At 43.4% G+C, this 106845-nt stretch overlaps 2 protein-coding genes across 3 annotated transcripts; one reads left to right on the top strand and one right to left on the bottom strand.

The window, feature by feature from the left end:
* Positions 1-21247: 21247 nt before the first annotated feature.
* Positions 21248-71103, bottom strand: NCBP1 (nuclear cap binding protein subunit 1). Its single transcript, XM_073664440.1, has 23 exons — positions 70942-71103; positions 64876-64964; positions 62949-63049; positions 61381-61537; positions 50366-50473; positions 49858-49979; positions 49628-49697; positions 49323-49538; positions 45818-45915; positions 44522-44585; positions 43690-43800; positions 43175-43239; positions 40544-40606; positions 39027-39101; positions 38370-38473; positions 34695-34817; positions 34479-34581; positions 34019-34112; positions 33821-33924; positions 23967-24081; positions 22172-22294; positions 21946-22059; positions 21248-21846 (listed from the first exon to the last, which is right to left on the bottom strand). The coding sequence occupies exons 1-23, from the start codon at positions 70973-70975 to the stop codon at positions 21733-21735; spliced, it is 2367 nt and encodes a 788-aa protein (XP_073520541.1). The 5' UTR covers positions 70976-71103; the 3' UTR covers positions 21248-21732.
* A 100-nt stretch (positions 71104-71203) lies between these two features.
* Positions 71204-102656, top strand: TSTD2 (thiosulfate sulfurtransferase like domain containing 2). Of its 2 annotated transcripts, XM_073664500.1 has the most exons (10): positions 71204-71349; positions 80346-80563; positions 81982-82310; positions 83515-83623; positions 89489-89611; positions 92929-93034; positions 93453-93568; positions 96621-96779; positions 98307-98445; positions 101045-102656. In XM_073664500.1, exons 2-10 carry the CDS (start codon positions 80390-80392, stop codon positions 101272-101274), a joined length of 1485 nt encoding a protein of 494 aa, XP_073520601.1. In that variant the 5' UTR covers positions 71204-71349; positions 80346-80389; the 3' UTR covers positions 101275-102656. The 2 variants fall into 2 exon arrangements, with proteins under 2 accessions (XP_073520601.1, XP_073520621.1); XM_073664520.1 differs by lacking the exon at positions 71204-71349 and having other exon boundaries at positions 80030-80563.
* Positions 102657-106845: the final 4189 nt, after the last annotated feature.

A 106845-nucleotide genomic window follows, 5' to 3' on the forward strand; every position in this document is an offset into this window, starting at 1 on the left:
GTAGCGTTCCGTGGATCAAATGATGCATTGTTTGCATCTAATAATGGGAACTTTTTGAAATTTGTGGAGTATTTGGCTATGTTCGATCCCGTCATGTGTGAGCACATTCGGAAAATCCGGGACAAAGAGATTCATGCACATTATTTGGGAAAAACAATACAGAATGAGATGATTCAACTGCTAAGTAATGGTATTCAGGAAAAGATTCTTGACGATGTCAAAACTGCAAAATACTTTTCTGTAGTGCTGGATTGTACTTCTGACGTGTCTCATGTTGAACAAATGACTATCATTGTTCGGTTTGTTTCCACATCAGAAGACAAAAAGTTTGAAATTAAAGAGCACTTCTTGGGATTCATTCCTGTTTCTGATACAACTGGAGGTGGTTTGACAGCCGCTGTCTTGAACAAATTTGAAGAACTGTCGCTCTCTGTGGACAACTTACGAGGGCAAGGCTACGACAATGGGAGCAACATGAAGGGAAAAAACATTAGACTACAAAGACGAATTTTAGACATAAACCCACGTGCATTCTTTGTGCCTTGCAGCTCCCATTCTCTAAACTTAGTCGTCAACGATGCCGCTAAATGTTGTTTTGGAGCGACAACTTTTTTTCTGTTAGTTCAAAATCTCTACGTATTTTTCTCTTCGTCAACTCAGCGTTGGGAAGTACTCGTGCGTCATTTGCCATCTCTGACTCTAAAACCCCTAAGCGAAACAAGGTGGGAAAGTAGAATTGATGCTCTGGCCCCCCTCCGTTACCAATTGAGCGAAGTCCAATGTGCCCTAATGGACATAGCAGAAAATATTAGTCTCACAGGAAGCTCTGGAAATGTCTCCCGGCTAGAAGCTCAAGGTCTTACTAAACAAGTTGGAACATTTTCTTTTGTTACATCTGTTCTAGTATGGTTCAACATTTTGTACGAAATCAATTTGACAAGTAAGTTATTTCAGTCACAAGAATTCGATTTAGCTGCTGCTTCTCAACACCTTGACAAAACAAAGAAATATCTGCAATCATTAAGAAGCGATGAAGAGTTTAAGAAGCTGTTAGTTGATGCGAGGGAAATCACAGAAGAGCTTGGCATACCAGCTAATTTTGAGTCAAGTTCTGCGCCAAAACGTTTAAAGAAAAAAAGCAGACATTTTTCTTATGAAGGGAAAGATGAGCCCATAAGAGATGAGAAACAGAGTTTCAAAATTAACTTTTACTTTGCGATCTTAGATACTGCTATAAATTCAGTTGATGAGCGGTTCACTCAGCTGAAAGAAATGGAATTGAAATTTGGATTTTTGTACCACATCCGTTCACTTGAGGGAAAACCAAGCAAATTTGTTCTGGATAAGTGTAAAGCTCTGGAAAAGTCTCTTACACACAACGAAGTAAAAGACATCGATGCCATAGAGCTATGTGGTGAACTGCAGGCAATGTCAAGACGTGTTCCAGAAGATTCATCACCAAAAGACGTTCTTGAACTTTTGCTTAAATCTGACTTGAAAGAAAGTGGTGGTGGTGGCTCTAAGAATTCTTTTGACTCTGCCTGTGTCCGTAGCCTCAGGAGAGAGAAGCTTCTCAAAACTAAAGCTAATTAAAACATATTTAAGGGCAAATATGACGCAAGAGAGGTTGGTTGGGTTGGCAACAATTTCGATAGAATCTGAAGTTGCTAAACAAATTAATCTCGGTGACTTAGTGTCATCCTTTTCAAAAAAAAGGCAAGGAAACAAAAATTTTAATTACCTATGGTCGTTTTTGTTTTGTGTTATTGATTACTTTGTATATATTTGTCCTATACAACTTCTCAGAAAATTAAAGAGTTAGGAGAGAGTTAATTAATCATTGTTGTTGTGGTTTATTTTGCTCCTAAATTTATATCCCAAGTTTTCATCTACTGCCAAGAATAGTAGGGGCGCAACAAAATAGTTTCGCCTAGGGCGCCGTAATCTCTCGGGCCGGCCCTGAGAATAGTTCAACAACAAGAGGTTTAATATCTAGTATTTACAATATTCTACAGACTCCAGATACAGATTCCTTAACTAGACACTTATATGCTCAAGTGGGAGGAATATCTGTGTGACATGCAGAAGTAGTGCTGTTGCTTCAAAAGCATCCAGCAACTATAAGAGTTAACACAGTCACAGGAGACAGGGAGTGGTTAGCAGAGCCCCAGGGAGATTGTGGGGGAGTTGTTTACTGTTCTGGTTGGAGCCCTAGAGAAAGGTGGTGTGTGATCTGTATCTCACAAAAGACAAGGGGACAGAATTCAGGTCAGGAAGGAAGCTAAACACAGGTCAGATAGACTCCCTGAGCTAACAGTGTGGAGTATTATTGGGCAGAAAGATAAGGACTGGAAGGAATCTTGTCATAGGGATCATCTCCCTCATCAAACCCTCCCCCCCCTCCATCTCCATGCAGGATAAAGAATGCTGTGTACTCGTGAGTCCTTGTGAAGGAAAAGCCTACTGTTTATGCATAGAAGTGTGCTGCCAAGAGATCTAATCTGTGCTAAATTATGCTACTGAAGAGACTGACGTTATTGTGCCTGCTTTATGATACTGTACTGTAATAAAGATTGTTGCTGCAATATCCCTGAACTGCACTGGCCGTGCTTCAGTTTAAATTCCACTGTTAAACTGTTGAAAAAGACTCTTGTCAGATGTGTCTGGTCAGCAACTTAATCTATCGTGTGCCTGAGAGAAGCTGCAGCCTATGGTTGCCCTGAGTAACGGTTCCCCCAGGATTGCAACGAATATATGAAACCCGTCTTGCCCTATCTGAACCTAGCGGCGTGCGTGTAACATGTGGGTAAAACACTAAGCGTGGTAGATTGGAGAAATGTTTGGACCAGAGCTGCCAAGACTGCATCTTGCATTTTATACAAAGCAAATCAGTACAAAATTCTTCATCTCTGGTACCACATGGCTGAATTTTTACATAAAATGGACCCATGTATTCCTTCCCTTTGCTGGATGCGTCCTGTCCAGAGGTTCTATTTTTCATATTTTTTGGGACTTCCCTCTGATTCAACTGATTAAAAATGTGTTTGTTTGTTCGTTAGCTTTTACTCTTTATATACTTGAAAATGTTTAACGGAATGTTAAAGTATTATTATAGAATAAGATTGGTTGACAACCTATAAATGATAGTGAAAAAATTAAAATGGCTAATTTTCTTTTTTTCCTGTAAAAAATTTAAAAATTTGTGTCAATAAAGAGTACAATTTAAAAAAAATATTGATGGCCGGTGGGGTGTGACACCCAGCATCCTCACCAAACAGCTGTTACCAATGCCGGCCAGACGTGATCAGTTACATAGTGGAATGGCACAGCTCTATCAAATACATAGTGGACACAACGGAGTACTGCAGATCCACCCCTATTCATTCTAATAGAATCGGATATGGAACACCAGGCTACAGACACTACAGAGTTGATGAGGCTGTGCTGCTTAATTACGCAACTGATCACATACGGCCTGAAGTGAGAACAGCGGATTTGTGGGTGTGCCAGATGTTGCACCCCAACTGACCTGGTATTGATGATTTATCCTAAGGATAACAGATAACACATTTAACGGGCAGACAGCCAACCACAGCAGTGGTCCACTGGGAATCTGCCAGATCATGAATCCAAGTCTGACCATTGTGACAAAGCCACTGGCAGAATACTGGAGGGGAGATACGGGTCTCTGAGACTTTTTGCTTCAGTGATGTAAAACATGGAGGTTTCTCCTGCACATTAGGTGCAGAGAGGATTAATAACCAGACTTACAAGGGCATGCTTTACAGGTGGATCGCTAAGTGCTGGGAGGGAAGCCATCCACCCTATCTCCACTCCGGGGCGTGGTTTAGGGGCTTTAAAAACCTAGCCTTTTGACTAGAGGAGCATATGTTTATTCTTGCTGAACCTGAACAATGTGGTTTTTGCTAACCCGGAGTGGCCGGACCCTGGCCGGTGCAAGGACTTTGCTGGACTCTTTCCCTATTTTTGTTTGCCACTAGGCCGGATGGCCTATGTTTATTTTCTATGAACTTTTTATTGGTTTATGTTGCACAATAAACCAACTGAAAATTTATAGTGACAGTATTCTGTTTATACCTCAATGCGTAGGAGAGTGAGCCGATCTACAACAGTTGGTGTTAGAAGTGCAGGCTGCATTCCCAGCGAACACGTGTGACTGTTATAAGAGGCGCTGCATGTCCTAGGTGAAGGCGGCCCTAAGCCAGCAAGTGACGCCGGAAAAAATGGAGGACCTGCTTAAGCATTTGTTGCAGACAGAGCAGGGGCAGCAAACACAGCACAAGCAGAGCATGCAACAGCACCTGCAGAGCCAGCAGAACATACAGCAGCAGCTACGGGAGCAGCAGCAGGAGACAAATAAACTACTGATGCAACAGATCCAACAACAGCAACAAGACCAGTTCCGTCAACAGCAGCAGCATCAACAAGACAAGTACTGACAGCAGCAGCAGATTGAGCTACTTGCAGAGGCGGTTCGTGGGAGGCCGGCAGCCCCTCCCCCAACTCCAGGTGATGGTGCATGCGTCCGGAAACATGCAAAAGATGACCCCGGGGGATGATGTGGAGGCATTTCTGACTGTTTCTGAACGGGTAGCAGAACGAAAGAGTCTTCCACCAGAACAGTGGGCAGAGGTTCTGGCTCCATATTTGTCGGGTGAACCCCAAAAGGCATATTATGACTTAGCACTGCAGGATGCCAAAGAATATGCCAAACTAAAGACAGAAATCTTGGCATGTCTGGGTGTGAATATGGCAATGTGAGCCCAACGAGTCCACCACTGGGCGTATACTGGCGACAAACCCCCTCGGTCGCAGATGTTTGACCCAGCTGCATCTTGTTCAAAAGTTGTTGCAGCCAGAGTCTTCCACTCCTGCCCAGATGGTCGAGCGGGTGGTAATTGATAGGTTCATACACTCTCTTCCTAAGTCTGTACAGACTTGGGTCGCCCAAGGCGATCCCCAGAACGCAGACAAACTCATTGGCCTAGTAGAGAGGTACCAGGTCATTGAGAAATCACTCGGGAAACCGGGTATAGCCAGACTGCTGTGAGGGATATCGTTTGTTGGCGGTGTCACAACCCTGGGCTCGTAGTCGCCTGGTGCCATATGTCCCCTGAGCCCATGGACTGCAGCCTAGGCAGACGGTGTTCATATTCTTATCCAGCCTGCAGTGTGGACGGTCAACCCGGCGAGGGGCCGCAGGCGTGTGCCGTGTCCATTAATGGAGTAAGGGTGCTTGGACTATTGGACTCTGGTGACCCTAATCAGTGCCACCCTTCCCCACCAGCTGATCCCTACCAAAACTGTGGGTGTCCGCTGCATACATGGGGATGCCAAGAATTACCCAGTGGCCAGTGTGACAATCGGAACAGACTGTGGCGCCCAATTCCACGAGGGCGGGGGTCAAGGACCTCATACATCCCGTCATATTGGGGCGCGATTTTCACTTGTTATGGGACATGTGCGGGAAGGATCCAGACTGAGTCACGTGGACAAAACCCACGACCCAAGAGAAATGCCCTGGTCGACATCGGAAGTAAAGGAGTTCCCACTGTGTGTCCTTGCCGGCAATGAGGACGAGACTGTGACTGAGAAGGCCGACCTCCCTGAATTGGAGGTGCCCGGAGAGAACTTTGGGTCAGCTCAGGTTCAGGACTTGACCTTGAAAGGGCCGTGGGACAGTGTTACTGTTTGTAATTGTGTTGCTCAAGAGCCGGGGGTGGACACCAGATACCCACACTTTGCAGTTCAGGGGAAGCTATTATACCGGGTAACTAAACTAAAAGGTGAAGAGGTAGTGGAACAGCTGTTGTTTCCAGCGCCATACCGTCGGAGGGTGTTGGACACGGCCCACTCACATATTCTGGGGACCACCTAGGGGGTTGAGAAAACCCAGGAAAGAATGAGGAGGGTCTATTGGCCAGGATGTTACCGGGAAATCATAGACTATTGTAGGTCCTGCCCCACCTGCCAGATAACCGCACCCACTTCCCATTTCCGTAGTCCCTTAGTTCCACTACCAGTGATAGAGGTCTCCTTTTTAAACGTAATTTGTTTTATTAAACAATTTTATAAACAATTACACATTGCATTTGGTAGTAGAAAACATCCAGAGACATCACATCAACATAGATTTACATCGATGAGGACATATTAAAATAAACTGGTCGGATGGGTTATCGCATGCATATAAATATTTCTTTGCCCTGTGAATGTCGCATCTTCTGGAATTATATAAAAAGAAGAAAGGAAAAAAAAAAAGGGTATTTACCTAATTAGGATACAATCCAAACTTTGAACTCTCAACCACAACTTATCAAACTTGTGCTGTCTTTATCCTTTCCATGCTCAGATTGACTCTCATCGTAATGTATATGGATCTAGATGCTTGCCCCTATAAGCAACATTTGTCACTTATAACTCGTGGTTTTCTATTTATTCTCACATCCCTTACATATTTACTTTCCAGCTCAAACCCTTTGCCTAAGTAGAGACTGTAAGACACGAAGAATTCCAATAGTCCCATATTTTGGAAAATTTTAATGGACAACCTCTGTTTTGGTATACTATTTTTTCAAATGGAATGATTGAGTTAACCAGTGCGATCCAGGATAATGTTGGCTGTGTATTGCCCATCCAACTTAGTGGCAACAATTTTCTGGCCAAAAATAAGGTTTCTCTCAAAAAAATCTTAATATAGTGATCCCAGACATCATCCTCTATTACCCCAAAAAGGCAAATCAGTGGATCACATGGAATCGGGATGGATACTAAAGAGGATAGTAAAGAGGTAACTTCCTGCCAGAAGGACCTAATAATAGAGCAGTCCCAGATTAAATGAACAAAGTCGGCATCTATGGTATGACATCGTAAACATTCTGAATTAGAGGAGCGCCCCATTTTATATAGTCTGAGGGGTGTGAGATATGACTGATGAATAATATATAGCTGAATCAGCTTATTATTAAATGGAGGAAGAGACAAAGGACGGGGACTCCAAAATTTCATCCCACTCCTCCTCCCCCATATTCGGAATTAGAAGTCTCCACTTATTTTTTGCTGGTAAAGGGTTACAATCTAAGCCTGTTGATAGCAAGTATGTATGCAAGCTAGATAAAAGACCTTGTGGACCTTGAGATTTAAGTATTCCTATTAAGGGAAATGAGGAAATAGTTTGATTTATTTCAAAGTTTTGTAAGTGAGATCTGAGCCCATTGGAGGTACCTGAAGAATTGAGATCTTGGAACCTTGAATTTATTTTGCACCTGTTCAAATGACATCAGTATAGATCTTTCATAAATATCTCTTAACAAATAGACTCCACTAGCTATCCAAAAGGGGGCAGATGGATGTTCCATTAATGTCGCAAAATACGGATTCCCCCATATAGGCATTTCAGCTATAACATGTTTAAAGTCAATTCTTTTCTTTGCCTGTTTCCATACCGTTCTCGCCAATCTATGTAGGGGTAACAACTTAATGGGAGTCGATTTATTCAATTCTAGAAAACCCAATAAACAACTTGTGCCTAAAACGTGTGCCAAGTGGTTTTCAGAATTCGGTAACTGGGAGTCAGGCATCCAAATACGGATCACTTTTAGCTGACCTGCTAAATAGTATAGATGGAAGTCAGGCAGAGCTGCTCCTCCCATATCTTTAGGCCTTGGAAGGGTAGATAACCTGAGTTTAGGTCTAGAGCTCCCCCAAATAAATGTGGATATCAAAGAGTTAAGAGATGTGAAGAATTTTTTAGGGACCGCTACTGCACTATGTTGTAATATATAATTAAATTTAGGGAGTAAGATCATCTTAATTAAGTTAATCCTTCCTGACACTGATAGCGGCAATCTCCCCCACAAGGAAAATTTACATTTAGCGTATTCTAGTAAAGGAAGAGTATTACTCGAGAGGTCCTCTCTATCATTCCTTACAATTCCCAAGTATTTGAAACATGACACTACAGGTAAAGGAGATAACGTTTCCAAATCAGTATTCGGAGTGGGCGACAAAGACATAAGAGCAGATTTATCCCAATTTATAAAGAGGCCCGAATATTCACTAAATTTATCAATAGTAGATATAACAGATGGGAGAGTATATTTAACCTTGTCCATAAAGATTATCATGTCATCTGTATGTAAACCGATTTTATCAGTTCTGTCTGCAATTGTAATTCCACTGATATCCTCAGATGATCGTATTCTTATAGCCAATGCTTCAATTGCCAGAGCGAATAGAGCCGGAGACAAAGGGCATCCCTGGCGGGTTCCCCTTTCCAATTAAAAAGATGTGGAGGATAAATTATTTATCACTATTTTAGCTTTGGGGGCTGTGTACAATATTTGAATCCAGGCCCGAAAGTTAGGGCCAAAACCAAATTTCTCTAGACAAGCAAATAAAAATGGCCACTCTAGTGAATCAAAAGCCTTGACCGCATCCAATGAAGCCAAAGCCCAATCATTTCCCGGTATCAGAGAGCTATATTGAGTTACTGATTGTACCCTTCTAATGTTAATAGAAGTATTTTTTCCTGGCATAAAACCGGTTTGGTCCGGATGGACAACTGATAGTATCACCTTATTAAGTCTCAAAGCTAGAATTTTTGTAAGAATTTTGTAATCCACATTTAATAGTGAAATATGGCGATATGATCCACACTCCAGAGGATCCTTCCCTTCCTTTTTAAGAACAATAATATTGTCATCATAAAAGGATTCAGGCAAGGAACCACTTTGCATCGCCTCTGAGAAAGCCCTCTTGGTATCTAAGGTAGAGTTCTAGTGGTAGGCCATCAGGGCCCGAAGCTTTACCCAAAGCCATATCTGCCAGGGCTACATTTATTTCCTCTAAAGGGATATCTGCATCCAAAAGGGATTGTTGTGTGACACTCAATTTGGGAAAATCAAGATGTGCCAAATAAGAGAGACATTCTAATTTATTATGGGCACTTTGGGATTTATATAACGATTTATAAAAATTATGAAAGCCACATAGAATATCTTCTGCCGCAGTGACTATCTGGCCCCCTAATGTTCAAATCCTGAGAATAGCACTAGAGTCATTATGTTTGCAGACCATAAAGGCCAACAACTTACTTGATTGGTTCCCCAATTCAAAATAGGATTGTCTATTGAAAAATAGTTTACGTTTAGATTTAATGTCAACGTTTTGTGTATACAATCTATATGAGTGTAGCCAGTTTACTCTATTCTCATCAGACGGGTCTGAAACATAAGACTGTTCAGCTTCTTTTAACCTATGTTCAAACTCGGTATCGACCTGTGCAGTCGTTCTTTTGATGTGAGAAATAGTGGAGGAGAGGCATCCTCTAAAGTATGCCTTCAATGTATCCCAAAAAATCTTAGTGTTCCTTGGCAACGGATGTACTTCCACGAATCAGTCTATTTGATCCGGTATTCTATCATCAGGGCCAATTAATTTTAACCAAAAGTGATTAAGTTTCCATGTGGGTCTGTCTCGTACCTGGTCAAATTTAAGCTTTAGTATCACCGGACTATGGTCTGAAATCCCTCTTACCCCATGTTCAATACTATGTACCCACATTGCAGTATTACTAGAACTGAAAATATAATCTAACCATGATAATGTAGATTTAGTTGAGGAGTGACATGTGTATTCTTTAGTTCCGGGGTGATGTAATCTCCACAAATCTATCCAACCAATACTCTCCATATAAGTTGAAAACAAATTAGAAGATGGTATTATTGTCGTACTGGTGTAGTCACCAATTCTCAATCTACCTAGATTTTCGTCCATAATCAAGTTGAAATCCCCCATACATAAGATCTGAGCATCCGAGTGGTTTAGTGCAAAGCTTACTGCCTTTTGGACAATAATTAGATTAGCAGGAGGTGGGTTATATAGACATAGTATTATGTACTCTCTGGAATCAATTGTAGCATTTATAAAAACAAATCTTCCCTCTGAATCTCTGCGGGCCTCCCTAACCTCCCAGCTAATGGCCTTATGGATTAAAAGCGAAACTCCTCTTGAATAGCTTGTATGGTAAGAGTATATCGACCATTGCACCCAGGGTTTATTTAGCCACCTAGCTGAATCTCTAGTGAGGTGTGTTTCGACTAAAGCCAGGATATGTGGCTGGTAATTTTTGATTTGCGAGAATACTTTAACCTTCTTCTTAGGGGATTTAAGACCTCTTACATTTCATGTCATACATTTCAGTTGTGACGCCATTTATCTAATATAGGAAAGATGAAAATAGATATGAAGGGTAGAAGCAAAAGACCATTGCACTATTACTGCTCATAATCATTATTTCCCTTTTGACGTATCTAATCATTTCCACCCAGTTTATATATTTATGGGGCTCACCAGGTTGATCTTTACCTCTATAAGACCCAACAGATCATATTGCATGGAGACAAAGCAAAAAGAACTGAGAACAAGAAGTAAACTTAAACATTTCTTATGACGCTTCCTTTGGGGAATACCATCACTGATCCCAGTGTGAGGTATTATGTTGTCTTTGACGATGCAAAGTCTGAACTCCCGCATATGAAAAAGGTGTATCAAATTACATCAAACCCAATATTCAATATAGGAACGGCGGCACAAAGGGTGTTGGTCACCCTTTTCCAGGCTCTGGGTGCAACTGGAGGCACTCTAACGCTTCCTCCGCGGTAGCAAAGAAAGTAGTAGTTTCCAGAAACAATTCGGAGACGAGCAGGATAAGCCATTGCATAGATAATCCCTTTGTCTTTAAGTTTCTTCTTCTAAGTTTCTTCATAAACTGTGCTCTCTGTTTTTGTAGTTCCACGGAAAAATCAGGGAAGATAGAAATTGTAGAATTGTTGTATTTAATAGAGCCATTTTGTCTTGCCAATCTCAGGGTGGTATCTCTGTCCTTAGAATTCAACAGTCTAGCAAGAAGGGGTCTAGGAGGGGCCCCAGGAGGGGGAGGGGGGGTTAGCTGGAACTCTGTCGGCCCTTTCCACAGCAAAGACCGGGGAGTATTCATCTCCTAGGGTAGATTTAAGACAATTTTCCAAATAGATTTCAGGATGCTGACCCGCTGTTCGTTCTGGTAGGCCAATAATTCGTATATTATTTCTTCGCATTCGATTTTCTAGGTCATCAGCTTTTTGGCGCCAGGCGCTTATGGAGCCAGCCACTTTGGTCAACTTGTTAACAATAGGCGGCAGTTTATCTTCCAGTTCTGATACCCTTCTCTCAGCCTCAGTGACACGTTTATTCATGGTTTGCAGGTCTTGGCGGAGTAGGCCCACTTCTGAATGAACCTCCTCTATCTTCCCGGTCAGAGAGCTCTTGCAAGTGGATATAGCTTCTAAGAGTTGATCAGCAACTTGCTTCAAGGTCATTTCTTCATGTCCCTCCCCCTCCTCCTCCTCATCAGATACATGACTCTTATGATGATCCGATATTTTATTTGACAAGGATGTTGGCCCCTTCCTCAATCGAGAATTTTCCTGGAGGTCCCCTCTGGCAAAGTCTTTCAATTTATCTGCTATACTCGAGTTTTTCCCTCGGCTCATTTTGTAATGTTATAAGCAGAGTATATTGTATTATGTTTACTCCAGTAGTATATTATGCAGACTTATTATGTAGAAGTCAGAGTCTGGACAATGCTGCCACCTGGTGTCTTAGCTGCAGCGGTGTCTCAGTAATATCTTTTATAAGTTATATGTTGGTTTCAGTATAAAAGATGTATTATTTTCAATAATAAAGGTTGGAGAAGATAGTGGCTTTTGGTTGCTTTGTATATTGTTTCGGTCACTCTGTGTCCCGTATACAAATGCCAGGGACTAAATATAGGCTGAGTGTCTCATGCCCCAGGGCTTATGCTTCCCCTTGCAGAGTTAGGATGTGGTTGCTGTGTTTCCGTCCTTTGGAATATTCCAGTGGCCCCTAGATAGGTCGCAGGACCGGGTTGTCCGGTACACTCACCGCTGCACCTTTCCAGAAGCCGTCGCTCCTCAGGCCTTTCAGACGGAGACCGACTGCCAGCGTATATTTTCAACGGCGCCTGTAAGCTGCGCCACGTGCAGAGCCCTCAAGATGGCTGCCGCTCCACAGAGTTTAATCTGCCGAGGTCCGCAGAGCGCGCCGGACCGGAGCCCTCACCGTAGCAGCTCCTCAGATGCCCAGCCGCTCCCCACTTCTCCAGAGCTGTGCTGCAGGGCACAGAATTGAAGAACAGGGTCCGGTAAGTGCAGGATTATAAGCTGGATAGCGGGAGCTCAGATCTCCTGCATCCTCTCAGCTCCACAGCATCGCCATGCCCCATAGAGGTCTCCTTTGAGAGAATTGCTATGGACCTAGTGGGAACAACCAATACAATCTGGTGGTCATGAACTATGCGACCTGGTATCCTGGTATCCAGAGCCGGTACCGCTAAGGAATTGATCAAGTAAGTGCATAGCCAGGGAACTTGTCCACATATTTGCCAGGAGTGGTCTGCCGAAGGAGATACTAACTGATCAAGGGACCCCGTTCATGAGCAAGGTAATGAAGGAGCTGTGTAGGGTCCTCCAGATTACCCAGCTGCGAACCTCCGTTTACCATCCGCAGACAGACGGCCTAGTAGAGCGCGTTAATAAAACCCTAAAAGCGATGCTCAAAAAGGTCGTAGAGAAGGATGGACGTGACTGGGAGTACCTGCTGCCGTTCCTGCTCTTCTCGATAAATGGGAAAAAGCCAGTGGAGGATTGCGGAACCTGTATGCACGACATCCACGAGGACTCCTGGATATCGCTAAGGAAACCTAGGAAGCCGAGGTTACGCATTATTGAACATGTCGCTCAGATGCAGGAAAGAAAGTGAAAGTGATGCCCATCGTGAAGGCGCATCTCCTCCAGGTGCAGGAGGCCCAGGCAAGGGTCTATAACCAATCGGTGAGCTGATGCAGTTCCAGCCTGGGGACCGTGTTTTGGTCCTAATCCCTACCGTTGAGAGCAAGTTCCTGGCCAAATGGCAAGGGCCTGACGAGGTGGTGGATAAAATCAGTGAAATTAATTATAAAAGTCCACCAACCTGGCCGTAGAAAGACGCATCAAGTGTACCATGTGAACCTGCTCACGCTGTGGCGAGACAAGGAACCTGTGGAGGCTCCTTGCCTGGGAGCCGTTCCCGGAAGCAAGTTGGAAGAGGTAACGATAGCAGAGACTCTATCGCCGGCCCAGAAGCAACAATGTCGAGAACTGCTACAGCGGAATCGTGACCTGTTCTCAGAGTTCCCGGGGTGTACTCTGGTGGTAGATCATGATGTGCTAACAGAGCCGCATATACGAGTGAACTTGAAGTCCTACAGGATTCCTGAAGCACGCCAAGAGGTGATCTCAACCGAGGTGAAAAGGATGCTAGACCTCGGGGTGATAGAGGAGTCGAAGCGTGGATGGTCGAGTCCCATTGTCCTCGTGCCAAAACCCAACAAGGAGTGGAGGTTTTGTAACGACTACCGCAGGCTGAATGAGGTGTCCAAGTGTGATGCATACCCGATGCCCTGCGTCGACAAACTCATCGAGAGGTTTGGACCAGCGAGGTATATCACCACCCTCGACCTGACAAAGGGCTACTAGCAGATCCCCATGTCTCAGACGGCCAAGGAAAAGACTGCTTTCTCGACACCTGATGGGTGTTTCCAATACACTCGGATGCCGTTCGGACTGCAGGGGGCCCCAGCCACCTTCCAGAGGGCTATGGATCGGATCCTTGCCCCACATAAGAAGTATGCCGCAGCCTACCTTGATGACATTGTGATCTTTAGCCCAGACTGGGCTAGTCATCTACCTAAGGTACAAGCGATTCTGGATGCTCTAAGGAAGGCGGGATTTACAATAAATCCGAAAAAATGCGCCGTTGGAAAGGAAGAAGCCAAGTACTTGGGCTATTCATCAGGAGAGGCGAGATAAAGACACAAGTCAATAAAGTGGAGGCAATCCAGAACTTTCCGCAACCGCTCTCCAAAAAGCAAGTGAGAGCGTTTCTGGGAATGGTGGGATGTTACCGGCGGTTTATCCCAAATTTTGCCAGGATGGCCACGCCACTCACTGATCTCCTCAAAGGCACCAGATCAACAATGGTGAAATGGAAGGAGGAAACAGATGGCATTCCAACGGTTGAAGCTAGCACTGTGTAAGCAGCCGGTCCTGATCGCACCAGACTTTGAGAAAGAGTTTGCGGTCCAGACAGACGCTTCAGAAGTTGGTCTAGGAGCCGTACTCTTTCAAGAGATAAATGGGGAAGAACATCCCATTCTATATCTGAGCCAGAAGCTCTAGTCCTGCGAGAAAAACTATGCGATAGTAGGAAAAAAAAAAAAAAAAAAAAAAGAGTGTCTAGCCATAAAATGGGCCGTAGATACAATGAGATAGTACCTACTAGGCCGGAAGTTTAGACTGGTATCAGACCATGCCCTGTTGAGATGGTTGAGAAAAGAGAGGTAAAAATGCCCAGATAGCTGGGTGGTTCCTAGCACTACAAAACTTTAACCCTCAACTGGTGAGGTGGGGTTTGCCACACCCCAGGGAATTTTTGTTCGGCTGCCATTTATTGAAAAATGCTGGTATGAGGATACGTGTCTCACTAGTTTCCATCCATTTCCTTGTCAACAGGATGTCGTCAAGGCCTCTCTCTTCTGGCCATGCATAACAGAGCTAGCGGTCGCTAAGCGCTGTCTTGGCCTTTCTGAACCCCACATCACCACTCATGTAATTCTTTTTTACACATTTTCAAATTTTGAAAGCTTCTTTATTTTTGCACAAATTTATAACTGAGTTTCTGTTTGTTCGTGCACTTGCTCTCAGGCAAAAAATGGCGAATTCCAGGACGTCCATGAGGTCAGAAGATCCCCGTTTTGCGGATTGGGCAGCTTCAATCCTTGACAATGAAGAGAGTGATTTTAGTGGCGATGAAGGAGATGTTGTACCAGACGATTTCGATGACTCCCCACAATCACGTCCAGGTACAACGAATTCTTCTCAAAATTTCTACAGAAAGAACAAATTAAAAAGTGGTCAGGAGAACAGCCAAAGCCAAACATCTGTACAAGAAGGCACATCATCATATCGCATTTGCCTGGTGTGATTGGGCCTGCCAGGCAGCTTGGTCGTTATTGCACACATCAGTCATCGTGGGAGTTACTGTTTACTGAAGACATCATTGATGAAGTAATACTTTATACAAATGAAAAGCTGTCTGAATTGCGACTCAAACTGACTGATACTGATCGAAGTGACTACAAAGATTTAGACGTGATCGAGTTCAATGTATTCCTGGCCATCTTGATGTATTCTGCAATTTTCAAATCTAATCATGAAGATCTCGCAGCTCTTTTTGCCACTCATGGAATGGGGCAGGATATTTTTCGTTGCATTATGTCTTTGAAGCGAGTTTATGTCATACTTGTGGCCCTTCACTTCGATAATCGCACTGACCGAAAAGAAAGGCAGCAGACTGTGCGGCAGCTATATCGTGTGTTTGACAAGTTCATTAGGAACTGCAAGGCGTGTTACTCAATTGGGGAATATGCGTGCATAGACGAAAAGCTGGTTGGTTTCAGAGGAAGGTGTTCATTCAAAATGAATATTCTAAGTAAGCCTTGTAAGTATGGCATAAAAATCATGGCACTCACTGACGCGAAAACTCATTACTTACTAAATGCGTATATTTACACTGGTAAAGACAGCGATGGAACCTCTCTCTCCAATGAGAAAAAAAAAATGTATAAACCTACTCAGACTGTCTTGCGTCTATCAACCCCAATACTTAGAACGAACAGAAATATTACTGCTGCTAACTGGTTCTCTTCCATTGAACTTGTGGCAGAGTTGAAGAAAAGAGGACTCACATACGTGGGAACAATTAGAAAGAACAAGAAAGAAATTTCACCATAATTCTGCCCATCGAAAACCAAAGAACGTTCCGCAATCTTTGGATTTGCAAATGACATGACCTTAGTTTCCTACGTCCCAAAGAAATACAAAGCGGTAATTTTGATTTCATCCATGCATCATGGAAAAGCATCGACCCAGAATCTGGCAAGCCAGAAATCATTGAATTTTACAATACAACAAAAGGAGGTGTTGATGCTCTGGATGAAAAGTGCACGCTTTACTCAACTAGTCGACGTAGTAGACGATGGCCGCTTGCAATCTTCTACTCCATCTTGAACATCAACCTTGTGAATGCATACGTACTCCTTTCATCTTATCCAGAGAATCCAAAGAACAGTCGCCTTGACTTTGTAAAGTCTCTTGCCAGAGCTCTGTCAGAACCCTACCTCAATGTTAGGATGCTGAACAATCGATTTCCACGCGAGTTGCGGCAGAACTTTGCTCGAATTCTTCAGAAACAGTTGCCTACACCAAGAAAACGACAACTAGATAGACAAGTGAGGTGTGGCAAGTGTCCTAGGAAGAAGGACATGAAGACAAAATTTATGTGCGAAGAGTGCGAGACCCCAATTTGTGGTAATTGTACCGTAAGGTATTGCGTTGACTGTAAAAAATGACTAATTTCATGCAAACCAAAAAAGACAATATTCCTTTTATTTTTCTCTTGAACGGCTTGTGTTGTTTTCAATTTTCATGTTAATACTTATATTCACTTGTTTTTGAAAAAATTTTGTAATTTTTATTTACATTATGCTAAAAGTCATGTTTCATAATGCCCTCAGATTGAATCATCAAAGTATTACATTTTCCGATACTTGTGGGTGTCAAAAATTTGTTATACTCATGCGTAATCAATCACCAATAAGAAAACAATTAAAACAAACGTGATCTTTGCATTTTCTGTAAAAATAAGAGATTTCTAAACACTGGGGTATAGGAAACCCCACATCACCAGTTGCGTGACAAAAACCCCACCTCACCAGTTGAGGGTTAATTTTCATGTAGTGCACAGGCCCAGGAAAATACATGGAAATGCTGATGCCCTCTCTAGAATTCCCTGTCTGGTGTCTGAAGGTGCCCAAACCCCCAGCTTTGGGCAGAGGGTGGGGGGGGGGGGGAATATGTGACAAAGCCACTGGCAGAATACTGGAGGGCAGATACACGTCTCTGAGACTTTTTGCTTCAGTTATGTAAAACATGGAGGTTTCTCCTGCACATTAGGTGCAGAGAGGGTTAATAGCCAGACTTACAAGGGCATGCTTTACAGGTGGACAGCTAAGTGCTGGGAAGGAAGCTATCCACCCTCTCTCCATTCCAGGGCGTGGTTTAGGGGCTATAAAAAGCGAGCCTTTTGACTCAGGAGGTGGTCGGTATCTGGAGGCCACCTCCAGCGAGAGGAGAGTGTGTTTATTCTTGCTGAACCTGAACCGTGTGGTTTTTGGGCCCTGTAATGTGCAGGGGAGGGGAGGATATGATAATTAAGCAGAGAGGCAAGCCTGTGGAAAAAAGAATTGATTAAAGTGGTTTTCTCTGCAATCAGACCTCTATTATGGGCCATACAGGTATGTATAGATTTATTTTTCTATACCCTGTATGGCCATAGTAGAGGTCAGATATCGCCCAGGGGGGGTGACAGATTCCCGTTAACGGTAAGCAATTAGCTTTCTGACGTAAAGGAATAAGCAGCACCATTGATCATGAATGGTGAGCTGGCCAAAACAGTTACACAAACACCACAAAATCTTTGCAACTTTTCATGCAAGTCTTCTGGCGTAAAAGTTTTCATGTTTCAGGACCTAGGAGTCTAAAAAAAGCCTGAGTGGCTTCTGTGAAATCTTCAAGGTAACTTTTTTTTTTTTTTAAATAAGAATCCTAATAAGAAGAAAAAAAATTGCTAGAAAGGATTAAAAAAAAACAAAAACCCTATTTACACAATAGGTCTTTTTCTGATAGCTTCCCTTTAGGGCTCATGCAGACTGCTGTATTTTCAGTCCAAGCGCGATCTGAGAAAACATTGGATCGCGTTCAGACCAATGTTAATCTACAAAGCCAGGCACATGTCCAATTCTTACTTGGACAGTCTGATCGAGGTGAGGGGGGTGGGAATGTGATCACCCCCAATTCTCATATGAGAAAAAAAACCAGTGGTGTTACCCTAGCATAAAAGGTCACAACCTATACACAAGTAACACTCCTTTTTTTAGAACATCTTAAGGAAATGGAGGGCCTAATTGTATGAGCGAAGTGGCCATAGAGCCCCATCCTACAGGTCTCACTATGTAGCAATGTAATCTTGAAAAGTTACATGCAATAAGTTAACACAGTATCTGAAGAAATTTTAAAACTATATACACACATAAAATACAGGTGTACTGGCAATCTAGAGCTCCCACGGAACCCTAGGATCCGGTTTGTCATGTGGTTGTGTAGTCAGGCATCAAAATGACAGGTTAAAAATTTTTTGACAACTGAGCAAAACATTGTGACAAATTTTAGATGTTGACTTTCCCCCATCTGATGATAGCTATATCTTGAGAGTGAAAATACTGTACAAAGCTAAACTATACGATGCTGTGGGAACAAATAGATATATACATTATATATATCCATTTAGCAAAATGTTAAGTCTATTTTCATTGCTAGGAAAAAAACATAAAATGGGGCATATTTACTAATCTAGGTGCTCCAGAATTCTGGTATAATGTGCACCAAACACTTTCTTTTAGGATTTCCACTATACTTACGATGCGTTTTAGATACAAATCGGAAAAGGTATGGCTGGGGGGGGGGGGGGGGGGGGGGGGTATGACCTTGCTGACAAAGTGTTTCTTACAAGCAAGTAGTGTGGCTTAACGACGCCAAAATTATGGCATACTTTGCTGTATCAAAGTAAGCTAACAAATTTGTCTAGTGTAAGTTTATACCTCCTAGTGATGAACCACTTTTATAAACTAGATCATCTTCAATTGCCCCAATTTATCAAAGTTTTTGATCAATATGCACAAGTCTTTCTTTAAAGGGATATAGTTAGATTGTAAGCAATTTTGCAATTTACTGCTCATTAAAATTCAGCTGATCTTCAGATATTAAACCGTTGTTTACAGCTAGTGGCCTAGTAGACCAACCATCGCTGCTGTCTAGCTTGTAAGCACTGTGCCGAAACAGGCCAGGATTAGGCGGTAACCATGCTCTCAAGCAATCCTAGAGAGCTTCAAAACAGTACTTAGAAGCAGAATAGAAAACAACAAATCATGCACAGTTCTTGCCCTCTTGTTAAGCAGCAGGGGTGGGGGGGGGGGGGGGGGGGGAGTGACTGAATATCTCAAACAGCTGAAAATTTCAATAACCATTAATTGCAAAGTCGCATGGATTAGAAACACCATGCACAATACCATTTATGAAGATGGTGTGAAGAATATTCAAGATATAATCCCATGTCAATCATTGTGCCCTGTTTGGCGGGGGATTATAGAGGTCTACAATGTACAGATGTAATCAGACACACTTCTGCAGCTAAAGAAGAAGTGAGGGGGCTGATGGACAGCGAGTGACAAAACCCCCACCTTCGGCTGTGGAGCTGCCCTAGGAGGATCCCCTGTGGACCCCAGCCATGCGGCATGTCCTATGTGTCCGACAAGTATAATTCAATACAGAGTTATGGGAATACGATGCATCCCAGCGATACACCAAATAGATTTTTGGAATCACACGAACAGGAGGAATGTCACCTTAGCTTCCAGCACAGTCTAGTGTGTACGGATGAGGAGATACACAGCCCAGCCTTTCGGAAACCCCTAGGGCCACTGTGTTTGGTCTCCCCGCGTAGCAGGGGCCCTGCTGGATCCGTTGACACCAAAACCGGCTCCCTAGGACCATCCATTAAGGAAGTATAGCCCATTTTAGTTTTTAGCCAAGACAGACCAGGGGTGGAGATTTAGGTCCAGCCAGCAGGCAGGAGGGAGGGGTGACCTAGATGGGTTAAGAGCTCCAGCAGTCCTAGCTCAGTGTCTTTTTTCTGGGAGGTCACGATGACACACCGTGTGGAAGTCCAGCAACAAAGGGGACCACAAGCCTCCCATGTGGCAGCCTCTCCCCACACGCCAGGCCTTCCATCTGACTCTTAATATCAGCTTATATCACTATTGTGACCATTATGTATGTATAAACCCTTATGTATAGGTTGTGTTGTCTAGTGTGCCCTTAAGGCGATTAAATATATATTTTAACCTTGGGCTGCTCTTTTATCTCAATCCACGAACCCTCAAGTCCGTTGTTCGGTCCAACGTACACGCTACCGGGGCTGGTTCCTGACCCGATATAATCCCCCAGTCCGAGCAGGAATTATATTTAATAGGAACTGGTGGCAGCTATCAGGCTGACAAGGTTCTGTTTCCATGGGGTCAGTGAGAGGGGCCTCTCAGGGCTGTGAGCGAGTGTGGTGCCACGTCAGTGACTGAGTGGGCCACCTCTTCTCACTCCCGATGCCTTCCTGTAACTGTCTGCAAAGGGGGTGTCTGTGTAGAACTGTACCAATCTGACCTTACGCGTCCCCGAGGGGGTGCGGAACGTCACGTTGGTGCAAAGGGCAGATACGCATCACGTGCTCAGTCTGACGTAATTTCAACGTCAGGTGGATGGCGAGGTGTGGCTCTGTCACAAGTGGTGGCGGCGGGATTCTGCTGGTGCCATTCTTCACAGATGGGAATAACCCTTCAAAAGGGAATCTGCCCCTATATCATGCTGCTCTCAGATTACATAGCAAAAACCTGCTGACAGACTCAGATTCCAGTGATGTGTCACTTAATAGGCTGTGTGTTAGTGTGTCCAGAAAATCTGAGTATTATCAGCAGGAGATTATCACTAGAGGCCTAGGTGTCATGCCTCCTAGTTAGCTTCTCTGTGTAACCAAGCCCCCACCACTGATTGGCAGATTTCTGTGCACACTCTATACTGATAGAAAGCTGCTAATCAGTGTTGTGGATGATACAGAACTTAGAATGCTGAGCACTGCTAGATCTGCAGCAGAGAAAACAGTGATTGTATCAAAATTATAGCATGTAGTCCAGCAAGTGACAAACTGCTGAAATTGGGGTTTCAGCCACCACATCATGCTGCCCTCATATAACATAGAAAAAAAAAAAACTAGCAAACCTCAGTGAGTCTTGTGAGATCCAGGACCACTCCTGCTAGCCATCAGCAGACTGAGCACTTTATTTAAAATGATAGTCTGTAGACCACATTGGTTGCTCCATGTGATTTTCAGATTTGATTTGCTCTTTACTTTCAGGATCATGCTATCACTAAGCAAGTTAAAAATACAGAGCATCAGCAAATAAAAACAAAAAGTATCTTTTGTATTTAAATTGAGACACTTTCAACAAAAATACATTTGATGGGAAGGTAATGAAAAAATGCAAGCAAAAATTGCACATCTGTAGATAGAAAAAATAAAAATAAGGACATTGTTTAGTAATATCCCCTCTGACTCCGTACTTCACATTACAACACGGAGACCTAGCAAAACATTAAAATAGTCTAAGGTAATGACTACAAATATGTTGAGGATGGAGGAGCGTAAGGACTAAAGCATCATGGCTAATAAAAATAAAAAAAAACAAAAAAAAAAAAAAATAACTGTTTTACAACTATTTCATACGTTGTTTTCAATCTGAAGACTGATATTTTAAATACTACAAAATCCTGCACTCAGTTGATTTTTAGCACATCAATGTTTGAGGTCCTTGATAAAAGCATTGCCAGGCATGTTCTCACAAGTCTCCCACTGCAGAGCAGAGACATTAGACAGTAGCTTGGTTGTCTAAGCCTGCAATGCACAGAACTGCTGGAAGACTGTCAGGATGTGATGGTCCAGTTCTCCTGTGAACAAGAGGTTCTCCAAAGTCACCATGTATTGCTGGATTATCTGATGATGCTAAGCAAAAGGAAAAAAAACAAAAAAACAATGAGAAATCTTCCCCGCTCTACATTTGTGTAACTCAAAATCAACCTTTTAATTTAGCCATATACCAACCAGTAGAAAGATTTGCTGCAGTCTCTCTATGCAGTTCTTATACCAGGGAGTAATCACATCAATGCCTCCGGTTTCACATCGAACCAAGTGCTCTGTGAGGATCATAATAAAACGCTAAAAAAAAAAAAAATAAATAAATATAAAAAAATATATATAATTGGATTCAGGCTGGAGGAGACTATAGGGATGAAAAGGGCAATGAAAAATACATTATTTTTTGTATTACCTGGAAAATTACAAGAAAAAGATTTTTTTGTTCACTCTGCGCAGACTCCACTTTTTCTTGCAAGCGCTCAATTTGTTCCTCCAGGGGCCCATCCTCCCTTCCACTGTCGTCATCGTTATCTCTCTAAAAATACACATGAATACTTACATCATATAAAGTGAAGGGATTTTCTAGCTTTAGAAAACCTTTGGCTGCAGTTTATTTTAACCCCTTCCCAAACGAGGGCGATTTCTTAATTTTCATTTTTCTCTCCACTTGTTGCAAGAGCTATAAAAATTAATTTTTCCTTCCAAATGGCCATATAAAAGCTTGCATTTTTTTTCAGAACAAGTTTTAGTTTTCAAAGTTTTCATAATACCATTCAATGTACTGAAAAAAATATATATATATACAAGTGTGGTGAAATTGTGCAAGAAAAGCAATGCAGTATAAATTGACGTGTCAGGAGGATTCTCCAGAAAAGTAGAATTACAGCGATACCAAACTATTTTTTTTTTATTATTATCCAAGTGGCAAAAAAATAAATAAATGTAAATTCACAAAAAACTTTAGCTTGTATCGCTACGTTCCAAGACTTGTGGCGTTTTCAATTAATGGAAGTTGTCGAGTACTTGCTTTTTCTGCCTGATAAGCTGCGATTTTTTTAATCGATACCAGTTTGTTACATGCAAAATTTTGATTGCTGCTTGCATTTTTTTTTTTTTTGAAGTGTTTCAATTTAAAAACCACAATTTTGCTGTTTCGATTTCTCTTTATGGTGTTTACTAGCATGGTTAATTTTAATAAACCAGACTTATGTAAACGGCAATGCAAAACATGTTCGTTTTTGAAAATGTACCGTAATTCTTTATTTAAAAATGGAAGAAAAGAGCAACGATTCAAATTATTAACTTTTTAACCCTTTTTCATTCAATCACTGGTACTATACATACACTGCAATATAAAAACATTGCAGTATATAGTGTAAATCTTCACGGCCGCAATCAGGCAATCGGCTACATGGAAGCCGATAAGCTATTTTATAGCACGATTAAACCATCCGACCACACTTCTATGCGCACAGAACAAACATTAGTACAATTGTGCTGGGCACATAGATCAAACACATTATCTGAAGTACATCTCCTGTGTACACAGCACGTGCTGCAGAGAATGAGGATTTTTAAAGGAAGCTTGAAAATTATCTCGCCTGACGAATGATAGTTTTCCTTGCATCTCAGGTGACTGCCAGCCAGTATTTAGACATGCCAATTATCATGAAGGAGCATTTGAAGTAATGCTTGTCCCCAATTATCAGCCAGTGTAAGAGGCACTAAATCGAATACTGTAAGAACACACCTATTAGAAAGCTCATATAGATCCCAAAATAGTATTAATAAAACCTTCAGCTCTGAGTGCAAAAACAAAACAAAGCTCATCAATGTAGAGGTAGGTATTTGAAACAAAATACAACCTTATACACTTGGTATTGCCGTAATCATACCGACCTTAAAGATCATATTTCCAGGTCAATTTTACTGCACAATGAATGCCATAAAAACAATGGCTCTTTTTCACTGTATTTCAGTACATTAAATGATTATCTTAATGGGTCATTGAAAACTATTGTTACAATGGAAACACACCAAAGTGCAGGAAGAAAGGAGCTTAAAAATATATCTATCTATCTAATGGTCATGAGGTTAAAAAACTAAGAATATGTATTATAACCAATACATCATTACTTAATAATATAACCGATGAATTTAGCAGTCAACAGCTGTGACTGGGGTTGATGGCAGGGTTGGCTGCTTACCCGCTTGTGCTGCTTGGCTAGGCGTTGCTTTGCATCCTCCAGCTCCTTCTGGATTTTTTGGACATGCTTACTCATTTTCCTAACTGTGGAGTGCAAAGTTTCCCATATGTATAACCTAATAAAAATATATTTAAAAGTTATTTCTAAAAGGCAGAGTAACAACACTTGTTTTATGAGAAAATCATTTTTATAGTCCATGCATTGGCCATCTATGTGCTGCTGTTATGCAGGGCTAGGACAGAAGACAATATATACACAACGAGGCTAAAAGTATGTCGACACCTGATGGCCACACACATCTGCGTTTGTTAAAGACTCATCTGGAAAGTATGGACAATTATGTGGAAGTGTTCTCTACTTGGCCGCTTTAACAGTCCTCACTGGTCAGACTCACTTAGAATATAGACATATATAAATGAGGTCAAGTGTTCAGCAGATCAAAACACATTTATTTAAAGTAGCCTACTAGCAGTAGTCTCTAGATAATTGTATGATATTACATGATTGCCATTCACTTTTACATGCACAGCTGGCAGGTATCATGCATTTGCCCTGTTAGGCACCAGTCAGGGGACTTCACAAAACCTCAGGAGAGGATGACATTTAAAACCTTTTCATTGGAAGTACAAAAGAACTAAAATTTTTTTTGTCACAAAACTCCTCCTTTAAAAAGAGAATGTGTCACAATTTGTATTTTTTAATTATATAACCATTTATTTTTAAAGGGAATCTGTCAGTAGGATCAACCCTCCTAAGCAGTCTATATGGAGATGTAGGTCATAGGAAGCTGAATAAAGCGATACCTTGATGTCTGTGATCCAATGGCTTATTCCAGAGAAATTCACCTTTTTTACTTATATGTAAATAAGTTGTTCAGGACTATGGGCCGGACAAAGGATTTTAATGAAAATCAGCCTCCGGAGCTTATAGTGCCAGTGTGATATGTAATGGCTGCTCTCCTGATCTCACTGCAGAGCTGTGTGTGATTACAACTGACCGCCTATGAGATGCAACCTTCAGGTGAGTGTTGCAAATTTGTTGCAATACAGCAAAGTTGCGAGAGCTGCAGCTGCTAACGTGTTTGCGATTATACAAAATTCAGTTGTACTGCACTGTGTTTGTTACAGGACGCACACTGATAACACATCTTTTTATTAAAAATAAGCTCTGGAGACAGATTCTCATGCAGATCGGTGTCCAGCCCATAGATCTTAACAGCTCATTTACATATAAGAAAAACCATGGATCTCTCTGGAATAAGACATTGGATCGTAGATATCAAGGTATCACGTTACTCCACTTCCTATAAACTGCATGCCCATATAGAGGATTTAAGAGGGTTGATCCTACTGACATACACTACCGTTCAAAAGTTTGGGGTCATTTAGAAATTTCATTATTTTTGAAAGAAAAGCACTTTTTTTTTTTCAATGAAGGCAACATTAAATGAATCAGAAATACACTCTATACATTGTTAATGTGGTAAATGACTATTCTAGCTGCAAACGTCTTGTTTTTATTGCAATATCTACATAGGTGTATAGAGGCCCATTTCCAACAACCACCACTCCAGTGTTTTAATGGTGCATTGTGTTTGCTAACTGTGTAAGAAGGCTAATGGATGTTTAGAAAACCCTTGCACAAGTAGGTTAGCCCAGCTGAAAACTGTTTGGCTGATTTGAGAAGCTATAAAATTATAAAATTGACCTTCCTTTGAGCTAGTTGAGAATCTAGAGCATTACATTTGTTTGTTCTATGAAACTCTCAAAATGGCCAGAAAAAGACAACTTTCATGTGAAACTCAACAGTCTATTCTTGTTCTTAGAAATGAAGGCTATTCCATGAGAGAAACTGCCAAGAAACTGAAGATTTCCTACAACGGTGGGTACTACTCCCTTCAGAGGAGAGCACAAACAGGCTCTAACCAGAGTAGGAAGAGAAGTGGGAGGCCCCGCTGCACAACTGAGCAACAAGACAAGTACATTAGAGTCTCTAGTTTGAGAAATCGACACCTCACAGCTCCTCAACTGGCAGCTTCATTAAATAGTACACGCAAAACGCCAGTTACATTCAAAAAGTCAAATGGCGCTCCTTCCCTTCCAAACTCTGCCGTGCGCCCAAACAGTGTTTTTTCCTCACATATGGGGTATCTGCGTGCTCAGGGGAAATTGCACAACAAATTTTGGGGTACATTTTTTCCGGTTATCCGTGCGAAAATAAAAAAATTTGGGTCTAAAGTAACATTTTTGTGAAAAAAGTTAAATGTTCATTTTTTTCTTCCACATTCCAAAAATTCCTGTGAAGCACCTGAAGGGTTAATAAACTTCTTGAATGTGGTTTTGAGCACCTTGAGGGGTGCAGTTTTTAGAATGGTGTCACTTTTGGGCATTTCTGTCAAAGGCCCCTCAAAGTCAAGTCAAACGTGATGTGGTCTCTAAAAAAAATGGTCGCTAAGACCAAGGCTCGGCTAGCCCACTTGTTTTATTGGCCTAAGATGGGGACAGCAGTAGCTGCCTACTGCCATTCGTGTGTCACCTGTCAGAGGATGGGGAAGGCGGGGCCAGGCCCTAAAGCCCCATTGATACCTCTGCCCATAATAGGTGAGCCTTTCCAGCGGATTGCTGTGGACCTCATTGGGCCGCTGCCCATTCCCAGCAGCTCCGGGAAACGCTACATACTAACGGTAGTAGACTACGCTACTAGGTACCCAGATGCTGTCGCGCTGTCCTCCATCCGGGCAGACGTAGTGGCCAAAGCCCTGCTGGAAATCTTCACAAGTGTTGGTTTCCCCCAGGAGATGCTCACGGACCGAGGGACCCAGGTCATGTCTGACTTGATGCAGAGCCTGTGTAAGCAAACAGGGGTGCAACATCTGGTGTCCAGCCCGTATCACCCACAGACTAATGGCCTGTGTGAACGGTTCAATGGCACGTTGAAACAGGTGATGTCTTTCTTGGGTACGGCCGGGTACTATAGGAAGTTCGTACAGAACTATAGTGCCCTGGCCAAGCCCCTGACAGACCTCACCAAGAAGAAGCTGCCGCAAGCTGTCAACTGAACAGCGGACTGCGAGCGCTCCTTCCAGGCCTTGAAAGCTGCCCTGGCGGCAGCCCCTGTACTCCAGGCGTACGACGACTCCCGGCCGCTTGTAGTACAGACTGACGCCAGCACCTACGGACTCGGTGCAGTGCTGACTCAGCAGGTCAAGAGCACCCTGTTCAATACCTCAGTCGGAAACTTCTGCCGAGGGAAGTGGCCTACTCTACGGTGGAGAAGGAATGCCTTTACATCAGCAAAATTGTGCTGATGTAAAGTAGACATGTGGGAAATGTTATTTATTAACTATTTTGTGTGACATATCTCTCTGATTTAAGGGCATAAAAATGTAAATTTTGAAAATTGCAAAATTTTCGCCAAATTTTAGATTTTTTCACAAATAAACGCAAGTGATATCGAAGAAATTTTACCACTATCATGAAGTACAATATGTCAAGAAAAAACAATCTCAGAATCAGGGGGATACGTTGAAGCGTTCCAGAGTACTTACCTCAAAGTGACAGTGGTCAGAATTGTAAAAATTGGCCTGGTCATTAACGTGCAAACCACCCTCGGGGGTAAAGGGGTTAAAACAAAAATCAAAGAAAATAATAAATACACACATGAGCTAGTCCAAATCGGAAAAATAGATTATTGAGGAGAAAAAAAAAAAAAGGGTAGAATTAAATTTCTCTGGCCATCGCAACATGGTATCTACCCCAAAATAGTAGCATTAAATTGGTCAGCTCAGGACACAAAAAATAAGCCCTCATACAGTCCCATAGTCCGAAAATTGAAAACATTACAAGTCTCGAAAAATGACAAAAGCAAAAAAAAAAAAAAAAAAAAAGTATGGCTCCTGGAAGAAGGGGAGTAAAGACGTAGTTACTTACCGGTAACGGGATTTCTCAGAGCCCATGATGGCACCACGGAGAGAGGGGATCCGCCCTTCAAGGACAGGAAACCTACAGATAAAAAGGGCGGCACCTCCCGCATCAGTTGTTTACAGAGCACAGAGAGGACCCCCAGGTTAGTAACACAAAATGTAACATTTTTTAAGGAGTTTACCAGACACACCTCGTTGCTACATATAAGTAACAAATAAGTGTGTACACCCATGCGTGAAAGGAGGGAATGTACGGGTGCCGTCATGGGCTCTGAGAAATCCCGTTACCGGTAAGTAACTACGTCTTTCTCCTTCCCCCATGACGGCACAACGGAGAGAATTGCAGAGAAGTGTCATTAAGGCTATGTGCCCACGTTGCATTTATGAAGCAGAAAATTTCTGCTGCATAAATGCAAGTCCTCTCCCGGAAAAACGCATGCGGAATTCCGCACGCGTTTATCGCGCTTTTTTCGCGCGTTTATCACGCGTTTTCCACATGCGGAATTGCCTTGCGTTTTTTATGCATTGAACAAAGGCAATTCTGCTTGCGGAAACGCAAAATTAAATGACATGCTGCGGATTTTTGAACGCAGCATAAACGCTGCGGAAAAATCCGCAGCATGTGCATAGAACTTGCGGAATCCCATTGGGGACCATGGGGTGCGTGTTACCAAGCGTTTTTCAAGCGTTTACGCTGCGGAAATTCCGCATCAAAAACGCTTGAAAAATGCTACGTGGGCACACAGCCTTAGGGAGGGACCACGGCTTCCAGAACCCTTCTACCAAAGGTAAGGTCTGAAGAAAAAGGTTAGATCTAGCCGGTAGTGCTTAAAGAATGTAGGGGGGGGGGGGGGGAGACCAGGTTGCGCTCTACATATCTGTTTGATTGAAGATCCGGCTTTCTCCGCCCAGGAGGCAGCTACTGCCCTAGTCGAGTGAGCCTTTAGATTCTCCGGGGCGGTTTCCCCGCTTGACGAGTATGCCAGGGAGATGGCGTCTCTTATCCATCTTGCCAGAGTGCCCTTGGAAGCTTTTCGTCCCTTCCGAGGTCCCTGGAAGCACAGAAAGAGAGACCTATCCTTCCTATACTCCCATGTGACCTCCAAGTATTGGATAATGCATCTTCTGACATCTAAGGTGTGTAGGTCTTTTTCCCCCCGTTTTTAGGATTTGGGCAAAAGGAAGGGAGGGTGACCTCCTGCGATCTATGGAAGTGTGTTCTCACCTTAGGAAGGTATGCTGGGTCAGTCCTAAGTGTCACCCTGTCCTCTAGGATTTGCGTGAAGGGGGGGCCCCTGCTGATAGGGCCTGTATGTCGCTAACTCTTCGTGCCGATGTGAGAGCTACCAAGAGTGACGTCTTAAGAGATAGGGCTTTTAGAGCTGCATCCGTTAAAGGTTCAAAGGGATGTTTGGTTAGGGCTGAAAGAACTAAGTTTAAGTCCCAAGGAGGAGTATCCAGGAGGGGGATGGGCCTAGACCTGTGTGATGCCTTGATGAACCTAGAAATCCACCTATTTCTGGCCAGGTCGCAGTTGTATAGGGCTCCTAATGCTGCAACTTGAACCTTTAGAGTGCTTGTGGCCAGACCCCGCTCTAACCCCTTTTGTAGGAACTCTAAGATGGAAGTAATGGGGGCCTCCCCTTGTACCTTCGAACCCAAATACGAGAGGAATTTTTTCCAGGTTTTACCGTAAAGTCTGGTGGTTAAGGGCTTCCTACTCTGTAGTAGTGTGGAGATCAAATTCTGGGAAAAACCTCTATCCCTTAAGAGCGCCCTCTCAAAATCCAGGCTGTCAAGTGTAGATTTGCTACCTGAGGATGGAGGACCGGTCCCTGGAAAAGGAGATCTGGAATTTCCAGAAGAATCCAGGGGTCGGAGGTGGACATTATCCTCAGTCAGGAAAACCAGGGCCTCTTTAGCTAGAAGGGGGCTATCAAGATTATGTTGCCTTGTCTTCCCCGACTTTCCTCAGAACTGCCGGAATCAGAGCGATCGGAGGAAAGGCATAGGCTAGCTGGTGGTTCCATGGGATTGAGAAAGCATCTAATGCTGCTGGGTTCCCCTTGGGGTTTATTGAGCAGAATATGTCCACTTTTTTGTTCTGCCAGTTGGCGAATAGGTCTATGGAAGGGTTTCCCCACATTTCCATGAGTCGGTTGAACACTAACTGATTCGCCCTGTCTCAGCTGGGTTCGGCTCAGGAAGTCTGCTGTGAGATTTTCTGTTCCTTTTATGTGGAGTGCAGACAGACTCCAAATTGTTCTCGGCTAACTGGAGGATGGATTTTGATACTTGTAGTAGAGAATGGAACCGGGTCCCCCCCTGTTGATTTAAGTATGCCACTACTACTCTGTTGTCCGAGAACACTCTTACATGGTGTCCCTGTAGAGTGTTTAGAAATTTTGAGGGGGCGAATTTTACTGCCAGAAGTTCCTTCATGTTGGAAGATACCCTTTTCAAATCCTCTGTCCAGACCCCCTGAGCTATTTGGTCATTTAGGTGAGCCCCCCACCCCCTGGGGCTTGCATCTGTAGTTAGGACCTGCGACACTGAGATCGTCCATGGAACGCCTCTGGTTAAACTGTCCACCTCTGTCCACCAGGTTAGGGAAAGAAAGGTTTTTGATGACAAAATTAGCCGACCTAAGTATCCTTTTAGTGATTTTTCTGCCCCCAAGATTTCCCATTGTAAGTCCCTGGTGTGTACCTGAGCCCAACGGACCCCCCGGGATACAAGCAGTCATGGAACCTAGAAGGGACATTGCTTTCCGCAGAGTCAGAGTGGTGGTCTTTTACACGAGATATCCGGGCTATCATATTCTGGATTTAACCTGCCAGGAGTCGGCATTCCTGATTCCTCAAATTTAATGAGATGCCTAGATACTGTTGTACTTGGTCCAGCTCCAACTTGGACTTTTTTAGGTTTAGAAGCCAGCCTAAATTAGTCAAGGAATCCTTGACCCTTGCTAGTTGGTCCTTGCAATGATTGAAAGAGTTGCCCATTATTAGCAGATCGTCCAGGTACGGGGTAATCAGAATGTTTTGCTCCCTCAGATGGGCCATTACCTCTGCCACTATTTTTGTGAAAACCCTTGGGGGCTATAGCTAGACCGAAGGGGAGGGCCATATACTGGTAGTGTTTGACTATTCCTTTTAGCGATATTGCAACTCTCAGGATTTTCTCGTAGTCTCTGTGTATGGGGACGTGATAATAGGCGTCCTTCAGATCCAGGACAGCCATAAAACAGTCTGGGAACAACAATTTCACTGATGATTTTATTGACTCCATCTTGAAGGTTTGAACCCTCAGAAATTTGTTCAGTTTTTTCAGGTTTACAATTGTCCTGAAAGTCCCGATCGTTTTTTTTCCTTAGGAACAGAGGGGAGCAGAATCCTTCGCCCTTCTCCTGGGCAGGGACTTCTTGAAAGGCTGCTCTATCAGGCCTAGAATTTCTTGTTCTAGTGCTAATTGTTCTACCTCTGATGACCTCTTGGGGGATATAACAAAGTTCGGACGGGGAATGGAGTGAAACTGAAATTTTAGCCCTGCTTTTAATCATCAGGTCTAAAATCCAAGAGCTGTTTGATATTTTTTCCCAGGCTGCGACAAAATGAAGTCCCCCCCCCCCCCACAACTGGGGCCGACTCTCAATGGGCAGGTTTCCTGTTGTCACTGGGGGGCCTGTTAAACATAAATCCTTTGGCTTTTTTCTTCCTACCCTCCCACCTATCCTGGTCTTTGGTGGTGTGGGGGGGGTACTCCTGCGCATAAATTTTCTGCTCCGAAAGGACTTCCTGAATGAAGTAATAGAGGAACGGGAAACGTTTGTTATCCCCAGCCTTGTCGAGGATATCGTCCAGAGTAGGTCCAAATAGGAACTCACCCTCGCAAGGAATCGAATACAGCTTGGATTTTGTTTTGTCGTCACCCGGTCAGCACTTAAGCCAGAGGGCCCGCCTGGCTGGTTAGAGAAGCCCGCAGCTCTGGCTGCCAGCCTAACAGAATCGGCTGATGAGTCAGCCAAAAATGCTGCTGCGCCCTCCATTACTGGGATGGAGCCTAGTATGTTATCCCTGGGTGTTTTGTTCTTAAGTTATGTCTTTAGTTTATCTAGCCAGACCATCAAAGATCGGGCTGTACATGTGGCTGCAACTGCAGGTTTTAACCCTCCCCCTGCGGCCTCCCAAGCCCCTTTTAGGAAGGTGTCAGCTTTTTTTGTCCATTGGGTCCTTTAGTACCCCCATGTCTTCAAATGGCAGGGAAAATTTCTTAGAGGCTTTAGCTATTGCCACCTCTAATTTTGGCACCTTTCCCCAGAATGAGCATACCAGGTCCTCAAAGGGGTATTTCCTCTAAGGGGACAACAGGCCCTTTCTTTCTGGCTTTTTCCATTCCCTTTTAATCAGGGAGTGGACTTTGTCATAGAGAGGGAAAGATCTTTTCTTTTGTTCCAGGCCACTGAACATCATGTCCTGGACTGATTTCTTGAGGCGAGATCTACCAACCCCATAGTGGACCTACCTGCCTTAATTAAATTGTCCGTACCCTCTATAGGGAAACAGCTACGTCACCCTCTCCCAGAAGATGACGAGGACGAAGATAAGAAGGACGAATCTGAGTCTACCCCCTCGTCTGAACTGCTAGATCCTGATACAGGGGATAGGTTCCTGGTTTTCCCCCCTGTTTCTTCCCCTCCTTCTGCAGGGACTTGAAGGTATCCTCAACCTGGGATTTAATCAGGGATCTGAGCTCTAAGGTGAACTTAGGGGTCTCCTTGCAAATTGTTTGTTCAATACATGAGTTGCAGAGTCTTTTTTCCCATGTGGTGGGCAGATCCTCTGCGCAAAGCACGTAGGTCCTGTGTTTGGACTTGCCCGTACTCTTCCTTCCCTGATGAGAGAAGAAAAAGGGGGGGGGTCCAAGTTACAAGGGAGCTTTCGCGAAGAATCACTTACCATCCTGCTGTAAGAGGGAATACCGGATTTGGAGAGGAACCCGTTCCAGTAGATGGGCCTATCCTCATGGTTGACGTCACGCTGGAGTCCTTGCCACGTTGCGAAGACCTGCCAGATCGCCAGCTTCCACCGTCACCTTGGCCGTGCTGTTGTGAAGGGTCACTGGGGGGGTCCTTTCGCATGCTTCCCATGTTGCGGTGGGGGTGGTGAGTGGGGGTGCAGGGACTGCAGCTCCTGTAGCTCCTGCTCGCTCATAGCCGGTGCCAGAGTATGCTAGGAAGCACTTCCCTGGTGCATAATCCGGCATTTAACCCCTATAGGCCTCCGCCCCCCACACCTGGCTTGCGATCCACATTCCCCATTGGGGAATATGGGTGTGCACCTTTCCAGCAAGGGGGACGCCCCCCCCCGACGCCCCCCCCCTCCCCCCACCACCTAACATCATCGCACCAGAGAAAAGCAGTTCCAGCCATCACATTAGGGTTGAGTTAATTAAATGTTTGACCAAATGTAGCAGAATGAATTTAAAAGCCGATAATTTTGTATGACCTCCCGAGTGATGTTCTAAATATCAAAATGGCCCCTGGCAGAAAAATTGTTAACTCACCCGTGATATACCAACACCAAGTAGCAAGTATTTGTGAAGTGTAAAAGGAAATGATGGTTTTCTAATTATATCAAAAATAAAAATCAGAAAATTGTGCCTTGCATTTGTATTTTGGCCCCTGTAGTCCAATACCTCTAAATATACTCACAAGTGACCAATTGCCTCCAGAAGTCACATAATTGGTAAATGGAGTCCACTCGTGTAATTTATTCTCAGTATAACTACAGCTTTTCTGCTGGCAAAAAGATGTGGGCTCAGGAACTGAGTCTGCATCAAAGACCATGAGCAGACATATGACATACCAGTAGATCATATGTCAGTAAGGGGTTAAGCATTTAGCAAGCAGCAAAAAGATGTTTTATTTCACCTAGTAAAGTCAGGAGATAACTCTGGGGAGAAGATCCAGTTAGCTACAGCAGCACAATCTACAACCTGTGTTCGGATCATTTTATCCACGAGTACTGCAATCATCTGCAGAGAAAAGAAAAAGGAATTAAAATAAAAGCCTTTTTTTATGTATCTAAAAATTGTTCTAATGTTAAAACGGTCATGTTTAAAAGCTCACCTGAGGATGATTTTTCCAAACATCATACACCACCCTCAAAATATGGAGCTTTCCTTCCTCGGTGTCAGACAGGACTTTAAATACATCATGAAACCTTTAAAAAAAAAAAAAAAAAAGAAATGAAGGAAAAAATTCAAAAAAATAAAACCTTTAAAAAGAGAATCTGTCACCACATTTGACCTATCTAAAACAATTACTATGGACATACAGGCTATATATAGACTGCTGAACAAAGTCATCCCTGTATGTCTCATATTAGATGTGTTGTGAGAAATCCTCTTTTTTTTCCCCCACTTTATATAAATTACCTCTTCCAGGCTATGGGGAGGACACTGCATTAATAGTTTAGATGGGTCAAATATGGTGACAGATACGCTTTAAAAAAATTTAATTATGCAGCAGATAGTTATCAAGTAAAAGTTGTAAATCTATGCAACAATGTGGTGCTCAATTTACTTACTTTGCAAGTGCACTAAATGAATGGCTAAAAGATTTTGAAGCCAAATTGAGCAAGGACTGAACAAACACCTCTATTTTCAGTGGGTTAAAGCTCATCCCTTCATCTAAAAAGGAAGCAAAACATGTAAATTGTGATTACCCAGCGAGAAGCTAAAATGGTGCTAGAAAATGATATGATCATATTTTATTTAAAAACTCAAAAAAGAAGATATGTTACCATCATCATCATCTTGGTTAGTGTTTTGCACATCTTTTAACATACTAAAAATATCTTCACTAATGGCCTTATTTTTTATGGCATTGGTCAAGTTAATAGCAACAGCATATCCAGGAAGAGCACCTAAAGTGGAAACAAAATGCACACATTAAAAAGGGAGTCAATGAAAATGTATTAATTTATGACAATTTACTTAAAATGTTGGCTCAATTCTTCTAGGGTATATTTTTCTAGACTTTCAACATACTGAAATCGCAATAAGATATCAGATTTTTATTTTTTATTTTTTTTTTTTTAAAAAAAAACACATAAGGATTTTGTTAACTATGGGCATTTACACATTCTTGTTCATTACAGGGTGTGACAACATGGCTTTTAATCTTAAAGAAGTTGTCCACTACTATAGAACATGCCCCCCATCGATGTAAAACAGTGGAAATAAGACTTTTGGCAAATACCTTGCACTGTCAATATTGCCCGTGAGCGGCGCTCCTCGCTGACTGATGGGCTGCGTCACAGCCCAGTATCCACAGTGTGCTTTCCCAATGAATGCAGGAGAGGAAAAGCGCACTGTGGATGCTGGGTGTGATGCGCGGGGAAACCTCGTCTACAGCCCACCAATCAGCGGGGAACGCATCGCTGTGACGCCCGACGATGTGACATCGGATTCCAGAGGAGACTGCAGTCGGGGGTCACGTGATGCCTGTGAGTGGTCAGTGATAGCGCCACTCAGGCAGTATTGACAGTGCAACGTATTTGCTAAAAGTCTTATTTCCACCGTTTACATCGATGGGGGGGGCCTGTTCTATAGTAGTGGTTGGGACACACCTTCTCATTACTGTATTTTCATGACTATAAAAATTGTACATTCACACTGAAGGCATCAAAACTATGAATTAACACATGTGGAATTATATACTTAACAAAAAAGTGTGAAACAACTGAAAATATGTCTGATATTCTTGGTTCTTCAAAGTAGCCACCTTTTGCTTTGATGACTGCTTTGCACACTCTTGGCATTCTCTTGATGAGCTTCAAGAGGTAGTCACCGGAAATGGTTTTCACTTCACAGGTGTGCCCTGTCAGGTTTAATAAGTGGGATTTCTTGCCTTATAAGTGGGGTTGGGACCATCAGTTGTGTTGTGCAGAAGTCTGGTGGATACACAGCTGATAGTCCTACTGAATAGACTGCTAGAATTTGCATTATGGCAAGAAAAAAGCAGCTAAGTAAAGAAAAACGAGTGTCCATCATTACTTTAAGAAATGAAGGTCAGTCAGTGTGAAAAATTGTGAAAACTTTGAAAGTGTCCCCAAGTGCAGTTGCAAAAACTATCAAGCGCTACAAAGAAACTGGCTCACATGAGGACCGCCCCAGGAAAGGAAGACCAAGAGTCACCTCTGCTTCTGAGGATAAGTTTAGCCGAGTCACCAGCCTCAGAAATCGCAGGTTAACAGCAGCTCAGATTAGAGACCAGGTCAATGCCACACAGAGTTCTAGCAGCAGACACATCTCCTCAACAACTGTTAAGAGGAGACTTTGTGCAGCAGGCCTTCATGGTAAAATAGCTGCTAGGAAACCACTGCCAAGGACAGGCAACAAGCAGAAGAGACTTGTTTGGGATAAAGAACACAAGGAATGGACATTAGACCAGTGGAAATCTGTGCTTTGGTCTGATGAGTCCAAATTTGAGATCTTTGGTTCCAACCACCGTGTCTTTGTGCGACGCAGAAAGGGTGAACGGATGGACTCTACATGCCTGGTTCCCACCCTGAAGCATGGAGGAGGAGGTGTGATGGTGTGGGGGTGCTTTGCTGGTGACACTGTTGGGGATTTATTCAAAATTGAAGGCATACTGAACCAGCATGGCTACCACAGCATCTTGCAGCGGCATGCTATTCCATCCGGTTTGCGTTTAGTTGGACCATCATTTATTTTTCAACAGGACAATGACCCCAAACACACCTCCAGGCTGTATAAGGGCTATTTGACCAAGAACTCCTTCAAGATTGTTGGAAGACCATTTCCGGTGACTACCTCTTGAAGCTCATCAAGAGAATGCCAAGAGTGTGCAAAGCAGTCATCAAAGCAAAAGGTGGCTACTTTGAAGAACCTAGAATATAAGACATATTTTCAGTTGTTTCACACTTTTTTGTTAAGTATATAATTTCACATGTGTTAATTCATAGTTTTGATGCCTTCAGTGTGAATGTACAATTGTCATAGTCATGAAAATACAGAAAAATCTTTAAATGAGAAGGTGTGGCCAAACTTTTGGTCTGTACTGTATATATATTTTTCACACAGCGTGCCAGAGCCCAGAAGAGCAAATACTGGCGTCCTCTGCTGTGTTTTAAGGCACTGGGAGTCCCTCCCATAGTGCCTGTAGTGACCCGGCCACCCCCCCCCCCCCCCTTCCTCCCCCGTCCTGTGGGGGGACGCCCGCGCCGACTGGCTACCCAGTCATGCATTGCGGCGCCGCGTCATCCGTCACCTCCGCAACCAGGGGGGTCCAGCACAGTCCTGGCGGCCTCCTCTTCGTCCAGACCCCCCTCCGCACACCCTAAAGGCCCACTGACCTCAGCGGTGGCGCATCAGGACACCGCACTAGCCGAGGCAGGGGGACCCCCGCTGCCTGGATCGGACTGGCATCCCTCGACGTCCATCTTCTGGCACCCCGCAGGTATGCCTCCTCCAGACTGTAGGGTCCCGTCAAGGACAGGAAACCAACTGATGCGGGAGAGAGGCACCGCCCTTTTATCTGTAGGTTTCCTGTCCTTGAAGGGCGGATCCCCTCTCTCCGTGGTGCAGTCATGGGGGAAGGAGAAAAATCTTTAAATGAGAAGGTGTGTCTGGTCTGTACTAATTATATATATATATATTTTACTGCAATGTTGCGTCGACAAAATAAACGTAATTCTGGCATTTAGAATTTTTTTCTCGTTACGCCGTTTACCAATCGGATTAATTCTTTTTTTCATATTGATAGATCGGGCGATTCTGAACACGGCGATACCAAATGTGTATGTGGGGTTTATTTTTATTTTTTATTATTTTCCTTTTGAATGGGGCAAAAGGGGGGGGGGGGGGGGTGATTTAAATATAATATATATATAATTTTTTTTTTTTTTTTTTTTTAACACTTTGCTTGCTTCTATAGTCTCCATAGGAGACTAGAAACAGCAACTGTCCGATCGCCTCTGCTACATAGAGGCGATGAGCAGATCACCTCTGTGTAGCAGAAATGCTCCTGTGCTATGAGCGCCGACCACTAGGTGGCACTCATAGCAATCTTTACATCACAACCACTTGGGTCTGCTGCAGACCCAGGGTTGTCATGCCCACCCATCAGTGACCCGCAATCACGTGACGGGGTCACTGATGGGAGGGGTAAGTGACAAGCTTCCGGCGCGGCGCTGTTAAATGCCGCTGTCAGAGATTGACAGCGGCATTTAACTAGTTAGCAGCCGCGGGTGGATCGCTATGTAATAATCAGCTGACATGTGCCCGGTTCAGTGCGGGCTCAGCGCCGGCCTTTCCGACGTGGTGCGTACTATTACTGACCACATCGGAAAGGGGTTAAATGAAAAAACCCTGTCTCCAGGCAAAAAGTGGACAATTTTGATCTTATTTTATTTATGGCAGATACAAAGCATCATCCAAAAACGCCAACTTACTGCTGCTTTCATCACCATATTTGAATACGCATTTTGGCTCAGCTGGGTATAATGCAGAAAATGATGAGGGAACAATATCCAATATTCGTTGGTGGTAAGAAAGTCTGAAATAAAAACAGACTGGTAAACATATATTAAAAGGCAAAGTTCACACATTTTATGCAGTAGAAAAGTGTGGCATACATACATGTGTGTTTTATTTCTAAGTATGTAAGAGGCAGAACATTATTTCTTGAGCTTGATGCAGCTTTCTTTCATTAGTCAACACTTACATGCAGTAATATTCACACTGCTCATGATCATTAGACCATTCAGTAACAGTATCATTGCCCAGGGTGATAACTAGACCAAGGTAAACTCATATTTACAGCAGTGGGTAGAGGGGAGGCTAAACATGCACTTTACAATATAAGAAGGTTGTTTCAACTAAACAACCTCTCCTTAATAAAAGGCCAAAATAGGTTATATGGACTTCATAAAAAGGGTAGGCCGTTCCTTGGCAAAGAGCAAATGGGAATTAACATTGCACCATTGTCAGCAACCAGGACGGATTGCCTTAGGAGTAGGGGTTGTTCAGTTGACTGAAATATGAAACACGCAAATGTAATATTCCAAAAAGTAAAAGATTTTATCAACAGGCGATAGAACATTCACTACCTCATGCATTTTTCCAAGACTTCCCGAACAAACTGGGGTTTAGGTCTATTCAAGTCCTGTGAAAGGCAATCAGACCTGAAATATAAAGAGATAGTAGTAATTATCTTGTTTTGGAAAGTAGACGATACAAGTTTCTGCTAAAAAAACAAAAAAAACAAACAACCTCTGTAAAGTCTGCATGACAGATTGTGTAAAACATTGATCAAACCATCTAAACTTCCTGCTGTGCTCACTATATAATCAGCTCTTCTTCAAATTATTTGTATTAATTTTTAAAGGGAAGGGTTACAATACACACACACACGGAAATATAGATATATAATTTCTATGTAACAAGAAAAATGGGAGGAAAAGGGAAGGGATAAACAGAATGTAGAGAAAAGGGACAAAGGAACATAAATAAAAACATATACATAAAAGGTCAACTGAACCAATTGCACCTTGCAATACAATATTTGCAGAGAAAAGAACATTAGTCTATTCAATCATAAATGAATGGTATAGATTTCCGTTATACAAATTTTAATCATATCTTTTGCTTTTAAGGACTCCTATTTATGAGGATATATCGAGTTCCATATGAACATTTCAAGTCATATGTTGAGAGTGTGTTATTTCTGATTGCATACGTATATTCAAACATTATTGTTCATAATTCTGTCTATAACTTCTGTAATTGAGGGAATACACGTTTGTTTTCATTTAGACAATAACAGCTTTGTTACCAAGAAAATTTGTATTATAGATCTTACTTTAAGTGGAAAATCATATATTCCCAGGGATAGAATGGCTAATTGAGGAGTAGGTGGAATATCTATGTTGCATATTTTATCAACCCAAAAACCTCTGTTCAAAGAGAAAAGATTAATGAAGTCCCATAGTATATGTAAAAGAGGACCTTTTTGGCTACATTCTCTCCAACATAATTCAGATTGGGAAATATTCTATCAATGAAGTTTTGCTGGGGTATAATACCATTTTGTCATGGTTTTACAATATGATTCGTGACTATATAATCAGCTCTTGAAGGGATAGATCACCAGCCATGATTTGGTTAAAGTGCAACTGTGCTTTCAAGAAACTTTTCAGACTAAACGGTACCACGTGACAGTAAAACTATATCTAGCCATTATATGACGGGTGTCCTGAATTTTCCCTCTGATCGCTCTATTTATAATTTGCAATCCACTCTGAGCTGGTGGGAGGAGACTAGCTGCTAGGATTGCAGACATACACAGGTAACAAAGGAGACATGCAACAGAGACACAAAGGAAAAGCAGAACGGATGTCTATACGGGGCTGAGGCAACAAGATTTCAAGGGAGCTTTTTAACAAATCTATTTCTCTTGTATTGGGGGAGGGGAGGTCTCATATGGCGGGGGAGGTCTGGTAAGTGGGGAAAGAAACAGATTACTCTGATAAGATACTTTACAGAAGTTTCTTAAAAATCAGACCGGACTAGGACTATTGATTTATGCAACGTTTGTTGAAAATACAGTTCCCATTTAAGCACTTACCAATCTTCCCAATTCCATCTGAATTGAAAGTTACTCAGGTGGTGAGAAAACCAATTTATGAACCTGGAGGCAAAGTAAAAAAAAAAAAAAAAGATTAACAAAATATCAAAATAGTAAGAATGCACACTTAAAATGAGTTGTCAAAGGTCATCAAATAGCAGATAAGTGGTGGTGTGACACCCGGCACTCCCATCGACCAGTTGTTCCCGATGCTAGCAGCAGCCGGATGTTATGAGCTGCACAGAACAGCTCTATCAACTGTATAGTAGGAGCAGCTACTGCACATCTGCCCCTATTCTAATTAATGATCTGCAGTACCCCACTGAGACCACTATACAGTTGTGCTGTTCCACAGCTGATAACATCCAGCCGCACCAGAAACAGCTGACTGGCACAGGTGGGGGGTATGGCACACCCCCGCCTATGGATATTGAGGACTTATCCTAGGGCAGGGTTACACTAGCATATAAATTGGATAAGTACTATCAGATAGCACTCGGACCAATGTTATTCAATGGAGCAGTGCTGATGACAGATTTTTTTTTTTTCCTTTTCAGACAGAATCTGTCTGTGAGAAAAAACCAAAAACCACAGTATGCTGCAATTTCACTCTGAAATCTTAAGAGACTCACTCATTGAAGTCTATGGGTGTGTAGAAAACATCAAACTGCTCTCAGATGACATCGGAGTCAGATTTCTGCAAACTCACACAATGGAGAAGATGAAGAAATGTTGTGCTCCATCTGCTCCTCACACTGTGGTACATTTCTCTCATCTAAGAGAATCCGATCACGCTATGCTGATATTCTGAGCAAACTCAAATCAAAGTTTGATCGGAGTGTGCTTTGAGACCAGATTCTCTCGGAGAGAATCTACGGTCATGTAACCCTGGTCTATGGAGTGGACAACCCTTTGTAGGAAAGCAGAAGGTAAAGTCTTGGGTAGGAGATCGTGGCTTGTGAAAGCATTCACCCCTCTGGCATTTTTTGTGTTTTGCTACCTCACAACCTGGAATTTCACTGTTTTAGGGTTTGCATCAGTTCAAGTAAAGAACATGCCTATAACTGAACATTTGGTTTTCTTTTTATTGTGAAGCAAACAAAATAACTGAAAACTTCAGTGTGCATAAGTATTCACCCCCCTAAAGTCAGTACTTTCTAGAGCCTTCTTTTGTGGCAATTACAGCTGCAAGTCGCTTTGGATAAGTCTCTATGAGCTTGCCATATCTTCCACTGGGGGATTTTTGCCCATTCATCAAGGCAAAACTGCTCCAGCTCCTTAAAGTTAGATGGTTTCCTCTGGTGAACAACAATGTTCAAGTCGGACCACAGATTCTCAATTGGATTAAGGTATGGGCTTTGACTAGGCCACGCCAAAACATTTACACGTTTCCCCTTAAAACCACTCGAGTGTTGCTTTAGTCGTTTGCTTTGGGTCATTGTCTCATTGGAAGGTGAACCTCCATCCCAGTCTCAAATCACTGACAGACTGAAGCAGGTTTTGCTCAAGAATATCCCTGTATTTCGCACCATCCATCTACCCCTTGACACGGACCATTTTCTCTGTCCCCGCTGCTGAAAAACATCCTCACAGCATGATGCTGCCACCACCATTTTTCACTGTGGGGATGTTGTTCTTAGGGTGAAGAGTGGGGTAAGTTTGGTGCCATAGCGTTTACCTTGGTGCCCAAAAAGTTCAATTTTGGTCTCATCTGCCCACATCACTTCCTCCATATATTTGGGGATTCTCCCACATCTTTTGACAAACTGAAAACTAGCCTTATAATTTGTGTAAGTAAAGGCTTTGTTCTGCCCACTCTTCCATAAAGGCCACCTCTATGGAGTGTATGGCTTATTGTGGTCGTATGGACAGATACTCCAGTCTCTGCTTGGGAAATCTGCAGTTCCTTCAGGGTTACCTTTGGCCTCTGTGCTGCCTCTCTGATTAATGCCCTCCTTGCCTGGGCTGAGAGTTTTAGTGGGCGACCCTCTCTTGGCAGGTTTGTTTTGTTGTGGCACCATGCTCTTTCTATTTGAAGATAATGGATTTGATGACGCACCGGGGGATCAACAGACATTGGGATATATATAATTTTTTTTTTTTTTTTTTAAAGAACCCATCCCTGACTTGTTTGGAGATCTCCTTGGTCTTCATGGTGTTGTTTGGTCAGTGGTGCCTCTTGCTTAATGGTGTTGCAGCCTCTGTGGCCTTTCAGTAAAGGTGTGTATATACTGACAGACCATGTGACACCTAGATTGCACACAGGTGGACTTCCTTTCACTATGCATGTTACATATGAAGGGAACTGCTTGCACTAGTTTTGTTTTTGGTGCAACCAGTGGAAATCAACATTCTGTTTTGAGATAAAAGCCCTGTGCCTTATTGTTCCAAGCAGCTGCCAGAGAGCGTGAATCTATGACAACCTTATTATCGATGGTGATGACATTTGGGTTATCTGAACACAGTTCACTTACTTTTAATGATATTACTATCAATTTACAATAAAGATTTTTTTTCCCCAATAAAAAGATGGATGTCTCAGACGGCATTATTGTTACCAATTAAACCATGTTCAGCCACAGATATTATGCAGAAAAAGCCAACACTGCAATGGACTACAGAGTGAATTACCTGTCAATACAATTTACATTCATTGTATCCAATCGAGTGTACAGCATTTCAGTAGCTTGGGCAAGCTGGTTTAGTCATTAAGGATTTAAAAGTAGATAAAGCCAGAGGGGAAGGGCAATACCATATACACAATAGTGTGCATGTCTATGACGAAAACTACATGGAACACATTCATGGCACATTATATGAAAAAAAAATAAATAACCCACAGCAGAAACCAGAAGAAAAAGATGGTGGTCGACACACAGCTGCCAAATAAATACCGAGAATGTGATAGTGGGTAAGATATGAACCAGAAGTAGATACAATAAAAACAGGAACATAAAAAACCCTAAACAAATATAGGGTTCTTTTAGACAGTGGCTGATGTGAAAACCTCCCATCTCAGTTCCACTGTGGTTTTGTAACACTTTTGGCATCTTGAGATTAGGGGAAATGTGGGAAAAATGTTGTACTAGTTCCCCGTCAATTAGGCACTTCCTAGCTAATAAACTAATTACTCTTCAAAAGGATACCACTTGTGGCAATGATCCTGGTTGAAGCTTGCAGAGTTCAATTAACAATGTTGTGTACATGACCTCGATGTGTGGTGGAACTGGAATCTGAAATAATTCCCCAAAGATGACCTAGAGCGTAAAATAAAAAAGTAATGTGTAAATAACAATGGAAAATAATTAGATCATTAGCAAATGTACAAAATACTGATTGCTTTAAAAGGGATCCTGTCAAAACTGCAGGCAGCAAGAATTAGGCACTGGCTGTGTTATCGCAGTCTTGTATGTTCCGACTCGGAAATGATGCTGCATTTCAGAAAAGCAGTGCTTTGAAGAGCCAAACGGAGTACATGCTACCTTGGTCTAGACATTTGAGAAGCCTCTCCCTGCCCAGCACCCCATGACTGACCGTTCTCTCCACGCGTGTCTGTGAAACGCCCAGAGGAACGCCTCATTCACACATCGGTATTTAAACACTTATGTAAAAAAATGTCAGCGTTGTGAATCAGTATGTTATCAGTGTGTCAGCGGTTTTTCACAGATAAAAGAAATTTCAAAGCTTCTCCTATACACAAATGGCACATGCATGCCATCCGGGTGTTGTACATGTTTTTCAAAGACCCATAGGCTTATATTGGCTCTTGTCATCAGTGCTGCCAGAAAAGCACGGACATGTGAAGAAAAAGATAGATTATAATGGGTACGTGTTGTATCCGTGATAAAAAAAATGATACAACATGTACGTGTGACACAGACATCGGAGTGACGCCTAAGACATGCAAGGAAGCAATAATGCGACAAATGTCTGATTCATGCTGCCTCTGGTACTTTGAAATACTTTCAAAAGACATACCTCAACAATATGATAGTTCAAGGGAATCTTGTTTTTCCCTGGGTAGCTAAGAAGCTGGGCAGCACTAAAGTGAAAAAAAGGAAACAATCTTGTTAGAAAGGCAGCAACAAAGAACAGAAGGTCACTACACCCGTCATCCTGTGTTCATGTCTACTGAGCCTACTGTAAAAGCAATGTGACCACAACTTTTTCTAGCCTCTATTTAGGTTGGTAGGAAGAGGAAATAGTCTTTGCAGACTACATGTCCAGGTGCTAGTTAGAGCCCACCTCATCTTCCTTTATTATTTTCTTTCCTGGCACATCATGTCGCTATAGGATACAGCCCACACAAACTGCCTTTTTGCCCTTCAATATACCCTGTTCCCTTATCCCTAAGGTCTGTGAAAAAAAACATTTGGCAGTCAGTAAAAAGGTTCAGAACTGACTAAGTGGGCAAGAAATGGCAGCACACGTTGCGTGATAGCTTTGGGGCATCTTGATTTTCTTGTTGGACATTGGCTTACTTTAAACAAAAATTGCAGCAAAATATTTGTCTAACCATTTACATGAGGCATAAGTCTGGTCTACCACATGAGCACTAGTTTGATCTTTCTGTAAAGAAGTGTGGCACATATTGCTTAGTAACTCTGCCCCACCGTCTTCAACTTAGCATCAGGCTGCACGTAAGAGTAAGGAGAGCTACTCCAAATAATCAGACAACTGGGCATACTATTGCTACAATAAATCCTACTGACACTGTCCAGTATTAAAACACACACTTTCGCACTGTCTCTAGGGAAGATTTTGCTTTAACCCTTTCTCTACTTTATCTGAACATTTTGCACGAATATAAAGTAAACCATGCCAAGACAAAACTATTGGACATCTGATTGCAAATCCTATGGCTAAAAGTGCATTTAGACAGAAAAGAATTATCACAAGCAAGTGTCTGTAATCATTCATGCCGCATTCACACATCTGTGTCATGGTCTGAGGATGGACCATGATTCACGGACTGGCTGCGAGTCTCCTGACCCCATCTTGACAGTCTCATAGGCATATAGGAGCCTGTCAAGGTCAGGTCTAAAGACTCGCGACAGGTCTGGGAATCATAGTCCGTACCGTTACACGTGTGAATGTGGTCTTAATGCAAACAGGCTACCAATCATCTGATTAACAAGCACTTGTTCATCGGGTGAAATGAACTTTTGAAAATCCATGACATATTTAAAACTGAGAAAAATAATGGCTTGTGTAATTTTTCTGTATACAAACATCAAAAATGGTATTTAAAAAAATACTTCATGCATCCGTTACCAGGTTTTCCTCTCTCTCCAGTGTGATTTAATGATGCAGTGCAGATTTTCTTCAATAACAAATCGCTCTACAGAATGAGTTCCAGGCATTACTGGACCCTAAAACAGCAAAAACAATATAAATTTACATGCATTGATAGGATTTTAGAGAAAACCACTGCCCTAGACATTTATTACCTAGTGCACTTGTAAAATCCTAATTGGGTGACGGCTGCCAACATTGGGGGCTGATACTAAGCCAGTAGTGCTAGTTCCTACACATGCCAAACTTATCAGATTGCACACACCACTAGGGGAAGCCAATGGAAACTAAAGACATTAAGGCTGTGAACCCACTATGAGCTTTTAGTGAGTTTTGACAGCGTATTTTCACAGTCAAAAACAGTGCTGTACAGTTCCAGCAGAGTGGATGGGATTTATAGAAAGCTCATGCCCACTGTGCTTTTTTACTCAGTGTAAACTGACCTGCGGTGTGTGTGTTTCATATCCACAACATGACAATTTCTCTTGCGGGTACACAGTTTTTTGTGGAATTTCCCCATAGAGTTGCATTAGATGTGGGAAATCCGCGTTAAAAAACACGTAAACGTTTAGCGAGTTTCCGCAACGGAAACTAATCAAATGCATGTTGTTATCTGCACATCACTGTCAATGTTTTGTCAAAGCCAAATGCTAAGAAGTATCAAAAACAAGGCACAATTAAATTACAACATGACATACTAAAAAGACAAAAAAATGTGACATCGAAAATGCATGGAAACCAACCTACTCAAAAACACAAGGAAAAAAATGCAAGTAACCTATTTTACTTAGGCGCAGAAAGACTGCAACATCAAAAACTCATTGTGGAAACATTGCCTAAAGGGTCATTGACACTGCAAGTTAATCGTGGAAAAACATTAAACCGCTAATTTCACAATGCTTGTTCATCGGATGACATGATCTTTTGTGCAGCACTAAAGATCATGGTTCTCGGCGGTTCATCATCCGGCTTAAACAGAACTCCCACTGCCAAGAACCATGGCAGCCTATACGCACGGGTGATTATACAGCGCTCAAAATGCATTGTTTATAAACGACCACCCCAAGTGGCATCCAGAGGACTGGTGGAATTAGAAAGATAATCTTTGCCTTTTCTTGCATTAAAAGTTATCACATTTACACTGGCTAAGTGATCCTTTCTGATTAATGGGGATAAGTCCACTGGGAACCTGAAAGATCCTGAGAACACAATTCATCGTCTCAGGAAAGGTCAGCTAAAAAGCAGTAATTACAGCAGAGCCACTCACTGCATCAACTGTCATCTAACCTAGATTATAGAGATCAGAAGAGACACTATGGTGCCACACAGGGGGTCCTGCTTATGTGCAAGAAAAGGAAACTGAGTGCAGACCCTGAGCTAAATCAGTCTGTTGTGCCCCCCCATGGCAAGAGATGATCTAAACCCTGGCTAAATAATTATGTACAATGAGGCAAATTTCACTTATTATAATGTAATGGACTTGCTGTGCTGCAGTATTTGTTGTCAGTCAATGCAATACAGAGCTCTGAAAAAGAAGTATTCATACTGGTGAATATTTCCACATTGTGTTGGTATAGATCACATAAAATCCCAATAAAATAGTTTAAGTTTGTGAGTGTAACATTAAAAACAAAGCAGCAAGTATTTGTGAAGGATAAAAGAATGGATACATGGTTTTCTAATTCTATTAAAAATATAAATCTGAAAATTGTGACATGAATTTGTATTCAGCCCCTTGTAGTCTGATACTCCCAAATAAAATCCTGAGTGACCAATTGCCTCTAGGAGTCACATAATTAGTAAATGGTCTACCGACGTGCAATATATTCTCAGTATAACTACAGCTGTTCTGTGAAGGCCTCAGAGACTTGAAAACATTAGGGATCAGACAGCACCATGAAAACCAAGGAACACACAAGACAGGTCAGGGATAAAGTTGTGGAGAAGAGTAAAGAAAGATAATCACAGAATATCTCAAGGAGTACTGTTCAATCCAGCATCCAAATATGGAAGAAGTATGGCAAACCTACCAAGACATTGCCATCCACCTAAACAAGGAGAGCACTAATTAGAGAAGCAGCCAAGAGGCCCATGGTCACTCTGGAGGAGCTGCAGAGGTCCACAGTTCAGGTGGGAGAATCTGTCCACAGGAGAACTATTAGTTGTATACTCTAATAATCTGGTCTTTATGGAAGAGTGGCAAGAAGAAAGCCATTTTTGAAAGCAAGCCATAAGAATTCCCGTTTGCAGCTACATGACTTTTTGCTAAGGGACATCGCTAGCATGTTGAAGATGGTGCTCTGGTCAGATGAGACCAAAAGTAGAACTTTCTCGCCTAAATACAAAACGCTCTGTGTGGCGGAAAACTTAACACTGCAAGTCACGCTGAAAACACCATCCCCACCGTCAAACATGGTGGTGGCAGCATCATACTGTGGGGATGCTTTTTTTCAGCAGGGACAGGGACGTTGGTCAGAGTTGATGGTAAAATGGATGGAGCTAAATACAGGGCAATCCTGGAAGAAAACCTGTTAGAGGCGGCAAAAGACGTGAGACTGGGGCGTAGGTTCACCTTCCAGCAGGACAACGACCCTAAGCATACTGCCAGAATTACAGTGGGATGGTCTATATCAAAGTATTTTCATGTGCGTGAATGATTCAGTCACAGTCCAGACCTAAATCCCATCGAGAATCTGACTTGAAAATTGCTGTTCACAGACGCTTTCCATCTAATCTCACTGAGCTAGAGCTAGTTTGCAAAGAAAAGGAAAACATTTTCAGCCTCTAGATGTGCAAAGCTGATAGAGAACATAACCCAAAAGACTTGCAGTGAAAGGTGGTCCGACAAAGTATTGACTAAGGGGTGCTGAATACAAATGTACGTCACAATTTTCAAATATTTAGAAAACCATGCATAAATTTCCATTACACTTCCCAAGTACTTGCTACTTTGTGCTGTTATAGCACATACATCCAAATAAAAAATATTTAAATTTGTTGGTGTAATGTGAAAAAAAAAGTTGAAAAGTTCACGAGGTTTGAATACTTTAAGGCACTATGATTATGTGTCCACCTTTTTACTTATAAATGAACGTACATCTCATTGTATTTCATTATATCATTGAATTTTTATCACTAGTGGAGAGAGTATGAATTGTTATCCTTTCGGCGAGCACGCTCGGGAGCTTGCTGAGTTTTTGCGGCGTGCTCGGCATCGATGAAAATGTCGCCGCGGCTGCATGTGTCACATCTGTTATACACCTGTGACACATGTAGGGATTGCCCAACAAACAGGCAGACAGTCCCTGCATGTGTCACAGGTGTATAACAGATGTGATACATGCGACACATGCAGCCACGGCTAACACTTTCATCGATGCCGAGCACGCCGCAAATACTCCGAGTAATGATTCACTCTCGCTCATCACTAATTGTATTTTTATTTAATACAATGTTGTTCAAGATTAAGAAAATAAATAAATACCTCTGGGGCATCTGTGTAGTCAAACATCCTAAAAATGACCCTTGGCATGGGATAGACAGAATCCTTTGTGTGAGGTGGTGGTGTAAATGGTGGCAAATTATGTTGCAAGGCTTCACACAGTATACTATCAAAAGCAAGGTAGGGGCGCAGTATGTGTCTCTCCTGCCAGCGATCCTTCTTCAACTTTTGAATCTGAGCCCATAGACAATCCAGGTACTAAAAGAAGAAAAATTTAAAATGTATAGTCTTGGACAACTGATGCCATATTCAAAAGAAAAAAAAGAAAAAAAAGGGAGGTACTTTACCTCCTCTTGTGGGTGAGGCTTATCTGCTGACCATACTTGTAACATAGGCAAATGGATTTTCTGACGTTGCCTAAAGGGAAAGAAGTTATCAGATTTACACTTAATAAAATAGAATGCATTTCCAGCATAAACAGTGTTATGGAATTACAGGCTCAGTGCTCTATATTTGCATGTTGATTTAGAAGAAGTTGTCTACAAAACTATAAAATAAACAGACGGTTAATACTTACTTAAGGTAGTTTTCAATTTGTGAGAAGATACGGTCCATCTCCACATCCTTCTTCTCATATAATTCTTTGCCAACCCAAGGCAAGGAAGCAAGAACCGCAAACACATACCAATCAGAGCGAACCTGGTGGGAAATATTGTGCCTTTTTATATATACGAGTTACTCACACAACTGAAGTTGCTACGAATCGTTTCGCAAGACCTGGCACGTCAGTGATCTGTGAAGGCTGGACAGGAGCCCTGAGAACTGCCGCTTGACAGCATCCACGGTTCTTCGTTTTATTAACTAGCCTGGCGCAATGTCCTCATTGTGGCGGGACGCATGTGTGACATTGCTCCAGGTCAGCTAACCAAAAGAAAAACCACGGATGACATCAGGTATGGGTCAGTTCTCAGGGCTCCATCCCAGCCACCACAGACAACTGACCGCATCCTGCAAATCGAATGGCACTATACCACCACATTAGGACTGGCCTACTTTAGTCATTTCATACACTGCCTCACACTTACCTGAGGTACATCTTCTTCCTGGGTAACCCCAACAAAAGCTTCAAACATTGCTACCATAGAGGGGGCTGCGATGACATGGCAGTTCACAAGGTCAGACAAAAAGCGGACCTTTATGTTGGATCGAGGAGAGAAAGAAAGAGGTCAGTACAGTGTCTTCCACGGCTGTAAACTCACTAGCTTATCAATGGAAAACTACACTAACATACATTCTGGTTTCCAATAGACCTCAGCTGGGACATAGGAGAAAGGCAAAATATTTCCTCTTGTTACTTGCTTACAGTGCAATTTTACATTCTACTTGTGTGCTGCACTAAAGATTTTAGAAAAATAATCTCTTACTCCACTTTTTTGGATCTAACTGCAATTTTGGTTACAAGAAATAAGAAGAAAGTCCCCATAGATGTACTGTGTGAATAAGCAGTTAGCAAAGTGGTCTTGAAAAATCCCACATGCCACCATACCTGACACACCAGATGGTCATTGTTTGACCTCCCCGTGATTTTGTTGCAGGGGTGCGAGAGGGAGACCCATCACGCTCTCAATCATCCAAATGATGTGATCGCTATCGATTGCGGCATGTGGAGGGTTAATCAGCCAGGGACGGTGCAGGTTACAGCAGGAGCTCGGCTGTCAGCTGAGCAGAGCGCACGGCAGTAATCGTGCAGGGAAGTGCTGATATTTTAGCACTTCCCAGCGATCACATGCTGTGATCGGTCAGTCACATTGACTGACTGATCGCAACAGAAATGGGTCCCCTTATCTCTAGCCATGCCAGTCAGTGACCGCTATCAGCACACAGCGGGTATAGTACATAATGATGTATAAACTGACACCTTCTCATGACGTACTATACACGTCATGTGGCGCTAAGGGGACAAAAATACTTTGTTGAAGTACTCTGAATTTATGACAGCAGTATTTTTTGGGTAGTAGTGTATCAGCATGGCATATCAGGAATTGCCTACTCAAACTTAGATGATACAGAGGGAAGGTGGGGGTGCAGAAGTGAGAGTGTGAATATAGGAGAGATAATAGATAATAAAGTTATACTTTTAATTAAGTTTAACCCTTTCACCCCAAAGCCCATTTTCACCTCCCTGACCAAGGCAAATTTTAAAGTTATGGTAATGGTAAATTTAGGTCGATATTTTGTGTGTGTCCATTTGTGAAAATATCAGAAATTTAGCAAAAATTCAAACTTTTCATTTTTATGCCCTTAAAACAGTCAAGAGACACCAGCCATCTTGTCTGTCACCACGCGATTTAGCAGGGTGACCGGTACGCGTGGTGCTGTACATGTACAACGGTTTGTGTGAATGCACTTCCAAAAAGCGCAGTACACGTACAGCAGATGTTGTGAAGGGGTAACAATTCATGGCCCCTAGAAGTCAGATTAGCCGACGAGGCACGCGTTGGGACATAGTTATTGTCTCATATCGCCATGTGCAGATCGTGCAGGGACAGTCAGCCATTCATCCGCAATCCTTCAGTAGTAGCACGCTACAACAAACAATAGCGTCGCTTAGGAGCCAGCACTATGCACGCTGGTTATACTGCGGGCAGCGAAGGGACAGTTGGGCAATCATCCCAAATCTCACAGACCGCATGCCTTAACCCCTTCACGACCTTTGATGTACTGGTGAAAGGCCATGTCCCTTTGCATGCTGAGCCCACATCTTTACCCGCACATTATGGCTGATAAAATCACCAATCTTGCCTTTAAACAGTCGCGGATGGAGCAATGCCACACACACACACACACACACACACACACACACACACACACACACACACACACACACAGTCATGGTTGAAAGTGTTTGCACCCTTGGAATTGGGAGAAATACTTCATTTTCTGGAACAATTTCAAAAAGGTGCCAATACTTTCAGTCATGACTGTATATGTTGAGCACAAAGCAAAAAAAATTCTTTGTGTGTCCAAGAACAGGTATACCAAAAATGGAACAAAAGAATGGTCTATTCTCATCAGATCTATATCCACAGGTGTACACCACCAAAATAGTCATGTAAGATAGGGAAAGGGGAAAGTAGGAAAAGTGTGGATATAAAGAAATATAAAATGCATAAACTTTATTGATTAATTAAGATCCTATAGATGTAAAATTGCTCATGCATCTAATGATTTTGAACAGTGCGGGCTCATTAATAAGCAGTGTAAATACATATACTGTGCAATTGTGTGATTGAGCAGAGAGTGAGTGCTGATGTCTGATACCTCCCACTGTTACAATACTTAAAACAACTGGATTTTTGCAAGATAGATATAGATATAGATATAGATATACACACAACCTCGGTCCTACATTAGAGGGACTTGACTGAGGTGTCCCATAATTTGCCCTACACTACGTCCAGCCAGATCTATTAGTGGGTACCACTTTTTCTATCAGTAGGTGGTTACCTTATATGCATCTATAGATGCATGAGCAATTTTACATCTATAGGATCTTAATCAATAAAGTTTATGCATTTTATATTTCTTTATATCCACACTTTTCCTACTTTCCCCTTTCCCTATCTTACATACCAAAAATGGATGACACATTACAACAATGTAATGAAACAGGATATATCAAGTTTATGAATGAAAATCGTGTACATAGAGACAAAAAAGGGGTATACATGACTGTACATGTATATATAGATTACAATATAAAATCTTACACATTACATACAAATTTGGCATCGTCGAGTTCGCAAAGGTTTGATCAAAATATATAATAAATTAATCCGATTGGTAAGCGGCATAACAAGAGAGAAAAATAAAAAAAAAACTGCCAAAAAAAAAAAAAAAAAAAAAAAAAAAAAAAAAAGCAGTCAAACCATTGTATCTACCCCAAAATGTTATCAATAAAAATGGCATCTCAGGGCACAAAAAATATAAGCCCTCACAAAGCCCCATATCCCGAAAAATGAAAATGGGTTTGGGAAAAATGGCAACATAAGTAAAACAATTTTTGTAAAAAAAATAAATAATTCAGATTTTTTTTTCCTTCACTTAAAAAGAAAACCCCACTATACATGTTTGGTATCTGCGTACTCGTACTGACCTGGAGAATCATATTGTCAAGTCAGTTTTACCATATAGTTAACAAGGTAAATAAAAAAAATACATACATTTTTTTTGCAATTTCACACTTGGAATTTTTTCCCCGCTTTCCAGTGCATCACATTATAACATTCATGGTGTAATTATAAAGTGAAACTTGTTCAGCAAAGCTCTGAAGTCGGTAAGCCAAACCTCCGACTCCTCAATACGTCCTCACTCCTGATCATGTACACAAAGTGCAGCACAAATTCATCTCAACTAAAAGCCGAGATACTTCGATCAGGAACAGAACAGACATTTATAGGATACTTCATAACTTTCCTAAATCCGCATGAAAACATTTACAGCACATACTGCATTGAACTACTGTACCAATTTATTATTTATTTTAGGAGTTGAAGTCAGTCCATTGGACTCCACCAAAAGCATAAGACTGCCTCCACCAGGCTTTACTATGGGTATGTTCTTTTGGTGATGCGTAGTGTTGGCATTGTGCCACACATACCTTTTGGAATTAATGACCAAAAAGAAATTTTGGTCTCATCATACCAGAACAAGTTTTCCCATATGCTTTTGTCAGACGATGTAGGTTTTGGTACAAGTCAGGTTTGGATGTTTTTCTTTGTAAGAAATGGATTTTATCTTGCTACCCTACCCCATAGGCCAGACATATGATGAATAGGGGAGATTGTACACAACCAGTACTTTACATAAATTCCTGCAGCTCTGTTTTGTAATGTTCTAGATGTCACTGCTGTGCCAAGTTTAAGCCACTTCTTGATGACCATCTTCACAGGGTTCCATGTTATATCTAATGCCTTTGAGGGTTTTTTTGTCGCCTTCTCTTGACTAATAAACACAGCAAAGGGATCTCATTGCGGTGTTTAAGCCGCACTTTTGTTGTTAAAAAAAATAAATAAATCCTACAAGAACAACCAAACTTTATATGGGTAGAGGAAAAGCATTATAACTGATGGCTGCTTTGTAACAACTACTATTTAACATGAGTTTAAGGGGCCAGGGTCATGAGAGCATCGGATGCAATATGCTAATGACACTTGGCTCAAACACAGCTGCAAGTGAGAGCTGAGTATCATGCCATTGTGCTCCGATCCTCTCGCATGAGAGAATTGCTGCACAGGTGAGGAGACTGAGAAAATTAGAATTAGACTTACTGGTAATTCGGTTTCTAATAACCCACCACGACAGCACACACAGGAGACTGTAACCCCACCCTAATAGGGACAGGAAATACAAAGAGGTTTAAATAGCCCCTCCCACATCCTCCCTCCAGTGTTATTACAAAGGACCACAAGAGTATATAGATGCTTCAAATTAATTTTTATTTCTACTGATCAAGCTGTCGTAGAAACAATAAGCGAGGGGGAGGGAATTACCCGTGCTGTCATGGTGGGTTATTAGAAACCGAATTACCGGTAAGTCTAATTCTATTTTCTCCAATAACCCCCCACGACAGCATAGAGGAGGTATACCAAAGATATACTAGGGAGGGACAATAGCCTGAAGGACCTTCCTTCCGAAGGCTAAATCTCCAACAGACATTAGGTCTAGTCTGTAGTGTTTGGAGAAAGTATGAATTGAGGACCATGTGGCAGCTCTGCAAATCTGTTCGATGGATGCGCTGGCTTTTTCAGCCCAGGAGACAGATATGTAGAATGGGCCTTGAGCTTTGCTGGAGGAGGTAGATCCTGGATCTGGTAAGCCTCCGTAATTGCCCTCTTAATCCAGTTGGCCATTGTGGATTTTGCAGCTTTCTTTCCTCTGTTTGGACCTTGCGTATGGACAAATAGGTTCTTGTCTTTCCTTCCTTCTTCTGTTTCCTGAAGATAGTGCACTACTATTCTCGTAATTCCACACTCTGGACATTCGATCTCTTTTTTTGTCTTTTGGGTTGTCACAAAAAGATGGAAGGATTATCTCCTGAGATCTGTGGAAATTTGAGACCACCTTAGGTAGAAATGAAGGGTCAAGTTGGAGAATTAGATGATCTTCCAGGATTCTCAGGTAGGGTTCGTTGACCGAAAGGGCCTGTAGTTCACACACTCTTCTGGCTGTGGTTATTGCCACCAGGAAAGCAGCTTTCCAGGTCAGCCTGTCCAGTCTTATGGTTTATAAGGGCTCAATTGGTGAAGGGTTTCAGAACAATGTTAAGGTCCCAGGGGGAACCAGGTCTGTTAATCTAGGGTGGATGCGGGTGGCTGCTGTCATAAATCTTCTCACCCACGGATGTTCCGCTAGTCTTTGATCGAAGTATGAACTTAACACCGCTACCTGGACCTTAAGAGTACTAGGTCTGAGACCTTTCTCCAGACCTTCTTGTAAAAAGTCTAGAATCTGAGCCACATCAGCCCTATGAGGATCTGGGCGAGTGGGTGCACACCACCTTAAGAAGGTTTTCAAGATCTTATGCTAAATGGTCTTCGTTACAGGTTTCCTGCTCTCCTGGAGAGTTTTGATGACTTTCTCTGAGAGGCCTCTTGTTTTTAATATCAGGAATTCAGAAGCCAGGCAGTTAGGTGTAGTCTCTCGGGATCCGGATGGTGAATCGGTCCCTGGAGAAGGAGATCCTTGATGGGAGGAAGGATTAGAGGGCTCTCCACATTCAGACTGGTTAACATTCCGAACCAACTTCTTTTTGGTCAGTGAGGGGCCACTAGGATTACTCTGGTCCCTTCGGTCCTTATCTTCTGTAAGGTTTTTGAAAGGATAGGTAGTGGGGGAAAGGCATACGCTACTTTGAATTCCCATTTGTAAGCGAATGCATCCACGTCCAGGCAAGGGCCGTTTGGATCCAGGGAAAATAGAGGTACTTTCGCGTTCTGGTGTCCGGCGAAGAGATCTACCACTGGATAGCCCCATCTCTCGACTAACATCTGGAAGACGTCTGGGTTTAGGCTCCACTCTCCTGGATAAATCTTTGTTCTGCTTAAGAAGTCAGCCTGGATATTGAATGAACCTTTGATATGAAGAGCCGACAAGGATAGAAGATATTCTTCGGCCCAGGAGAATATTCTTGCTGAGATACTGTCTGAAAATATCTAAATGTGAGATTTCTGGACCAGAGGCTCTGCTGCTCTGAGGACTTCCTCTACGGCTTTTTAGTTCTCTGAAATTTGATGAGCGTTGGCTCACCTCTTTGGTCCATATACCCTGGAATAGCTCTTGGGAGACCATGGCTCCCTATCCCTTTTCGCTGGCATCCACCTTTATGGTTACCAGCGGATTCTGGATCCATGGTACTCCTCTGTTCAGATTTTTTCCGTTCAGCCACCAGAATAGAGAGGTCCTTACTCGTGGTGGTATAGGGATTCTCCTGTTCAGAGACCGTGGGGATCCGTCCCAATTCGTAAGGATGTGGGTCTGTAATGTTCGGGTATGCGCCTGAGCCCAGGCCACCATCTGAATACAGGATGTCATAGACCCGAGGACCGACATGGAGTCTCTTAATGATACTAATCTTCTGCTCCTTTAGGACATTGATTTTTGCTTTTATCATGACCTGTTTTTGTTTGGGCAGGAATGACATCTGGCTGTGGGAATCCAATAGTTCTCCTAGAAATGTTTTTGTCATGGAGGGAACCATATCTGATTTTTTCTGGTTCACTAACCAGCCCAGAGACTATAGGATCTGAGTGGTCAACTGTAGATGTTCTCGGAGTACTGGTACTGAGGGCCCGATTAATAACAGGTTGTCGAGGTATGGTACTATTGAAATGTTCTGACCCCTGATATAAGCCATGACTTTTGTAAATATTTGCAGGGCTGATGAAATTCCAAATGGGAGAACATTGAATTGATAGTGGACTATTTGATCCCCCCTGAGCCACTGCGAATCTTAGGAACCTCCTGTGAAGTGGATGTATGGGGATGTGGTAATATGCATCCTGGAGGTAGATTGTGGGCATGACATGTTCCTGTCCTAATCAGGGGGACCGTCGACCTGATGGATTCCATCTTGAATCGTTGGTAGTGGATATACTGATTCAGTGGCCTTAGATTGATTATAACTCGGTGTGAGCCATTTGTTTTTTTTATTAGGAAGAGTCTGGAATAATGTCCTGTGCCTATCTCTCTTGTAGGAACCAGGGATATCACCCGGAGGACAATAGGTCTGTAAGACCGGATATCAGGGTCGGGATATCAGGGTGGCCTGACGACTGAGAGGAGAGCGGTGTTAACCTTTTCCTCTCTGGAGGATAGGAGGAGAAATTTATTTTTACTCCGAACTCGACAACCCTCAGGACCCATGGTTCTGAGCAGATTTCTTTCCACTGAGGGAGAAAATTCGAGATGCGGCCCCCGACTGTTCTGACGTTGGTTTTGGGAGAGAAAAAGATTTTTGCCTCCTCTACCTTTTGGGTAGCTCCATTGTCCTGTTTTTCCTTTACTCCTATATTGAGGGGTCTGCTCTTGGGAAGGACGAAAAGGCCTCTTCCTCACATTCCTAGGTTCCGGGAGGGCCTTCTTCTTGTCTGAGGCCTTCTCTAGAAGATCATCTAGGGCTGGCCCGAACATGCATTTCCCCTTAAAGGTGATGAAACACAACTTCATTTTTGATGCCACGTCGCTGGGCCCTATGGTTGAAATCCTGGATCTTCTTACAGAGTTTGATAGCCCAGATGCTCTTGCCGCCACTCTCACGGATTCTGCAGAGGCGTCTGCTAAAAACCCCGTAGCTTTCTGTAGAAGCGGTAGGGATGCCAAGATGTCTTCTCTGAGGGTGCCTGAAACTAGGTGTTCCTCCAGTTGATCTAGCCAACGAGCCATTGATCGAGCTACGCCCGTAGAGACTGCGTTGGTGCTTAATAGTGTTGCCGAGGTCTCCCAGGATTTTCTGAGTAGTCCCTCCATTTTGCGTTCCAAGGGGTCTTTTAATTGAGGGGAATCTTCAAAGGGCAGTGTGTTTTTTTTTGCTACTCGTGCAATTTGGATATCCACTCTTGGGACTTCAGACCAGCATTCTGCCATCTCATTGTCTATCCCTTACCCCTACAGAGTTATTTAATCTCTTTTCTGGAGATTCCCACTCCTCTAAGACTAAAGTCCCTAATACTCTGGTGTATAGGGAACACCAATTTTTACCTGGAACATAACCCCCCAAATATCTGATCCTCTACTGTTTGGGGCACTTTTTCTTCCTCGACCTCCATAGTTCTCCTTACTGCCATGAGGAGTTCCTCCAAGCTATCTGATGGAAAGTAATATCTCTCTCGTTGGGAGTTATCAGGGGTTGGACTTAGGTTCACCTTCCTCTGGAAGATCTTCCGAGGTACACATCTCCTCTTGAGAGTCTTCCTCCCCTCCCTCTGGCGGGCTAATTTTCCTCTTTTTGGCAGCTGAGGGAGTAGATGTAGAACCCTGACTAGGTGAGGGCGTAGGGAGAGTGACAGAGGCTAAGGAGGATTTGATCTCCTGATGTACAATCCCCTTTATCTCCTCCATTAAGGAAGGTTGTTCCTGCCTGATAATCTTCTCCGTACAGTCCTTGCATAGGGGCTTTCTATGGGAGGACGATAGCTTTTTTGTACAGATGGGACATTTGCGTGACGGTTTAACTTTTTCTCCAGATGCAGGTTCCTTGTCCCCCTACAAGAGAAGGGAGAAGGGGAGGGAAGCTATAAATCACTATTTCCTGCATCTGGGAGATGGACTACCAGTGCCATACTTACTGGGACCGGACCGGCGCTGGGCTCTACAGATGCAGAGTGAGAAGCTTCAACAGACATGGTTTTGTCTTACCTGTAGATGCATTCCTGTCCAGGGCTCCTTTTATGGGCGACCGGACCAGCACCTCAATCTGTTTAGAGGGCTTCTCCCCCGGTGTCCAGGTGAAGATTTCTGATCACCGCCAGCATTCCGCTCTTTTTCCCCCATAGCTTTTTGATGCGGTCCACAGTGGAACGCAAACTGCCGGAAGGGACGTCATCATCCACCGCCCAGCGTCAGACGTCACTTCCGGCGCCGCACCGTGCGCTCCACATCCTGGAGCCGGAATCGCCCGCGCATCCAGAGGGAGAGAGGAGGAGGAGATAAACCGGAGAGCTTAGAGAGGCCTCCGATCAGAAGATCCTGCAGACCTTGCCCAAGAGCGCGGACTGCAGGAGGGGGTCCCGAATCCGGAGGAGACGGGAGCAGCGTGTTGAGGAGGAGAGGTAAAGACCGCTCGATCCTCCACTACCCAGCTAGTAGCTTTCCCCCAGTGCCTGGTCGCCGGCCCAGCACACCGGGATGACCTCTTCATCCCTGATAGGGACAGGAAATAACACTGGAGGGAGGATGTGGGAGGGGCTATTTAAACCTCTTCGTATTTCCTGTCCCTATTAGGGTGGGGTTACATCCTCCCGTGTGTGCTGTCGTGGAGGGTTATTGGAGAAAGTAATTTCTCCATCTCCTCCATGGCCAGCCTCCGCGGTAATCACACTGCACTCGGATATCATCCGAGTGCAGTCTGATGTTTTGCAAACACCCATAGACTTGTATGGGTGCGTGTCGTCCTATATACGCTACCAATCACAGCATGCAGCTATTTTTTTCTCATGCCAACTTGACATGAGAAAATTAACGCTAGTCGGCACTGCTCTATAGTATAACATTGGAGCGAGTGCTATCTGATGAAACATTGGATAGCACTTGTCAGAGTCATACGCTGACTATGCGCCAGTCTGAGAAATCCTTAAAAGATTAGCCAATTCTGAACACAATCACAGCCCTGTTCACACTTCTGCTACCACATTATTTTAGTTTTACAAATCGTATTTTTCCCCTCAAAACGTTGTTTGTTGCTCAATGGATTTGTACAGGTCGTGTGTGAAATCAAAATGTGGAAAAAAGTTCTGGAATGAATCTTAGTAGGATTTTTTTTTTACATGACAAAATCCTGGCATTTTAAACAGAGGTGTGTAGACTTTATATCCACAGTATATTATCCAGAAAATGTTAAAACACAATTCAGGATAATTAACATGTAATCTTTATACAGCAACACAATTGTGAGGTTACCAAAGTAGGTTTGTGTTTTTAATTTTTTTGTTTAAAAAAGTAAGTAATTTTTTTTTTAGACCCATAGGTTTTTGTATTTTTCTGTAGGTGGAGCCGATTTAGAACTTAAATAATGAAAGTTTTATAGTATGGGTCATTACAAAACATAGTAATAGCCCATCCATTGTAGACTGAGCCCTCAAAAGCAGGGTTTTTGCCATGTATACCCCTTTTTCACATGTAAAGAGCCATGGAAGAAATGGCGCTATAATAGCAAACAGTTTTTTGTTGCAGGGTTTAAAAAGGGACAAGGTACATTTTACAATCAACAAATCTTATAAAATAAGTTCAATTTTATGTATGAATAGAAAGTAAAAAAAAATGAATAAAAAAATTCCTGTACTGAGAATCTTATAATTGTCCTCCTGCAAAGTACTGTTATTTGCAGTGTCCGACCCATGCAGAGCTGCTCCAGCTCATGGTTGGCATATACCACAGCTCCTGACCAAGGGAGGAAGAAAAAGTCAATTAGGAGTATAAGGCCACGGCCCCACTATCAGTATTCAGTCGGTATTTTTTGTCAGGAGTGGGAGCCAAAACCAGGAGTGGGTGATAAATACAGAATTGGTGCACTGGTTTCTATTATACCTTTTCTCTGATTGTTCCTCACCTGGTTTTGGTTCCCACTCCTGAAAAAAATACTGACCAAATACTGATAGTGAGGTTGTGGCCTAAGGACAAAACAGCAGGGGCTCACAACTGCTGCTTTCTGAGGCAACACGTTTCCCTGTATCTCCAGCCCTCTAAATCAAGTCCGTGAAGCAGGAGCTCCAGTGGCCACTGGGCTAATGTCACTGGCGGCATGGTGCAGTAAATAACGTTTCACATGACATACAGTGACGGCAGGGTGCTTGAAATGGTTACAAAACAAGGCAAGGAAACTTACTAGATAAATGGCCTCCACATAGGCATTGGACTTTATGGTTTCTTTCAGATGACGGATCATGGCTTCTACGAATTCCCCACCAAAATTGTAGTTTCTTGCATTAAGCAGGCCCACTAGAGTAGTGTAAACAGTCATCTTCAAAGGCAGATGGCGCGCACTGCAGTTTATAAATATAGTTAAAAAAAAAAAACACCACATTGTCTTATTAGGACAAGCCATTACTTGTACATAAAAGTGCAGCCATACAAGTTAGCAGTTTAACCATATAGACTTATGACGCACCAGTATGTCATATGTTGGTTCTCTGGAGCCGAGCCTCCATCTTTGCTGGCAGATGATGCCTGGCTCATTCATCCATTATCTCAAGGTAATAGCTGCGAGGGTAGCATAGCTCTGCCCTTGGCTGTTAACCTGTTACAGCACGTGGCCAGAAGGGCCACCGACCATCGGTGCCCTCACAACACAATCACAGGATGCCGATGGATTGCCATAATGACCAGGCATCTGCTGAAGACCCCGATGCCAATCATGACTGTACTCCTACGTAGCTGGCACTCATAGGAGACCATGATTTGTGCTATCAACAGCAAGATTTAACACTCACCGTAAAAATCTCTCGCATAGCCTTTATTGGGGGACACAGGAAACCATAGTTTAAGTCATGTCCACCAATGAGGTGTCAGAGAAAGTACGGTATTGCTGTATATAGTACAAGCAATCAGAGAGGGGAAAAAAAAAAAAAAAAAAAAAAAACACAAAACAACATGTGGCATCTCCATGCCTGTTAAAGTCTTATCTATCAAAATTTAAAATAAACACGAAAGTGCGAGAACTAAAAATTGCCCAGTCGGCAAAGGGTTAATAAACTTTCGCTTGAAGCATCCAGTACAGAAATCGTGAGAATAACATTAAAACATAACTTATAATACTTCTTCTATATGTAAAACACCAACAATGTCACCTAAAAAAAGAGAGAATAGACACTTCATCTTTATAGATCACCTTTTCTGTAGTCTGGAGGTCTATCTTTCTTATTAAAATAAAGTTCAGTAGAGGGTGATCTGATCTACCCTGCAGTATGGAGATCAGAATCAAAGAACTTGTGTCAAGGGGTAGATTGGACAGTACCTGTCGGTCAGTGCCCTATGGTCCACAAAACTCCAAGAGACAAAATATTAAATTATTCGATTATTTGTAGTTAGTTAGTGGGTAATCACTCCCACTGTTTGCTTTAGTTGATGCACACAGACTGAGGAAGTACATTCCCTTTAAAACAGTCAATATATTCTATCCTCTTTGCTGGACAAAAAAGAGCTCCAGGTAAGCTTTGCAAAAATTAAAACACACACACACACACACACACACACACACACACCAACAACCTGGCATACAAGAAACTATTCCCTCCCCCCCCCCGTATCTACATTAAAATAGCTTTGATTGGCACAAAAAAATAAAAAGAACAGGCATTATAGGAACGGTCTTAGGATTAATATAAGGGGTGTACTTTTACAAGATGGATGTACACTTTATGAATGTATAAGAAGAGATTTAGGGCACACACTTACACTGCACAAAGAATTCTTAAGATTTTGCTTTTGTAGTTTGGCAAGTCAGCCTCCAGGACACCAGCCAGCCCTTCCAGGTTGCTTTCCAACGATGAGGTACTCTGAAAATAAAATAATAGTAATAATGATGATAATAATGCACATGACATTTCAGGTCAAATCCATTCATATGGTTGCTAATAAGACAATTATAAACGAGAATATATGTTAGCTATAACTATGATGGTTAGTATTTAGTCACACAGATCATGGTACAGTAGGATGAGGGCAATTTATCTTCAGTTAGATGACTTTTAAAACAGACCAGTTATTTGCTTGGTTTGATGGATACCTAAATAAGTAGTGAAATTGGAACACTTGTGAAAAAGGCACCTTTCCCATTAAAAACTATTTCAACCGTAAAAAAAGGTAGTAATGGCGTTTACTGCTAAACATGGAGAATATTTACAGTGTGAAAAATATAGAAATTAAAGGGGAAGATTTGCATCGATCAGAAGTGTCCCCCCCACCTCAAAACTCTGCTGTTCCTGTTAGGCTTCGTTCCCACGATCCATAATAGCAGCACTTTGGACGCAGCTCACCTGTGCTGCGTTCTACATTAGAAGCACAGTGGATGAGATTTATAGAAATCCCATTCCCACTGAGCTTCTATTTGACACGGCGTAAACTCTCACTCGGCATATCTTTACAAGCCACAGTATGGGTATGTGCACACGATGCAGAAATGCTCAGGATTTTTTCCTGAGCGTTTCTGCATCTCTCTGGCAGGAAAAAACGCATGCGGATTGTACATGCGGTTTCCTGCCAGGGACATGCGGAAATGAAGCGGTCTTCACTTTCATTTCCGCATGCGGGTTGACAAGCGCTTCCCAAGCGATTTTAGCATCACTTGGAAAGTGCTTGTCAACTTCACACTATATAAATCCATGCAGCCGGCAACCAGCAACCAGCATGGATTTATATAGTGTGTATGTCAAAAAATAAAAAATAAATCTATACTTTACCCTCCGATGGCCCCCGGTGTCCTGCTTTATCGGTCCCGGCTGCCGGCAGTGAAGACTTTAGGACCTTCCGACGTCAGCGTCACGTGACCCGTCACATGACTCTGACGTCAGCGAAGGTCCTTCATTCAACCGTGAAGAGCCCGGGAAGCCGGCAGGACGCAGCGCGGGCCGTCAGAAGGTGAGAATAAATATATTTTTTATTTTATTCTTTTTTTTTTTTAATGGTACCTGGGTCTGGATGAGAGGACTCTCATCCACACCCGGGTACCATCCGCACATTAGACCGCATGAAAAGCGCATCAACATATACAGTGATGCGTAATCCATGCGGTCTAATGCAAGTCAATGGCGGCAAAAGACCAGCGTTTCCGCAAAATTAATTGTCATGCTGCGGATTTTTGACCGCAGCGTTTACGCTGCGGAAAAATCCGCATCATGGGCACAGCACATGCGGATTTCCATTGGGGAACATTGTTGCCCTTCTACTATGCGTTTTTCATGCGTTTCCGCGGCGTTTACGCAACTGCAAAAACGCCGCGGAAACGCATGAAAAACGCATCGTGTGAACTCAGCCTATGTCAATTTCTGTCTCCCCGCAACAGAAGTTTCCCCAATAGAATGAATACGGTGCAGTAACTCCACAATGTTGGATGAACACATGCGGATTTACCTGCGTGATCAGAAAGCAGCAAAAATATGCTGCATCCAAAACACTGCTATAACCTAATCGTGGGCACATGGCCTTACCCCTCCTAGAAATGTATGAACGGCTCTGACACGGTCTAATCATTGCTGCCAGTGTCAGACACTGTGGACAGACCCCAAGAAGAATGGTAACACCCATACTCAATTTATTCAGGAAGTGTCACAGAGGAACAGCACAACAAGGACATGATAAAAAGGTGCAAGAAGAAAATATTTACCTTCTCCCCAACTCTAAATATCAGCGATTCCAGACGATCTTCTATATCGAGTGGTTCAGAAGTTTTCCGCCTCTTATGAGGTTGCCCTCCTATAAAACAGGCAACATTTTAGGCTTTTCTTCTTGTTTTCAATTATACACTTAAAAAAATAAAAATGCAGCAATTCACCAAATATCAACAGCCTGTGACAGTCCAAGGAGCAGCCCTGGTCTTTGCTTTTCCTGCATGCCGAGTATTCTTCTTACAATACGCACTGACAGTGCACTCTCTTGGCAGCTCGTTATTTATGATCAGAACCGATGAGAGATCGCACTGTCACTGTGCATATTGCAGAGTGACAGGAATCTACAACTGACATGCTCACTCGAGCAGGGACTAGTCCAGCCCCTGAAACGGATGTCACAGATGACGCTTTGTTTCAGGGAGGTGGCAGAGGTTACAGCAGTAAAAGAAGCCTCTGCCCCCTGATGAAGACTCATTTGACTATCAAAGCATGCACTGGGATTCTCTAAGTGTCAAAGAGGACATAAAAAAAAAAATTCATAAAGCAAATGATGTAGTGAGGGAATAGTAGGGACTTTTTAATGAAAGTATATTACAAAAACAATAAGAATATGACATTGTTCTGTTAGCAGGCACTGTTGTGTGTGACTCTAGAAAGAGTGCCATGAACTTCTCATCAAACTAGATACAGCGGCTCCGAGGAGCGCAGCTACAGCAGCGCTGAGGGGCACACGCAGAGGAGAGGAGCGCAGAGACAGCAGCGCTGAGGGGCACACGCAGAGGAGAGGAGCGCAGAGACAGCAGCGCTGAGGGGCACACGCAGAGGAGAGGAGCGCAGAGACAGCAGCGCTGAGGGGCACACGCAGAGGTGAGGAGCGCAGAGACAGCAGCGCTGAGGGGCACACGCAGAGGTGAGGAGCGCAGAGACAGCAGCGCTGAGGGGCACACGCAGAGGTGAGGAGCGCAGAGACAGCAGCGCTGAGGGGCACACGCAGAGGTGAGGAGCGCAGAGACAGCAGCGCTGAGGGGCACACGCAGAGGTGAGGAGCGCAGAGACAGCAGCGCTGAGGGGCACACGCAGAGGAGAGGAGCGCAGAGACAGCAGCGCTGAGGGGCACACGCAGAGGAGAGGAGCGCAGAGACAGCAGCGCTGAGGGGCACACGCAGAGGAGAGGAGCGCAGAGACAGCAGCGCTGAGGGGCACACGCAGAGGTGAGGAGCGCAGAGACAGCAGCGCTGAGGGGCACACGCAGAGGAGAGGAGCGCAGAGACAGCAGCGCTGAGGGGCACACGCAGAGGAGAGGAGCGCAGAGACAGCAGCGCTGAGGGGCACACGCAGAGGTGAGGAGCGCAGAGACAGCAGCGCTGAGGGGCACACGCAGAGGTGAGGAGCGCAGAGACAGCAGCGCTGAGGGGCACACGCAGAGGTGAGGAGCGCAGAGACAGCAGCGCTGAGGGGCACACGCAGAGGTGAGGAGCGCAGAGACAGCAGCGCTGAGGGGCACACGCAGAGGTGAGGAGCGCAGAGACAGCAGCGCTGAGGGGCACACGCAGAGGTGAGGAGCGCAGAGACAGCAGCGCTGAGGGGCACACGCAGAGGTGAGGAGCGCAGAGACAGCAGCGCTGAGGGGCACACGCAGAGGTGAGGAGCGCAGAGACAGCAGCGCTGAGGGGCACACGCAGAGGTGAGGAGCGCAGAGACAGCAGCGCTGAGGAGCACACACAGGTGAGGAGCGCAGAGACAGCAGCGCTGAGGAGCACACACAGGTGAGGAGCGCAGAGACAGCAGCGCTGAGGAGCACACACAGGTGAGGAGCGCAGAGACAGCAGCGCTGAGGAGCACACACAGGTGAGGAGCGCAGAGACAGCAGCGCTGAGGAGCACACACAGGTGAGGAGCGCAGAGACAGCAGCGCTGAGGAGCACACACAGGTGAGGAGCGCAGAGACAGCAGCGCTGAGGAGCACACACAGGTGAGGAGCGCAGAGACAGCAGCGCTGAGGAGCACACACAGGTGAGGAGCGCAGAGACAGCAGCGCTGAGGAGCACACACAGGTGAGGAGCGCAGAGACAGCAGCGCTGAGGAGCACACACAGGTGAGGAGCGCAGAGACAGCAGCGCTGAGGAGCACACAGGTGAGGAGCGCAGAGACAGCAGCGCTGAGGAGCACACACAGGTGAGGAGCGCAGAGACAGCAGCGCTGAGGAGCACACACAGGTGAGGAGCGCAGAGACAGCAGCGCTGAGGAGCACACACAGGTGAGGAGCGCAGAGACAGCAGCGCTGAGGAGCACACACAGGTGAGGAGCGCAGAGACAGCAGCGCTGAGGAGCACACACAGGTGAGGAGCGCAGAGACAGCAGCGCTGAGGAGCACACACAGGTGAGGAGCGCAGAGACAGCAGCGCTGAGGAGCACACACAGGTGAGGAGCGCAGAGACAGCAGCGCTGAGGAGCACACACAGGTGAGGAGCGCAGAGACAGCAGCGCTGAGGAGCACACAGGCGAGGAGCGCAGAGACAGCAGAGCTGAGGAGCACACACAGGCGAGGAGCGCAGAGACAGCAGCGCTGAGGAGCACACACAGGCGAGGAGCGCAGAGACAGCAGCGCTGAGGAGCACACACAGGCGAGGAGCGCAGAGACAGCAGCGCTGAGGAGCACACAGGTGAGGAGCGCAGAGACAGCAGCGCTGAGGAGCACACACAGGTGAGGAGCGCAGAGACAGCAGCGCTGAGGAGCACACACAGGTGAGGAGCGCAGAGACAGCAGCGCTGAGGAGCACACACAGGTGAGGAGCGCAGAGACAGCAGCGCTGAGGAGCACACACAGGTGAGGAGCGCAGAGACAGCAGCGCTGAGGAGCACACACAGGTGAGGAGCGCAGAGACAGCAGCGCTGAGGAGCACACACAGGTGAGGAGCGCAGAGACAGCAGCGCTGAGGAGCACACACAGGTGAGGAGCGCAGAGACAGCAGCGCTGAGGAGCACACACAGGTGAGGAGCGCAGAGACAGCAGCGCTGAGGAGCACACACAGGTGAGGAGCGCAGAGACAGCAGCGCTGAGGAGCACACACAGGTGAGGAGCGCAGAGACAGCAGCGCTGAGGAGCACACACAGGTGAGGAGCGCAGAGACAGCAGCGCTGAGGAGCACACACAGGTGAGGAGCGCAGAGACAGCAGCGCTGAGGAGCACACACAGGTGAGGAGCGCAGAGACAGCAGCGCTGAGGAGCACACACAGGTGAGGAGCGCAGAGACAGCAGCGCTGAGGAGCACACACAGGTGAGGAGCGCAGAGACAGCAGCGCTGAGGAGCACACACAGGTGAGGAGCGCAGAGACAGCAGCGCTGAGGAGCACACACAGGTGAGGAGCGCAGAGACAGCAGCGCTGAGGAGCACACACAGGTGAGGAGCGCAGAGACAGCAGCGCTGAGGAGCACACACAGGTGAGGAGCGCAGAGACAGCAGCGCTGAGGAGCACACACAGGTGAGGAGCGCAGAGACAGCAGCGCTGAGGAGCACACACAGGTGAGGAGCGCAGAGACAGCAGCGCTGAGGAGCACACACAGGTGAGGAGCGCAGAGACAGCAGCGCTGAGGAGCACACACAGGTGAGGAGCGCAGAGACAGCAGCGCTGAGGAGCACACACAGGTGAGGAGCGCAGAGACAGCAGCGCTGAGGAGCACACACAGGTGAGGAGCGCAGAGACAGCAGCGCTGAGGAGCACACACAGGTGAGGAGCGCAGAGACAGCAGCGCTGAGGAGCACACACAGGTGAGGAGCGCAGAGACAGCAGCGCTGAGGAGCACACACAGGTGAGGAGCGCAGAGACAGCAGCGCTGAGGAGCACACACAGGTGAGGAGCGCAGAGACAGCAGCGCTGAGGAGCACACACAGGTGAGGAGCGCAGAGACAGCAGCGCTGAGGAGCACACACAGGTGAGGAGCGCAGAGACAGCAGCGCTGAGGAGCACACACAGGTGAGGAGCGCAGAGACAGCAGCGCTGAGGAGCACACAGGTGAGGAGCGCAGAGACAGCAGCGCTGAGGAGCACACAGGTGAGGAGCGCAGAGACAGCAGCGCTGAGGAGCACACAGGTGAGGAGCGCAGAGACAGCAGAGCTGAGGAGCACACAGGTGAGGAGCGCAGAGACAGCAGCGCTGAGGAGCACACACAGGTGAGGAGCGCAGAGACAGCAGCGCTGAGGAGCACACACAGGTGAGGAGCGCAGAGACAGCAGCGCTGAGGAGCACACACAGGTGAGGAGCGCAGAGACAGCAGCGCTGAGGAGCACACACAGGTGAGGAGCGCAGAGACAGCAGCGCTGAGGAGCACACACAGGTGGGGAGCGCAGAGACAGCAGCGCTGAGGAGCACACACAGGTGAGGAGCGCAGAGACAGCAGCGCTGAGGAGCACACACAGGTGAGGAGCGCAGAGACAGCAGCGCTGAGGAGCACACACAGGTGAGGAGCGCAGAGACAGCAGCGCTGAGGAGCACACACAGGTGAGGAGCGCAGAGACAGCAGCGCTGAGGAGCACACACAGGTGAGGAGCGCAGAGACAGCAGCGCTGAGGAGCACACACAGGTGAGGAGCGCAGAGACAGCAGCGCTGAGGAGCACACACAGGTGAGGAGCGCAGAGACAGCAGCGCTGAGGAGCACACACAGGTGAGGAGCGCAGAGACAGCAGCGCTGAGGAGCACACACAGGTGAGGAGCGCAGAGACAGCAGCGCTGAGGAGCACACACAGGTGAGGAGCGCAGAGACAGCAGCGCTGAGGAGCACACACAGGTGAGGAGCGCAGAGACAGCAGCGCTGAGGAGCACACACAGGTGAGGAGCGCAGAGACAGCAGCGCTGAGGAGCACACACGTGAGGAGCGCAGAGACAGCAGCGCTGAGGAGCACACACGTGAGGAGCGCAGAGACAGCAGCGCTGAGGAGCACACACGTGAGGAGCGCAGAGACAGCAGCGCTGAGGAGCACACAGGTGAGGAGCGCAGAGACAGCAGAGCTGAGGAGCACACACAGGTGAGGAGCGCAGAGACAGCAGCGCTGAGGAGCACACACAGGTGAGGAGCGCAGAGACAGCAGCGCTGAGGAGCACACACAGGTGAGGAGCGCAGAGACAGCAGCGCTGAGGAGCACACAGGTGAGGAGCGCAGAGACAGCAGAGCTGAGGAGCACACAGGTGAGGAGCGCAGAGACAGCAGCGCTGAGGAGCACACACAGGTGAGGAGCGCAGAGACAGCAGCGCTGAGGAGCACACACAGGTGAGGAGCGCAGAGACAGCAGCACTGAGGAGCACACACAGGTGAGGAGCGCAGAGACAGCAGCGCTGAGGAGCACACACAGGTGAGGAGCGCAGAGACAGCAGCGCTGAGGAGCACACACAGGTGAGGAGCGCAGAGACAGCAGCGCTGAGGAGCACACACAGGTGAGGAGCGCAGAGACAGCAGCGCTGAGGAGCACACACAGGTGAGGAGCGCAGAGACAGCAGCGCTGAGGAGCACACACAGGTGAGGAGCGCAGAGACAGCAGCGCTGAGGAGCACACACAGGTGAGGAGCGCAGAGACAGCAGCGCTGAGGAGCACACACAGGTGAGGAGCGCAGAGACAGCAGCGCTGAGGAGCACACACAGGTGAGGAGCGCAGAGACAGCAGCGCTGAGGAGCACACACAGGTGAGGAGCGCAGAGACAGCAGCGCTGAGGAGCACACACAGGTGAGGAGCGCAGAGACAGCAGCGCTGAGGAGCACACACAGGTGAGGAGCGCAGAGACAGCAGCGCTGAGGAGCACACACAGGTGAGGAGCGCAGAGACAGCAGCGCTGAGGAGCACACAGGCGAGGAGCGCAGAGACAGCAGCGCTGAGGAGCACACACAGGTGAGGAGCGCAGAGACAGCAGAGCTGAGGAGCACACACAGGTGAGGATCGTACACAACACTAACACCAGGCAGAAACCAGGCCGTGCTGACACTTGTAGTACCACGGTTACCCATGGAGAAAGGTGGGCAGTGTTCCCGGACACAGAGCCGTGCAGCTCCAGCCCGGGTCATCAGCTCTCACCGTCATTCTCGTCGCTGTGCCTTCTCCGGGACATGGCCGCTGCTGTATGTTTCTCTTACACACCACTGACCGTTCAGGAGAGCTGCCGTTTACTCGCCAGTGAAGCGCACATCTCGCGAGGCTTGTACAGACACTCGCTCTGTGATTGGCTGGACGGCTTTGAAACGTGCTCTTCTGACACCAGAGAGATACGCAGAAATGTTGCAGGCCGGGCTAGAGCAGCTTCCGGTACTCCACGAGAGTAGCCGCACTGAGAGACGCTCCTGCCTCCACATCTGGCGTCTATGGTGTGTGAGTGCTTGAGCTTCCGGGAGGGCTGGTGACTGAGGGAGTGTACACAAAGTGCCGACCTGATGCAGCAACGTAAACTCTGTGGGAGGCTGCGCTGTGTCAGCTGGAGACGATCAGGTCTGGTTCCTACAGTCTGTTGTCAGCAGTGCCAGATAATGGCAGAATGCTTCATAAGCAGCTCACATGGGAAGATGTGTGGAAAAGCTGAGTAATGTACTGATACATCAGTAGGCTGTAGCTAGACGTGCTGTGCATTCTACAAGCCCCTTTCTATCTTCCCTAGCATACTCCTGGTATAGAGCCCTTATGGTAGGATGCCTGGAATACTTATATAATGCCTGGAACACTTCGTAATAGTCATAGAATACTTATAAAACCAATAGAAACAATTGGTCAAGGTACAAAATGAGCTTATATTAGATAAATAGTACACGTGAAACAATTGTACCCTTTACACTACAAAACACATACAAATAACCCTACTTATAGCATATAGTCCAAGGCAATTAGACAAATGTACATAAATGTAAAAAAGTGCAAGAAATGCAAAGAGAAACCTAAGGTCACGACCCCACTATCAGTATTTGATCAGTATTTGGTCAGTATTTTTTCTCAGGAGTTGGAGCCAAAACCAAGTGAGGAACAATCAGAGAAAAGGTAGAATAGAAACAAGTCACCAATTCTGCATTTATCACCCACTCCTGGTTTTGTCTCCCACTCCAGAGAAAAAATACTGACCGAATACTGATAATGGGGCCCTGACCTTTAAACTATTATGGGATATGTGTTCTATCTGTGAAAAATACTGACAGAACATGTGCGTGAACATGATTGAGTCCTTCTGTCAGTAACTGGAAAATTCTGTTTCATTTCCTAGGTTTTTCTTTCTATGTAACTTTTTGAACTTTCTTTTTTTCCAGGAGCCAGAACTTTTTAGCTCTATCAGGGCTTGTTTTTTTTTTTGTTTTTTTTTTACAGTACAAGTTTTATTTTTAAATGACAACATTTACGTTACAAGATTATGTTCAAAAAAAGTTCATAATTCTCTGTAGGGTGAAATGATGAAAAAAACAGCACAATTCTGCCATTTTTACGGCATTCACTGTGTAGTAGAAATGGCATGATTATGGCAATACCCAATTTGTATAATTTTATTCATCTTCTACTGCTTTTAATTTAGTTTATGGGGAACATACAACTTTTGGATTGCTTTTTATTCCACATTTGAAGGTGTAGGGTATTGTTTTTTGTTTTTTTTATAACTATTGTTTTACGGGATTATTAACTTTGTTTTGAGAGATCAGTCTTTGATGGATATAGTGATACCAAATCTGCCTTTTTATTTTTTTTATTTTAGTCTATTGTAAAATTATTATTCTCCCAAAAAAGCCTCTAGTAGGCTACCGGCAGCCATGATAACACTGTCAGCCCCAGGACCAATGGATGGCACACGCTTTTCACCCCTTCTTCAACCTCCTGCCAACTTCTACTCCCTCCATCACTAAATATTTAAGGGGACCTGTCAATTGCTGAGAAAAAAAATTCCTGAGCTCCCCCAACTCTGCTGCTTTTTTCCGTTTTGCGTTGCATCGTTCCTTTGCAGAGATATTCACTTTTGTTTCTTGTGGAGTGCAGTATGTGAAATCTTTGCTTGTAATATAACTGGGTGTTTTTTCACAGTTTTCTTTGAGAGTGTGCACTTTCACCTCTCCTTCACAGACACTACCAGTAACTGTGACGCTGAGTCACTTCTCACAGACATGCTGTGAGTCGGGATACTCAAAGAGTCCAAGGTTAACAGCTAGGAGGGTACGGACAAAGGTGTAGTTGGGTAACAGTTCGAGGTCAAAATACCAGGAAGATAGCGGATCAGAACAAAGGGGTTAAATAGACGGATGGTCAGAACGAGGTCCTAGGTCAGGCAATGAAAGATCATCAAGCAAAACACTAGGCACAGAGCAAACCAACCACACTTAGATGAATTTATGTCAGGCAGAGGTCTAGGTCTAACAGCCCACTTAAGTAGTCAGGCAATCACCTGGGACAATGAACACCTGGAGACAGCCAGCACCTCCCAGTCTCAGATTGGACGGCCGAGCTGTCAATCAAAACACTGACCGCTCAGCATGCCCCAGCACCAGACTGGATGGCTAAGCAGTCAGTAACTGCATCCCAGACACGCCGAGGGATGGAATCGTGACAATAACAGCTTGCAGCCCCTTAGATTGATAGACTGAATTTGGACTGCTTGGTCTAGTTTTGATAGAATCCCTGTTCCTCTGTTGTAGCAGTGGTCAGGATGCTGAGCTGTGTAACCCCACCCAAACCCCTGGTTGGCAGCTTTCTGTGTACAGTATCAGTGTGGGTGGGGGTTTGGGTTACACAGAATAGCCTGACTGACCTGTAGGTGAAACCTAGTCCTGCAGTGATAATCTTCTGTTGATAAAACACTGTGACACATCCCTGGAATCAAGCTCTTAGATTAAAGAGGGACTGACCTCAAAGTTTCTATCCTAATAATATATTGCAATCATATTATATAGCACTATGTACTTACAATTTCTCATTTTGCCCTTCTACCAAGTAAATTATTTTCTCTCTATGTAGAAACATGAAGTCTCTTCCCCACATAAATCATTTCCCTCTTCAACTCCTTACCCAGCTGCTCTGCCCTTCTCCCCAGGGACTTTTGCAGTGACTAATGACTCATACCGATAAAATTGACCTCCTGTTTCTACATAGAGCTTAGAAGGATTCAGCTGGTTTGTTGTTAATCACATGATGCCATAGACCTAATGGAAAAAAAAAAGTTAGCTCAGTAGAAAGGCAAAATGAGCAATTGTAAGTACTCAGTGCTATATAATATGATGCTTGCAATATATTAAGAGGATACAAACTTTGATAGGGGGAGTGCTTCTTTAAATAACAAAAACTTGTTGATAGATTCCCTTTAATGAGTTTGCGTCTTTGAGCTGCAGTGCGCCAATCCGAGAAATGTTCTATATTCAGAAACTGGAATACATTTCTTTTGCAACTGATGCCACTTTTGTGTTATAAAATATGATGAATTTTCCTGCCACCCTTGGCTACACTCCTTCCCTGCTAAGTTTTGCCCGCTTTCAAAAAATTGAGACTTGAGTAAAAAGATTCACAAAATGTTTGTACAACTGCAAGATTTAAGTTTAATATATAATATGAAACCAGATCAGGGGTCCTCAAACTTTTTAAACACGAGGCCAGTTCACTGTCCCTCAGACCATTGGAGGGCCGGAATATAGTTGTGTTTTTTTTTTTTAAAACTATGAACAAATTCCTATGCACACTACACATATCTTATTTTGACGTAAAAAAAACAATACAGGAACAAATACAATATTTAAAATGAAGAACAAGTAAAGTTAGATAAACCGGTATTTCAATAGGCAGGTAAATGTCCCCAATAGGCAGGTAAATGTCCTCAATGGGGAGGTAAATGTCCTCAATGGGCAGGTAAATGTCCCCAATAGGCAGCATAGGTCCTCAATAGGCAGGCTATTTCCCCCTTATAATGCCCCATGCAGGATGTCACCCCCCCCATATAATGCCCCATGCAGGATGTCACTCCCCTGTCGTTATAATGCCCCTTTCAGGATGTCACCCCCCCATATAATGCGCCACGCAGGATATCACTCCCCTGTCGTTATAATGCCCCTTTCAGGATGTCACCCCCCCCCATATAATGCCCCATGCAGGATGTCACCCCCCCCCCCCCATATAATGCCCCATGCAGGATGTCACCCCTCAATATAATGCTCCATGCAGGATATCACTCCCCTGTCGTTATAATGCCTCTTTCAGGATGTCACCCCCCCATATAATGCGCCACGCAGGATATCACTCCCCTGTCGTTATAATACCCCTTTCAGGATGTCACCCCCCCCCCATATAATACCCCTTTCAGGATGTCACCCCCCCATATAATGCCCCATGCAGCATGTCACTCCCCCATATAATGCCCCATGCAGGATATCACTCCCCAGTCGTTATAATGCCCCATTCAGAATGTTACCCCCCCCCCATATAATGCCCCATGCAGCATGTCACCCCCCCCCCCCATATAATGCCCCATGCAGGATGTCACCCCTCAATATAATGCCCCATGCAGGATATCACTCCCCTGTCGTTATAATGCCTCTTTCAGGATGTCACCCCCCCCATATAATGCGCCACGCAGGATATCACTCCCCTGTCGTTATAATACCCCTTTCAGGATGTCACCCCCCCCATATAATACCCCTTTCAGGATGTCACCCCCCCATATAATGCCCCATGCAGCATGTCACTCCCCCATATAATGCCCCATGCAGGATATCACTCCCCAGTCGTTATAATGCCCCATTCAGAATGTTACCCCCCCCCATATAATGCCCCATGCAGCATGTCACCCATAATATTATGTCCCATGCCTCCATACATTAAAAAAAAAATGCAATACTCGCCTCCCTCCTCCTCACCTGCTGCCGCTGCTCAGGTCTGTACTCCAGCGTCGCCCCGATCTGCGCTGCCTGTGATGGCTCAGGGGAGGGCGCGGTGTAAAGACGTCACCGCACCCTCTGACCTGACACGTCACAGGGAGCGCAGAGCACGGAAGACAGCTCATCTGCGGAGGCACGGGGAGAGGTAAGTATCCGGCTGCCGGGGCCCTGACACCGCTCTCCTCTGCCCACAGCCCGGCGGGCTGGATAAAAATCCTCCGCGGGCCGCATGTGGCCCGCGGGCCGTAGTTTGAGGACCCCTGAACCAGATGATCAGCTCATCCCTCCTATATACATAATTCACACCTTCCTTTAAGTCCTTCATGACCTATGCTGTACATGTACTTCATTTGTCTTGTCCCTGCCTTTACTGTGGGCTCCCATGCTGAGCCCGCATCTTTCCCTACACATGATAGCTGATTTAATCATCCATCATGGGCCTTTGACAGTGGCATTTAACAGGTTAACAGCTCCACCTGCGGTTGTGAACCTGTTAAATGCAGCTGTCAGTCTCTGACAGCGGTATTTAACATGTGCCCTGGCAGGGGACGATGGGTTGTTATGACAGCCGGGGGTCTGCTGATGACCCCTGTGCCTGTCATTACAATCCTCCTGTGAAAGCCAGCCTGTCACTGGAGTTAATGAGATTGTGCTTTTCTCTTTTTTAGCAATACTGATGCCCTGCTATGTATAGCACAGGCAATCAGACGATTGCAGCTTTAAGTCCCCTAAGGAAATTACTGTATTAAAATACAGTAAAAAGTTTTAAAAAAAAGTTTAAAAATATGAAAAAAAACACAAGTTAAAATCACCCCTATTGCCCTATTAAAAATAAAACTATTAAATAAAATTATACATATTTGGTATCACTGCGTTTGTAGAAGTCCAGTCTATCGAAATATAAAGTAAAGTAATCAGATCGGTAAACAGTGTAACAAGAAAAAAATTTACATGTTTTTGGCTGCCGCAACATTGCAATAAAAGGCAATAGAAACATCTTATCTACCCCAAAATGGTATCCGTAAAAACGTCAGCTCAGGGCGCAAACAATAAGCCCTCACCCAGCCACATATCCTGAAAATTGAAAACGTTACGGGTCTTTTTTTTGCAGTTTCACTCCACTTGGAATTTTTTCCTGTTTTTGAGTACACTATGTGGTAAAATCAATGGTGTCATTCAAAAGTACAACTTGTCCTACAAAAAACAAGCCCTCATACGGCCATAATAACGGAAAAAAAAAAGTTATGGCTCTTGGAAGAAGGGGAGAAACGGAAAATTGCCATGTTATGAAGTGGTTAAAGGGAATCTGTCAGTAGGATCAACCCTCCTAAGCCACCTATATGGGCATGTAGGTCATAGAATGTTGAATTAAATGATATTTTGGATTGCAGATATCAATGTCTTATTCCAGATAAATCCACATTTTTGTTAACATGTAAATGAGCTGTTAAGATCTGTGGGCTGGACACAGATGTGGGGTCATCATACTGTGCATGTCTGTGTGGGGATACTGTTGGGGCAAATTGTGTGGGTAACTCACTGTGGGAATATACGCTGTGTGGGGATGAGGGGTAGGCACCCACTTAGGGAGCTACCACTTGCCTCCCCGAGGGGCACGCACTTTGAAAAAAAGAAGCCTGACTGCATGCCTGCGGCCGTGGGAATTCAGCACACTGAGGGAGCGATGGCCGGTGTACAGGCTATGAGCGGTGTTAGTGACTCACTAACAATGCTCTACTATGTGCCTACGTCCCGGCCATTGCTCCCTCCCTGCGCTCAATTCTTCCATAATAGGGCGACAGCTTCTAAGTAATAAAATGGAGGTGCCACCACCACAGATCCTGCCTTGCTCCAGCAGGGAACCTGCGCCATTTGTCGTGGTAGCAGATGAGGCCTTTGGACTTTCCACCAATGTTCTGCACCCTTCTCCATGAAGCGAGCCTGTTCACCGGTGCTGTTTTTTAATTACTGCCTATCCAGGGCCTGTAGATTGGTGGAATGCACCTTTGGAATCCTCTGTGCCAAATGGAGGGTCCTCATGAGTTCCATACATTTGAGTGAAGCAAATGTCAATGCCGTGATCAAAGCTTGTGTTATCCTCCACAATTACACACGTATACATGATTCACCTGCAGAAGATGATGCACATGAGGGCCCCAATCCTGCCTATGTATATAATGTGCCGCAAAATCGCCCCTCCTTCAAGACTCCAAGTGCGTGATTTGTTTGTGATTATTTTATGATGCTGCTGTTACTGCATATTTGTGATTTGTGTTTTTTTGACTGTGATATAAAACAATATTTTCATCCAAATATGTGACTTGTGTAAATCATTACATTCAAGCCAGGACTATCCTGTCGAATACTTTGACACACACATTTGGTAACAATTAGCACATAGGTTTTACTTTTTGCTGTTGAAACCATTACAGCTATTCATACCGTATACCCAACAAATGTATTTTTACAACAAAAAAATTGGGTAACATTCCCAACAACACATAAAAAAAAATCTGAAAAGGATTATAAAAAAAAAAGTGTTACCCTACCAATACACACTACAAATTATGTGAAAGATCTAGGAGGAGGTACATGGCTGGGAGATCCGGACATGTGAAGTTGGATATGGTGGCCGCATCTTGCCTGAAGAAGAGGGAATAGTGTTGTAGGAAGGGTTATATGATGCAGCTGGTTGATCAGTATATGTCTGGCCCGAATAAGGAGGAGGAGGATAGGTTTGTAATGGCTGGCACCCATGCAAATATGGAGGTGCTTTTTTTTTTTTGATTACTGGATTAGTAATGGGACTGGCTGACATCACAGCTCATGTTTTGACATCACAGCTCACATCAACTCCAAACCCCTTCACCCCGATTGCCAACACACCAGGGAAGAGCGAAGGCGATGTGCCACTTCTGGGGCGGCTGCAGGCTTGTATTTTTAGGCTGGGAAGGGCCCAATAACCAAGGACCTTCCCAGTCTGATAATATCAGCTCACTGCTGTCTGCTTTACCTTTGCTGGTTATCAAAAAACATTTTTGATTTATTAACTTAATACATGTACAGTAAACTACACATGCATCGCACTAATTATATATCTCATGGATATCTACCCCATATCTATCTATCTCATATCTATTGATCTATCTACCCCATATCTATCTACTTACCCCATATCTATCTATCTCTGCACATCTTTAACACCTAAACATCTGTAATTTCTATTCTGTATTCTATTCTGGTATGTGTCACACGGATGGGGCATACGGGTGTCACACGGATGGGGCATACGGGTGTCACACGGATGGGGCATACGGGTGTCACACGGATGGGGCATACGGGTGTCACACGGATGGGGCATACGGGTGTCACACGGATGGGGCATACGGGTGTCACACTTTGTCATCTGTGTGCGGTAAGTATTGACATCCGTGCTACTGGAAAAAAGGGACATGTCTACGTGTGGGTCACACGAATCTTGTGCGTAGCCCCATATATTATGATGCGTATGCGTGTGTAAGTGTCTCCAGTATGTGTGCAAACTGTGATTACATATACCAGAGAGACTGGCGTGTGAAGGAGACTTTAACCACTTGTGTAGTGCAATCAAAGCACTCAGCTTACATGATGAAGACAAATAAAGGGAAGTGATCCCTCTCCACTCTCATCAAAGAGGTGCTCATATATGTGTTGATGGCCTGGAGTCCATTGAAGGAGCATAGTACTATAGACTGCATATCTGGATACTTTGTATGACCTAAGAACAGTATGTGTACTGATTCATCTGTGAAATAATATAATAAATTACTAACATATACAGTACCAACAAATGGTACAAAAAAAATAATTGTGCCCAGCAGATAGCAGGGCCTGATAAGTATGTCATCCTACAATTAAAGGGTTGTCCAAGCTCAAGATTAAAGTCTGCAGCCTCTCTTTGTGAGTGCCAAATTGTGACATTGTGCGGTGTACATGCTGTCACGATTCCCCGATGTTCCCAGTGAGAGCAGACTTGCGTCACGATTCAGCAGTTTGCAGGCACATAGAGTGACTGAAGACTTTTGTTATGGGAACAGACAAACCCCTTTAAAATGTTATGATTGCCTGAATGGTGTGAACTAAACAAAAAAAAGGCCTGGTCTCCAAGGGGTTAAAGAGTCAGATCCTTCTCTCATCCTGGCTGCTGGGATCTGGTGTTGGGCAAGGAAGCACAATCCTCAATGTGATGTGTGTGAATAAGCCCTAGATCAGTGCAGACAGGCTGGAAGTGCAGAAGACCTGCACATTGCAGCCGATCCCTAAGCAGAGGACTTCCTGGGGGGAGGGCAGTGGCATGCTTTCCTCAGCAGCTACTTCATTCACAGATTTGTGCAGGCATGGTAGGCATGAGGCTGGCACAGGCACTAATGCTGTGATAGCACCCAGGGCCAGCCTTGTGTCTGTAGTGCCCAGGCCATTGCTGCCAACTTTACCACTACAGGGGAAACTGTTTGAAACTTGTAGCCTGGGATAGAGAATTCCTATCCACATCCTAAAAGATCTTTTATATTTGTAGATTCTGTTTTTTAATGTATCAAGCCAACCACTCTCTGTTCTCAGGGGTGTCTGTGCCTTAAGAAGAGCCTTTTGTACTCACCAAGAACATGTCCCTGTCTTCCTGCTGCAATGGAGCAGAGGTCTCCTGTCAGCTGCACTGCTGGGCCCTGGGCTTCCCTGATGTAGACTTGAATGGGTCTATTGCACCCACACCTGAGCGCACCTTAAAAGCAGGTCTACATGTGGCGGCAAGAAAGAAGTACACGTATGCAAAAAAGAAGGTACGTGACTGCATTCGTGCACACATGGCATAAGACTGGTAACACTGACTTTGGTGTTTTTTCGATACTTTCATGGGGCTGCTCCTGATAGTCACAATACTTCTACAATTAATTTGTTGCTCACAGGTGATAAATGTTAGATCAGTTGTGGTTTTGACTGTGTCCTCTGTACCTCTCCACCAGTGTGGCCTACCTCTGTACCTGGCCACTGCTCCATACTGTCCCATCTTACCGCTTTCCTTTTGCTGAGGTCGCATTGTGGTTCCCCTTGTCATAGGTGGGAAAATGTCTTTAAATAGGAAATTTATCTTGGAGCAACAGCCTAGTGTAAATGTTATCTTTATGGTTGACTAGACACTGGAGCTGATTTACTACAGCTGTCAAATTGAGAGTAGACTAGAATTGAAAAAAATGTGACAGATTTTTTAAAAGTATGAGCTGGATTTATATACCATCTTATCTTTATCCCTGTGGCGACATCTGATGCACATGTACATGGTGCGAACTTACTGTATGGGGTGGGTGCAGGAGCGGACCCTGCTCCATACAATGCAGGTGCCAAGAGTAACTGCTGCAATCTGAGCTATTTCCAATCACAGCAATTTAACTACTTAGATGCTTCTGTCAATTGTAAGGGGCTAGGAACAAGGTGGGTGCTTCTGATGCCCCTCGCTGCACCCCCTCCACTTGCTATGTGGTGTAGATGGGTTGTTATGGCAGTTGGCCTACTGAAGGCCATGTTAGTAGATTGATGAAGCCCAGGCTGGACTTCAAAGAACGGTAGACAGCAATACGACAGTATTTGCAAGTTCAAAAATCAGAGATTACTGTTGATCAAGATCTGATATTGCTGGGATATGCCATCAATTATTGATCAGTGGGGGTTTGACATTTGGAACCCCAACTAAGGGCAGGTGCGGACTACTGTAGGTTCGCCATCCGCGAAAAACAATCCGATCTTGCTAACCGCTCTATGATCAGACTCTAATCACAGTGGGATCCAATTTTCTCAGCTGTGGAGAATTTAATAAAAAAGATTTTCCACTTTCTCCATTCGGTCTGCGGTAAAAATCAGACATGTGCGCAGTCTCATTGAATAGCATTGGATCGCATTCGGACCAATGTTTTGATGGATCGCACTGAAACTATGGTCGTCTGCTCCAGCTGGAATCCGTTGCTCTACATCCCTTTCATAGTTTTTCCTCTGCACATGGAGTTTCCTGACATTCTGCTGCAGCCGAGCTCCATTGACATGAATGGGGCCAGGAGGTTCGCCATGCATGATCATTTGGATCCAACACTTTGGACCACTAGCGATCATTAAGTGATGGCATATCCAATTTTATGTCATCTCATATTGGAAATACATAAGTAAAAAAAACAATGACTGACTTGAGTAAGCTACGTGTCATCTACAGGCATTTGCTCTTTTTGTTAAAGACCTACAATCAACAAATGCATCACCTCAGACTGGCCATGATGGTTTTATGACTTGGAAGTGCTGTGGCCAGGAGTTTGGGGACCTGAGGACTGTTCATAAACATGTAGCGGCACAACACGCAACTGAAGTTTTCCAAGAAGCTGGAAACCTTCTAGAAGAGATTCCAATAGCCCCTACTACCAGCTTACCATGCACTGACTACTCCGATAAGAACACAGATGCCTCAACTGAATTGTCCTGGATCAATCATAACCTTTCTGACTGGCTACCAGATCCAAAATGTCACAGGATGGAAGAGCTAACAAGGTAAAACAAGACTAAACAAATGCTTTTTTTTTTAAAAAAAAATGTTTACATGGGTGTCGTCATTGGGTTTACCAGTGTATATTACTTGATTTGTATTGGTTGTCCATAGACTAGCAGAAGCATAAAATAACAAACTGGGCCGGTGCTCACCTTCCCCCTGCTCCAGTGCCATTCCCCTGGTGATTGTTTACAGGGTACAGCGGTGCCATCATGACTCCAGCTCACATCACCTCTGCAAGCAATCAGTGGTTTCAATATCTGTCGATGTAGCTGGCAGGAGCTGCTGGGCCAGGTGATTGGCTGCAGCGCTGTTGATGCGACATCAGCGCTGAACCTGTAAACACAAACCAATGCAGTAGTGAAGATGCTGGACTCCGAGAGAGTACTGGCTGTTTCTATAACTTCTCTTGTGCTGCGCTAGTTTTCTGGAATGCACTACCCCAGACCATACAATACCAGTCCTAGCCCCCACTTTTTAAAGCATGCTTTAAAAAAATATCTCTTTAGATAGGCCTATCGCTTCACTTAACTAATCCACCTCATCCCTGATCCCCCTTTCTAATTTTTCTTCAGAATCTGGTCCCTCCTATCATCTGTTTTTACACCTCCATGCACCCAAAATCACTTGGTAACTGTTCTTAGACAGATACTGGCTTATGATTTATTATAATGATGGCTGGACCGTACAGGATTTTACCTATTGTGGCCCCATATTTCCTTATAGGGTCCTCATTCCTCCTGTTACTCAGTAATGTCTTTATTGTCTGTACATGTGCCCGCTTAATTGTAAAGTGCTGTGGAATATGTTAGCGCTATATAAATATTTATTATTTTAACACAGGCATGCCGATGGTTGAATATAGAAAACCCCTTTAAACAGTAGGAGAACAGACAGATCTGTCTGATTCTCTGTATCCCTGGGAAATGAAGGGGTTTCAGAAGTGCATCTTATTCCTCCTATTCAAAGAGTACATGTGTTTGGGGTAGTTGGCTGTGAAAGAAATCTCATAAAGTGACAGAAAATAAGAAGTCATTACCCCAAAATAAAAACAATTTCTAACTGACAATCCAAACACCTATAATTCTCACAACATATTCACTTCTTGGGTTTGCTGGATGTTCATCTGAAGTTTGAGGCTTATTTTATTAGTTACAGCTCACGACGGTGTCCCACAATACTACTTATTCTGTTATTCTTTTGCAGTGAGCCAGGAGAAGTTCTTCTTTACTACCACTACTGTGATATAAGTGCTCCGCAGTGGATCTGTGACTGGCAAAGGACTTTGTGCAATATGCTGCATCTCACAGGAAAAGTAAGCGGTTTGTACCTTTTTAAAAGGGGTTTTTAAATAAAGCTTAAAAGGATAGATTTGCCCCACTAAACCACAATCGCCATGCTCCTCCTCTTTTAGAGCTTTATCCATATACTTTTACAGTAAGGTCACGGTCACACGTTCAGTATTTGGTCAGTATTCTACATCAGTATTTATAAGCCAAAACCAGACTGGGTGATAAATCCAGAAGTGGTGACGGGTTTCTATTATACTTTTCCTCTGATATTTCCACTCCTGGTTTTGACTTACAGACACTGATCAAATACTGAACGTGTGAACGTCACCTATTATTCAGAAAAGCACATTAGAAAAAACTAACGTTGCATATTACATGTGTCAGATTATAATTAACATGACTTATAATTTGGGCGGCTGTTCCATAAAACTGTCATGCTGTCGGGCTGTAATAATCATGGCAATTTTGGCATGCCAAGGAGGTTAAGGGTATGTGTGCATGATCAGTATTTGCTTTCAGAAATTTGTACAGCGTTTCTGCAAGGTTCTGCACCTCTTGGCAGCGGAAATTCCGTGCTTTTTTGATGCGTTTTTTTTTTGCGTTTTCATGCGTTTTTTGCCTGCGTGTTTGCCATGTGGTTTTTCCAATGCATTGTATAGAAAAAACGCTGGCAAATCCGCACAAAGAATTGACATTCTGCATATAAAACCCCTTCCCGACATGCACCGTACATGTATACTGCTCTGTGGGAGCTGCTTTCCCGCAAAGAGCAGTATATGTACGGCGCAGTGAACACGCTGAGCGCCGCCGCGATCACATGCGGGTGTCAGCTCTGTGACAGCTGACACCCCGCAGCAAGGCCCACGATCGGTGCTAGCACCGATCGCGGGCGTTTAACCCCTCTGATGCCGCTGTCAATAGTGACAGCGACATCGCGGAGGGAGTGGGCTCCCTCTCTGCTTCCATCGGCACAACGCGATGCAACCACGTTATGCTGATGGTCTCCATAGTTACCTCCGGTCCCAAGATCGCCACGGGGTCCTTCAGGGTCCTGCAGGAAGGTGACCACTCAGCGTCTGCTCAGAGAGCAGGAGCTGAGACGCCTCCTCCCTGCCTGTCAGATGCTGATCTGATGTATTAGAGTATTAGATCAGCAATCAGGGCAGAGAAAGATGATGTCCCATAGTGGGACAATGTGAAACAGTAAAAAAAAAGTTAATAAAAATTGTCAAAATATTTAAAAAAAAATCACAAAATAAAGAACAAAAAAAGGAAAAAATCTTAATCCAATAAATACATTTATCTGTGTAGTGGGGGAAAAAAAAAAGCCTGTAAATATGGTACCGCTGAAACCGTCATCTTGTCCTGCAAAAAACAAGCCGCCATACAACTCCGTCAGCAGAAAAATAAAAAAGTTACAGCTCTCAGAATAAAGCGATGCCGAAATAATTATTTTTTCTATAAAATAGTTTTTATTGTGTAATGCGGCAAAACATAAAAAAACTATATAAATGTGGTATCGCTGTAATCGTACTGACCTGAAGAATAAAGCTGCCTCATCCATTTTACCACACGCAGAACGGCATAAAAAAATCCCCAAAATACAATTCCTGAATTGTTGGTTTTTGTTCATTCTGCCTCCCAAAAAACGTAATAGAAAGCGATCAAAAATGTAATTTGCCCGAAAATGGTACCAAGAAAAACGTCAACTCGTCTCGCAAAAAACAAGCTTTCACATGACTGTCGGCAGAAATATGGAGAAATTATAGCTCTCAAAATATGGCGCTGCAAAAACTTGTTTTTACAATAAAAAGCGTCTTTTAGTGTGTGACAGCTGTCAATCATAAAAACCCGATATGAATCTGGTATCGCTGTAATCGCACCGAACTGAAGAATAAAGTCGTCTAATCACTGCACAAGGAATGCCGTAAAAAATAAATAAAACCAATTCTTCACCTGCTGCTGATTGGTTCTTTCTGCCTCCCAAAAATCGCAGTATGGGAAGGCTCACATTTATCCTGCGCTGAGCGCTTACATCGGGGTTCCCGTGTAAATCCATGAAATACGTGATTCAGACGGAACCCCCGGTGGAAGATTCCCTACAGTGAGACAGATAGAGACACTGTGGACGCCGTCTGGTCTATGATCCGGCAGTGTCCATCTTTTTATTAGACGCGCATAAAAGTGCCGTCGGAAACAGTTTTGTGCACTTCTGAAAAGAACACCGCTGAACAGAGGCCAGACGGAGTCCAGAGTAACTCTGCGGCCTCATTGTAATGAATGGATCCCTTGAGGATTTAATCTGAATCACGTCACTCAGAGATTTAGATGTAAACCCCAATATAAGTGCTCAGCGTAGAGCGCAGGATAAACGTGATCCTAAATGTTATGTAAAATGTTCCCAATAAAAGCTTCAACTCCATTCACAAAAAAAGCAAGTCCCCACTCAGGTCTGTGATCTGTTAATGAAAATATAGGGGGCTTCCATGTTACTGGTAGCACAAAGGCTCTGGAAAAACAAAATGGATCCTCGCCCTCCAAAAGAAATCCAGCGAATTCTGCGCTCCCAAATCCAAATTCCCCCCTCCCTTCTGAACTCCAGTGTGCCTAAACCGCAGTTAGCATCCACATGTTTGGCATTCCTGTAGGGATGAGAGCCTGCTTAATTACTGGTGCATGTCTCCAGAAGAACAAGCTGGATATAACGTACTGGGCACTACAATGTACTGGTCACTACAACGGCAGTTTGCAATCTTCACTTAGCAACATCCACTGCTGCTTGTTTCTGGAAAACACCCATGGAGTCAAAATCATCACTACACATGTAGATAAATTCACAAAGGGGTATAATTTCCAAAATGTGGTCACTTGAAAGGGGGATTCTGTTCTTCTAGCACGTAGTGGCTCTGTATATGAAGTCCGCAAACTATTCTAGGATAATCTGCACTCTGTCCTTCCCAAGTCTCGCCGTGTGGTTAAGCAGTACTGTACAGTCACATATGGGGTATTTGTACATTCAGCAGAAATTGTGGGAAAAATGTGGTGCCATTTTTACCCATTTCCCAGTGTGCAAATGTAAAAACTGGGGCTAAAACTAAATTTTCGTGGTAAAAATGTCATTATTTTTTCTTCACTGTCCAATGGTATAAAATTCTGTGACACACCTGTGGTATCAATATGATCACTGCACCCCTAAATGAATTCATTGAGAGGTGTAGTTTGTAAAATGGGGTCACTTATGTGGGGTTCGGCTGATCTGGCACCTCAGGGGCTCTGCCAATATGACATGGCACCCGCAAACCAGTCCCGCAAAATCTGAACTCCAATATGGCGCTTCTTCCCTTCTGAGTTATGCACTGTGCCTCAAAAGTAGTTTTCGACCACATATGGGGTATCGGCTTATTCAGGAAAAATTGCACAACAAATTCTGGGGTCCATTTTCTCCAGTTACCCTTGTGAAAATGCAAAACTTTGTGCAAAAAACATTCTTGCGGGAAAAATGTTTTTTTTTTTAAACTTCTGTGAAGCACCTGGGGGTTCATGATGCTCACCACACATCTAGATAAGTTCCCTGAGGGGTCTAGTTTCCAAAATGGTGTCACTAGTGGAGATTTCCACTGTTTAGTCACATCAGGGGCCCTCCAAATGTGATACGCCTTCGTAAATTATGCCAGCCAATTTTACATTCAAAAAGTCAAATGGCTCTCATTCCCTTCCGAGCCCTGCCATGCGCCCAAAAAGTGTTTTTTCCCCACATATTGGGTATCTGCGTGTTCAGGAGAAGTTGCACAACAAATTTTTTTCCTGTTAACTTACGAAAGTAAAAAAAATTGGGTCTAAAGTAAAACATTTTTTGAAAAAAAGTTAAATGTTTAGGTTTTTCTTCCACATTCCATTAATTCCTGTGAAGCACCTGAAGGGTTAATAAACTTCTTGCATGTGGTTTTGAGCTCTTTGAGGGGTGCAGTTTTTAAAATGGTGTCACTTTCGAGTATTTTCTGTCATAAAGACCCCTCAAAGTTACTTCAAATATGATGTGGTCCTTTAAAAAAAAAATTTTGTAATCGCCAGTCAACTTTTAACCCTTAACTTACTAACGAAACAAAAAAAATTTGGTTCCAAAATTGTGCTGATGTAAAGTAGACATGTGGGAAATGTTGTTTATGAACTATTTTGTGTGGCATATCTCTCTGATTTAAGGGCATAAAAATTAAAAGTTTGAAAATTGCAAACTTTTCACAAATTTTTCCCAAATTTCCATTTTTTTTTTTTTTCACAAATAAACGTAAGTGATATCAAAATTTTTTTACAACTATCATGAAGTACAATATGTCACGAAAAAACAGTCTCAGAATCAGGGGGATCCGTTGAAGCGTTCCAGAGTAATTACCTCATAAAGTGACAGTGGTCAGAATTGTAAAAATTGGCCTGGTCATGAAGATGAAAACAGACTTCGGGGTGAAGGGGTTAAACGCACATGAAATCCTGCCAGATTCCTGATCATGTGCACAGATCTTCCAAATTCTCATAGGAAATGCTGGGATAAGGATTACGATTTCGTTTTTGGCCCATATCTGAGCAGAAAAAACACACCAAAAACGCACCGTGTGCACATAGCCTAAAAGTCCAACAGAAAACCCCTGAGCATTGTGCAAGTGCAGAAAGCGAGGAGTCAGAGTACCATAGCACCACTCTTGTCTCCAGGCACTTTTAGAGTATGCAGATAAGCTTAGGCAAGTGAACCTGGCTGTACTGTTCATGCCTTGGAATCAGGATTTCAGGAAATATTCTGACTATCTTAGGCCGTTCTTGGCATGTCAGTAAAGCAACAATGGGCATTACTACAGCCTGGGCTGCATTACTATATAAAAAGAACCTGTCAAACTTTTACTTCCTCAAACCATTATTATGACTGTGTAGTCCATTAAAAGATAAGCCACCAAGTGCAGTTTCAGCAGGGAGAAATCTTGTTTTGAAGTTCAGTCTGGAAGTGCATTGGTGCGTGACAATGCACTTCCAGCTCCTCAGCCTCTACTATATTCTCGAACTAGTAGAACCCTCCATGGCTGATTTAACAGGTCGTTTTGTCTGGTACATATAGGTGAAAAATTCCCAGCACTCACACATAACTTGAATCTTGATTCCTTTAATCAGAACCTGTATGAACGTTTCAGCTCCTCACGAGCTTTCAATAGATGAAATGTTCATGCAGGTTCTAAATAAAAGAATCAAGATTCAAGTTACGTGTGAGTGCTGGGAATTCTTCACCTGTATGTAACTCATTTCCACGTGCACCACAATGAGTGGAGTGCCGATCGCTATTTGGATTTTCTGTTTGGTCTGGTAGACTGACCTCCAAGCTGTATTTCCTCTGCTAAACTAGCAGCACCCTCCCTTGGCTGATTGACAGGTCATTTGCTCTGGTCCATTGCCCATGGACTTCCACTCTGTATTTACCCTCCAGTTACCATTAGAAGCATCATGCTGTAGTTCCACTACTCCTGGTAGAGCTAGCTTCCTACCAGCATAGCTCTGCTCTGCCTCCACCACTGACATAATGTGTATTCTACCTTTAGAATACAAGTTATGCTTCTGTGCCCTCTCTGCTCCTGTGCCTTACCCTGCCTGACTGATTTTATCTTCTGTCATTTTTATTACTGTAACTGCCGGTGTAATTTTACATCATTAACTAGTTTCTAGCAGAGCTCAACTCTCCTGCACTCCTCCATCATGGAGCTTGTAATAACTAGGCAGTGCAGAGCTGAGTTGTTTATTGCCTGCTGCTCAGAAAGCTGTGATATGAAAATGTAAATGATGCTCTGTTGAATCACATGGCAGAAGATGATTCACATTTTTTTACTATGTTCAATTTTTGTTCTTTTTTTTAGATTCGCATAGCTTCAGAAGGAATCAATGGAACCGTGGGAGGAAGCAAAGTTTCTGCCAAGCTTTATATCAACACAATGCTCTCGCATCCCTTATTTAAACAAATGTGCCTGGAGGATTTTAAGGTAAAATTTAAGTTTTGCGTTGCCTATATGAAGCAGAAATCTGTATATACATTTTACTGTATAACGAAGCATAAAATCTGTAGTAGAGGACGGCTTTGAACACCATTCCATTTTTATGTTAAACCCCCAATGCCCCATGAGCAGGATCAGGAGCTGAGCCTGCTGCACATCCATCTGCCTCTAAGGCCACATTCAGTATGTGGTCAATATTTTACCTCCGTATTTGTGAAATGCAGAAGTGGTAACGTGTTTCTATTATACTTTTTTCCTCTGATTGTTCCACTCCTGATTTTGACTTACAAATACCGATGTAACTTACTGACCAAATACTGAATGTGTGAATGTGGCCTAACAGTAATGTGAGGAGCTAAGAACCAATCGCTGCTGATAACCAATTAGATGCCGCTGTCAATCTCTGAGCATTTATTAAAGTGGAGGAGTTGCCAGGGCATGTGTACACCGGACCACTCCCAGCAACGTGATCGCAGGGAACCAATGGCAGCCAGGAACCTGCTGAAGCCCCCATGACTGCCGATTTTGGTAATTCATGTGAAGCTCAAAAAAATAAAGGGAACACTTAAACAACAGAATATAACTCCAAATAAATCAAACTTCTGTGAAATCAAACTGTCCACTTAGGAAGCAACACTGATTGACAATCAATTTCACATGCTGTTGTGCAAATGGAATAGACAATAGATGGAAATTATTGGCAATTATCAAGACACACTCAATAAAGGAGTGGTTCTGCAGGTGGGGACCACAGACCACATCTCAGTACCAATGCTTTCTGGCTGATGTTTTGGTCACTTTTGAATGTTGGTTGCGCTTTCACACTCGTGGTAGCATGAGACGGACTCTACAACCCACAGAAGTTGCTCAGGTAGTGCAGCTAATCCAGGATGGCACATCAATGCGAGCTGTGGCAAGAAGGTTTGCTGTGTCTGACAGCGTAGTGTCCAGAGGCTGGAGGCGCTACCAGGAGACAGGCCAGTACACCAAGAGACGTGGAGGGGGCCGTAGGAGGGCAACAACCCAGCAGCAGGACCGCTACCTCCGCCTTTGTGCAAGGAGGAACAGGAGGAGCACTGCCAGAGTCCTGCAAAATGACCTCCAGCAGGCCACAAATGTGCATGTGTCTGCACAAACGGTTAGAAACCGACTCCATGAGGGTGGTATGAGGGCCCGACATCCACAGATGGGGGTTGTGCTCACAGCCCAACACCGTGCAGGACGCTTTGCATTTGCCACAGAACACCAGTATTGGCAAAGTCGCCACTGGCACCCTGTGCTCTTCACAGATGAAAGCAGGTTCACACTGAGCACATGTGACAGACGTGACAGAGTCTGGAGACGCCGTGGAGAGCGATCTTCTGCCTGCAACATCCTTCAGCATGACCGGTTTGGCAGTGGGTCAGTAATGGTGTGGGGTGGCATTTCTTTGGAGGGCCGCACACCCTCCATGTGCTCGCCAGAGGTAGCCTGACTGCCATTAGGTACCGAAATGAGATCCTCAGACCCCTTGTGAGACCATATGCTGGTGCGGCTGGCCCTGGGTTCCTCCTAATGCAGGGCAATGCCAGACCTCATGTGGCTGGAGTGTGTCAGCAGTTCCTGCAAGATGAAGGCATTGAAGCTATGGACTGGCCTGCCTGTTCCCCAGACCTGAATCTGATTGAGCACATCTGGGACATCATGTCTCGCTCCATCCACCAACGTCACGTTGCACCACAGACTGTCCAGGAGTTGGCGGATGCTTTAGTCCAGGTCTGGGAGGAGATCCCACAGGAGACCTTCCGCAACCTCATCAGGAGCATGCCCAGGCGTTGTAGAGAGGTCATACAGGCACGTGGAGACCACACACAATGCTAAGCCTTATTTTGACTTGTTTTAAGGACATTACATCACAGTTGGATCAGCCTGTAGTGTGTTTTTCCACTTTAATTTAGGGGGTAACTCCAAATCCAGGCCTCCATTGGTTAATAAATTTGATTTTCATTGCTGATTTTTGTGTGATTTTGTTGTCAGCACATTCAACTATGTACAGAACAAAGTATTCAATGAGAATATTTCATTCACTCTGATAGATAGAGAGAGATATATATATATATATATATATATATATATATATATATATATATATATCTATCGTCTTTTCACTGGTTAAAAATAAACATATTTGGTACTCTTTGTCTGTAAAGGTTAGGTCTATCAAAATATAAAATCAATAAGCCTGTACGGAAAACGCCACAAAGAGAAAAAAAAATCCAAACTCCATAATTGCGGTTTTTCGGTCACCATGCCTCCCTAAAAAAAATGAAAAAATCCACAGAAAGTGGTCAAAAGGTTGTATCTACTCAAAAATGGTTTTATACGCCAAAATGTTTTTAAGACCGGCAGCTTTATATGCAAAAAAACAAGCCCTTACACAACTCTAACAGCAGAAAAATAGAAAGTTAGGAATCTATGAAAATGGTGACAGGAACATATATATATAATTATTATTATTTTTTTTTTTTTTTACAAACTTTAGAAAAAAAATGTCACCACTTAAATAAAAAATCTATACAAGTTTGGTATAGCCACAATTGTACTCCTAAGGAGAATTTGTGAGTTTAGATCATTCCTAACCTACAATGAACGCCGTTAAAAACAAAACCCAAAAACTACAGCAGAATTGTACTTTTTTCACCAATTCATTGCACCTGTATATTTTTTCAATACATTGTATGGAGAAATGAATGGTTCCATTCAAAACTACAAGTTGTTTCCTCATATGTTTGTCCACAGAAAAGTAAAAAAGTTATGGCTCTTGGAATAAAGGTAGGCATAAAGAAAAATCGCACAGTTGTTAAAGAGGTTGTCCACGACTTTTACATTGATGACCTATCCTTAGGAAAAAGCAGGTACAACCATTTATAAAATTTAAAAAAAAAATCTTTATTCGGTATCCATTAAGAAGTTTCATAACTTCTTAATGGATACCGAATAAAGAAATTTTTATAAGTGGTTGTAGTTGTTCATTTCAACTATATATATCCTTAGGATAGGTCATCAATGTCTGAACAAATGTGTAGTACCCTGCAGCAGCTGCTACAAGTAGACGGAGCAGCTCGGCAAGTGAGTACTTCCGGCCGGCGGCCACCGACACTGATAACAGTTGATCGGCGGGGGTGCTGGGTGTTGGACCCCGGCCAATCAGACATTGATGACCTATCCTAAGGATACGCTATCAATGTAGAAGTAGTGGACAACCTCTTTAAGGATTTAAATGTTTGTCCGAGTTGAAATGTATCAAGACTATGTGGATTTTTCAGAGAAGTGATGGAGGAGCTCACTGTTTTCCCGATCTTCGTGTTGGTGTTTTCCATGAAATTGTGCCAATGGGTGTTGATCCACAGAAAGTTAGTTATAAAGAAACAGGTATGTGAAGAAGTCTATTATGTGATATGTTGGTGTGACCTTGGAGGATAAAATCTTTTGAGTTTATTTACAAAACCACTTAATCCCTGGCATGTGGTATGATTTATTCTAGATTTGACAAGATTATGATGCTATCCTTTAATATTTGGTCTTCACTTCTCTTCTTTTATTTTTTTCTTTCCAAATTTCTAATATATAGAAAATGAAGATAAATGAATGTGAACACATAAGATACAACATATCCGATTATAACAGTTACAATGGGTTATGTGATATAAACCTATATAATAAAGATTTAAATAATCATAACATTTAGTTTTTTCTACCATATCCCTAAATGTAAAACCTTAAAACCGCTGCAGAATACGGCAAGCCTTCAATCTTACTCACTTTACAATTGTTTTTTTCATTACTTTAGCCACACATCTTAACCCAGAGGAATTTCACAAAAGAGTGGAACAGTATTTATCCGTCTCACAAGAAGAAAAGGACACAATTTTATTGGACTGCCGCAATTTTTATGAAAGCAAAATAGTATGTATTTGTAACAATCACAGTGATTTTCCCTGTATATGTCGACGTTGCTGTAAAATGTGAGCAATTCTAAACCATTCATGATTTAAGCTACTGGTGTACACACTGGGCACAAGTATTACAAGTGTAATGCATGGTACACAAATGATTCGGCCAAAAATCAGACGTGGCTCCATTTCTCTGCTTAGACAGTATACTCAGTATCCAGGGCATGTAGGGAGGGGCAGTTTGACAAATATGGCTGTTCGCACATTCCGTATTGTCACCATACATTGGTAGACAAGTGTGAAAGGGATTTTCACCACTTCTGATGTTGATGACACCCCCCAAGGATAAGTCATCAATTTCAATTGGTGCGATTCCGACACCTGTGAACCCCGCTGATGAGCTGTCTGCCGAGACCGGATGTAAACTGTGACTGAGCAGAACATTACTACTCAGGACTAATAGGAGCTGATCTGTTGTACCCAGCAGTGGCCACTAACCAGTGTAACAGAATAGTGGTGTTACACTCTGAGCCCACTTTACATCTGGCCTCTGTCAGTACTGAAGACAACTGATCAGTGGGACTGCCATGTGTTAGGCCCCCACCAATCTGATATTAATGATCTACTTTATCCTGAGGATAGATCATTAATACAATGTGGTGGAAAATCCCTTTATTTAAAAAAAAAAAAAGAAACCGAAGAAAGAGTACATTTCAGAAGACAGTCACAAGTCAGCGATAGCGCTCCAAACAAGATAAAGTGAACATGAAACTTGATTCATGTGACCTGAATCACATGAGCACTGTGGGATGTGTGACCTGTGCTTGTACAATGTGTCGTGCTTACAGAATGTGTGCTTGTGTGATGTGTTCTTATGGAGCATATGCCCTATGCTTGTGCGATGTGTGCATTGTGCTTTTGCAACATGCATAATGTGGTTGTGTGATGTGTGCGCAGTGATTTTCTGATGCATGTACTCTTTGAGAGGAGGGGGCACATACACTATTCTTGCACCGGGGCCCTTTGATCTCATTGTCAGCCCATGATCATTTGCTCAGCATATTAAATGCACATTCACAATCCCTAATGTTAAAGGGGTTTTCTGGGCTTGAGTTAAATTCCTACAGCCACTCTGTGACTGCAGACTGGCGAATCCTGACTGTGTGCATTACGCACACTATCAGGATTCCCCCCAATTGCCAGATCTGGCGAACAGTCACATCCCTGTGATCTGCAGTCACTGCAGCCACTGTTTAGCTTCAGCTCATCAATTTTTCAGCAGAATGGACGTCCTCTCTGACAAAATAGTGAAATCTGTAGCTAAACACTAGACTCTTCCGCTATGGAAGTGAGTATCCATTGTTTTTTATTTTAATTGGAACCCTGAATTGATTAAACAAGAGTTGTCCAGTAGTGAACAATTCCCTTTAAAGAGAGAGTCTCAAGTTATTACATTGCTTTAGTTAATTAAACAGCATAAAAATAGAAAAAGCATGTCAATTGCAAACTTCTTATCTGTTTTCATTCTCTTGCTATGAGAGCTTTTATCTTACATAGTTTGCAGCGTTTTTTCCATGGAGCTTGATCAAGTATGGGCAGTAGTTACATTCCAGGAGAGGTATTAACTTCTAACATCCCAGTTAGCTCTCTCCAGCCCATTTATTTCTATACAGCGGTTAGCTCACTCATCTCCTTGTCCTCCTTCTCAGCCCCTGACAAGGCTCTTATCAGTTGTATATAATCCACAATCCTCTGGCACCTGCATTGGCAGCCAGCATCTGCAGTTTCCAGAGCAATTCTCCTAATCCCAGCTCTCATTTTTGTGAGCCCAGTGCTTGTTGAAATGCAGTGTTATCTCTATATGTAAGTACAATGGTAACAGTGTAGACTCCAGAACAAACACTGACCATTAATGTGTAGTGGGCCAATGAAGCTACTCAGCAGAACTGTCACTCAAGGAGGATTGCCCACCACCCAATCCACCAGGAAATAAGGAGACTGCAGAGCTATGAGCTGGTCAAGAGACAACTTGAGAATACCCCATTAATCTAAAACCCACTGGACAGGACCTGCATGTGGGCTGTTATGTGGATGGTTTCTAGCTCAGTGTAGTAGTTCTGTGTGGAATAGTGGGATGAATGTAAAATGCTGTATATTGCAATTATTCGCTCATAGTAAATGCTGTATATAAATGGCACTGTATGGTTCATACTGCAGGGATGTCTATAATATTGATCTGGAGCTACACGGCCAAAGATGACGTTATTCTGACGTTAGATCCTTCCATAATGTTAGTGAATTTGGTTGCAAGAACATGACACACAAGTTGAAAAAAGCAAACCAAAATAACACCTGGGTTATAACACTTACATTATAGTGCAATGAAGCAGCAGCAGAACTTGATATTTGGATGTAAGATTTGTGACCTAGCGGATCACTCCAGTGTTTGCTGGAGCGAGCCAGAGGTCACTACCGAATGCTAGTCTAGGAGTGCCTCGTTCTGGCTATAATAGACTTGCGTTGGGAGCTTGTGACCGTTACCACTGACTTCTGGTCAGTCACAAGATGGCGACCTGGGATAGTGTTTTGTTTTAGGCTACAGTGGTGACGTCATGACATCTACAGTGTGACCTATCACTGGGATCAGCAGTCTCCTACACATTACAGTAAAGTAGGCCAAACCTGCCAATATTGTCAGTATTGTCCGACAGTTTAATGTGTATGATGCCTCCCAGTTCTCTGGCAACAGATGAAGATTGGTGGCGAGAAGGCTTTTCATCTCTGGGAGATAAGACGCTGTTAAAAAGTCTGAAGGAGGAAAGAGGAGTCTAGAGAGCTCTCTCATAAAGAACGCAGGGGCGCTTGGCCTACCGCTGGCAGACAGCTGTTTGTCAAAGCAGAGTATAACAAAATAAAGCAAAATCCGCAGAGCCTTGCATTGCGCACTGCTATGGTGGGATTCATGTGCAAGGGCTGCGTTTTTGTCTCCGTCCGGCCCCGCTGGTATGTATGAATACCCAATAATACTTTTATCACTGACTCTTATGCCTCGTTTTCCTTTTCAGGGACAGTTCCAGAACTGCCTAGCTCCAGACATCAGAAAATTCAGCTACTTCCCAAACTATGTTGATCAAAATCTGGACTTTTTTAAAGATAAAACTGTGTTAATGTACTGTACCGGAGGAATTCGCTGTGAACGTGGTTCTGCTTATCTCAGGTCAAAGGTGACTTTTTTTATTTATTTTATTTATTTATTTTTTATTATTCTTTCAACTTTTAAGTTTTTATCCAGCTTTTATAATCACTTCTGACTTTGCTGATTCAAAGAAGCACTTCCAATAATGTTTTAATAGCGAAGCCTGTGTTCATGCACATGTAATGTAGTGTAAGGTGTGTTAATATACTTACTGATCGCTGTCTTCCCTGATTTCTAGCGCTGCTCTGGTCCTCTTCTCACTAATGTGACTGCAATTCTGACTCTTCGGATCACACTGGCATTTAAGTGCGAGTTGGAAGTCGCTTTTACAATGTAAGTCTATGGAGTGTCAGAACAAGAATCCCTAGGCTTGCATTATAAAACCCCAGTGTGATCCAGACTCAAAGCTGCAGTCAAGTGAGTGAGAAGAGGACCAGAGCGTTGATCAGGGAAGACTGGGATCAGTAAGTATATTAACACACACTACATTAGACATAATTTACACAAATTTAGCTATAAAAAATGCTTCAATACGATATTATACTATAAAGACAAGGCTGTAAAGGTGCTGTAATACTCATTACATTGATACCTTTGGGGAAGAAATCCACTTTGTTGTTCTTCTGTAATCAACATTTGAAGTTTTCTGCTAATTAGATTTCAGTGCACAGGGGCTCCTCCCTGTCTGTGATTCCCAGACCCTCTGCTGCCTCCGGTCTATGAATGACCTGTCTCCTCTGTTTGAAATCTCAGAGAGGAGAAGATCCAAGGGAATCAGAAACAGTGAGGAGAAGACCCAGGGGGATCACAGACAGGGAGTAGAAGACCCCGTGTACAGTCCAGCCCCTATGCACCGAAATCTAATTACCAGAAAACTTCACATGGTGACTACAGAAAAACAACAAAGTGGATTTCTACACCTAAGGTATCAATGTAATCTCTATTACATCGCCAGTACAGCCATGGCTTTACTTTACAATACAAAATCGTGCTGACAGGTTCTCTTTAATTTAGGACTCAAAAGTAGGACATTCCTCTATGCCAGCTGTTTGGTGTAAAAAATGTCATGCAATGGGTGCAGACATTTTGCATTCTGCACTATCCCATTATTTTCTAAAAGAGCAGATAGGGCTTAGTACAAGGAAAGTGTGTCATCTTGAAGTGTACAGAGAAGTGATAGAAATCTCCCATTGCTAACCTGCTGGGAGACCTTGTAATTCACTATGTTGCTGGAGATCTTAATAGCACCTGGCTGTGCCCCATTTAGAGAATTCACATTACACCTGTATTGTTGATGCCTGAACGGAGGTAGCTGGGGAGTTGGCTTCCCTGAAGACAGTGATTCTAGCACACATTTTACATTAGAAAATTCATTATAATGCCATTCTGGAATTTTAAAGAGGCCCCAAACTGACAGCGACTGGATTTTGCAGCTCATTTATGTTTTTAATTTTATTATTATTATATTATATTGTTCTTTTTTTTTTTTTTTTTAATGCTGCTATTTATTTACAACAGGCTACTTTAAGAAGTATATATCTTTTTTCTATGATAGGCTTTGTGCAAAGAAATATACCAACTTAAGGGAGGCATTCATAAATACCTAGAACAATTCCCAGATGGGTTTTTCCGGGGAAAACTGTTTGTGTTTGATGGACGCTTCACAATATCAAGTAATGATGACATCATATCTAGTAAGTATTAAGCTCTAGTAGACTTTAATCAAAGAGCAGTATATATAGGGTTTATGGCAATTACGGCAATGAGACAGAACAAGTTTCCTGATCATTTACATCATATGGGTAAAATTCATTATCTTATCATATTTCATCAAATTGCAGCATTTTTTCAATATTTTTATCCAGCTGGCTTCTTTCCAGATTTGGCTTTGTAATGGGAAAAACAAGACGTCTCATTCACATGTATATAGACTATCTTTCTTATTTTAGGAAACATTGGAGAATAGGTAGCTACAGACTTATCAAGCGCCATTTTATTTCCAAGGATTGGATAACACAAAATACAGCCTATCTGATCTATTTTTGATGAATTTCTGAAATTAGAGAACATTTGAGCAATCACTCCAGGCATGAGTATGGGGGTGAATCCTACCAAAATTGTGATGCTATGACAGAACTACATAAAAATGTAATCAGGGCTAGCTTTAAGTACAAACTACATGTAAGTTTTAAGAATAGATTAATTCTTTCTAAGAAAGTTGCTAAAGATTCCATTCTTTTAGAATTCTCTGATAAGCCATCATTGTTAAGTTTTCAAAATTAATATTTTTTTAGATTTGATATATTTTGATTTTAGTAACAGATATTTATGGCATAGCACAGGATATACCATCATTGTCAGATAGCTGTGGGTCCCACCTCTTGCCCCGATTCCTATTCCCCAACACATACCAACTAAGATGGAGAAGATAACTAGCTGTGACATCTCACAGGGTCGTGTCTCTCGTCCATGCTGGAGCACTTCAAATGAACAAATCCTAAGAAAATCTAAAACCACAATGATCTAGAAAGTCAGGAACTTTATTAGCACAATTTATTAATATCGCATGTTTGGTAGCTGCTGACATGTTTTGAGATTATTGCAAGCTCTCAATCATTGCTTGGCCAACAGTGAACAAAAAGGATTTTAGCTGTAGTCACATGTTGTTTCTGCCAAAATGCATTTTCTTTGCAGTGATGTTCAAAATTGCAATAAAATTACATTGTTTTTACTGTAATTTCTTCAGAACCAGATTTCCAAGTATCATGGCAAAAACAATGCATTTGTGCTGTGACTTCAGAAAATTGCAGTGACAATTCACACTGCAGCTGCAATGTGGCTGTAACGTGTGACCTCAGCCTTAAAATACACTAACAATTAGGCCATATTCACACATCCGTGTATTGCAGTCCAAGTACAGACGGTGATTCATGGACCTGCTGCAGGTTTTCTGAGAATGGCGTTCCATCTATATCCGGGATGTCAAACTCAAATACACAGAGGGCCAAAATTAAAAACTTGGACAACCTTGGTATTTATTAAAAAAAAACGTCTACAATTGAGAAAGTTTTTACTTATCAAATATAAAGATGAAACTTTTCATATGGAAACAGTCATAAAGGGGTTGTCAACAAACAAAGTAAATTTTAACTAATAGATCTTATAATAAAATTAGCACTTAATCACAAATGGGGCATACTGGAATAATATAATATGTTACATAAGAGCATAAAAAAGAACATACTTCTCCATACATAATAATGGCCCCCACATATTTCTCCATACAGAATAAGGGCCCCCACATAGTTCTCCATACGGTATAATGGCCCCCACATAGTTCTCCATACAGTATAATGGCCCCCACATAGTTCTCCATACAGTATAATGGCCCCCACATAGTTCTCCATACAGTATAATGGCCCCCACATAGTTCTCCATACAGTATAATGGCCCCCACATAGTTCTCCATACAGTATAATGGCCCCCACATAATCCTCCATACAGTATAATGGCCCCCACATAGTTCTCCATACAGAATAATGGCCCCCACATAGTTCTCCATACAGTATAATGGCCCCCACATAATCCTCCATACAGTATAATGGCCCCCACATAGTTCTCCATACAGAATAATGGCCCCCACATAGTTCTCCATACAGAATAATGGCCCCCACATACATAATCCCTGGTGTGGCGGGCCAAATATAATCACCCTGAGGGAGAGATTTGGTCCACGGGCCAGAGTTTTACATGTGGGATCTACATGGAGAAGCTGCTGGGTTTCTGAGCTTTTTCCATCTACACAGGCAGGACCGCTGAGCTAACTGTTTGGCTGCGGTGCTGTAGATGTGAGGTCAGCGCTGCAGCCAATATCAGACATCAGAAGGAGCAGTGGAGACTCAGCGCTGGACCCTGGGAAGGTGAGTAAAGCACAGTTTATTTTTTAACAAACTGCATCGGGAGACCATGATTTTGAAAAATGCGACTACCCCATTGATTTTATAACTAGTTGAAGGTTTCCGAATTGTGTGTGATTTTTTTTTTTTGTTTTTAAATCCTGTTTGTTGATGGCCTAGCTATCAGGTATGCGTTTTTATAAATCATGCCAATAAAGCTTCTGCCTTTTATAGGTCGCTACACTAATTAGTTTATTCTGCACATCCCAGGGGTAGGTATCTCATCTATCGGTCATTTATGCCATATCCGGTGGAGTTGGAATATCCCATCAAAATAATGCTATATCTCATTTGTATTATTCCTTTGTCAATCTTCTTTGTCCTTTTGTTTCCTTAGCCTGTCGTTACTGTGGCATTGCATGGGACCAGTACAAGTTATGTTCCACTCCTCGGTGCTGCCAGCTGGTCCTGACATGTCTGACGTGCCATGAAGAAGGCCTTACAGCATGCTGTGCTACCTGTCAAGAAAAAGGGCTCACAACACAGACTGGTTTATGCCAACAACAATTTAAAGAAGAATGTGAATGTACAGAAATGAGACCCAAGATTCCAATAGAAAAGGTCTGACTGGTTATCTTTAATTACTGGGTTTTCAGGGCAATCTACAGAACTACAGAGACTCATTTATTCTTCTACTGTGGCTAGAAGTGATTCTCCATCACATACATGGTGACAAACCTTTTAAAAAAAAACAAATATGATTTGTTGACCTACTTAATTAAAGTCCTGGGGAAAGTTAAAAATGAATGAAAAAAGTGCTTTTACAAGTTTGTACAATTTTCTGAATATTTAGGGTGTATCAACAATCTCCTATTTAATATGTTTAACAAGCCATAATCAAATAATATGATAAACACATTTCTTTCATAATGTAATAATCTAACAATGCATTACATTCATCATAAATAGTAATGGATCTGTTCGGTAACAAGTTGGTGCCGCTATACTCAGGACAGCATATAATGTGTATAAATATAATGATGGCGCCAGGTTTTCTTTTCATTTTACCAAAAAAAGATGTAATTGCTGCAGTTCTTTGTTGGATCCCATGAGATCAGGCAGAAAGAAAACTTGTGTGAGTGGTACTGAGTGATGACAGCCTGAAACATGGCCATTTAATTTCACCAGCAAATAACGGGGGCGGTAAAGGACTGAATCTAGAATATGCATGTCTTTAATACAGACAGAAATATACAGAATGTCACCACCAACATCGATTTGATTGCACCTTTTCCATAATCAGAGCTCTTTTCTATGATCTGATTAAATATAATAAACACAATAAAGCTCAGGTTGTAGCTGACTGTGAACATGTAATGTTTCCTGTATGACCATTAAATAACACAGGACTCCATTTACTCAAATGAAAATATTATGGTTTGCAGAGAAAGTTTGTATCCTTAGTGATAACATGCATTAAAGTTTTTTAAAAATTCTGTTGGAAATATTGCTTTTCTGCAAATGGCAATGGCATGTCAGTCTTATTCTAGAAAAATGCTGTATCTGTGAAGGGCTGTAGTTTATCATAATCATACCATTATATTTATTAAAATGGAGCAGCTACAGTTATGTCCAGAAGTATTTGGGCAGTGACCAAATCTTCATGTTAATTGGACAAATTAACTTTATCATAAATAAAATGTTCATTTTTAATACTTTGTAGAGAATCCTTTGCAGGCAATGACTGCCTGAAGTCTGGAAGCCATGGACATCACGAAACGCTGGGTTTCCTCCTTTTGTGATGCTTTGCCAGGCCTTAACTGCAGCTGAATTCAGTTGTTGCTTGTTTGTGGATCTTTCTGCCTTATAGGGGTTGTCCGGTCTAAAACGAAAAGTCTGCAGGCACTCTGTGACTGCAGGTTTGTGAACCCTCCCAGCGCACGCACTTTCGCTTTGAGGATTCGCTGTTGTCTGCCCTGGAAACGGTGGTCAAGTATGCAATATTGATGCTCCCAGGCAGAGCCCATCTAGTGGGCACGGCCTTACTCAATACACTTTTCATTTTAAGCAGGACAACCCCTTTTAAAGCGGTTGTCCGGTCAAAAGTGATAAATCTGCAGTCACTCTGTGTGACTGCAGACTTATGAATCCCCTCAGCGCACGCACTCCGCGGGGATTCACCGGTTTCAGACACGGTAACAGAGGGTATGTATGAGTTATACATACCCCCCGCCAGTCGGTGCCACCTCGCTCCATACACTTGTATAGAGCGAGGCCACGCCCCGTCTAGTGATGCAGATGGCCAGTTGGCGTGTCCGACTAGAAGGCGCGGCCACGCTCAATACAAGTGTATGGAGAGTGAGGCATGTATAACTCATAAATACTCTCCGGTCCCAGGTTTGAAAACCGACGAATCCCCGCAGTGTGCGCGCTGGGGGGATTCCTAAGTCTGCAGTCACACAGAATGACTGCAGACTTATCACTGTTGACCGGACAACCCCTTTAAGTTTGGTCTTAAGCATGTGAAATGCATGTTCGATAGGGTTCAGATCTAATGGTTGACTCGGCCATTGCTGAATTTTCTACTTCTTAGCTTTAACCTCTTCATGACATTTGAGGTACCTATACATCATGGTCGGGTAGAGGTTTCCAACCAATGACATATAAGTACGTCACGGCGATTGCGCGTGGCACCGGAGCATTGCCCGGGCGATCGCTGATGGGAACTCGGCTTACATTATAGCCGAGCACCAGCTGTCCCAGCCAGGAGCTATGCCCGCACCACCCCCAACTGTTTAAGCCCCTAAATGACCCGATCAATATCGATCTCAAAATTTAGGAGGTTGGACGAGGGAGGCTCCCTCTCCCATCTGATAGGCACCCCTGCGACATCATCGCGAGGGCCCAATGGTAGTCATGGCCAGGGCTGTGTAGTCGGAGTCTTGTGTCCATTTTGGTGGAGTCGGAGTTAGTCTGTATAACAATAAAATATATAATAAATTGGGTACAGTAGTACATTGCTGGATGTGCTGTGTGAATGTTTTCTTAAGAATTTGGGAAAGTTCTGAAATGTCCTATAAATGTCTGTTCTGTTCCTGATCTAAGGATCTCCGCTTTTAGTTGAGATGAATCTGTGCTGCACTTTATGTACTTGCTCAGTAGTGAGTGCTGTGGAACCCGAGTCGGAAGTCGGGGAAATTTTGGGGTCGGTGATTTGGCTTACCGACTCCACAGCCCTGGTCATGGCATCCCGAGGTCTTCATGACGACCTCAGGTCTGCCAGCTACGAGGGCTTGTTTAGACCATGCCAGAGGCTTCTGTCAGTGTACTACTGACAGGTATGATGCATTGCAATGCATTATACCAGCGATCAGAGTAATAAAAGTTAAAGTCTCATAGAGGGACTAATTAAAAAAGTAAAAACAAAGTAAAAAAAAAAATAAAAAAATTATACCCACAAATGCGTATCTTTATGTAAAAACAAAAATAAGTAAAAAAAAAGTACACTAATTTGGTTTTGCCATGTCCAGAACGACCTGATCTAAAAAACTCACACTAGTTACCCCCTTCAGTGAACACTGTAAAAAATAAATTTAAAACTGAAAAAAGTGGAATAAAACGCGATCAAAAACACGAATGTAAATAAAATTGAATCTCTGAAAACATCATCTTGTCCCGCAAAAAAGCCGTTATACAGCTCAATCAGTGGAGAAACTAAAGTTATAGCTCTCAGAATATAGCGATGCAAAAATAATTCTTTTTTCTATAAAATAGTTTTTATTGTGTAACAGTGGCAAAACATAAAAAAATGATATAAATGTGATATCGCTGTAAACATACTGACCCGAAGAATAAAGCTGTCTTATCAATTTTGCCACACTGTGAACAGCATTAAAAAAAAAAATCCTGAATTGCTGGTTTTTGTTCATTCTGCCGCCTAAAAATCGGAATAGAAAGCGATCAAAATGCCAGAGAATGACACCAATAAAAACTTCAACTCGTCCTACAAAAATCAAGCCCTCACATGACTCTGTTGACAGAAAAACAGAAAAACTGTAGAGAATATGGCGATCCAAAAACTTGTTTTTTGCAAAAAAAAAAAAAAAAAAAAAAAGCATCTTAGTGTGTGACAGCAGCCAAACATAAAAACGATATAAATCTGGTATCGCTGGTATCGCTATAATCACACTGACCCGAAGAATGAAGTAGTCTAATCACTTATACTGCAGGAGGAATGGTGTGAAAAAGAATTAACATCACTTCTTGACGTGCTGTTGATTTGTTCATTCTACCTCACAAAGATCACAGTAAGGCTCCGCGCACATTTATCCTATGCTGAGCGCTTACACCGAGGTTTCCATGAAAATCTGTGAAATACGTGATTCAGACAGAACCCCCGGCGGAAGATTCCCTATAATGAGGCAGATAGAGACACTGTGGCTGCCGTCTGGCTTATGGACCAGCCGTGTCTGTCTTTTTAAGCGTGCATAAAAGCGCATTCCACCACAGTTTTGTCTATCTCTGAAAAGAAAGAGGCCAGGTGGAGTCCAGAGTAACTCCGCTGCCACATTATAGTGAATGTATCCCTTGGGGGTTTCATCTGGATCACGTCATTCGGAGATTAAGATAGAAACCCCGATATCAGTGCTCCACTTAGAGCACAGGATAAATGTGATTCAAAATGTAATGTAAAATGTTCCCAATAAAAGCTTCAACTCAATCCAGAAAATAAAGTCCCCACTCAGGTCCGTCATCTGTTAACGGAAATATAGATGTTACTGATAGCACAAAAGCTCTGGAAAAGCAAAATTGTTTCCCCCCCAATAGAAATCCAGAAATCCTATTCTGTACTCCCAAATCCAAAAGTCCCCTTCCCTTTTGAGTTCCAGTGTGCCTAAATCACTTCTAGCATCCACATGTTTGGCAATTTTATAGCGATGAGAGCCCGCTTAATTTATGGAGTACATGTCTCGAAAAGCATGCGCTGGACATAATGTATGGGCACTGCAATGTACTGTGCACTACAATAGCAGATTTGCAATTTTCACTACACAACATCCACTACTGCTTGTTTCTGGAAAACACCCATGGAGTCAAAATTATCACTACACCTGTAGATAAATTCCCAGTGGGGTGCAATTTCCAAATTGTGGTCAATTGAGGGGAAATTCTGCTCTTCAGGCACTTAGTGGCTCTGTACAAGGAGTCCCCAAACTATGCTACAAAAATTTGTTCTCCAAGAGTCAGATTGCGCCTTCCCTCCAGAGTCTCGCAGTGTAGCTAAGCAGAAATTGTGACAAATTTTGGTGCCATTTTTACCCATTTTCCCGTGTGAAAATGTAAAATTTGGGGCTAAAAAATTTTTTGGGGTGGTAAAATGTAATTATTTCTTCTTCGCCCAATTGTATAAAATTCTGAGAGGCACATGTGGTGTCAATATAATCACTGCACCCTTAGATGAATTCATTGAGAAGTGTAGTTTGTAAAATGGGGTCACTTATAGGGGATTTCTGCTGTTCTGGAACCTCAGGGCCCTATTACTTTTGGTCATGGCACCCGCAAACCATAACAGCAAAATCTACACTACAATATGGTGCTCCTTTTCTTTTGTGCCTGAAAAGTATTTCCCGATTACATGTAGGGTATTGGCGCACTCAGGAGAAGTTGCACAACAAACTAGGTGGTCCATTTTTACATCTTAGCCCTTATAAAAATTAAAAACTTGGGGCTAAAGCAAAATTTTAGTGGTAAAAATTATGTACAATAAAAAATTATATTGTGATACAGTGTTACCAGAAAAACCACTGTAAATACTTTATGCACAAAGAGGACAAAATTATTCTCGGAGTGATACCTTTTATTAGCTAACCAGAAAAAAATATATGTTTGCAAGCTATCACAGCACAGAGGCTCCTTCTTCAGGCAGGATTACAAATGAATTAATAAACAAGAGCACAACATTTAAGAGATATTACAGCAAGACATTTGTCCATGAGGTGGAAGGGGTGCTACCTCCTTAAGATAAGCCAAAGAAATCAAATTAGGAATTTTGTTTCAAATGAAGAGGCACTGGGAATGTTCTCTTAGTTATCTGGAGTCCTTCAGGTGGAGGTATGAATTGTATCCATATAATGAGTCCTAAATCCAAGTGTTAAATTGAGTCCTATTGTCAAAGAATTGATAAGGTTACTCTGTGCG

This window comes from Phyllobates terribilis, unplaced genomic scaffold, assembly GCF_046119375.1.
Source record: "Phyllobates terribilis strain yellow unplaced genomic scaffold, ASM4611937v1 Scaffold_1__5_contigs__length_1240528914, whole genome shotgun sequence".
Classification (NCBI taxonomy): domain Eukaryota; kingdom Metazoa; phylum Chordata; class Amphibia; order Anura; family Dendrobatidae; genus Phyllobates; species Phyllobates terribilis.

Coding starts and splice junctions, on each gene's coding strand:
- NCBP1 (XM_073664440.1), bottom strand. CDS start 70,975: ATGTCCCGGAGAAGGCACAGCGACGAGAATGACG. Junction 39,102..40,543: donor AGATGGAATTGGGAAGATTG/GTAAGTGCTTAA, acceptor TTTATATTTCAG/GTCTGATTGCCTTTCACAGG. Junction 38,474..39,026: donor GTCTTGGAAAAATGCATGAG/GTAGTGAATGTT, acceptor TTTTTATTTCAG/ACTTTCTTACCACCAACGAA.
- TSTD2 (XM_073664500.1), top strand. CDS start 80,390: ATGTCCCTGTCTTCCTGCTGCAATGGAGCAGAGGTCTCCTGTCAGCTG. Junction 93,569..96,620: donor ATTTTTATGAAAGCAAAATA/GTATGTATTTGT, acceptor TTTCCTTTTCAG/GGACAGTTCCAGAACTGCCT. Junction 98,446..101,044: donor TAATGATGACATCATATCTA/GTAAGTATTAAG, acceptor TTGTTTCCTTAG/CCTGTCGTTACTGTGGCATT.